This window comes from Indicator indicator, chromosome 2, assembly GCF_027791375.1.
Source record: "Indicator indicator isolate 239-I01 chromosome 2, UM_Iind_1.1, whole genome shotgun sequence".
In the NCBI taxonomy this organism is placed as follows: domain Eukaryota; kingdom Metazoa; phylum Chordata; class Aves; order Piciformes; family Indicatoridae; genus Indicator; species Indicator indicator.
Window position 1 is genome coordinate 6,107,460 of NC_072011.1, and position 144,179 is coordinate 6,251,638.

Genomic DNA, 144,179 nt, shown 5'->3' on the forward strand with positions numbered 1-144,179 from the left:
AAGGGACGTGGTTTAGCAGCAGACACGACAGAGTTAGATAATGGTTGGACTCCATGATCCTAGAGTTTTTTTCCCCGTGACACGATCCTGTGATTCTATGAGGTGTGTGCTCCTGCAAGACAAAGCATAGACGGGGGGTACTTCCAGCTGCCTGTGTCACAAGCTGTGCAGCTCTCAGCTCCGTTCCCTTCCCTCGACGCCACGCGAAGGCTCACGCTGGCCTGAGGCGGGCTGCGGGCCGTGTCCCGCGGGCCGTGCCGCCAGACGGTACCCTGCACACCCGGCTCCGATGGCCGCAGGTGCGGCCGCGCTGCTGATTGGCCTGGACGCGTCACGTGGCCGTGCCATGCCATGCCGCCCGGGCGGGCCGGAGCGCCGAGGCTGCTGCGGATCTCTTGGCTGTGCCTGGGTGCAGCTCGGCTCGTGGTCAGGAGCTGCTGTGTGTCAGGTAGGAGCGTGTGAGCGGCGGCCGCTACCCGTCGGCTTTATCCCTCCGGGCTGCCCTTTAGCGCAGCTTCGTCTCCAGGGCGGCAGGGCCAGGGCGTTCCTGAGGGGCTGCAGCTTTCCCCCGTGTGGAAGCAGGTTCGGAGGTTGGCAGCGCGCTTGGGGACGCGGACAAACATGCCCGGTGCGGGTAAGTGCCGTGAGGGGACGATGCTGCTGCGGGGCTGAGCGAGCGGAAGGCGGGAGGAAGGGGGTGGTCCTGCCGCGCGTTGTGCGCTGCCCCTGCCCCGAGTGCCGGTGGTTCAGGCTGCGTTAACGGTGGCAGCGTGGTTTCGAAACCGACACCTGTCGGCTTCCGCAAGCCTCTAGGTCTGAAGTACTTGTCAATTTTTTATTCTTTTCAAAAGAATTTTAAGGAAGCTGGAGGTGGCAGCAGTCATTTGGGAGATGTGGAAAGCGGCACCTGCAGAAAGCTTGGGTCACGTTTCAGAATTTGCATGGGAGTGGCTCTTGTGACACTGTGAAGCTGGGCATGCAAAGGCTGGAAAGCACAGAGCTCGTTTGGAATATATGGGAGTGATTTTCAGTCCTCCCCAAATTGTTTGTTGTGTTCTCCACAAACTCTTGAATATTCGAATTAACTTAAACATTTTAAATTTTTGGGGGAAAGTAAAAAAAACAGGCAAGATTAACTGTGGTGTCTTTGTTGTGGTGTCTGGGTTTCGGGTTTGTTTTGGTTTGTGGTGTTTTTCCGTCTTTCAAAGGAAATTGCTGAGCACGTCTTTTCCATGCAGCTTTGGATTCCTTATACTCTCAGTCTTGCCCTCTTCCCTTTACCCCATATGCTCTTCCTTAATCTTCTGCTAATTCTCATGCCCTTTGTGTTCCTCTCCCTCCCTTCTGCCCTGAGAGTCGTTCTTCGTGGTCTGTTTCTCTGGTCAGCAGCCTCTTGTCAGTGAGTGGTGTGGTAGGCAGTTCAGATCCCTTCTCCTGAGCTGTCTGCACTTCTTTCTGATGTAGCAAATCACCTCAACAATAAGGTAGAAAACTTATCTCTGAACACTATTCCCTGACATTTGTCCTGCTCATTCCTGGTGTATCAACCTCATCCAGCAGTTAGTGCTGAATGGTGACTGGAAATGTAGGCACCCCGTTAGTGTGCTGTTTCTGCTGTGACAGGTGTAGCTGGTAGGGGGAGACAGCAGAGGCAATGATATCTTAACCTGGCTTAGCAAGGCTGGTTTGTTTTGGAGAACAGAAAAGGCACTTTTTAATGGAGGAAAAAACCCAATCCAGAGTATTAAGGATTGAGCAAAGTTACTTACTTTGTATTATTCTCCTGGTTGTCCACATATGCTTTGTGGCAGAAGAGGTTTCAAGGTGAAGCACAGATGATGTTCTTGCAGCATGCTGAAAGATCAGCAGTGGTAATAGTAGTGTGATGAAGGCTGCACTAGGGAAGGCAGCTTTCTCCTCACATCACCAGCCTGGGCTCCTGGGAGAAGCAGCAGCTTTCCCAAATACATGGGTCTGGCCTGCATACTGGGCCTCCATGGAACAGATCTTTCTAGAAGGACTCATAAGGCATGTGGAGGAGAGGGAGGTGATTTGAGACCTTGCCTGGAGTACTCTGTTTAGCTGCAGGCCCTGAACACAGGAAGGACATAGGCCTAATTGAAAGGGTGCAGGGGAGAGAGACATAAATGATCTGAGGGCTGGAGCACCTCTCCTATGAAGACACAGGCTAAGAGAGTTGGGGCTGTTCAGTGTGGAGAAAATAATTCTCCAGGGAGACCTTGTAGTGACCTTCCAGTACCTGAAAGGGGACTGTTTACAAGTGCATGTAGCACTAGGTCAAGGGGTAATGGTTTGAAAGAAGAGAAGGGTAGATTTAGATTGCATTTTGAGATTCTCTGATCTGATTCAGGTGTGCCAGCATCAGCAGCTGAGCAGCTCTCATGGCCCACAGGATGGAGCAGAGACAAGAAGTGAGGAAAATTGTAACCTTTGTTAACATCAAACAGTGACGCTGGCAGTACCATGCTGTGGAATTCCTGGGGCACAATCCACACCCTCATCCTTCCTTTGGGTGTAGGTGCCCCCCATGCTGTGTGGTGGCCCTTGTCCCTTCCCCCCACAGTGGGGTCCCCTGGCACCTGCCCACCTCTTCTTATACTTTCTCTCTTTCTTTCTCTGTCTCTCCCTCTCTGGCTCATACAAAGTCATCGCCTCTCTTGCATTAATAATGTCACAGTGTGATCAAAGTGATCCGCACAAACGTGTAGTTAAGAAATCTGTAATTATTCAGCCATTTCAGTATCAGTTTTCCTCACCTCGCTCTTTAGATATTCCTAAAGAACCTCCTGCGAACCCTTTCTCTGAGGTTGGGTCATGGCAGCCTATAAGATTATTTCTTTCAAAACGTGACAAAGAGAAAAATTCAATGGAGTTTGAGAGAAAAAAAAACAAAATCAGGTTTAGACAGCTTTGAACTCTGAATTCGTGGGTATGTTTATCGTGGCATTGGGAAGCTAACTAAAGCAGCCTCATTGTAGATCTGCAATCTTAAGAAGATGTTTTGAGAGTGCAGTACAGAAAAATGGTAAATACGCTGAAGGTTTTTCCTTATGCCACTTATATTGACATACAAATGCAACCAGACATCTTTATTCTTGCAACATAGCCCTCCTTGTCATAAGTGGTGCAGTCAAGTCCCACTGTTGCCTTCCATTAAAACCACCACAGATCTGGAACACCTGCAAAGCTCTTAACTCTGCAGTAATGTTCCTTTTCAAGAGTGCTTTTTTTTTGGGTTAATTGTAATTAAGCTATAGTGAAGAGGTTTCTGGGTTGTTTTTTATTTGTTTGTTTTTCCCCTCTTTGCTGTTGTTCTCTACTGGCTGCTAAACCCCAGACAGATACTAAGTGTACGTGAATCTAAAGATTTGGCCAGTGAGAAGGACAGGTAGAATGCATTTCTGCAGGTGTTTTTTAAGAGAAATTTATTTTGGCTGGGATAGAGTTAATTTTCTGCATAGAGGCTAGTGTGGGGCTCTGTTTTGGACCTGTGTTGATAACAGTGCTGATAATCCAGGGAATTAGTGAGTGAATTCTTTGTTTAGCTTTGCTTGCGTGCATGGCTTTTGCTTTACCTATTATTGAATGGTCTTGCTCTCAGCACACCATTTCTCTCACTTTTACCCTTCCAGTTCTCTCCTCCATCCCACTGAAGGGGAGGAGTGAGCAAGTGGTTGTGTGGGGGCGTAGTTGCTGGATGTGGTTATACCACCACAAATTTTAAGTGCGGTCTCAGGCTGTGTGTCACTAAAACTCTGGGCTGATGCCACAGCTGCTAAGCTGTAAGAGGGGAGCTGCTGCAGCTAAAGCTCCATCATAATTCTGGTCAGCCACAATGTGAATGTTTGTGCTGCCTCTCCTCTTCCCTCAGCTGACTTCCTTTGCCTTTTAAAGATCCCCACTGCTGTCTCTTCTTAGGAGGAAGAGACATTAGTGATGTGCATGAAGCAACAGAAAACAAAATAACAGGAGGAATGGCAAGATTGTGCAGCATCCTTATCTATACTTGGGAGTTTATGCACCTGCAGTCTACACCTCCTCAGGAAAGAACATTGCCACAATTTCAGGCATGTTGCTATTATTGAATAGTCATTATTGATGCATTTTCACTAATAGGAAATGTTAGAAATAAAATTAAGCCTCTTGAGGGAGAAAAGCTACGGTTCTGTTTCATTGGTCTAGTTTCTCTTTGGCCTCTTCTGCATCTGGTATAAAAGCTCTACAACCTTTTTTTAAAGGACAAGGCACAAGAGATATGGTGGATGTGGGGCATCGGCTACATGAGGCTTCCTTCATTTTGAGGGACTTTGAATGTTAATTTTTTTAAAAGTTTTATTTTTTTAAGGCTAAGGAAAAATGAACCAAAGCCTGAGTCATTCTGTCCTCTCAATAGAGGCAGAATTAGCAGGAGATGTGAGGTTCCCAACTTGCCATCGTGATTATTCACTTTCCTGATTATAATCATGGCAATGCATAAGCTTCAGTTTGGTTTTTGAGATGAAGAAGACAGCCTTTATAAAAGGCTGTTGCTGGAGTGATGCAGCACAGTCTAAGACCGCAGTCCTGCCAGGAAAGAAATAGACGAGAACCAGGGGTTTCACTCGCACAGCCAGTATTTGAGTGCAAGAAGATAAATGGTTATGAGCCACTCAGGGTGATACTAAAGAGTAAGTGCCAGAGTACTTGCCAGGATCCACAGTAACATTTGAGGATGACTTCTGCAGCAGGCCAGTGGCTTTGTTAGGTAGGTGTGTGAGACTTGTTTCCCAGTACTAGCTGAAAAATTAAGCCATGTCATTCACTGCAGCACTTGATTGCCATGAAGAGACTGCAGACTTTCAAAACCCACCTGGATGCATTCTTGTGCAGACTACCCTAAATGATCCTGCTTTGGCAGGGGGCTTGGACTCGATGATCTTTTGAGGTCCCTTCCAATGTCTAATGTACTGTGATACTGTGAAGAAGATTAAAAACCATGAGGAGGGTGGAGATATGAAAAAGAGACTAAGTAGGCTGTGATTGCTTAGCCTAGAGAAGGCTCAGGGTGTGCTTAACAATGTCTATAAATAAGTGTTGATGGAAGTAAAGAAGGTGGAGTGAGATTCTTCTCAGTGGTGTCCAGTGCTAGAACAAGAGGCAATGGGCACAAAGCTGAAGTAACAGGAACCTCCATTAAACGTGAGAAAAATATTTTGTTGGGTTTTTTTTTTTTTTGCATTGGTGGTGATCAAACACCACCAGGATAAGTTTGCCGTTGAGGATGTGGAGGCTCCATTCTTGGAAACACTGAAGACGCAGTTCATGTCCTGAGCAACACACACTACTGCTCCTGCTTCAGCAGTTCTAGATGATCCACCAGACGATGCCCCGCACGCCCTGCTCCGCTGCCCGCATCTGCGGCCGCCCGCGGCACCGCTCCCGCCCGCGCTGCCCATTGGCCCGGGCGCGTCACGTGGCCGTGTCATGCCGCCCGGGCGGGCCGGGACGCCGAGGCTGCTGCGGATCCCTTTGCTGAGCCCGGCTGGCGTTCGGCTCGTGCGCGGCGTCGGGGTGCGCGGCTGGTGCCGCTGTGCGGTCAGGTAGGAGAGCGTGAGCAGCAGCCGTTGCCTGCCGTCGGCGGCCGGTACCCATGGGCTTTATCCCTCCCGGCTATCCCTTAGCACTGCCTTGTTTCCAGGGTGGTGGGGTCAGGGCGTTCCTGAGGGGTTGCGGCTTTTCCCCGTGTTGAAGCGGCGCTCCGCAGGCTGGCAGCGCGACCGGGGGCGCGGGTAAGCGCTGTGAGGGGACGACGCTGCTGCGGGGGTGAGCGAGCGGAACGCGAGAGGGACGGGACCGCCATGCCCTGCGCGCTCCGAGCCGCCCCGCTCCGCGCTGCCCTGCTCCGCCTTGGGGCCTCTGTCGCGGCTGCTCCCACCTGGCCCCGGTCGCGTTGTGCGCTGCCGCTGCCCCGAGTGCCGGTGGTTCAGGCTGCGTTAAGGGGTGGCGACGTGGTTTCGAAACCGACACCTGTCAACTTGCACAAGCCTCCAGGTCTGAAGTACTTGTCTAATTCTTTTTTTTCAAAAGAATTTTTAAAAAGCTCGAGGTGGCAGCAGTCGTTTGGGTGAGGTGAGAAACTGCCAGCCGCAGAAAACTTGTGTCACGTTTCAGAATCTGTAAGGGAATCTTGTGACGCTATGAAGGCTGGGCATGCAAAGGCAAAAGGGGATGGAAAGCACTGAACTTGTTTACCATACATGGGAGTTATTTTCATCTTCCCCCACATTGTTGTGTTCTCCACAAACTACCAAGGATTCGAATTAACTTAAAAATTTTACTTAAAATGTGTGGGGTTTTTTTTTCCCCCCCCCCCCAGGAAAAACCCCCAACAACAAAAACCCAAACCCACCCAACCAACCAACCAAAGCAAACACAAAACCTCCAAAAGGCCAGATAACTTTGTGGTGTTTTTATTGTGGTGTTTTTTTTTCATCTTTCAACAGGAGGTGCTCAACATCTCTCTTCCATGCAGCTTTAGATTCCTTCTGTTCTCAGACTTGTGCTCTTCCCTAATCTTCTGCCAATTCTCATGCCCTTTTCCCCCATCCCTCCTTCCTTTCTCACTTGACAGTCGTTCTCAGCAGTCTTCCTCTGGTCAGCAGCCTGCTTTGACAGTGAGTGGTGTAGTAGACAGTTCAGGTCCGTTCTGAGCTGTCTGCACTTCTTTTTGCTGTAGCCAGTCACCTCAATGACAAGCTGGCAAATCTTCCCTTTGAACAGTGTCCCTGACGTTTTTCTGCTCATGCTGGTGTATCAGCTTCACCCAGCTCTTAGTGCTGAATGGTGACTGGAAATGCGGGCACCCCATTAGTGTGCTACTTCTTCTGTGACAGGTGTAGGCTGGTAGAGGGATGAGACAGCAGAGGCAATGCTGTCTTAAACTGGTTCAGCACGGCTGGTTGGTTTGTGAGGCACTTCTATTTCCACAGGTGTTTCCCAGCCTACTGTGCTCATTGGAGTTGCTCCCTCTGGTCCTGTTACTCTCATTTGAGCTCTCTATAGGCTGTGTACAGAGGGGTTCAGACTTGCTGATTAGCTGTGCAAGTGAATAAATGTTTTGGTTTCAACTCGGAGGTAATCAGGTAATAGAAATACTGCTTGTTTTTTCTTGTCCATTGCGGTTTCCTTTTTGTGTTCCTAATTGGAGAGCAAAGATATTTTTTTTTTTACCAGGAGTAAATCTGTGGAAAGATGCCAAGGGAAATGCAATTGTCCACTGATGCAGAAATGCATAAAATAATCAAGCCATTGCAAAATAGCAAAATATTTTTTTTTAAAGGAAAACCCCAGTCCAGAATATTAAGAATTGGGCAAAATAATTTACTTCCTCTTCTTTTCCTGGCTGTCCACATATGCTTTGTGGTGGAAGAGATTGTAAGGTGAAACACAGATGATGCTCTTGCAGCTTGTTCAACAGTTTAAATCAGATTTCCAGTCTGTGGACTGACAATATGAGCCATTGCTGGCAAAATTTTAGTACAAATAAATGAAGACTTTTTTTTCTGCATAGTCACTGCAGCATGCCTTTATGGTACTGTTTTAACAATGTTTTCTTGGTCTGTAGTTACTTGTTTATAGCCTAGTGTAGCTCAGAGACATAAGAATAAGAAGATGTGCATTGTTGTCTGATTTACCTGAAACTTGTAATTGAGGCACTATAATAAATTGTTTGCTTCTTCAGCACCACTGGAGGGAAGAATTAGACCAGAAAGACAGGAAAAAACAAACAAACATGTTCTGGTTTGGAAGTATCCCAAACCTCTTTGACTTTTAGTAAAACAGCTCAATTTCGGTGACTGAAATTCTCACTGAACTGATTAAGACAAAATTTCAGCATGCTATTGTAGGCTAACTACAAAAGTACAAAAATCACTTGTCATTCAAGTATGGAAGCTTTCAAGAAAAGATTTTTTTTTTTTTAATTTTGTTAGTTCTTGAAGAAATGTAATACCAAACTAACTTTTCAGGTCGTAAATCTCAAGCATTGCTTTGCATCTGAGAGGTGATGGCTTTACACACCCTGTGTGGGTGAAAGCGTAAGATGAAAAGTTTTCCTCTGTAGCACAATCCAACCACAGCTGAGACACTCAAGTGTGGGAGTAGCTCTGACCAAATGGTCTATCATATCTATTTTTTTGATCTCTACTGACTTCAGTGTAGACTAGAAACAAAGCTCTTTCTGTGGAGAGAACCACTGGAAAGTGAAGAGGTGTTATTAGAGGTGTTCTGCAGCCTGCACTTCAGACCAGATGGACATTACGTGAAAATTAGAGTCATATTTTGTGATGGGAGAGAGGAAATGTTACTCAGGTTGTCAGTCTCAGTGCTTTGGTGGTTTTTCCACTGCTGCAAAGCCAAAACAGAGCTATGAAATGAGGTCTTAACACATCATGTATTTTCTGGGCTGTGCAGCTGCTTTTCATTTGAACCCAGGGACCAGCATGTTGAAGTGGTGCCCTGCAGGTTGGGTAAAGGTGGCCTGTACAGCGGCAGCAGCTCTGAGTACAGGCACAGATAACTGACACAAAGGGAGCCCAGGTAATTTCATCTATTAATCCCTGTCAAGTTTCCCAGAAGCAATCATACAAGAGTAGTTCCTTTTCTTGGCCTTGTCCCTGTTACAAGTGGTCAGTTTAGGTATGTGGTGGTTTGAAGTACTCCTGGGTGCCTCTGATTTGTATTCAGTTGTTCTTCTGTCTCCACTGAGCCCTATGCTTCCAGTGTTCCCTCATGACTTCTCGATGGGCCAATTTGAATAAATCTAGTCTGGTAACCCTATGCACAGGGTCACATGCATTGACATAAATTCTCTTCACAGTGAGATTCTTTTGCTTTCAAATTTAATATAATCTTTTAGTTGTGTGTGTATCTATATATAAGATGATTATAATGTTTGTTCTCTGTTCTATAGAGACTGCCTTATTTTATTATTTTTTCTTAATGGGTTCTTATGTGGTAACACAAATAGAAGATACTTTGAAAACAACTCTTACAGCTAACTCATTTTCTGATGGAGCCATTCCAGTTGACCTGCTGTGGGCTGTTCAGTAGGAGTGCAGAGGGAAGGAAACTTTTCCTTTCTCTCTGTTCCAAATAAGGCATCAGACTGACAGACTTCAGTGTTAGCAAGGAATCCAGAAACATCTCTGTCTCAGCACTGAGCTTTCTGTGTTAATAAATCTAACCAAAAGAGACATTTAATCAAATAAGAATAAAAAAGACTACTTTGTCAAGCCAAAAAAATTCAGGAAAATGGTGCAGCCCAAAGCAGAGGTGTTCAGGGCAGGCCAGTTGCAGACTTGTTTACCTCATTATCAGATACACCTCCTAAGGGTTTTCTGTAACAAATCGTTCTGTCTGTGATATTTATTGAAAGGTGAAAAGTTAAAAGTTTGTAGTGTGAAAGGTTGCAATTGGTGTTACTGTAAGCAGTTGAGGGAAAGGCAGCATTCTTTTGGCAAGTGTGGAATGTACTTACATATACCATTGAAAAGGTCTCAGTGCTTTAGTTCTTACTGATAGGGCTTCTTGGTTGGGCTTGAGGTTTTTTGAACTTGGTTTGGCTTCAAAACTTGGGTTTTTGAAGCCGCTCTACCTGTGCTTCTAAAAGGAGATGGACTTTTGGTGAGGAGAGGAAAATGGGCTCAACAACACTCGAAGCTCTCTTCTGACCACAGTCTTGATGCATCTACAGCTGTGTTCATGACCCATGTCCAGTAGACTGAGCAGAGATTCAGGTTGAGTATGTCTGGGAAAAGGCTGTTGAAAGGATTCTTTCTTCTGCTCAGACATGTAAACCTGTCGTTTTCTCTTGAGAAAAACAGATTTTTCTTCGCATGAAAGAAAGGTTTGGTCTTGTTTTCTACTGTGCATGGAACAGCAGATGAGTTGTTTGCTTTTTTATTGTGTAGAGATGCATTATTTGGATGGAAAGGTGAATTCTTGTAATATATGGGGTTTTGCTGTCCTGAATGCCAAAATGAAATGTTTTCTGAACTCAGTTGAAGCTCAGCTTGGTATGTTGAAGCCAGCTGATGGATTGATTGTGTAATTCTACCCTAGCTGCAGGAACTAAATGGAATTATGGCTATGATATCTTTGTTTGTAGGTTATACAGTCTTAAGAGGTGGTATTTTCTGGCTTTTGGTAGTGAAGTTAAGCTTCAGTGTATTTTGGGAGCAAGTCTGAGTAGCTCTATAATAACTGTTCCATGTCCCTTACTGTCAGTACAGGACTGAAACTTCTTAAGAGCAGCAGTGCATAGCTTCTCTTGACACCATGTTGGGGTGCAATTCATCTGTCTTCTCAGATATGGCTTATATGTGAGCTTATATAATAATTATTCCATCTATTTTTAGATCCACATAGTTGTCTGGGGACTCACAGTATAGTAGGATTTAATATTTGTTTCCTCCTAATTTCCAGGCAGTCCCTACTGGGTATACATCGTTATTATCTTGAGAAAATATTTGGCAAACTATTTTTGTCTTTTACTTATTAAATTTTACATTGAAATCAAAACAACATTGCTTTTAAACCAAGTGCATACAGTAGCAATACAAGTAGCATACAAATAGTATATAAAGTTGTGGAGAGCTCCTTTAGTAGTAGTTTATTGTTGGAATCCAGTTTACATTGCACAGCTATAAGGGTAATATGTATGTTATAAGGTGTGAGGGGTGTTTGGCACAGATGTCTAACTGTTATTTCTCATCCTTACTTCCCAGGATAAGCAGTGACTAACCCAGCATTTTTTCCTTACCATTATAAAGTCCTATTGTGATGAGTCCAACGTAATTCTCATTATTGTAGTGCAGCAGCTCATGCAGATGATGCTGTTTGTGAGCATCAAACACAGCCAACTGCTGTTAACATTGGTGCTTTATTTTCTTTCCAAGAAAAGTCCCAAGTATTAGGCACTCAAAGTTGAAATCTATGATTGTGGTTGGGTATTTTGTTTTTTTCTAATTGTACAGTCAGTTTTTTGATATATTTCTATTTTTTTTTTTTGCTAAATTTCACTTGTTTTCTATAGCTTGCTTTCCTCTCTTTTAATGCAGGTGGGAGAATTGGATATTCCCCTGAAAAGACCACAAATTTGATTCTAAATCCTGCCTATACAGAATCTTGAGAATTGGCAAGAAGCAAGGAGCATCTGGGTAAGTATTTCCTCCAGACCTCTTTCTGATCAGTGCTTGGGAGTGTCACAGCTTGTTCAGAGCAATAGCTGTGGTAGGGTTGCAGAAAGATGGAGGGGGGTCTGTTCTACCTTTCAGATGATGCAGTGCAGAGTAAATAAAGCTTGTGCATGTTTGGGTTTTTTTCATTGACTTTTTCCTCTGAGTTCAGCTCCTAGTCCTTGGGATGCAGTAAAAGGGCATGTGGGGGTGGCTGGTTCCCTTTCTCCCGTGTTCAGAATATTGTCGTTGGTGCTGGGACTTGGAGGATGTGGGAGCAGCCTGAGGCAGTAACAACTGCTCTTAGCAGTACTGCTTAGCTGATGGAGGGTGTAGTGCTAGGGCTCATGCTAGGGCTTCTCACAGTTTGAAGTGCTGCTATTTAATTTTTTTTTTCCTGCCTGGATTTTGGGATCATCTGCAGTTTGTAAGGGACTAGCAGTTTTTCAGTCTATAAAGCCTGTAGACTCTATGGCAGTAAGCAGAATGGAAGTATGTGAAAAATAAGTGTAGCTTTTGATTAAAAATTTACCAAGCTGCTTGTGTCTACCATGTTGGTAGTTTCTTTTGCTTCAGAAGTGAACAGTGCATTGACTGGTCCAAATGGATTTGTTCTTGTGCATGCAGGTTGGGTTCAGAGGTAGCTGTTGCTAGTTGCACACAAGGCCAGCTTCAGATGTACACAAAGCCAGATTTGCCTTTGTGGCCCCAGTTGTGTTGTAAGCCATGAAGTTGTGCTTCAGATATGATATATGTCCAGTTTTGCCTTTACAGTGACTCATTTTGAGAGGTAAGTGGCTGTGAGCTTTATGCAATGTGTTGATGATGTCCAGATTGAAGCAAGTAGTCCAGCTGCAGCAGTGTTTGATTCCCTGCTGCTGCTGCAGTTCAGAAGTGTAGATTTTGTGCAAATACAGCCCAGCAGTCAAAGTGGTTTGCTCAGGCATCACCAGTAGGCAAGCTGTGACCTCACAGACTTTCACCCAGGTTACTTTAAAGTTCTCATGAAGGCATAAATCAGTTCAAGGAGTTGCAGTTGTGCCTTTATGGGGAGTGTTTGTGTACATGTTGACATCCTTCATCTGCAGAGAGCAACCCAGTGCTCCAGACCAAGATCATTGAGACTGACCTGCCTGAATTACCTTTCTGGCAGCACAGACCTGCTTCAGGATTTGTGTGATCAAAGCAAAGCTTTCTGGTGCCTCACTTACTTGCTCCTGAAAGACACAAGCTGGAGTGAGGAAAGGCTGTCCATATCCATACACATCAAAGTCAAAAGAGGGGCTTTCATGTTTGTCTTAACTTCTGTGTTGCCCCAAAACCCACTCTGCAGGGTCAGCTAAAAGGAGCTCCTTGTCATTCCTCAGAGCTATGGGATGAATCACTCATGTCCATTTCTGGCAGAAAAAGCACTCGAGTGCATCTCCTGAAGCCCTTATCTGGCACCCTCAGTCCCTCCATGACCTGCTGCAGCCTGGCAAATGGCACCTGACAGGCAGCTGGCATGTCAGTTCACCCTGCTGTGCTCTTCCTCAGGAGATGCAAGGGCTTAAATGTTTACAGCTTTCATTGTGCTGGTCCTTGTTCCACCATGCTAAGCTGACTTTTTAAGGTAGAATGAAAAGTTTGTTTTAACATGTTTCAGGCTGAGGTTTTGGAGACGTTTGTACAGACAAAACTTCAAAAGTGGAGCTGGTTTGGGACAATGCTTAACTGTACTGGATGATTGAGAGAGAGATGTTTTCCAAAACATGTCCCACGAAGCTTGAGGCACAGGTTAGGCGTGGGAGTTGGTGACCCAGATTTCAGTTGGCACCTCTTCCCCTGATAGTGGCATTTCTACAGTGAAGGTAAGTCTAAAAATGCTTGGTGAAACATTGGAGCTTCTGGTCCTAGCCTAAGACTAAACCAGGACAGTTTCTTTGTTTCCTAGAAGTTAACTGTTCTCCCCATAAATCATAAATGGACTCTAGTGACTAAACTGGGAGAGAGATACAGAACCATAGAATGGTCTGGGTTGGAAGGGACCTCCAAAGGCCATCTAGTCCAACCCCCCCCCAGTCAGCAGGGACATCCTCCACTAGATGAGGCTGCTCAGAGCCTTGTCCAGCCTAACCCTGAACATCCCCAGGGCTGAGGATGGGGCCTCAACCACCTCCCTGTGCAATCTGCTGCAGTGTTCCAGCACCCTCATGGTGCAGAACCTTGTTCCTAACATCCCGTCCAAATCCACTCCTCTCTAGCTCCAAACCATTGCCCACGGTCCCATCACCACAGGCTTTTACAAACAGTCCCTCTCCAGCCCTCCTGCAGGCTCCCCTCAGGCACTGGAAGGCTGCTACCAGACCATTGTGGAAATTATCTCTGTAACAGGAGTGGTTTGGAAGCAAGCACTCAAACTGATGGAAGAAAATGAGTCTTCATGGTTAGCATGAGTGTTCCTGCCTCAGTTCTCATAGAATCACAGAATGGTTTGGACAGAATGGGTTGCCCAGTTAATCCTGTCTGCCTGCACTCAAGGTGGAGGAATAAACATAGTTCAGACTGTTCCCATACTCTCTTCTGACACTTTCTGCCTGCAGATTCCTGTTCAGGTCGTTTTGTAACTCTAAAAGCAAGGAGGTGACAGTAAACATTGGGGATGACATGTGAGAAGGCTATAAAAGAGAAAAACAACCTTTAAATGGGAGAGTGCTAATATTTACCAAGAGACATGTCATCAGTGAAACACCGAGGATGACAAAAACAGGTGGTGGAACTTTGTGCAGCACCATGTACAACCAGGGCACTGTCACAAAATGAAACACAAACACTTTTAAGAGATGTCTGACAGAGCTTAGATGGGAGCAAACTAGGACAGGAATCCTGGGTTTTTCTCTCTGCCATTTGCTTCTCCTAGAGGCAGCAGTTACTTCAGTTGATTCAAATCAAGGAAAATGCTATCTACAGCTTAATTAAATATTCTCTCTGATTCCAGGAAATAAGGTTTCCTAGTCACTGTGAAAGCAAAGGAGAAACTTCAGTGTCAATACAGGTTAGATTGACCTCTGTCATGTCCTTAAATGGGTGGCAATAGAGAGTGGGAAGCATTCTCATCCATGAACTTGGTTGTCCATTGCAACCATCTTTTTTTTGTTCCTCTTCCTCTGTGCTTCAGGCTATTTATTCTTGCTGGGAGCTTTGAGTGGCTGAAGGAGAGTAAGGGTAAGGTGAAGGTCTTTATCTTGGACTTGATGATCTAAAAGGTCTTTTCCAAACTCAACATGATTATATGAAAAGGGTAGACATGTCGCTTCAGGGCGTGATTTGGTGGGCACGCTGGTGTGGGATCAACAGTGGGACTTGAGGATCTTAAAGGTCTTTCCTAACCTAAACAAGTCTATGATCTTGGCTGAAAAATGGAGTTGTTTACTTCTCTCCCTGTCCCCCTTCTCCCACTTGCTGTTGGCAAGTTGCTTATTGTGAAAACTAGACTGGTTTTAAGATGAAAAACAGATCCATTTCCTGGTTGAAAGGATTTAGCACTTGCCAGTCAAGTTTTGGTATGTGTTCAAGGTTCTGAATATTGTAACTGAGTATGAAGTTCACTTTTTCAGGCATACTTCACTGCTTATTTAAAATTGTTCTAGGACATTTCTACCAGCATTTGCTCATGGTAAAACAGTTGCAGGAAGAGCTTTTTAATGAATTTGAAATGCTGTTCATTTTTCCTGGGTGAACTTGTACTCTGATTTTTGTGTCTGATTCTTGCTCTTTATGTGTGGCCCTCCTAGCACTTGAACAATGTGTTTTCCTTGCACAGTCTTAGTCATCTAATTACCCTTAGGAAGGACTGAAACTTTAGTTATTTTGAGTGATTTGGCTATTTGGGGCCCTTCTTGTCAAGAAATTTTATCTGGATTTGACTTTGTGTTCTGAGAAGTTTCATTTTCTACAGAGCAACTGATTGCAGTAGATTTATGAGCTGCATGAAGTTCCTACCCTGCTGTTTTTTAATTGAATGCAAAATTACCCAAAGCTCAGTCTGCTTTTACAGAAAGTATTCTGTAACACGTTTCAAGCTGGATGTCCTGACTCCAGCTGCTGCAGCAGATGTTTTGTGCAGATATGCTCTCTTTTGATGTGCATAAAGCTGTCTAATGTTCTGAAAAAAAAAAAGTACTCTGCAAAATGCAGATCCCTAGTGCAGTGTGGTGGTAGTGATAGAAATATCTGTCGAGGCAATTTAATGATGCATTGCAGTTTTTGTTAATCTGGGGGGAAAATAAATCCTGTTTTATTTTCCTTCTGTAGTGGCATGTTGAAGCTGTTTGTGAGCACAGAGAGATTTGGGTTGGAAGGGACCTCTGGTGGTCATCTGGTCCAACCTCCTGCTCAAAGTGTGTTCTACTAGATCAGGTAAATTTTTCCTTTTATCTAGCTTATCTCCTGTTTCCCCATTTGTGTCCATTGCCTCTTGTCTTCTTGCTCTGCACCTCTGAGAGGACTCAGGTTCCATCATCTTTGCACCCTCTGACTAACTATAACTGTAGATAGTGCTAAGGTCTCCCTGAACCTTCTCTTCTCCAGGCTGGACAAACCCAGTTCTCTCAGGCTCTCATGCATCCTCTGCTTCAGTTCCATGGCCTTCCACTGGACTGGACCCAGTGTATCTGTGCATTTCTTCTATTTGGAATATGAAAATGGGGTACAGTACCCCAGATACTCTACCCAGAGTTGAGTAGAGAAGAGTAAACACTTCTCTTGACCTGCTGGCTGCACTCTTGTTAATTCAGCCCAATACACACCTGGATTTCTCTGCCACAAGTTGTATTGCTGACTGGTGTTCAGCTTGTAGTCCACTGCAGGTCATTTACTGCAGGGCTGTTCCCCAGCAGGCAACCCACAGCCTGCATGGGGTTATTCCCTCTCAGATGCAAGACTTTGCATTTGCACTGGTGATCCTCACACAGTTCCTGTCATTCCTTTTGTCCATCTGATCTCAGTCCCTCAGATTAGCAGTCTTCCTTCCTACATAATGTATGAATTTGCTACAAGTATCTTCCACTTCATTGTAGCAGTCCTTGAGGGGTACCACTGATAAGCAGCTGGGCTTTGTGGGGGTAATGCAGCCCTTTGAGTCTGGTAGTCTGGCCAGCTCTCCACGCAGATTTTCATGGCAGCATTGCTCCTAAACTGCTGAGGCTGGTGGTCTTTGGTATTTACAGGTTTTGAGCTATAAAAGCTATACTCAGACTGAAGAACCTGGCTTTGATATTTTGTGTATGCTTAGAGGCATCTCTGTGGAGATGAACATGGATTTTCTTCTTTCCATTGAAGAGGAAAGCCTTGTACTGACAAAGACAAGCCCTTGGACAGCCAGGGCTGGAGAAGGAGTAGGAGGGGGTGTGATAGCCCTCTCTGAGGCAGTGATGCTATATTTTAAAGGAACAGATGAGAGCCATCACATAAGCATGAGTGGCTGCTCTTGGGAGCAGTGCTGAGGAAGAGCTCCCATAAAATCCAAGATGCACTAGAAGTATGTGGTCTATTAACACATTTCCTATCCACAGGTATATATTCACTGAGGTGCAAGATGTCTGCCCCGAGGCTGCTCTCTAACAGAACCTCCCAGCAGGCCTTGTCTAACTCTGATTACACCTGGGAGTATGAGTACTACGAGTATGGACCAGTGTCATTTGAAGGCCTGAAAGCTCATAAATGTAAGTTCAGTAGAGACACACTTTTATTGTAGCTGATCTTCCCCTCCTACTACTGTTCCTACTCCTAATTTGTAAATGATTATTGTCCAAGAATCTCTCTTCTGTCTCCTGTTTTTTTTTTTTTCATTCTCAGCAATTGGAGATAATACTCTATCAGATTATAATAATGGCTTATTATTCTGTGTCTTTGCTTTTCTTCTACATGAGAGAGCCATGGATTTCTTGGCTGTAGTAGAAATATGTCAGTAGTGACACATTTCACACTATCAGGACCAGTTTAAACAGCAAATGCAGCCACTGCTGTTTCTGGTGGCTATCTGGTGTGATTCATGGTGGGAAAACAGAACTTGGATTGCCGTGGGAAGTAGTCGCTGTGCTAAGCGTGGCAGCTCAGCTTTGCTGTCTGGTTGTGCTGTTTGAGGAGCAGGCGGGTTCTGGAGTAGAACATGGGACAGAAGTTGTGCTGGGTTGAAGGTTGGACTGGATGATCTTGAAGATCTCTTCCACCAAGTTGATTCTGTGATGAAACTTTACATTCTGGTTATCAATACAGTTGCATATCATTGAAGTGTGTCTGACTAATTGGTAGGTAGTAGTGGCCGTAAATGGTTAAGTGGGAAATCTGTTAATGAGAGTGGGGTTTTTTAGATGAAATTTTCACATACTACAAAGTCAGGTAGGGTGGTAACTAATCATAGAATCATAGAACAGTCTGGGTTGGAAGGGACCTCCAAAGGTCATCCAGTCCAACCCCTTTTCAGTAAGGGGGTTGGACTGCAGGAGCATCCTCAACCTAGGGGCAACCATGTTGCCCACAGCCCTCTCAAGTTTCACTTTGAATATCTCCAGGGATGAGGCCCCAACCACCTCCCCAGGCAACCTGTTCCTGTGTTCCACTACTCTCATGGTAAAGAACCTGTTTCTAACATCCTATGTAAATCTACTCTGTTCTAGTTTGAAGCCATTGCCCCTCATCCTATCACCACAGGCCTGTGTAAACTTTGTCTCTCTCCATCCTTCTTGTAGGCCCCCTTCAGGTACTGGAAGGTTGCTATTAGGTCTCCCTGGAGCCTTCTTAATGAGCTAATGTGTATTAGTAAACCAAGCACAGAATGCATCTTGAGCCACTGAACACAGCCTATGCTTAGAGAATGGTTCTGAAAATAATGTAAGCCTTACAATGCATGGAATTATAGCAGTATTATTTAAGCAAAAAGGAGTATTGCAAACTCCCCCATCATGGACACCTGTACTCAAACCACCCTCTAGTTACTTTACAAAGGGTTTTAAGAGGGGCGAGGAGATGTGGTAGAGGAGAGATGGAAGAAACATTGCAGTGGGAGGCTTGAAACTCAACCTCCTTAGCTTACCAGGAAAAGACACTGAGTGACTTGATTGTGATAAATTATTTTCACAGGGAGAAAATCTCAAGGTACTTTGACATTGCAGAGAAAGAGCAAATGGTTTGAATTGATTTCCAGTTTCCAGATCTGCCTTTTAGCGTGGAAGATACTTCACAGTGGGATTGTGATATGAACTGTTAGGGTCAAGCATCAGGCAGGATAGCTGATGCCTTCTTTTTCTGGTGCCTTTAGTCCTGTAGGAGATTCAACAGGTTGGCCAAAGTTCTGTGCTGCACTGGGTCAGGCAAATCTTCACATAAATTTACATCCAGTGAGGATCTTTGAGGTTCAGTTGTGTAATGAGAGATTAAGGGTAGATAAGTTCTGACTAAGCCTTCCAGTTTCATGTTTTTATGTTATTTTTCTTTTTACATTAAAGGTTTTGAATATTTGCATAAATAAAATAAAGAAATAACAGCTGAAAAAGTAGCTGCATACTGAGAATCCTGGGCCACGTCCTAGAGTTCGTGCTCTGTAACTTTGGGCCATGCTTATCAAAGGATTGTTGCCTGCAAGTATATTTTTCCTCCTTGGACCTCTTTTAAGTTTTTGGAAACTTTGAACTTCCTTTAGGAACAATTGTGGATCAGCTTTCTAGTGGTCATGGAGTTCTTTTAAGTAAGAATAGTGATTTAACTGTGGGTCTATGTGTTATAAATGAGAGTGGTAGACACATTTAATGCACAGGCAAAAAGCCACTCTCTTCCCAGTTGCTTCTATATTTGGCTATTGTCTTGCTGTTTTCCTTTTAATTAATTGGTGGCTTGATTTTTACTTTTTTTTCCCCTCCAAATCCATTTGGCTCCTCTGACATGAGGAGATAGACTGAAAGAGTTGGGGCTGTTCAGTCTGGAGAAGAGAAGGCTCTGAGGTGACCTTCTTGTGGCCTTCCAGGATCTGAAGGGGGCTACAAGAAAGCTGGGGAGGGACTTTTTAGGATCTCAGGTAGTGATAGGACTAGGGAGAATGGAAGAAGGCTGGAAGTGGGGAGATTCAGACTAGAGGTGAGGAAGAAGTTCTTCCCCATGAGCGTGGTGAGAGCCTGGAATGGGTTGTGCAGGGAGGTGGTTGAGGCCCCAGCCCTGGAGGTGTTTGCGGCCAGGCTGGATGAGGCTCTGGGCAGCCTGATGTAGTGTGAGGTGTCCCTGCCCATGGCAGGGGGGTTGGAACTGGCTGATCCTTGTGGTCCCTTCCAACCCTGACTGATTCTATGATTCTATGACATTGTATTGTAGTTTTCTGTATATAAGTTGGAAACCCAAATTAAAAATGATTTTAAAATCTTTTGCATGTGTTGGTTGTTTATATTTGTTTGAGGTAGCAAATATTTTTTTATCTCTGGTTCTATTTATTTCAGAGCCCTCTATCCTATCACTGAAAGCAAGCTGTATCTTGCTAAACTTCTTGTGTCAAACCAGAGCCCAGAAACCTAATGGTCTGTGGCAGAAATAATTTCAAATAGCAGGAGAGCAGCTCTACACAAACAGCAATTTTTGCTGAAAATCAAATAATCCTCTCTTCCAAGTTCTAGCACTGGAGTTGTTTCCAAAGCAATGCTTGGAAATGAGCCAGGCATCACAGAGGTAGCTGCTCTTATTTTACTAACCCAGAGAATTCAGTGTTCTCCCTCTTTCAGGTTGTTCCTGGTTTGTCCAGACATCAGCTAAAATTTGGGCTGGAAATGAGAGCTTCGATGGCAGCTTTCTGTTTAAAAATAGAACAACAAATCTCATCCTCCTTCCTCTTTACCAGCCAGGAATAAGTTGCATTGTCTTTTGGGATTTGCAGCCACGCTGCATGTGGAAGGTGCAATACTGATCATCCTGTTTTCTCCTTCACCAGATTCCATTGTGATTGGATTTTGGGTCGGTCTTGCGGTTTTTGTCATCTTCATGTTTTTTGTCCTGACCCTGCTGACGAAGACAGGAGCACCACATCAAGAGTGAGTCTGAAAACTGGAATAACAAATCCAGCCTGCTAGGTAGCACATCTGTTCTTTTGCAGCCCTCAAACACAAGCAGTGACAGTGCTGATGTTGCACTGGCTGAGCACCATCTTGTTCTAGCCTGTTCTTATGAAAGGGTGCACTCTATCCTTCTTTCAAATAACCTTTGTTCCAAGCTCTTCTAGGAGACCAATTCTGTAGCACTGTTATTAAAGTGTTCCCTATTTAGCAAATAGTCAGTAGACATGCAGTAAGAGAAGGGAATATCTGCATGTGTGCATTTTCATGCTGAAAGGAAGTTGGTGGGCAGGCTGCCAAATAAGGGGGTTTAGATTACTGTCGTGAAAATAAACAGGATTGTTCTGGGTAGGCTTGTGATACTGTGGAGTGAAACAGAAACACAGTATCACAGTGCATTAGAGGTTGGGACCTCAGAGATCATTGGGTCCAACCCCCCTGCCAAAGCAGGATCACCTAGGGTAGTCTGCACAGGAATGCATCCAGGTGGGTTGTGAAAGCCTCTAAAGGAGATTCCACAACCTCTCTGGACAGCCTGTTCCGGTGCTCTGTCACCCTGACTGTAACGAAATTTCTTCTCATGTTGATGTGAAATCTTCTGTGTTCAAGCTTGAACCTGTTCCTTGTCTTATTACTGAAAAGAGCTTGGCCCCCTCCACTTGACACCCACCCCTCAGGTATTTATACACATTGATCAAATCCCCTCTCAGTCTTCTCCAGACTAAACAGCCCCAGGGCTCTCAGTCTCTCTTCACAGGGGAGATGCTCAAGTCCCCTAAGCATCCTCGTGGCTCTCTGTTGGATTCTCTCCAGCAGGTCTCTCTCTCTCTCTTGAACTGGGGAGCCCAAAACTGGACACAGTATTCCAGGTGTGGTCTCAGCAGGGCAGAGTAGAATGGGAAAAGAACCTCCCTAGACCTGTTGGACACACTTTTCTTGCTGCACCCCAGGATCCCATTGGCTTTCTTGGCCACAAGAGCACATTGCTGTCCCATGGAGAACTTGTCCACCAGGACTCCAAGGTCTTTCTCCCTGCTTTCCAGCAGGGCAGCCCCTAACCTGTACTGTAAACATGGTTATTGACAGAGTATATCCATATAAAATGAATGCAGTACAGATGTTAAATGAAGTTGAAGGCCAGTGGGCTTCCACATGTTTGTGTGTTCAAATCCAAAAGGTAGGTGTCAGTAATAATTTTGGTATCTTCCCTTAACACTGTACTTCCCCTAGTCTTGGAGTGTGATAGATTCTGCTGAGAAATTCCAAGAGATGCTGAAATACAGATCAGTGCTGCATTTAACACCAGGGTGCCCTGAAAGTCACAAACTTTTTGTTTCCTTTTTTTCCTTCTTGTTTTTTTCTGCCTGTTAAGTATGTGCAGACCATGCCTTTCCTCAACCACTTATCTCCATTTGCACAGCATGCAGACTGTCAGTGTCTCTCCCTCTGATACAGTTTGAATCCCACATCTGCTCTCAGGCTTGTGTGCCATAAAGCAGAAATAAAAAGCCTATCTGGAGAGGGAGATCACTTGCAGACAGATAGCAGTGATGAGAAGCTGACTGTGAAAGGCAATTGTTAGTGCTTATTACTTCTTAGAGCAGCCTATCTCTGCCTGTTGAGGGCCCTTTGCTAGTCATATATATGTAGACTGGCTCTGAAACTTCTTGTCATAGCACATGTCTAGAGACAGGGTCATGCTAAAGAGGACATAGCATAAACCTCTTCTGTGCTTCCAATTTTATTTTTTTTTTCTTTGAGAAGTAAGTAGAGGCAGAAGAATTCACCTCCAGAACTCTCTGATATTTTTGCCTCCCTTAGAGACTGTCACCAGGTAGCCAGACCTTGCTCCCAAATGTATTTTAAAGTAATTTTAAATGTTGGTGTGCTGACTTTTTTTTTTTTTTTCTTGGAGATCTTGTTTCTTAGCTGAGCATCTGGGTCTGTATCCCACAGGAATCATTTGAGAGGGCAAGAAGTGATAAATATACAACAAAGAAAAATTAATATGGATATTTGTCAAAAGTTTGTACACATGTAAAAATGTATTTTGAGATGGCAGAGGCCTGCTTCGTCTCTTACTGTTTGCTTTCTTCATCAGTTTGCTTGGAACAGGTTGCCTAAAGTGTTTATGAAAACTCCATTATCAGTCAGCTTCTACATCCAGATAACTCTTGTGGCCAAGAAGGCCAATGCCATTCTGGGGTGGATTAGAAGGGCTGTGGTTAGTAGGTTGAGAGAGGTTCTCCTCCCCTTCTACTCTGCCCTGGTGAGGACACATCTGGAATATTGTGTCAGGTCTGGGCCCCTCAGTTCAAGTAGGACCTCAGGGAACTGCTTGAAAGTGTCCAGCACAGAGCCACAAAAACGATTAGGGGAGTGGAACATCTGCCTTATGAGGAGAGACTGAGGGAGCTGAGGCTCTGTAGCTTGGAGAGGAGGAGACTGAGAGGTGACCTCATTCATGTTGATAAAGATGTAAAGGGTGAGTGCCAAGAGGCTCTGCTTGGTGATGCCCAGTGACAGGACAAGGGGCAATGGGTGGAAGATGAGGCATAGGAAATTCTGTGGAAACATGAGGAAAATTTTTTTTTCCTTGTGAGGGTGACACAACACTGGAACAAGCTGCCCAGGGATGTTGTGGAGTTTCCCTCTATGGAGATACTCAAAACCCACCTGGATGCATTCCTGTGTGATCTGGTCTAGGTGATCCTGCTCTGGCAGGGGGGTTGGAGTGGATGAGCTTTCGAGGTTCCTTCCAGCCCCTAACGTTCTGTGATAACTTCATCTGATTTTGGAGTTGGCCTTGCTTTCAGCAGAACTCTGGAGTCCCTTCTGATGTAAACCTTGTCATTTTCTTCAGTTGCTGAAGAGAACCCAGTAATTTCTTTGTTTTAAACTTCCTTTGCAGCTTTGTCAGCTGTGTGCTTGAATGCATTTACTGTGTATGCTGAATTGGCATCTTTGACAAATTTGAGCATGATCTTTTTGAACTTTGATAACCAAATGTGTACTGTACTGGAAATACCACCCAGGAATATGCTGAGGGTGGTAAATACTGTTTCCTCTGATTTTTAATAGATGTGTATAAAGACTGGAGAACATACATACCTACCTGTAAAACCAGTGCAGACTGTGGTTTTAGTTTGCCTGCATCTTCTGTCTTTATACCTGACTGAATTCTCCATGATTCATCGTGTCATTAGGGCTGTCTTGCAGCCCTGCTTTAGAACTAGATGTGAAAGGGATTCCTGGGTCTTGGGAGAAAGCCAGCCTGATTGATGGATGAGTCTCTGACTCCAGTAAGTCAATTTGGCTGTTCTTTAAAATACCATTAATGTGAGAGATGAATGTAACTGTGTTCAGATAGGTGAATCCAAAGTAGAATACTCTGATTTTTTGAGTAGGCTGCTTTTCTTGGCTCAATATAAAGGGATGTATGATAGCATATACTTTTCAAAATGGGACAAGATATTTGGAATTGGGTGCATTCTCACACCAGAAAAAGAAAAAAACACCACTCAGGGTATGAATGAGGAGAGGTAGAAATTTAATTAGTTATGGAAATAACGTATGATGCACTTCTGCTTGCATGTTAGTATGTGTAGACCATTAGCTTGTGTGACAAGAAGATTTGTTGACAATCTTTCTAAATTTTTGCCTGAAAGGTACTCTGGGGTCATTACTCAGGAGAAGATAGCAGGCTGTGTTTGTTTCTGTGTTTAAAAATGGCCTTAAAACCACACTTGTGTGAGATTGGTGAAGGCACCGAAGGGAAAGTTTCATGAGGAGAGGCTGAGGGAGCTGGGGCTGTTTAGCCTGGAGAAGAGGAGATGCAGGGGGGACCTTATCACACTCTACAACTACCTGAAGGGAAGTTGTAGTCAGGTGGGGATCAGGCTCTTCTCCCAGACAGCTTGTGACAAGATGAGAGGGCATGGCCTGAAGCCGTGCCCTGGGGAGGTTTAGGTTGGATGTTAGGAAGAACTTCCTCACAGAAAGGGGAATTAGACACTGGAATGGGCTGCCTGGGGAGGTGGTGGAGTCACCGTCCCTGGAGGTGTTTAAGGAAAGAGTGGATGTGGCATTTGGTGACATGGTCTGGTCAGTGTGGTGGCGTTAGGCCATAGGTTGAACTTGATCATATCAGAGGTCTGCTCCAGCCTCAGTAACTCTGTGATTCTGTTCATGTACCCCATTTGTACAAAATGTTGGCTGATGTAGTTGCAAAGCTTTGTGCTGCTGTTTGGGCAGGTTGTGCAACTAGATGCAGTGAAGGTGAAATGACTAATTTTATTAGATCACAGAATCGTTCAGGTTGGAAAAGACCCAAAAATTGGGATCATCAAGTCCAACCAATAACCCTACTCTACAAGGTTCACCCCTAAACCATAGCCCCAAGCACCACATCCAAATGACCCTTGAACACATCCTGGGATGGTGCCTCAACCACCTCCCTGGGCAGCACATTCTAATGTCTGACCACTCTTTCTGTGGAAAAAGGTCTAACCCTACTGCAGTTTGAGGCCATTCCCTCTTGTTCTATTGCAGATTATCTGTGAGAAGAGACCAACCCCAGCATCTCCAAAATGTCCTTTCAGGTAGTTGTAGACAGCAATGAGGTCTCCCCTCAGCCTCTTCTTTTTCAAACTAAACAGCCCCAGCTCCTTCAGTCCCTCCTCATAAGATTTATTCTCCAGGCCTTTCATCAGCTTCATTGCTCTCCTCTGCACTGGCTCCAGCACCATAAAATTTCTTTCCATCTTCTGTTCATCCATGTAGATTAGATTGCTATTGCCAGTCTCTACAGTCAGTCTTTGCTCCTTCATAGCTCACTGGATGATAAAGCACTTTCCACACCAATGGACTAGTACTTCTCTAAGTACATTTTAAGCTTTGATCTGAAGTCACTACTTCCTAGGCTTACAGCACTTGTCCTTCTTTCTGTGCTGATTTGCCATCTCCACTCTCTGTGCCACAGTATTATATAGAAACTCTTGGTGACAGGTTTGAAAAACTCTGTATGCAACTTAAAATTCAGGGTGGTGCATTCTGTTGCATTATCAATACATAAATGTCAGTTCTGAAGGCTACCACAGTATTATTCCAGTAGGTTATTATTTAGTTACTGGTCTGTCTTGCATGAATTTGAATGTTATGCTTTGTGGGGATTGAATTCTACATGCTTCACTTGGCAAATGCAGAATGAACTGATACAGTTGTGACAAACTAGAGCACTGCTTTGATTTGAAGGGCAGAGTAACTGGTTTTATTAGGATAGAATTCTTGCATCATGTAGTGGAAGTAAATTAGCATTTGAGAAGCAGGGGTCTTAAAGATTAACTCTGACTGAAAGGCTAATGGTAGATCTCCTGTGCAGTTGAAGCTTTTAGGAGCAGATCTCTGGAACAAAGGCTTTCAGAAGGTGAAGGCACCTAGTTTCTACTGCAGACTTGAGTGAATTAAATGACAGTTTCTTTCAAAACCTGTCAGTGCTGGGTGCACCTTCAGGTGATCAATGATCTGGCTCCAGTGTCATCTGCTACCTGTTCACATGTAAACAGTATGACTTGTTAATTCTTAGTTGACTAATGCCCTGTTCAGAGAATATGTTTAGATTTTTTCACTGCTTGCCCTCTGGGTACCTTTCCTGCCTTTCAGATGCAAATGACTTGCATTTTGTGATGGCAGGCTATAAATTCAGCCTGACAAGGATTGTATTACTGTAAATTTTGGGTTTTTTCATGTAATGATAGAGTCATAGAATGGTCTGGGTTGGAAGGGACCTCCCAAGGTTATCTAGTCCAGCTCCCTCTGCAGTAGGCAGGGGCGTCCTCAACTACATCAGGTTACCCAGAGCCCTGTCAAGCCTCACCTTTGAATATCACCAGGGATGGAGCCTCAACTACCTTCCTGGGCAACCTGTTCCAGTGTTCCACTACCCTCATGGTAAAACAGAATGTATTTACCTGTAAAACTTCCATTTAGCTTGAGCTTTTCTCACCCCCTGCTGTTCATGGTTCCTCCACAAGTTCATGCAGATTCAGGCTGGTTTGAGCTAAGGCTTCTAGAAAACTCTTAAGATGTCAAGATGTCCTTCCTGGGCTCTGTGCCTGAATTGTTAGGGCTGGCAGTCTTTATATCAGGTCTGTAGTTCCAGCTCTCCTAATTTGGAAGTCTGAATGTCATTGACTGGAGTCAGTGGCACAGGTGGCTGGATGTCTGGACAACGAAGCGCTCAAGTGATGCCTTTGTTGGCAGCAGTGCTGCCTGTGTCTCAGATTTTTCTTGGCCAAAGATTTTGCTCAAAGTGTTCTGTAAGCCATTTTACGTGATATGAAGAGGGAAATGCTGAAGAGTATTTCTGAGCTCATTCAGTGAGCTGATTATGACAGCATATTGATTACTAGAAGTGCCATTTAAGAGTGCTTATTTCATGGAGAATGATCACGACAAATCGAGACTTAAAATAAATTCAGCAGAAAATAAGCTGTAGTGCTGGCTTTTCAAGTATGTTACACATTCATTTCTTCTTGCTCATGCTTGCTGAATCCAAATTTGCTGTTAAGAACTTGAATAATTCTTCAATAATTCTTCTTTTGTGCTCACTGTGTCTTTGTTTCTTTCTTTTTTTCTTTTTCCCTCCCCTCCCTAGCAATGCAGAACCTTCTGAAAAAAGACTTCGTCTGAACAGTTTTGTGGCAGATTTTGGAAGACCTCTGGAGTCAGAGAGGGTCTTTTCTCATCAGATAGCTGAAGAATCCCAGTCACTTTTCCATTTCTGTATTAATGAAGTGGAACATTTGGGCAAAGCAAAACAAAGTCAGAAAGGTCCAGATCTGGAGAGTAATATCCACTTCCAGGAAGTTCCCAGGACCAGTGGAACGTTTGAGGAGGACTTAAACTGTCTTACAAAATTTAACATTCCAAACTTTGTGAACACTGAGCAGAACTCTTCACTAGGAGATGACCTTCTCATCTCAGAGCCACCAATCATTTTAGAAAGCAAATCAGTTGTGCAGTCTTCCCATCGGATCATTGACTGAGAAGCCTTTTACTTTAAGGTAAACATTCCTGTGGTTGTCCAGCTTGAAGCCTTTCTGGGCCTACTGGTATTTTGATAGAAGGTATTTCAGACCTGTGCTTTTTATTGTGTGTAAGGAAGGGCTGTGCTGACAGACCTTGGCTCAGACGAGAAGTAAACTGAATGCTTTATTCTATGCTCTTTTGCCCTGCATAAGTTTTGCTTTCTGTTTTGTTTTTGTTTTCTTTCTTTCTTGTTTTGTTCTGTTTTTAAATGACTGCCTCTGTCCACCTTCTGAAGGCTACTGTAATGTGTAGGGACTGTGGAGGCTGGAGCCTAGCATTGGGAGGTGTATGAAAACTCCTCAGCCGAGAAAAGTGTAAACCTCAAGTTAAGACTGAAGCAAGGAATGAACAGGCAGCCCTCCAGGGAGGTTCTGCAACTTCTGCCACTCCCAAAGGGAAACCTAGAACTGAGCAGCACGATGGATAGCTGCTGGGCATTCCCTTCAATTTCTAACTCCTAACTGCTTTTCCATGCACATTAAATCCAACTTAAAAATCTTCCTGAGGGAATACCTTGCATATTAAATTGGTTAAAGTGTTTACAGAATGCTACCACTACCTGCTGCTGCTGACTGCCCTGGAGACCAGCTTTGGGGCAGGTAAGGCTGCACTGGGGAAGGGATCTGAAGCAAAAATGGCTGAAGAAAATCTCCTTTGGGGGCTTTTTTTCAAGCCAGTAAAAGCACTATCCCTGTGCTGGGCTTTCCAGCTTGCGGGTGGGCTGCTGAGATAATGTATGCAGAACCATCACCACCCACCATTGATGAGGCCTTCAGACTATGAGAAGCCTCATGGAGGGCAGTGTCTAGCTCAGGGTGAGCAAACAGCTTGCATGTGCCCAGGTGGTGCCGCAGCTGCCTGCAGCTTGTAGGTTTCCCGGAACCAGTGAAGCTTGAAGAAAGAACTCCCAGAAGAGGACCAAACATGGTGATAACACAGTCAAAAGCCATTGGCAGGAGGAATGTGGCAACTTAGACTGAGCTCCTGAGCAAAACCACAGCAGTGCAGGTGTCTGGCTGCAGGGAGTGCCTTCCCTTGGTGTTTGTTCCGATGGGAGGCAGTGACACCACCTGTCTGCCGTGTGAGCAGATCAAGGAGTTACTGAACCAGGTGGTGGAGATGAAGGAGGAGGTGGAAAGGTTGAGAAGAATGGGAGTGTAATAGGTGGAATCATACCATGCAAGGGCAGCAGGTGGAGGCTCTTTGAGAAGCATGTCACCAGGCAGAAGGAATTGGCCTAAGAAAAGGGGAGGAATGGATACAGGCAGGCCCCTGCTTGGGGAGGCAGGTGAGTCTCTTCCTGGCCTCCTTCACTTTCCCAGTTACACTTACACAACAGATACAGAGCACTGGAAGCTGAGAGCCAGGATTGAGAGGCCCCTGTGTCCTACCCCTATCAGATAGAAGACAGAAGCTCAAGTGAAGCAGGTGAGTGGGGGTGGGTTCATGGCCATGGGAGGGGGCAAGTGCATATAGCAACCTCCTCCTCAGGGAAGAAAAGTTTTGGTTGTTGGAGACTCACTCCTGGCAGGAACAGAGGGCCCAATGTGCAGCGTTGACCCACATCATAGGGAAGTCTGCAGTTTTCCTGAGCCCAAATGAGGGATACCACTAGAGAACTCCCCAACATGGCATGGTCACCAGACTGTTATCCATTACTGATCTTCCAGACAGGTGGGGAGGAAGCTGCATCCTGTAGTCTGAGGGGAATGAAGAGAGACTTCAAGGTCTTGGGACAGTTGGTGAAAAAGTCTGGGACACAAGGGATTTTCTCTTCCCTACTTCCAGTACCTGGCCACGATATGGAGGGGAGTAGAAGAATCCAGTTCATAAATGCCTGGCTCCAAGACTGGTGCTGCAGGCAGGGCTTTGGGTTCTTTGATACCAGCTGGGTTTATAGGACACCAGGACTGATGGTAGTACATGGGAAGAGGCTGATCTCCAGGGAGAAAAGGATTCTAGGACAAGAACTAGCAGGGCTCATTCACAGAGCTTTAAACTAGAATCAAAGGGGGATGTGGTTGTTGCTGGGCTTGCACCAGTGGGGCAGTGTTCCAGTATTAATGAAGACCAGAAGGCCTCCCACACCCCCAGGGTAGAATCTGTGTGCTCAGCTCCCTCCCTGAAGTGCCTGCACAGTAATGTATGCAGCATGGGGAATAAACAGGAAGAGTTAGAAATCCATCTGTGGTCAAGGGGTTATGACCTGGTGGGACAGCTCACATGACTGGCATGTGGTCATGCATGGCTTAGGAAAGACAGGTGGTGGAGTTGCTCTTTACATGAGGGAGCAACTAGAATGTATTGAGTTCAGTCCAGGGGTGGATGAAGGGTGAGTTGAGAGCTTGTGGGTATGAATTAAGCAGCAGGTAGCATGACTGATACTGTTGTGGGTGTTTATTACAGGCCACCTGATGAGGATGAGGAAGTGGATGAGGCCTTCTACAGGCAGCTGACGGCAGCCTCGCAGTCACAGGCCCTGGTTCTCATGGGGCATTTTAACTACCCAGGTATTTAATAGCTGGAAGGCCGACCCAGCCAGTCAGCCAGCCACAGCCCAGGAGGTTCCTCCAGTGCACTGATGATAACTTCTTGATGCAAATGGTAGATGAGCCAACTAGGAGAGGAGTGCTGCTGGACCTGATACTCACTAAGAAGGAGGGTCTGGTGGAAGCGGTGAAGGTTGTGGGCAGCCTTGGCTGTAGCGATCATGAGATGGTGGAGGTCAGGGTTTTGTGTGGTAGGAACAGAATACCAAGTAGGATCACAGCCTTGGACTTCAGCAGGGCCAACTTTGGCCTTTTCAAATCATTGCTAGGGGAAATCTCATGGGACAGGGTACTAGAAGGCAAAGGGGCCCATGATAGTTGGTTAATATTGAAGGACCTCTTCTTCCAAGCTCAAAATCAGCACATCCCAAAGAGTAGGAAATTGAGAAAGGGAGCCAGGAGACCTGCATGGTTAAGTAGGGAACTGCTGAGCAAACTCAAGTGGAAGAAGAGAATCTACAGATCATGGAAGAAGGGGAGGGGCTGGCCACTTGGGAGGAATATAAGACAGTTGTCAGAGGATGTAGGGAGGCTACTAGGAAGGCTAAGGCCTCCTTGGAATTCTGCCTTGCGAGGGAGGTCAAGGACAACAGAAGGGGATTCTTCAAATACATTGCAGGAAAAACTAACACTAGAGGCAATGTAGGCCCACTGCTGAATGAGGTGGGTGCCTTGGTGACAGAAGACTGGGTTAGGGAACCGTTAAGTAATGTGGACATCCATAAATCTATGGGTCCTGACGGGATGCACCGAAGGGTGCTGAGGGCACTGGCAGAGGTCATTGCCAGACCACTCTCTGCCATCTTTGCTAAGTCATGGCAGACAGGAGAGGTGCCTGGGGACTAGAGGAAGGCAAATGTCAATCCAGCCTCCAAAAAGGGTAAGATGGAGGACCCAGGTAACTATAGACTGGTCAGCCTCACCTCCATTCCTGGAAAGGTGATGAAGCAACTTCTCCTTGGTGCTGTTGTTAGGCATATCGAGGAGAAGAGGGTCATTAGGAGCAGTAAACATGGTTTTACCAAGGGTAAGTCATGTCTTGATAGCCTTTTATGAGGACATAACCAGTTGGATAGATGATGGTAGAGCAGTGGTTTATGTTGGTTTTGTGTTTTATCTTGATTTCAGTAAAGCATTTGACACTGTTACCCACAGCATCCTCTCAGCTAAACTGAGGCAGTGTGGTTTGGATGGTTTGGTAGTGAGGTGAATGTGAACTGGTTGAAGAAAATAAGTCAGAGATCTGTGGTCAGTGGGATGGAGTCTAGTTGGAGGCCTCTATCTGGTGGAGACCCTCAGGGGTCAGTACTGGGACCAGTGCTGTTCAGTATATTCCTCAACAACATGGTTGAGGGCACATAGTGTACTGTCAGCAAGTTTGCTGACAGTGAGAGAGGTTTTCCTCCCCCTGTACTCTGCTCTGGTGAGGCCACATATGGAATACTAGGTCCAGTTCTGGGCCCCTCAGTTCAGGAAGGACCTCAGGGAACTGCTTGAAAGAGTCCAGTGCAGAGCCACAAAAAGGGAGTGGAACATCTTCCTTATGAGGAGAGACTGAGGATGCTCAGGCTTTTTAGCTTGGAGAGGACGAAACTGAGAAGTGACCTCATTCATGTTTATAAAGATGTAAATGGTGAGTGCCAAGAGGCTGGAGCCAGGCTCTGCTGGGTGATGCCCAATGACAGGACAAGGGGCAGTGGGTGGAAGTTGAGGCACAGGAAGTTCCATGGAAACATGAGGAAAAATTTTTGCCCTGTGAGGGTGACAGAACACTGGAACAGGCTGCCCAGGAGGGTTGTGGAGTCTATCTCTCTGGAGATATTCAAGACCTGCCTGGATGCATTCCTGTGTGATCTGCTCCAGGTGATCCTGCTCTGGCAGGGGGGTTGGACTGGATGATCGTTCGAGGCCCCTTCCGGCCTCTAACGTTCTGTGATTCTGTGAAAAGCAAATTGGTGCCTGTAATTGGAGCACTTCAGAGGGACATTCTGGCAGCTGCCCAGTGAATTAGTGTTCTGCACACAAACAGTAATTTTAACCTTTTTCCTTTTTTTTTTGTGTTTGTTTTTATTGTTGATGCCGACTTCCGGTCGGGTTAAGTGCAGGATTCAGTAGCTAAATCACAGTTGGTCAGCCAAGCTATTCTTCTTCTGCCATTAGTTACTACATGCAAATGGTGATGGGATGTTAGGCTGGTGTTACGCTTTGCTTGTAGGCTGAAGCTTCTTATCCTTTTTAGCTCCATAAATGTCCCTTTCTTGACTAGCAGGCCAGTGAAGGGCTAGCAGGCTCTGGAGCTGTTGGGAGGACTAGCTGTAAGAGCTGCACTTGCTCCATCTGCTTTTTGTATTCAGCTGGGATTGTGTTGGAATCACAGCTGTTTCCCCAGGGAGAGATTTGTTAAAGAATTGAATGTGTGTAATACCAGCCTTTATTTTCTGGGGAAGGATTAAGGTTCTGAGCTTCAGCCAGTGACTAAATTACAGTTGAGCTTTCTCCAGAAGATGGTAACTAATGGTGAAATGGTTTTAGAGCAAGGGCAGAGGATGAGAGGAACTAGGTTCAAAGCCTCTTCTGGATTTGGAGTAAAAGTGCTCTGCAGAAGTTCTGAACTGAAACTAAAATTGTGGGTTGAAGGTGCTGTGCGTGACTGGGTTTCCTTGACACTAACCTGGTTTGTATAGAACACATTTGTGTCAGAGTGAAAATATGTCAGTGGTCTGCTGCTGCTGCATTCTTCAGCCACTTAATGCTGCTTAATTCATCCTTCCTTCACTTGACAAGTAGAAAAATAGTGAGTGGGCTGTGAAGGTAAAGAATACAAAGAGTAAGGGAAACCTCTTTTGTCTTTAATTTCCTGTGCCCATATTATAAACAAATTGTACCTAAATTTCCTGTTCTCAAATGTAATTCTTGCACTGTTTTATAGTGTTTCAAAGTAATGAGATTATACTTGAAGCAGAGCAGAAGCTGTTTAAAACTAGTGGATTATTGTTGAAAATAGTTCCCAAGAGAATGCTGCTATGAACCCCATTACAAGTGAGCACAGCTGCATGGGGCTGCACTGAGGGGCTCCAGCCTGCTACTCCAGGTGCAGAGAAGGCCTGGGTTTACAGCAAGGGCTACACAAGGAAGGATGCTGTAGCTGGAGACTTGCCTTTTCTCTTCCCAAATTAAGAAATTCAGGAAACCTGCCTTCTGAATGTGGTAACTGCTTCCTCCTGAGGCACCTCAAACAATTGGTTGCTATCTGATGGTTAAGCTTTGTCTGAACTCAAGTTCAATATTCTTGCTAACAAGCTCTGGGATTTCTACTAAATGTGGCTTTTAGAGCCAGTTTCTGGATGAGTGAGCTGCCTTCAGTCAGGCTTGATTTTATTTTGTTGTTGTTGGTTTTTTTTTTTTCCTTTTTCTATGCTTGAAAACAGAAATGCCATTTAAATGAGATAAAAATCTGTGTAGTATTCATCTCCTCTGCAATTGAGAAATGAAACTTAAAGCATTTAAAATTATTTCAAAGTAATGTAGATCTAGTTTTAGAAAAGCTTTCTATTCTCAGTGGGCTGACCTGAGCTTTTCTTCTACTTTCTTAAATCATTGTGACTTTTTGGGTGCATAACTGCTGCTTTGGGGAGTAAGGATAAGTATTCCTGTGTGGGACTGCTGCTGACAATGCCTAGAGGAAAGGCATTTTATAAACTGAACAAGAGGTAATACCGATTTAACTTACACTGAACTTGAATTGTACTCTTGATGTCCTTCTGAAGCATGTATTGATTCTGTAAAGACATTTGAAGTGTTTGGTTCCTGCTTCTGTTCTTCCCTGATGGTCCTTCAACTTTTTCTATCTTATCTCTCTTCTATCTTTAAAGTCCTTCAGGCTGCTTTTTACAGAAGAACATCCAGGTAGAACCACTGCACAGCTCCTGTGTGACTTCAGAAGTGCAGTGGCAGCAGTAGAGCCTGATTCAGATTTCTGCTCTGCCTTTGCATTAACACAAAGGCAAGCACAGAAACTTTCTGCAGTTTTCAAAAGCTGGTATTTTAAAACTATTCTTTTTCCATTTTAAAAACTAAATTGCTGTGACGTTTTGCCTCAGGGGAAGGGTATTGGTGTAATCACCAACTCTGTATGAGATGCTTCAAAGTACTCAGCTTTCCCAGAAAAAAAAGAAAAGAGTTGTTTCAATATGAAGGGAATAGGAACTGTTTTGACCAGGGTAAATCCTTCAAAAGAAGTACCTGGAATTTAACAGTGCTTGAAAATGGAATTATTGTGCAAGTTTTCTTACTGCTTCGCTGTAAAAAATGAATTCCAGCTAAACAAAGGCAATAATTCAAAGAAATTATGTTTAAAGTTCTTTTAATCCATCCTTTATATTGGTTCCTGGAAATGGATTATGAAACATTATGGCATAAGAAGAGAAAAAAACATAAAGGGGGAGGATAATTCTCTTAAGTCTCAGAAAGATTTCCACTAAAACCCTTAGTGAAATACAGTCAAAGCTAAGGACCTGTTTCATCAGCTTTTGTTCCATTTCAGGGTATTTTCCCCAGTCTGCACTGTTGAGACTGATGGAGAATCACAAAGTCAGAGCTTGAACAGGGAAGTAAAAACCTTGGACCTTGGCTCTCTGAAAACAGCAGCCTTACTACAGCCATTCAAGACCAGAAATAGTCTGTCACGGGGAAGATTGCCCACTTCCCAGTAAAAAGAGCCTACAAACTAGAGACCATGCTGCAGTGAGTGTACAGCTACATAAATACATGTGAGAATATTCCAGTATGAACCATATTGAAGCTTAGTGTCATGGTAAAACAGTCTGAAATCAAGAATGTAGAGCATATTTACACAGAGCTGGTGTTGTATATACAGAGCACTAGTGTATTTACACATTTTATCAACACAGACTAATAATTTCTTAGTGGCAGACAAAATACCCACACTAAAAACACTGAAAAGACCTGAATGTGAAACCAAGATTACTACATTGATTAACTGCCAACTTACCATCTTTTTTTCTTGTCTACATGTATATACACAAAGTGTATGTGCACACTCAAAAAATAATCCTTGCACTTAACCAGTCTGTGCCTGTCTGATATAATTAGCTATACTGTTCTGTTCTTCACACATGCTCAGCCATATGCCTGTAGACAAAATGCAGCATTATACAGCAATAGACACAAATCTGAAATAGTTCACATCTGACTTAAATGCTACCTTCAGCCAATACTACAGGGACCTGAAGAGTACATTGTAGCTTTTAGCTTCTTTTCCCTATGTAAATACAGTTGATTGAGGTCCAACCTCACTACCTGCTATGGAATTCTAAAGGACTGTACTCACGTAGAGTACTGTGTCCAGTTCTGGGCTCCTCAATTCAAGAAAGATGTTGAGTTGCTCCAGAGAAGGTCAACCAAGCTGGTGAGGGGTCTGGAGCACAGCCCTGTGAGGAGAGGCTGAGGGAGCTGGGGGTGTTTAGCCTGGAGAAGAGGAGGCTCAGGGGAGACCTTGTTGCTGTCTACAACTACCTGATGGGAGGTTGTAGCCAGGTGGGGGTTGGTCTCTTCTCCCAGGCAACCAGTGACAGAATGAGAGGACACAGTCTCCAGCTGCACCAGGGGAAGTTTAGGCTTGAGGTGAGGAGAAAGTTCCTCACAGGGTAATTGGCCACTGGAATGGACTGGCAAGGTCGACGTCCCTGGAGGTGTTTAAGAAGAGACTGGATGAAGCACACAGTGTCCTGGTCTAGTTGATTAGATAGGGTTGGGTGACTGGTTGGACTTGATGATCGTGGAGGTCTCTTCCAGTGTGGTTGATTTTGTGGTTCTGTGACTTGCAGTGCTGAGAATTAAAACTAGTAATTTACTGATTTGATTGAAAAAGCTGTCCCTGCAGTCACCAAGTAGCTACCTTGAATTTTCTGTACCTTGACTTGCTGCTGCTCCTTTTTCTATCCTTTTAGCAGCAGGTTTTTCATATATGAGAAGTGTAATAGCCATCCACACCTTCCCTCCCCATCTTCTCTCTGGAGCAAGGCAGGCCCTGTGTGTTCTGTGCTTCCTGAGGCTGTTCTTTTCCCTCCTGTTGGTCCTTCTCTTTCTTGAAAGGAGGGATCAAAAGCCTGGCACACTGAGTTACATATTAGTGATGCAGCAGGAATTGTTCCTATGCTAGCTAGTATCTTGCAGGCTTTGTACTTTGGTGCCTAACTCCAGCAGAGCCTCCAAGGGGAGGCAGAAGACAATGGTCCCTGACATTCAGTGTGTTATCTGCTACACGAATGGCTTCTGAACTGCTACACAAATATCTTTTGTCACTCCTCAGACCAGAGTTATGTAAATTATGTCTAATGTAGCCCCTTTTCCAGCTTGCCCAGTATTTTAAATTTGCCTCTTCGTTCTATAAAGGTACTGTGTCTGAGCTAGAGCAGCCCATTGTGACTCTTACTCAACACAGCCTTCACTTCTAAGAGGGACATCAGTAATTACTCTCACACTGTATTTTATAAGCTATACCTCAGCTAGACCATTCTGCCATCATCATAACCAGCTGTCAATACCTGCAAAGTAAACAGAACAAGCTTGAACTTGAACATCACCAGAGCTGCTCTGCTCCAGCCCTCCAATCATCCAAAGCTGAAAAAGGCCTTAAGGGGAGAGAACACTTCATGAATTGCAGGGAGGGAAGCAAAATACGGGAAAAGATTTTTATGCCTTATTGAATGAAGATTAGTAGCTCTGAAATCTAAAACTACAAGCCATAGAGCAGGTTACTGACGTGGTTCACAAAGGAAGCCCTGCAAGCCAAGTTATAAACAAAAGTTAAAAAGATCCAAGCATGTTCTACAGAACCTGAAAAAAGTATCACATGGAATTTTTCAATGATAACTGAATTTATGGAGTAACTTCACTATTCCTGTTTAAAATTGCTTGTAACTTTATTACTAACGAAAACATAAGACATACAATCTGACTAGGGTGCTGCTCAATGCATCCCTACCTTTAGACAATGAAGATTCCAGGGAGGATCAAGGTGTAGTTCAGGGTTAGATTAATGATTTGTAATAACCTTTTCTATACATAACTCGGAGTATCAAAAGTCTGCATCCCCCAATCAACTCCTCTCTAATTATGTCTTCCAACAGCTGTCTGCCAAGCTGAATCCCCTGGAATTAGGGGCAGGAATAACAACCCCTTGTTTCTGCAGTTCACGTAATACATCCAGTATTGAATCCAATTCCACTCGGAATTTCTCCAGCTCTTGGTTCTTCTGCTGTGCCAGCCTTCGCCACCTCTCAACCTCATGGCTCTGCCTTGCTTCAGTAAGATGTTGTGTGAGTTGGGCTGCCTGTAAATTAGAAGCAAGTCAGGATTGTTGACTCCATAATCAAAAACTCAGCCAGGGCTGCCCCTCAGCCAAAATGTGCCACTTGATCGTGTTTGATGCGTGGTCTCAAAGCCCAGGGCTCACGCTTAATATTACAACCTCATTGCTAGCAAAGCTGCACGAATGACAGAAGGGCAGAATCCAGCATTGACTAATCAGCCTCGGGAGAATTTAACTTACCCTCTCCAAAGCAGCAATTTGAAGTCTGAATATTTAAGAGGAAATTGAGCATATCACATAAACCCCTCTATAAGCAAAACAAATGCTTTCTAATCGCTATTGAAATGTGTTAATTAAAAGAACAGTCTGCAAGAGAAATAACCCAAATCTGAAGGATGTGGGGTTTAACACCTACAAGTCGTAGAAATTATCAGGAAATATCCTGTAGTCACAAAAGTCTGAAGCTGTGGCAGATAAAAGTTGGAATCAATTTTGATGTGAGTCCATGGCAAGAAGGACAGGGAACTGCTTGACAGAGTCCAGTGCAGAGCCACAAAAATGATGGAGTGGAACATCTTCCTTATGAGGAGAGACTGAGGATGCTCAGGCTCTTTAGCTTGGAGAGGAGGAGACTGAGAGGTGACCTCATTCATGTTTATAAAGATGTGCAGGGTGAGTGCCAAGAGGATGGAGCCAGGCTCTGCTGGGTGATGCCCAATGACAGGACAAGGGGCAATGGGTGGAAGTTGAGGCATAGGAAGTTCCATGGAAACATGAGGAAAAATTTTTGCCCTGTGAGGATGACAGAACACTGGAAGAGGCTGCCCAGGAGGGTTGTGGAGTCTCCCTCTCTGGAGATACACAAAACCTGCCTGGATGTGTTCCTGTGCGTTCTGCTCTAGGTGATTCTGCTCTGGCAATGGGGTTGGACTGGATGATCATTTGAGGTCCCTTCCAACCCCTAACATTCTGTGATTCTATTACAGCTGCCTTCAGCAGAACAGAATGTGAACAAAAATAATAAAACCTGAAGCAGCAGGGTTTGTTCTTAATCCTGTGTCTTGTTTTTTTGGAAAGAAAATTAAGTCTCTAATGTAGAAATATATGGAGAATAAAATCTTCCATGAACAATTGTGTACATCAGTCTATTTCTTGAGATCTGGTTTCAAAACTGCAAAGCAAACTCCATAAACTAAGAAATACAGTGGGGGCTGGATGATCTTCCAGTCCAACTTCCCTTCTTTGACTTCATATATTTAATTCAAAGCTACTTTAAAATACTAAATGAAAGACAGCATACATTAAAGTGATGAAAATACTGAGAAAAAAAGTCTATATGAACTAGAAAACCACTTCCAGATGATAGACGCTCCCTTAACAGATGAAAAAAAAAAATCAGGATAAAAGCCATGGTATAAAATAAGCTGAAAACTTATTTTATAAAATAGGAAAGTCTGAAATTTGAAAGTTAAAAAAAAAAAACAGTGCAAAATTTGGTACCCATTCGAGGGATACAAATGTGAGATAGAAGAAGCTGCATCACATGGATCCAACCTTCAGCATCCAGAATTTTTAAGTTTGTGGAAGATAAAGGCTTTTTCCCCTGGTTTCTGGTATTAAAACCAGTATGCTAAATATTATTATAGTATATTAAAACCAGACTGCTAAACATGTCCCTGCAGTAAGCAGGGATGTCTTTAATCTAATCTAGTTAGAGATGTTCCTGCTTACGACAGGGTGGTTGGACTAGATGACCTTTGAAAAGTCCTTTCCAACCCAATGCAGTCTATGATTAATGATTCTGAGGTGTTTCTGTGCTTTAATGAAGCTCTTCTGAATGTCTAGGACCAGGAAATCAAATCACAGTTCAGTTGAGGAACATTGCCACAGTTTAACAATCCGCCTTAAAAACTGATCACTTTTTAAGTAGCTAGCTTTCACTGTGTAGCTGAAATAGGAAATAACCAAAAGATATATGGGACTTGCAGAGGTCCTGTGGTCTGCAAAAGCAAGGCCTCCCCTGATCAGGTTGTGAGGAAGTTACACACCACAAGTAATCTTAATTACCACACCACAGACATGCTGCCTGGGACTGCATCTACATTGACTTGCAGCAGCAGGCACCAAAGACAAAACCATGGCTGTACCAAAAGGTACCTGAGCTCTGCAGTGTCAACTAAAGGAGCCTGTGCAAAAAGCATCAAATCACAGCTGCTTGAACAGTAAATGCAGATAGACTCTCTGTACCTTCTGAATTTCTTGCTCTCTTTCTGCATGTCTGGTCTCTATATGCTTGATTTTCCTTTCCAGGCACAAGAAGTGTTTCATTTCAGGACTCTGGCTCTCCTTAGCTTCTCTCAGTTCTTCCAACAATTTTGTCACCTATGGTTTGAGACAGTTGATGAAATTATCATTGTGTTAAGCAGTGTAGAAAACAGGTTCCTTTCAAAGTGTGTTTAATCATTTGAGTCAAAAGCTGGAGAAAGGAAGGCATAAAAGAGAACTCTCTGTTATTCAGAAGCTTAAACAGGGGTTTAGATTAGGACCTTTCATTGGAATGAGGTGGCCTGAGGATATGAAAATCTAGTCCCTTTGGATAAAATCCTGTTCCTAAGGTGTTCTCAAGTGACTCTTCAACAGTCAATTTTGCTACTAGATGTCCTAAAAATTTAATAGAGAGTATTATGATTAGATTTTCTCACATAATCCTTTGTCACACTGTGGGCAGCAATCAAATATAAAATGTACCAGTGCATTTCTAAGGAAGTGTCAAGTGCCAATCTCTTCTTAGTGGTGCACAGTAACAAGACAAGGAATAATGGATGTGAACTTGAACATGGAAGGTTTCACCTCAACATGAGGAGAAACTTCTTTGTAGTGAGGATGACAGAGCACTGGAACAGGCTGCCCAGAGAGGTTGTGGAGTCTCCTTCTCCTTCTCTGGACACGTTCAAAACCTGCCTGGATGGGTTCTTGTGTGGCCTGCCCTCAGTGATCTTGCTTTGGCAGGGGGGCTGGACTTGATCTCTAGAGGTCCCTTCCAATCCCTAACATATGATTCTATGTTGGAGGGCAAAAGCAAGGCTTTGCTTTGACATTTCCCTCTGTATAGTCTTGCAGTGATTTTATAACGTTTTCTTGTATGTCAGCACCTTGAACTCAGCCACGTAGGTCAATGGAATGATCATTGTCTTACCCAATCCTGCCAATAAATCAATTTGTAAAGCATTTATAGAAGACACCAATTAGTAACATTTTTCTCATTGTACTCTTGCTCTGTTTTCCTAGTAGGAAACATGAGTGAAGTGAAACAAGATTTGTATGGAAAGGCAAACCTCTCATCATTAGATTCATAATATGAACTCAAAGTCTCAGCCTTTATTCAGCAAAGACAGAGCTTGTTTAATAGGACATCACAGTACCACAGTACATCAGAGGTTGGAAGGGACCTCCAGAGATCATCGAGTCCAACCCCCCTGCCAAAGCAGGATCACCCAGGGGAGTCCACACAGGAATGCATCCAGGTGGGTTTTGAAAGTCTCCAGCACAGGAGACTCCACAACCTCTCTGGGCAGCCTGTTCCAGTGCTCTGTCACCCTCACTCTAAAGAAGTTTTTCCTCATGTTGAAGTCAAATCTATGTTCAAGCTTGAACCCATTGTTCCTTGTCTTATGAGTATGCACTACCAAAAAGAGCCTGGCCCCCTCCACTTGACACCCACCCCTCAGGTATTTATACACATTGATCAGATCCCCTCTCAGTCTTCTCTAGACTAAATAGCCCCAGGGCTCTCAGTCAAGTGTTTTGTCTCTCCTGTGAAAGCACTTTTCCATAAACACTTCACAATAAAGGTGCAATTGTGAATGGATAAGGTAAATAATCAGTTTAGTAGGATGAAAATTAAGTATGTAGTAAGCACATACTGATACTTCTCTGATATACTCTGATATACTGGAAATACTCTAAATCTGCCTGGATGCATTCCTGAGTGATCTGGTCTAGATGATGCTGCTCTGGCAGGAGGGTTGGACTGGATGATCTTTCAAGGTCCTTTCCAGCCCCTAACATTCTGCATGATCTCTCCAACCCCTAAAATTCTGCGATTCTGTGATTCTCTCATTTCCTCTAAAAAAGGACAGCAAACAAGATGAAATGTCTGGCATTCTCAGTCCCTTACAGAATAGAAGAATTCTTTTTAATAACTCTTGCATTCTCAAAAATGAAGATAAAATTAGCAAAATTCATACATCAAGGAGATAGAGACCAAAGCATAGGCACACTGTTATGACATGCCACATCCTTCTCCTGACAGGTGATAAAAACACTTGGCAGCATTTCAAGAACTGCCAAAGCACAGCCAATAGCTTAAAAAGCTTGAGCTAGGAGACAGAAACCTATTTCACACAATATTAACCCCCAAATGAAAACATGAACTAGTGTAACTTTGCAGATTACCTGCTAGTGATAGAAATAAAAAATAAGGAAAAGCCTAGGTACCTCTCTCTCAAAACCCACTGAATTTCAGAACTAGAATCATAGAATCAGTCAGGGTTGGAAGGGACCACAAGGATCATCTAGTTCCAACCCCCCTGCCATGGGCAGGGACACCTCACAGTAGAACTACTACAGCTAACCTCTTTTTGTAAGAAGGCCAATGCCATTCTGGGGTGTATCAGAAGGGCTGTGGTTAATAGGTCAAGAGAGGTTCTCCTGCCCCTCTACTCTGCCCTGGTGAGGCCACATCTGGAATATTGTGTCCAGTTCTGGGCTCCTCAGTTCAAGAAGGACCTCAGGGAACTGCTTGAAAGAGTCCAGTGAAGAGCCACAAAAATGATGAAGGGAGTGGAACATCTTCTTATGAGGAGAGACTGAGGGAGCTGGAGCTCTTTAGCTAGGAGAAGAGGAGACAGAGTTGACCTCATTTATGTGCATAAATATGTAAAGGGTGAGTGCCAAGAGGATGGAGCCAGGCTCTGCTGGGTGATGCCCAGTGACATGACAATGGGCAATGGGTGGAAGTTGAGGCATAGGAAGTTCCACGAAAACATGAGGGAAAATCTTTTCATTGTGAGGGTGACAGAACACTGGAACAGGCTGCCCAGGGGGGTTGTGGAGTCTCCCTCTCTGGAGATATTCAAAACCTGCCTCGGTGTGTTCCTGTGTGATCTGGTCTAGGTGATCCTGCTCCGGCAGGGGGGTTGGACTGGATGATCTTTTGAGGTCCCTTCCAGCCCCTAACATTCTCTGATAGTTAAGGAGAAAATTAAGAATAGAATTGTCTACATCGGTTTTATGACAATGAAAGATGAGAAAAGGAAGGCTTTATTGGAACAAACAATTTGAAAAGTAAGACGTCCTTTTAAAAAAGCAAAACTCCTGTGGTCTGTTTATTACCCATCACAACTCTCAAAGACAGGCTAGGAATGCTTGGATTAACCTGCTGATCAATTTTCATACATATGCCAGCCATTTCTAACATCATTAATCAAAGGTCAAAGTTCCTGCATTCTCAGGTATAACCGATGTAGAAGCAACTGTTTCTGAGACTTATTTTACTACAGATTATCTGAGGCTGTACAAGGATGAAAGTGAAAACTCCTTTATTAGAATAAAGTACCCCCCACTCTATAAACATAAATCTACCTCTTTTTGTAGCAGTTCCTCTCTCATCTGTGACACTAAGAGGGCTTCCTGACGTCTCTGTTGTTCACCGATTTGTTCTTGGAGATGTTTTATTAATACCTACAAAGAAATGTTAAAAACAGTTTGTCATTAATATAAATACCCAGGACATGAGCTGAAAACCTATGCAGGAGAAATACACCAACCCCCTTTGTAAGGAGTGGTCTGAAGAGCCTCATTTGTCTCACCATTGTCATCAGGAATCAGGACCCCCTTGCCCCAAGGAGAAGGAAATTCAGGCTAACATCTTAGCATGAGTTCTGCAGCGGCGTACTCCATAATAAGTTACTGGTTACATGACTGAGCCTGTGCACTGGAATGCAGTCTCCATGGTTTTCCAGGTGCAGGTTCTGTGGGAGAGACCTGGCTGGTACCAGCGGTCCGTACCTGCCAAGTCTGATGGACGACCTCACCGTGTGCGATTATCCCTTCGGAACGGAGGAATGGAGCTGGAGGCAAGAGAGCCTGATGTCCTGGTGTTGCCAGGGGAGCCAGGAACCTTAGTGACCTCTGCTCCTTGTAATGTCATTTTAACACGAAAGCACAGCTCCTATAGGGCCTGAGGCTACCTGCCTCCAAGGCAGACCATGCTTTGGACACGCCTCCTTGGGCCCAGACCGAACCTTGGTCACTCCTCTTTGGGCATGTGTGGAATCCTTGTTCATGGGGGGCACGAGGGGCTGAGAGAGGAGGAGTTCAGACATCGACAGGTGTGAAGTTGATTATAAAAGATGTCTCCCTAGCAATGGGAAGAGTTGTGTGTGTGTTCTGTGAGAGTTTTTGTGTGTGTGTGTGAGTGTGTTTCCTGAAGAGTTCTGAAGAAGTAACAAGAAGACTTTGAAGGAAAGCTTTCCCCACTAAGATCAAGAAGGACCAGCAGGACTGGACCTGGGACCAGAGAGACATCTTTGGACCCTTGCTAAAAGACCTCTTTCCCCTCTTCACTCGACTTTTTCCCTTTCTCTTCTCACTCTTCTCTACCTCCTATGGGTAAACAATAAAGTTTTACTGTTGATTGAAGTGAGCCCCTGGCGTGAGTTGCCTGAGTTTTTGCACTTTGAGATCACACTAAGGAACCATCACGAGTCCTTGTCTTGGTTTAAGGAGCGAGACTGATGCTCATTAACCCTTCTCAAAAGAGTTAAAGAAAACTGCTCCACACTGGAGGTGAAAGAAGTTTAAATGGAAGTGCTATTCATAACCACATGCAGCAATACAAAAGGATATAAAATACTCAGTAATAAAATCCATACTCCACCTTGGCTATGGTTATCCAAAAAACCTCCTTAGGCCAAAGCTTCCCACCATGTTCCTCCAAACCAGGCCAAAACCCCAGGCCACAAATGCCCCCACCTCCACCATGCCTTTCTGCCTGCCTCCTCACCCCCCACCATACCTGAGTGACATGGCTTGCCAGCTCCAGGGTCAGCCAGGCCACTCCAGGCCCCAGTTGGCAGCACTGCCAAGACTGAACCAGGCCTCACTCCCTTGCACCATACCCAATATAAAGCTCAGCATGTCCTCCCAGGAGCAAAGAGGGAGGAAAAAATGGGAGGAACAAACAGAAATGTCCATTTTTATGGAGATGCAGAGCTTTTGGGAATGAAATCACAAAAGATTACACTTTCTGGTCCACCTCCTGGACCTGTCTAGCCTCTGGAGGCCTGTACTCCATGGTTTAAGACATCCCAGTGCTTTAAACCCACGACACCCATGAAGAATATTGTAGTATTGGAGCTAGAAATGATGCCTGAAGCAACAAAAGGAGCTCCAAGAGTGTCTCCTTGTTAGTCCTGTACATGGATTGGTGAGCAGTAGACATGTGCAGTATATGGAAACAAGGCTTAGTCTTTGAGTTACTTTCCAGAGTTAACAAAAGCGTTGAATTCATCTGAATGCATCAGCTCTTTCTACCTTCTTATCTGTGTAAAGCTGCTCCCAAAAATTTAATACACAAATACAATCACAGGACCAAGTCCTCATGGAGGACTTCAACCACCCTGAGGCTAGCTGGAGGAACAATGCAGCATGGCATTAAGGGGTCCAGGAGGTTCCTGGAAGGTACTGATGGTAATTTCCTGACTCAAGTAAAAGAGGGGCCAGTGAGGAGAGGTGCTCTGCTGGGCCTTAAGTGCACAAACAAGGAAGGGTTTGTTGGGGATGTGAATGTTAACTACAGCTGTGGCAGTAGTGACCATGAGGCTGGGGTTCAAGATCCTGAGGGGAGGGAGCAGGCTGAAACTATCATCACAACCTGGGACTTTGGGAGAGGCTTCCACCTTTACTTGCAAGAAAGAGTCTCATGGGATGGGGCACTAGCAGGGAAGAGAGGCCCAAGAAAGCTGGTGGACATTCAAGGATCACCTCCTCCAAGCTCAAGAACATTCCAATGAGCAGAAAGTCAGGCAAAAATGCCAGGAGGCCTGCAAGGATGAATAAGAAACTCCTGGCAGAACTCAAACATGAAGTGTACAGACGATGGGGACATGGACAGGTAACCTGGAAGAGTTTCCAGTGGTATCCAGCAACAGGAGAAGCAGCAAAGGCCAGAAACTCAAACACAGGAGGTTGTTCTGTCTGACCATGAGGAAAACTTTGCCTATGAGGGTGACCAAACCCATGTGTGGGTCTCTAAGTCCAGAAAGGTTGTGGAATCTCCCTCCTTAGAGACCTTAAAAAGCTGTGGCTGTGGTTCTGCACAACTAGCTCTAAGTACCCTACTTGAACAAAGGGTTTGGACAAGATGACCTCCAGAGGTCCATTCCAATCTCAGTCCTTCTGTGAATGCAGTGGCACAAGCCCACTCTTAAAACATGAGAACCTGCTTCAAAGAAAGACAAAGTTTACAGTAATGAAGAAGTAACTTTAACAGCTACTTGTAGGCAAGGAAAGTATCTGCTGTATCTTACCTCTTGTGTTGAAATTCTGCTGTTGAGTTCAGCTACTTTAGAAGCAGAATGCTCCTTTGCATGCTGGCAAAGAATCTTTTCCAATTCCCTCTGATGGGAAGCTTTCAGAGATGCAATGTATTCTGCTGTGTCTTCCTGTATCCTGAACAGAGTGAAAGGAAAAGGAGTAGCAAAGCAGCTACAGAGAGTTTTTCAATAAATGAGGCAAAGTTTGTCACTTGAACATCCAAAACATCAACAATGAGAAAGGTGGCAAGTCTTTGAAATTCCATAACCTCACAGGACAGCACCACCATTACTTCTGCTCTGGAGGGACAACAGGGTAGGAAGCCTACAATGTTCTATATGTACCTCATTTAGTTAGGAGACAGCTAGACTACAGAAAACTCAGCTAATCATCTCTTTTGGCTCCATTTATAAAAGAAGGAGAGAAAATGAGTGCTTTTAAATCTTAACATTTGTTAAGATGTCCCACTTCAGGTACCTGTTTTAAAACAGACTGTGGTGCTAATTTCCTCTACTGACTGAAGGGAGCTAAGGGAGAACAGGTGAAGTATAAAGTTTCTACAGCTGATAAGGTAAATCTTACTGATAAGGTAAATCCTATTGAAGGAAAGTGTGTGCACCAAATATTCATGCTGTACAGCACAAATTCCAATCATCCAACAATTTACACCAAGGTCTTTCCACTCAAAACCATGATGGATTGCAGCACTAATAAGGATGTAGAAAGAATCCTGACAGTGCACTGCTCTAGAAAGCCCCAAACAAAGATCAGCCCCAAACCAAACAGTAAAAATGAAATTTACAGAGAACATCCACTAAATACAAGCTGGCTTCACACATAGACTCAAAGAATGGTCTGGATTGGAAGGAACCTCCAAAGGCCATCTCGTCCAGTCGTCTCCTCTGCAGTCAGCAGGGACATCCTCAACTAGATCAGAGTGCCCAGAGCCCTGTTGAGCCTCACCTTGAATATCTCCAGGGATGGGGCCTCAACCACCTCCTTGGGCAACCTGTTCCAGTGTTCCACCACCCTCACGGTAAAGAATTTGTTCCTAATATCCAATCTAAATCTGCTCTTCTCTACTTTGAAGCCACTGCCCCTCGTCCTATCACTGCAGGCCTTTGTAAAGCCTCTCTCCACCCTTCTTGTAGGCCCCCAACATGGCTGATGCTGATGGGTCACTTCAAGCCTGCATCAGCCAAGACTTTAACGAGGTTTTTAAAAAGGAAGGTGTTGAGCATTTACCTCCGAATGTTATTTTCGGAATAAGCCAGCGTTGCCTGAGACTTCACCCTCTGCTGGTTCATCTCTAGAGACAATCTTTCTAGCTCCTCTTTCAGTTGGGCATTTTCTTGCAGAACTCCCAAGAGATTAGAATCAGAGGAGGTTTGTGGTTGGTCTATTTTGTCACCTTTGGAAACGCTTCGAAAGGGTTCGCTGTTGCCGCGATGCCTTTTATCTGTTGCTGACGAATTCCTTTTCAAGATCTCTGCAGAGTTTTCCTTATTGTTGGTTTTATTTCTCAAATTATTACTGGACAACATCACCATCCTTTCTTTCTGAAGTTTCTCTACGGTTTTGGTGAGCTCTTGTATTTCTTTGTTTTTGATGAGCAACTCTTCATTTAGCTTTACCAGTTTGTCTTTTGTGTTACCTTGTTTCACGTGAGATTCTGTGGACTCCAAGTCTTTATTATCCTTTTTATTTCTGAGTTTTAATTGGGAATTTTGACTTTTAAGGTTTTCAATTTCTGTCTGGAGGTTCTTAACGGTGATCTGATGACTCTTCTTTAGATTCTGAAGCTCTTGTTCAAGTTCTGTAGAGCTGGCTTTATCACCATTCAGTTTTGGTGATTCACTCATAAATTTGTAGGCGAGTAGTTGCTCAAGCTCTACAAGTCTTTGCTCGTACTGTATCTAAGGGAGGGGAGCAGAAGAAAAATAAGTCAATTTCTTCAAGTGTACTTTTAGTATAGACTCTTCCTTTCCTTCTTTAAAGTTACTCCACATCTGAAGCAAGATTGTAGGAGACAGGATACGCATCAGTACTACTATGGGGACAGACAGAGAGAGAGTTGGGGTTATTCAGTCTGGAGAAGAGAAGGCTCTGAGGAGACCTTATTGTGGCCTTCTGGTATTGGAAAGGGGCCTAGAGGAAATCTGGGGAGGGACTTTTCAGAGTGTCAGGTAGTGATAGGACTAGGGGGAATGGAAGTTCTTCACCATGAGGATGGTGAGAGACTGGAGCAGGTTGCCCAGGGAAGTGGTAGAAGCCCCATCCCTGGAGGTTTTTAAGGCCAGGCTGGATGTGGCTCTGAACAACCTGATCCATGCCCATGGCAGGGGGGTTGGAACTAGGTAATCCTTGGGGTTCCTTCCAACCCTGACAATTCTGTGATTCTGTGTGATTCTGTTCTATATTGTAAAAAACAGGCTGACTTTTCATGGAAGGACTTGGAAGGTACTGTGTGACCAATAAGGAACCACAAATGGTTTGTACCAAATGTAATAGAAAACTCCCAAAGCAGGATCACCAAGGGTAGTCTGCACAGGAATGCATCCAGGTGGGTTTTGAAGGTCTCCAGAGAAGGAGACTCCACAAACTCTCTGGGCAGCCTGTTCCAGTGCTCTGTCACCCTCACTGCAAAGAAGTTCCTCCTGATGTTCAGGTGAAACCTTCTATGTTCAAGTTTGGATCCACTGTTCTTTGTCTTATTACTGTGCACCACTGAAAAGAGCCTGGCCCCCTCCACTTGGCACCCACCCCTCACATATTTTTAGACATTGATCAGATTCCCTCTCAGTCTTCTCAAGACTGAAGAGCTCCAGGTCTGTCAGTCTCTCTTCATAGGGGAGATGCTAAAGTCCCCTAAGCATCCTCCTGGCTCTCCATTGGACTCTCTCCAGCAGATCCCTGTCTCTCTTGAACTGCAGAGTCCAAAACTGGACACAATACTCCAGGTGTGGTCTCAGCTGGACAGAGTATAGGGGGGAGAAGAACCTCCCTAGAGGTTTCCTGCTGGAAACAATGGTAATTGGCCCTCTCGGCCACAAGGGCACGTTGCTGTCCCATGGAGAATTGCTGTCCACTAGGACTCCAAGGACTTTCTCCATGGAGCTGCTTTCCAGCAGAATAGTCAAATCATTTACTACAAACTAATCCTCACAATGAATGCAGTATCTATGGGAAAGAAAATTAAATTGACAAAAAACTACTTCATTTTTATATAACTGAGTCCTCTTCATATGTTACCAATTCAGGCAAGGCTTAATATAGCAACAAGTCTTTAATTTTTCCTGCCGTCTGTCATGATGTGTTTGCCATGTCAGTTTGCATATATTATTGTCACATGCCTCAAAACTGTACTTCACATTTTAAAAAACATCTTACATTTTAACAGGAGAGATTTTTATGTCTGGATTCAGAAGCCTGAATTCAGAAAGAATCCTTCTTCCTAGTGAGCTAAGGAAAACTTAACCGTTCTTAACAGGCTGGAGAGCATGATCAGCTGACACTATGGAGAAAAGTAGGAACAAGTGACCAATGTTTTCCTTTCCTGCTCATTAAAGAACCTATCCAGTGCACCTTTTCCTTGAAGTAAAATGCCTGATTTCCATGCTTCCTAACACAAGCTTTAAGGGTTGGTGTCAAGAAGGAAGGGACAGCCTCTTCTATTGCGCCAATGGATGTAAACTACAGCACAGGAAGTTCCAACTCAACATGGGGAAGAACTTCTTTACTGTAAGGGTGACAGAGCACTGGAACAGGCTGCCCAGAGAGGTTGTGGAGTCTCCTTCTCTGGAGACTTTCAAGACCTATCTGGATGTGTTCCTGTGTGACCTGTGCTGGATTCTATGGTCCTGCTCTGGCAGAGGCGTTGGACTCGAAGATCTCCAGAGGTCCTTTCCAACCCCTAACATCCTGTGAGCCTCTGACTTGCTACCATGTAACTTTTGGATAGAATGTTCAATGTTCCCAGATGTTCCATGTAAAAAACCTCATTCAGCAGACCTTCCAAACCACAGCCTTTGGTGCAGCAAGGAATCAGGTGAGCAGCTAGACTGACCCACAGGATCAAAACCACTTATCTTAACTGGGAGAATTAAATCATTATACCTCGAGAACTTGGCCTCTCAGTTCCAACACTACTCTAACAAACTCTTTTTATCTTAGGTGCTGAAGCTACTGAAATTCCTTGAACTTTTTTCCCTTGAGCGTGGTCTTTGCCTTCAATTTTCCCCACTACTCCTCTGTTAGAACCCAGCAACCTTGTGACTTGCAGAGCAGACTACTCAACAAGCTTCCAATTTTTACCTTTATCTTTTGAAATTGTTGTTCCATGGTACGGAGACTTTTTTTAGCTTCATCATCTTTACCTTCAAGTTCTGTTTCTAACTTTTTTATTCTTCTCTCCAAAAAATCAACTGTGTTTGCTTTAGCTGAAGGATCATCAGTTTTCTCAGCAGCAGCAGCAGCATACATCAGAGCAGGCAAAGAATTTGGATACCTTCTTTTTAGAATTCCTTCCATTTCTCTGATCTAATCAAAAGGAAAACAGAAGTCAAAGAGAAAATAGTTCTGGTGAAAAATGAACTGATATAAATGACAGGATGTTAACAAAAGTCATCCACTTCCAGCTGGGTGCAGAAGGAAAACTAGAGATGCATATGCAGAGAGTTTTTTACATTGTTTCCATTTATGTTATAGTTACAGTGCAAGGCTCAATCTCTTGAGACCCTCTCGTGTCCAGAGGAGGGCCATGAAAATGATCAAGGGGTTGGAACACTTCTGCTACAATGACAGGCTGAGGGAGCTGGGGCTGTTCAGCCTGGAGAAGAAAAGGCTCCACGGAGACCAAATAACGACCTTCCAGTAGCTGAAGGGGGCCTACAATAAGGCTGGAGAGGAACTGTTTCCAAAGGCCTGCAGTGACAGGACAAGGGGCAATGGTTTGAAATTAGAGAAGAGTAGATTTAGATTGGATGTTAGGAACAAGTTCTTCACCATGAAGATGGTAGAGTGCTGGGACAGGTTGCCCAGAGAGGTGAAGATATTCAGGGCGAGGCTCAACAGGGCTCTGGGCAACCTGATCTAGTTGAGGATGTCCCTGCTGACTGCAGGGGACTTGGACTAGTTGACCTTTGGAGGTCCTTTCCAACCTAAGCCATCCTATGAGGCTTTGATTCTTTGATTAGAATACTGCAGAAGTTCTTTCCCATTTATCTCATGTCCCTATCAAATGAGCTGCCTTCTCCTAAAACTCAGAAAGGCCTACTTCCACCTGACTTTTCCTCAGTAGAAACAGATTTTAAGGTCTCTACTGCCCCAGTTTTCATGAATCTTGTAGGGATCCAGTAACATTTAAACCCCTACTCTTGAATCAACTTGGTTGAAATTGGTCATAATGGTAAGGGGTTACTGAACATAGACAGAAGGAGTCTGAGAAGATAAAGAGCAAGCTTGAGTGTGCTTTTGCCCTCTTTCCAAGAAGCTCTAAACAGTATTTTAACGTTAAAGGATTTAAAAAGGGTTACAGGCAAATAGCTTTTTAGAACACAGCAGCAGAAGAGCTACTGTAGCTTTTTGGAGTGTTCCATAGCCCAAGTTACTTTAGCATAATTTCATAAGCCAGGTTACTTTAACAGAAGGCTAATTTCAGTCCTTTATCCATATGAAAGAACTGGTTACTGTTGTAAGAGAACTCATCTGCAACTAAGGTTAAATGAAACAGTTCTATTGTTGCATACTTGTCGCTCCAGATCCTGAATTCTTTTGGCATCTGCTGCTCTGTCTCGCAAACGTTTCTTCTGCTGCACACACTGATCTCCAGCTTCAGCTCTGAGCTTCTCAACCTAGCCAATTTATGAGAAAACAAGACTGAGATACATACTGAGAGACACTGACCTGTAGTACAAAAGCACTGCAAACACACACAACATAAAAGTAGCATGGGGATGTGTGGTTGGAAGGCTGCAACTTGGAGAGGGACCTGGGGGTGCTGGTTGACAGTTGACTGAACGTGAGTCAGCAGTGTGCTGAGGTGGCCAAGAAAGCCACTGGCATCATGTCTTGGATTAGAAACTCTGTGACCAGCAGGGACTGGGAGGTGGTCATCCCCCTGTACTCAGCACTGGTGAGGCCACGCCTCGAGTACTGTGTTCAGTTCTGGGCCCCTCACTACAGGAAGGACATTGAGGTGCTGGAGTGTGTCCAGAGAAGGGCCACAAGGCTGGTGAAGGGCCTGGAGCACAGAGCCTATGAGGGATGTCTGAGACAGCTGGAGGTGTTCAGTCTGGAGAAGAGGAGGCTGAGGGGAGACCTCATCAATTCCTACAACTACCTGAAGGGAGGTTGGAGTGAGGAGGGGGCAGCCTCTTCTCCCTGGTATCAAGCAACAGGACCAGAGGAAACAGTTACAAGCTTCACCGGGGCAGGTTCAGGCTGGATATTAGGAAATATTTATTTGCAGAAAGAGTTTTCAAACATTGGAATGGTCTGCCCGGGGCAGTGCTGGAATCACCATCCCTGGAGATGTTTAAGCTGCATGTGGACCTGGCACTTTGGGATATGGTTTAGTGTTGACCCTTCAGTGCTGGGTCGAGGGTTGGACTGGATGATCTTTGAGGTCTCTTCCAAATGGATGTATTTTGTGATTCTGTGAGTTAAGAACTGGTAATAAGCAATGCTCTTTGCATTCCCATAAAGTCTTCAAAGCTTTTAACCTAAACCTGAATTTCCTGCCTTTATCTGCAACTATGAGATACTACACTTAGAGTAGTTGGAAGTATTCCTGTTTTGCTTTATCTCTCACACTGGCAAAGTTAGCACAAGCAGTGCTTTTATGCCAGCATAATTTGGTTAATTTGACTGTTTCTATGAAGTCAAAGCTTTTAACTGTTGGGGGTTTTTTGTGGTTTTTGTTTTCTTTTTTTTAACACCAGTTCACCCTGGAGAAACTGCAAATAAAAATATTTTTTCCTCAACATTATCATTCCTGTGAAATAAGTTTGATATGGTGGTGTTTAATGGGTCTCCTTCCCTGGCTGCTCCTTCAAAGCACCTCCTTCCACCTGTGGTATCTTTAACAAAACACTATGAAAAATTCCAAGATCATTTTATCACTGGTACACTGTTTTTAATTTCCATGTATCTTAAGTCAATTCTCCTGACAAGCAGGCAAGGCAAATCTCTGAGTTGCTCAAAATTCATGTATTAGTTTTGCTTGCTTTGGAATTTGAGTGTTTTGGCTTTTTTCTCCCTACCTCAGCAACTAGAGGATTTTTTTTTTTCTAAGAAAAAAAGAATTTTGGATCAGTACTTAAGAGAAAGAAATTAGTATTCTTTATGCTACAATAGTGTAAAAGAGAGAAACTGACAAGAGGGATGTTCCAAATTGTTAACATAACAAAGTATTTCCTTTTGTTAATCAATACAACTGCAGGTTTTAGGGAAACATACTACTTTTGTTTCCAGAAGCATCATTGATGTGTCCAATGCAAGTAAAACCAAGTTTTAAGCATTTGGCACTTGAAATTCTCACTGCATGTGCAGCAATAGCTATTTTGATAGGTAATATCTCTTCCCTATTTGATTTAAACCTTAAGGAATTCACATCTTAAAAACAAAAAAAACCCAAATCCACCCACCCCCCAAAAAAACCAACCAACCAACCAAACCAAACTATAAAAGGGGAGGGAGGAATGAGATTGTTATGGACATAATTACATTACACTCCTCATCATCACTGGAAAAGAAATAATTTAATCTTCTTAAATGAAGTTAGGTATGATCACCTCGAGTTTTAGTTTTTCAATTTCTTCTTTTGCATCTTTAAGGCGAGCTGCATCTCTGTCCAGAAGATCCTGATTTTCTGCATACCACTGAAGTCTCTTTTTCAAATGAGTAATTTCCTGTTTGTATGATTCTTCCATAACTTTAAACTCATAAGACTTCTCACCTAGAAGAATAAAACATCCTTAGTCTTCTTGCTTTTAGCAATTCTGTGCTGAAGAAGTAATTAGTCAACACCATCCTTCTCAGCACATTTCATATCTTTACTAATCCTGTTACTGCAGTGAAGTATTAAAACTATACCCTGATTAGGATCTCAAATGCAACAGTATTTGAAAATCAGAAAACTTTCCCTCATACCTGAAGGGGGTCTGCAGAAAAGCCAGGAAGGGACTTTTTACAAGGGCTTGTAGGGGTAGGACAAGAGGGAATTGGCTTGAAACTCGAGGAGGGTAGATTTAGACAAGATATTAGGAAGAAATTATTTACAATGAGGGCAGTGAGACTCTGGAACAGGTTGCCCATGTGAATTCCCTCTCCCTGGAGGTGTTCAGGGCCAGGCTGGATGAGGCCTTGAGCAACCTGGTCTAGTGGAGGGTGACCCTGCCCATGGCAGGGGGGTTGGAACTGGATGATCTTTAAGGTCTCTTCCATTATTCTATAATTCTATACATAGTAGTACTCAATGGTTCACAGTTTGCCATGGGAAGTATTGAAAACAGAATCCCAGGGGGATCTATTCTTGATGACATTCCAAAACACGTTTTCAGTAACCACATGCATGACAATATACTTAGATATGTATTGACCATACTCATTTAGGGATCAAACTTTTTGAGAAGAGACATGGAGGCAAACAGTACAAATCTGAGCTCCTGTGATGCCAGATACTGGAAGTGTAAGAGTCCAGTCTCTGGCCCTCTCTCACTAACAAAGCTAAAGTCAAACTGGAAAGAGTTCCAGTGAGAAAGCCAAAAGAAGTCACAAGGCTTAAGCTGTAGGCAACCAATGGACAAGATCTAAATAGGAGATACAACACAGTAAATCTTTTCTTATGAACAGAGTTGTCATGTAAATAGAATTGTCTGGGTTCTGTGCCCAGTGGGAGATTATCACGAAATCAAATTTAACAGGCAAGAACAAAGGGTTTGGCTGGCTAAAAGAAAAGGTTTTCTAACAGAGTGCCCTGTAGCTACTACCAGAAGTTGAGACAGTATTTGGAAATTGCCTGAATGCATCTGACTAAGTGATATTTTAATAAGAAACATGTTTTAGTCACGTATTTCTTTAGTGAATGTTGTGGGCTTAAGACTGGATGTCTTAACCACGGAGAAAAGTGCTCCAGGAGTACCAGAGAAGTACAAGGAGGTGGGCACAGGCAAGGGCAATCTTGGTTATTTCATCCCATCCTTCCTGCATCTCCCCTGTATAAGCAGACATTACAGCCTAGTCTGCCCTTTTCTCCCTCTCTCCTGCTCCCAGTGTGGGCCTTTATCTCTTGCTTGGTATTCTGGGGGATGTTTTAGGCCTTTCTGTGGCCTTGGCCATGTAGCAAATTTCATGCTATGCAATTCAGGCCTAGGTTTGAGGGGGGTCAGCAGGGAGGCATAGAGGGGGCACTGAGGCCTGCTTTTTGGCCTGGCTGGGGGGAAGGTTTTTGATGGCTGTGGTAAGCCCAGGTTGGAGAACTGAGCTGAGTCTGAATATGAATTTGTGTATTTTGTACTTTTGTATATATTTGTGAATAGTATTTATGGCAGGGGGGTTGGAACTAGATGATCCTTGTGGTCCCTTCCAACCCTGACTGATTCTATGATTTCCAGTTACATTTCTAATTCTGTGGAGTGTTTTTATTTTAATCTTTTGGGGAAGGTAAAATAGAATCATAGAATGGTCCAGGCTGGAAGGGATCTCCAAGAGTCATCCAAGTCCAACGTCCCTGCAGTCAGCAGGGACATCCCCAACTAGATCAGGTTGCCCAGGCCCTCATCAAGCCTCATCTTGAATGTCTCCAGGGAAGGAGCCTCAACCACCTCCCTGGGCAACCTGTTCCAGTGTTCCACCATCCTCATGGTGAAGAACTTCTTCCTGATATCCAGTCTAAATCTGCCCTTCTCTAGTTTGATGCCATTGCCCCTCGTCCTGTCTCTGCAGGCCTTTGTAAACAGTCTCTCTCCATCCTTCCTGTAGGCTCCCTTCAGGTACTGGGAGGCTGCTATCAGGTCTCCCTGGAGCCTCCTCCTCTCCAGGCTGAACACCCCCAGCTCCCTCAGCCTGCCCTCATAGCAGAGCTGCTCCAACCCCCTGATCATTTTCCTGGCACTCCTCTGGACCCTCTCCATCAGGTCCATGTCCTTCCTATATTGAGGGCTCCAGACCTGCACACAGTACTGCAGGTGAGGTCTCACCAGAGCAAAGTGGCAGAATCACCTCTCCGGATTTGCTGGCCACACATCTTTTGATGCAGCCCAGGACGTGATTGGCTTTCTGTCCACTCAAACCAAGACAGTGAACCACAGAGCAGAGAGAATTATTTAACAAAATGAAGTTGCTTTACCTGACGTGGAGGCAATCTGAACTTTTGCTATATCTCTCTCCTTCTTTGCTTGTCCCAAGTCTACCTCAAGAGCTTGCTTCTCTTGTTTGAGCCGCCTTATCTCTTCTTGTAATTTAGCTTCTTCCCTCTGAGTTTTAGATCAAAAGGTAAGACAAGAAAAAAAAAAATAACCACAAACTGCCATACAGAAAACCTGAATATGCTTTTTCACCAGGTTTTCTAGTTTTGTTTTTGCTAAGGCACAGCATGGTAAACCTTAAGGTTAAAAACACCCAAACAATAAAACTCCACACATATATTTTAATAAGCCTTACATGATTGTCTTAGAAGTAGAAAATATCTGCCTTTTGGGAGGGTCAGCAAGGAAAATGACTTATGTCTAAGAATTAAGACTGTATCTTAAATGGACAGATTTATTCTCCAACAGTTTAATTTACTACATTCTCTTTCTCACCACTTGCTGCGTGCACTCTGTGTTCTGTCTGTGTGATCACTAGCTAACTACAAGACTAAGTAGGATGACAAGTTTCAGCGTCAGCTTCTGATCATACTGATCAGTCATACTGATCCATAGGTACAAGGAGCAGCAACAGCAGGGGCTGAGGTTTTGGGGCTAGCCAGTAAATAGATGAAGTGCCTAGGGCCAGCAGTGGCCACACGTGCATGTGTTCGTGTCACTGCTGGAGAGCTATTGCTCTGATCTGCTGAACAGGATCAGTCTACATGCACTTCTCGAGTTTGCAAGGGTACTGTTTGCATTGCTGTGGTGTGAACAGAGGCACTGCTCTCTGTGCTGTGTGCTTGACTCTTACTGTTATCTTTCAGTGTCTTTCCATATTTGGTTCTTGTGTTAAGTCTCATTACAGGCTGCACCCTGCACGTTAGGACAGGGAAGCGTAGCAACGGCACCTATGAGGTTGGAACTAGGGAACTCCTAGAGAGCAAAAAAGTCAGACCAGGAATGGCTCTCCTGGTCTTCGATTCATTCAGATCCTTTTATCACCTACCTAACCATTTGGTTTGCTGTGGTTGGTTGTTTCCTGGTTTGTTTGTTTTGTTGTTTATTTGTTTTTTCCCCTAATAATAATAGCAATGAAAAAAAAGAAGCTTCAAAAATAAAAAGCAGCAGCTTTTAATTTCTACAACTGTCAGAGGAAGTATGTACCAGAACAGTCTCCACTTGCAGTGAGCAGAACAACAGAAGTTCCTGAAACCTTTAACATGAAGCTTGCTAAACATCCTCCATGAAAACTATAAGCAGCTATAAGACTACAAAAAGAGTTCTGTGAGTGAATAACAACCAATTCTTTTCACTCTGATTTTCTTTCCTGGAACTTACTTGGTACCAAGCTGGGATCAACTTCTGGGTATAGATGCACCATTATTTCTGCAAGCTCTCACAAGTTAGTTCAGAATTTGCAGTAAACATGGCAACACTGCACTTCTTTCAGTGAATCTCTGCTTTGGGGGACTTCTAGAGTTCATCAAATGAGGTACTTGTGATACACAAGTGTGGCAAATAATAGTGGATGGTCCACTACTTAATTTATATTACTAGTCTACAGTATGAAAAGTCATGCATTTCTTGGTGAGAACACATGAAAATGAGGCTTGGCATAAACCTACCTGTGCTGCTCGAAGCTCTGAAATCAATTCTGTGAAACTCCGATTTCTGGCTGGCTCAGAGTCCTGCATGATCCATGACTGGATGTTGTTAGTCTTCTCCATCTTTTCTCTATGTGGTGACAGCAAAAACATTCATGCAAAGCACTGCCTTGGTGTACTAACAGTGGCATACTACAACAGAAACACAACTACTCCTCCCTAATGGTGCTAGAAAGTCTGGAGAAAAGGTGGCTCTGAGGAGACATTTCAGGAGCCTTCCAGGGCCTGAAAGGAGGTCTGCAAGAAACCCAGGAAGGGACTTTTTAAAAGGGCTTGTAAACAAGAGGGAATGGATTGAAGCTTGAGGAGGGTATATTTAGACTGGATATTAGGAAGAAATTCTTCACAGTGAGGGTGGTGAGACACTGGAATAGGTTGCCCAGAGAGGTTATGGATACCCCCTTCCTGGAGGTGTTCAAGGCCAGGTTGGATGAGGCCGTGAGCAACTTGGTCCAGTGGAAGATATCCCTGTGCCTATGGAAGGGGGGTTGGAACTAGGTGATATTTAAGGTCCCTTCCAACACAAACCATTCTATGGATCTATAAAAGTCTATCTGTGCAGGCTTAAAGAAAGAAGCAACTCTGCAGTACATCTTTACACCAAAAAAAAAAATTCATCTGTGAGGTGAAGTCTGTTCACCTTGCACAAACCTGTTTGTTGGGTCTACACAAGGGAGGGAAACAAATCCTACTCTGCCTCAGTGGAACTCATCAACTACAAAAAAGATTTGTAAATCAGGAACACACACAATTGCTAGTTGTTTTTTTTTTCCTCATTACTAGCACAGTATACAAATCTTACAGGACCTACAGCGCAGTGAACTCAATGATTTCTCCACTACCAGGATCTCTTGGGACCCCGATTTACTATGTATCCTACAGCAGTATCAAAACATTTTGACATGTGAGCAGAGGCCTAATACCAAACCAAGTGTAGCATATGTATTACACTTCGATAAGAATAAGAATGTTTGAATTTTAGCACTGAAATAGTCCAAGTGAAAGATTTATAGCATTCCCACAGGTCTGCAAGATCAGCGAGATGACTAAGAACGAAGTGCTCATAATCAATGTAAATCTCAAAAGGAAAAAAACCAACCCAGACTCCCAGGGAACAGTGGAAAACATGCATCTGGCAGGCTCCACAGAGATTCATAAATAAAACTAATAAGCTCAGCTGAAAACTCCAGAGATTTTTAGGTTGCCTACCTTATGGCTATTAATTCAGACATTAAGCACTGATTTTCCTTAAACATTCGTTCCTCATTTTTTTTGTTTTGGCTCTGCAGCTCTTTCATTTGTTTGTATAACCTCTCATTTTCCTAAAGATGAAACAGACAAAGTTAAAGAATGTTCATAAATTACTGTTTTATCCACTTCAAAGCCAATTGTCTATGACTTGCATAGCTTGCCTGCTGAAACAGTGGAAGTAAATACTAAATGCTTTATTGCTAAGTTTCTAAAATGGATTTCTACTTTAATTATCTTTACGCTAAAGCAATACACAGTGACCTTTACAATCTTGCCCAAGTCTCTGCTCACTCTGGAGAACCTAGACCAGTTCCAGTAAGGGTGGTGAGACACTGGAACAGGTTGCCCAGGGAGGTTATGGATGCCACCTCCCTGGAAGTGTTCAAGGCTAGGTTGGATGAGGCCTTGAGCAACCGAATCACAGAATCAACCAGGTTGGAAAAGACCTCAGAGATCATCAAATCCAACCTATCACCCAACACCACCTGACAACTAAACCATGGCTCTAAGTGCCACATCCAACCTTTTTTTGAACATCTCCAGGAACAGTGACTGCACCACCTCCCTGGACAGCACATTCCAATGGCCAATAACTCTTTTTGTGATGAACTTTCTCCTCACCTCAAGCCTAAACTTCCCCTGGCGCAGCTTGAGACTGTGTCCTCTCATTCTGCCACTGGTTGCCTGGGAGAAGAGACCAACCCTCACCTGGCTACAACCTCCTTTCAGGTAGTTGTAGAGACCAATAAGGTCTTCCCTGAGCCTCCTCTTCTCCAGGCTAAACAACCCCAGTTCCCTCAACCTCTCCTCACAGGCCTAGTGGTCTAAGTCTAGTGGAAGGTGTCCCTGCCCATGGTAGGGGTGTTGGAACTAGATGATCTCTAAGATCCCTTCAAACCCAAACCATTCCATGAATCTATGAACTGTAGTCTAAAAGCATGTACCTAGATGGGTGCTGACAGATCAGAGCTCTTCCTGCCCAAATTCTGTGGACACAAACCATCACAGATACGAGATGTTCACAGCTATACTGACAGGACATTGTGCCTATACCAAGACATGGTATGGACACTGCTTAAACTAAATTAACTATTTGATTTTATAGCTGCAAGTATTCGAAATGATTATTAAGCTGGCATTACCTCTTTCTACACTTGACTAAGTGATACAAATCAGGCACACTGATAAGGCTTCTTTGAAATCAGCTGCTCAGATCCTGTGAAAAAATATTTTAAAAAGACAACCCTCCAGACTTCTGATAGGGCTTAAAAAGACTAGTTTTCTGTTACATTTGGTACAAACCATTTGTGGTTCCTTATTGGTCACACAGTACCTTCCAAGTCCTTCCATGAAAAGTCAGCATATTTTTTTACAATATAGAACAGAATTACACAGAATCACAGAATTGTCAAGGTTGGAAGGAACCCCAAGGATCATCTAGTTCCAACCCCCCTGCCATGGGCAGGGATCAGGTTGTTCAGAGCCACATCCAGCCTGGCCTTCAAAACCTCCAGGGATGGGGCTTCTACCACCTCCCTGGGCAACCCACTCCAGTCTCTCACCATCCTCATGGTGAAGAACTTATTCCTAACGTCTAATCAAAATCTCCCCTCTAGCTTGGATCCATTCCCCCTAGTCCTATCACTACCTAACACTCCGAAAAGTCCCTCCCCAGCTTTCTTGTAGGTCGCCTTCAGATACTGGAAGGCCACAAGAAGGTCTCCTTGGAGCCTTCTCTCCTCCAAAGTGAACAGCCCCAACTCTCTCAGTCTGTCCTCACAGGAGAGGTGCTCCAGCCCTCTGATCATCCTCATGGCCCTTCTCTGGACACATTCCAGCACAGATATATTGAGTCACAGAAACTAGATATACCTGCCCAAAACCCCTAGAAACTAGAAATAACTGCCCAAGCTAGACACCTGTGAAACACTTTTGAAATATACAGTGCATGTTTGCCATTCACACCTGAACTTCATCCCCTTTTTTAGATAGCAAGATAACTGTTTATAACAGAAAATAGTAGCCATGAAATAATTTTGGGTTTGCAACTGGCTAGAACAGCTTGATATACTGCATGGTATTACCTGTTGATAACCTTGAATAATGAACTCTTGGTCTTCAACTTCTTTTTGTATTTGTGCCAGTTTTTCTTCAGTGATAGGAGCTGCTTCTGTATGATGGGCCCATCTCTTCTCTTTAGTCAGCTCTTCCATACTCCTTAACTTTCAAAAAGAAAAAAGACACACAGTTAAATAAGAAAGTTTTGTTAGCAATGTGGAATTCTCCACAAGATTACACTTTCAGAATATAAACAGGTCAATCTTTTCATTAAGATGTGAAAGCAGCTCAATGAGCCAATCTTTATTCAAGTACTACAGGAGCACTACAAAACATGAACAACCTATAAAAAGTTGGGGAGAGATCAGTTTTATTCTTCCTCCTCTTTTCTCATCTATTGAGACAGGAGGGTATTGTGGAATAACACAGAGACAAAACATAACATTGAATAAAGCACCAAAGAGATAAACAATGTATCTCAACATACAGTGCCCATCTGTGGGTATCTGTTAACCTCTTGTTTTCTTTGTTTTAACACAAATGAGTTAAATTTTTGCAAAAAAAACCCAAACCAAACCATCTGCTGAATAACTCTCAAAATGTTACAGCCACTGTTCTGAGGGCTGCTGCTAGACACGTGCAGAGTGCATGATTCCTTAGCTGACCAAAACAATAACATTCCATGTGTGCCAAGAACTGGCACCCTTTGGTTGGAACATGCTGCAGAAGCCACCTCCTTGACATGCTGGCACCTCTTATTGGGAAAAGATTTTAGCTTAGGTATGTGGTTGGGTTTTATTGGTTAATTGATTGATTGATAGTAAAGAGTGTAAAAAACAGCCACTGCAAGCTATAAAGGGGACTGGGGGGCGGGTTAGGGCTTGTCTAGGGATGTCGGATATGGCTTCAGTTTAGGGATGCTGCTAGGGATATACTCAGGACTTCTATTTCTGTTAGCTGCTTTGTTTGTTAAGGGCTTCCAGGACTTCCTCTGTCAAGGACACTCTGAGACTCTGTAATGCTAGGGATTCTACCTTGCAGTAATAAAGGACTTTGGGAGGACTTCTGAGATCCTCTGCTCTCTGCATTTCTGGAATCTCGTTGCTATACAGCAACAGGGTTCGTGCACCGTTCGTCACCCAATGGCCCCCGAATCGCAGGAACAACAAAAATAGCAAACCAAAGGAACTCAGGAATTTGGGAAAAAAAAAAAAAAAAAAAGATCATGTGTTCTGAGCAGTAAATGTAGCAGCAGGCATGCATTCACACACTAGAAGTCTGTGTGTAAATCTGGATTTTCTGCTCATTTAACAACTCCTGTAAAATACCATTAAATTTTCAGCAGCAGTGTTTCTCCTGTTGTACAGTAATGGGATACAAGGCGATAAAATACCTTACTCTGAAGAACATAGTTTTCCTGACCCAGCCGAGAAAGTTCTTTTCCATGCTCTGTTTTCAACTCTACTATCTTGGTCTCCAGCTCTTTCTCCTTCTGTGAAACCCTGCTGGTTAGCTGTTGAATCAAATCATTAGCTGTGTTCAGGTCCTCCTCTGCGACTTGCAATCGTTTGAGCAAATACAATTCTCTGTCGCAGCTTTTGGTAGGAGAAAAAGATAAATCCTAATGAAGAGGTAAAAAAAAAATAAATCAGAGAAACATTGAAATGACTTGTTTATCCAAAATTCCACTCAGCAGTTTTATTTAACTGGGTGGTCTAGTTCTTAAAAACCACAGAAGGCACTTGAAAATAAAAAACAAACCAACAAACAAAACTCCCCAACATTCTACAGCAAAACAACCTGCATTTACTTTACTGAGCTACTTTCTTACTTCCAAAATACATGAGGAAAACAAGACCAAAAAAAACCAGTGAAAACCACACAACTCTCATATGAGAGCCACTACTAGAATTATTCTGCCTCTTACTTTTTGAAAAGCAATAACGTATTCAATGATTAATTCTTTATACAGTTTCTAAAGGAAAAAAATCCATCATGGCACTGCAGATTCAGTTATCTTGAAGAAGTCAGAAGATACTATTAAGTATTCAAAGTATTCTCCATCTTGAAGAAGCCAGAAGATTATTAAATATTCAGTGCAATGCAAAGAGAAAAAAGAACCCAAACAGTAGTGCTATTTAACATTCATAACAGAATACTTTTTAAAGTTTAATTTAAAATTTTCCCCTTTCCTAGCACAAATGAGTATTTTTTAGAAATTAATAAGCATTCCAACTTTAACTACATAGAACCAACTAAGTAATAGAATTATGCAAGCAACTGAAAAGCAGTATGATTATACTTGCATCTTTTAAAAGCAAAACATAATAGTTGATTAAAGGGAAGTCTTTATTCAAGATTTCAGCCTCTAACAATCTTGTGACAGTTATTACAAGGAAGAAGCTCCATGGAGAAAGACCTTGGAGACCTAGTGGACAGTAAGTTATCCAAGGGACAGCAATGTGCCCTTGTGGCCAAGAGAGCCAATGGTATCCAGGGGTGCATTAAGAAAAGTGTGTCCAGCAGGTCCAGGGTGGTTCTTCTCCTGCTCTACTCTACCCCAGAGAGACGACACCTGGGATATTGTGTTCAATTTTGGGCTCCCCAGTTCAAGAGAGACAGGGACCTGCTGGAGAGAATCCAACAGAGAGCCACGAGGATGACTGCGACTTGAATATCGCTCCTACAAAGAAAGGCTGAGAGCCCTGGGGCTGTTTAGTCTTGAGAAGAGAAGGTTGAGAGTGGATCTGACCAATGTCTATCAATATCTGAGACATGGGTGTCAAGATGAATGTGCCAGTCTCTTTCTGGTGGTGTCCAGTAACAGGACAAGAACAATAGATACAAGCTACAACACAGGACGTTCCACCTCAGTATGAGGAGAAAGTTCTTTATGGTGAGGGTGACAGAGCACTGGAACAGGATGCCCAGAAAGGCTGTGGAGTATCCTTCTCTGGAGGCTCCCAAAACCCACCTGGATTCATTCCTGTGTGGCCTGCCCTAGGTGACCCTGCTTTGGCAGGGGGCTTGAACTAGATGATTTCTGGAGGTCTCTTACAACCCCTACCATTCTATGATTCTACAGTTCTATGATTAAAACAGGCTTGGCAAACAAAGCTGTACAAACTACAATTAGGAGCATCACTCTTCATTACTTACATGCTGATATTGCTTGCAATAATCCACAGTCTGGTGTCCAAGATTATTAACAACTGATTGGGCAGACAAAGCTCTGTTAATACTTCCCTTCGAGGCTGGTTCATTTGTTGCAGATTTTATTATCCTAGTAGCAAACAAGGCTTCTTCATTTAGGCAGAAAGTAAAAATAGAACAAAATTAAATTGTTTAATGCCCTTTCAAAAATTCTATTAATGTCATCCATCTCTTAGGCATAAAACTTATTTTACAGCCTGAATTTTCAACTAATTATAGAAACTTGAGAGCAATGAGAAAATGTTTTCTTTTTTTTCATTATTATTTTTTAAGTAAGGAACTGATAAAACCCAAGGGAACAACTGAAAAAATGTAGCTGGATAAACAAATCCTTCATGAAACAAGGATAACCTCAGCTCTCTGCTTAATTGGCCAGTTACCAAAGTATACAGTATATTTCAAGCTACAGTGGAAAAAAAGACATAGCAATTTTAAAAAATGGACTTTGGAGTGCAGTCAGCAAACAAAGACATGCAACATCTATGTGGAACAACTTGACTGGAGATTAAAAATCACAGAATCACAGAAAAGTTTTCCCTAGAGAGCAATTATCATACATGGAACTATTCACACCTCAGTCTTCTGCAGTACAGAAAGTAACTACGTCTCTGCTTATAGCAATTTAGGCTAAGGGCACCTGCTGGAGAGAATCCAACAGAGAGCCACAAGGATGATTAGTGGACTTGAGCACCTCCTCTACAAAGAGAGACTGAGAGACCTGGGGCTGCTTGGTCTTGAGAAAGCTGAGAGGGGATCACAGAAATATCTACAAATATCTGAGGGGTGGGTGTCAAGTGGAGGGGGCCAGGCTCTTTTTGGTGGTGCACACTAATAAGACAAGGAACAATGGATACACACTTGAATATAGAAGGTTTCACCTCAACATTAGGAGAAACTTCTTTCCAGTGAGGGTGACAGAGCACTGGAACAGGCTGCCCAGAGAGGTTGTGGAGTCTCCTTCTCTGGAGGCTTTCCAAACCCACCTGGATGCATTCCTGTGCAGACTACCCCACGTGATCCTGCTTTGGCAGTGGGTTGTACTCAATGATCTCTGGAGGTCCCTTTCAACTTCTAATGTTTTGTGATTCTTTGACTTCCCAAATCCAAAACTTCCCCTCACAAAAGTGCTCCCTTAGCACTGATGAGGGGGATTGCTTCATTCAATGCTATTCTCTTAGAGGACCCTGCAGAAGACATTCCAGTGAGATTAACTTCTGCAGTTACTTGAAGCTGCTATGGGGAATGGTTATACCTAGAGATGGGAGAACATGTTGGAACGAGGCTAATGGCCTCATTTTTTTGGGACTCACCATCTACGTCACCACCACCATCTGGCTGTACACTTCCAAGCACTGCAATGAGGAACTAAGGCCCCTGAATTCGACAGCTGCCACTGAAACATCTCCCTAAAACAGCCAATATAACCCTAAACCACTTTCCCCAACATTACTTGCAGGGTTTTTAAAAGCATTACATGCTAAAAGTGTGCTAAAACCTGGGCAGCTGTAGAGTTAATTTCCTGTGCCTCAGATGGCAAACATTGCCTGCAAAGGCTCTAGACTGAATTATTGACAAGTAACTGAATAGGAGCAAGCAGTGTGCCCAGGTGGCCAAGAAAGCCAAAGGCAGCCTGGCTGGGATTAGAAATGCTGTGTCCAGCAGCAGTAGGGAAGTGGTTGTTCCCTTGGACTCAGCTCTGGTGAGGCCACACCTTGAGTACTGTGTTCAGTTTTGGGCACTTCAATACAAGAGAGATGTGGAGGTGCAGTGCTGGATGCAGGAGCCAGTGCAGAGGAGGGCAAGGAAGCTGGGGAAGGGCCTGGAGAATAAATCTGATGAAGAGTGACTGAAGGAGCTGGGGATGGTTAGTTTGAAAAAAAGAAAGCTGAGGAGAGACCTCATTCTCTACAACTAACTGAAAGGATGTTGTGGAGAGGCTGGTGCTGGTCTCTTATCACATGGAATTAGTGATAGAACAAGAGGGAATGGCCTCAAGCTGTGACTGGGTAGGTTTAGACTGGACAGTAGGAAAAAAAATTTCATGGAAAGAGTGGTGAGGCATTGGAATGTGCTGCTCAGGGAGGTCTTTAAGTCCCCTACCCTGCATGTGTTTAAAGGTGGTTTGGATGTGGTACTCAGAGATATGGTTTAGGGGTGAACCTTGTAGAGTAGGGTTCTCGGATGGACTTGATGGTCTTGAGGGTCTTTTCCAACCTGAATGTTTCTGTGATTCTGTGATCTCAGGAAATTCTTCAGGTTTCACCCCAAAATAAAGCAGTCCAGTCCTTTACTTCCAACTCTGGCTTGGAAGTCCAACAGGACTAAACTGATGTTCTCTGTATTGTTACAAGAGACATGAATAGAAAACAGGACTTTCTTTTTAGTGCTTTCTTTGTACTCTAGGAAAGCAAAGATAAAAAGAAGCACCCAAGAACAGAAAATTGGCACCACATGCAGTAGTTAATGTGTCAGCAAATCTTTGCAATGAAAGATGCCATTTTTAGATACTTATTTTTGAACACCAGCTTTTTCTGTTGCTTTGGTCCTACTGGTGAACAACAGTTAGGTCTCAAACATAGTGATGGTATGAATGGAAGTGAAACAAGACTACAGTTCAAAGCTTTACTTAAAAGTCTCTCTTCCAGCAACTCCATGCTGATACAGAAAAAAAACAAATCAGCAATTAATAGCATTCGGCTTTAAGATTTCTTCTACATTTTGAAATTTATGTTCAACACAAAGCATGAAGAGGAAAGCTCTTTGGCTTTTAAACTCAGATTTCTTATGATGCAATTACCTTTAGATTTTGATCTATCTGCAGGACTTTTGGCTTTCACGATGGTCTTTTTGAAAGTTTCCCTTGGTGTTTTCTTTTCATTTGCTGGAAAAGACTGTTTTGAGGGTGAAGAGGGTTTCCCATACCCAGAACTTCTAATCACCCCATGAGGACCATACAAAGGTTTCTTTTTATGTAAAGCTGCTGGACTTCTGATATTCCTGTTTAACATGGGTTTAGTTGGCATTGATCCTGATCTTTCATTCTTCAAGGAATGAGATTGAAGACCCTGTAATAGAACATGTTTGTTTAAAACAAGTTCAAGTTTTAGGCCCCAGTGTGATCTGAAGGTAGCTTTTTACTACTAAAAGGACATAGAACCAGTTACCAGGGCTGCAGGAATCATCATTTTTACCCAAATTAATAGTATGTTATTTTGCAGAGTTTTACTACTTCAGAAGCTTACATAGTGCAAGTATCTTGTCCTGGCCCTGTTTAAATTTTCTGTTAAGTGGTGTGACATTACAGAACCTTTACCTTACCAGAGTAGGTAGCTCATGACTGATGGCTAATCACCTGAACAGAAAGACTCAGTGAAAAAGAAAGGAACAGTGCAGGCAGAAGACCCCTGCTAAACTTCATCATCAAAAACAGAGCACACAACCTAAAACCAGCAAATGGGAAAGCCTAGACTGTTTGCCATGGTGGAAAATCCACCAGGATGAATCAGCCAAAGAAACCCACCTCTCTCCCTGCAACTCCTTGCAGACAGAATAAGGGATTGCCTTAAGGAGTGTGGTGCTAATTTAGGGGATGCAAGGAGAAGAGAATTTGGGGATGTAAGGAGAAGATTTGGAATTATGTAAATCTTGTTCTGGTATGTTTGAGAAGGTGCAAAACTTACAGGATGTCTAGGGGAAGGACAAAATCTAGGTAAAGCGAGATTTTAAGGTGGATCAGATAGGTACAAATGTAGGAAGTAGAAAATAAGATTAAACAAGTTGGCAATACCACCAGATTACTGGTCAGCACACCTGTCCAACACCTACACTGATCATTGCAGTCTCTCCTATATTCCTATTAAACTGTATTTCTAACTGGTTTCTTTGTATGTATGGTCTCTATTCTGAGTCTGTGTGTGTTCATACACATCCCCTCAATGGTAACACATCCTCAGACTTGCTACTAGCTTGAGGTGGAGAGACAGAACTGCAGCAGCCTTGCACATACTGGGCTGGGACAGAAAGAAATCTGCTGGTCCCACAGTCCACTGGATTGGGCTACCTCTAACAACAGCAATGGTAACAGGAGTTTCAAGAAAAACAGCATCAGTCTCTCGATTTCTAAACATCAGAGCATAATGAATCAAATGACAGGCAGTCTAAAACTATACACATTTAAAATGTATTTCTATATGGTAAAAATCTGATTGATATCACTTACTTGTTTAGCTTTGCTGCCTTGTGAAAGCAGAGAGGCTTGTACTATTTTTTCTCTTAGTACATCAGGCTGCACTTCACTGGTCTGAATTTCTTTCTCAGTTGCCCTCTGAATGTTATCATCACTCACAGCTCTCTGTAGAAGGTTGCTCTCTTCTCTATTAAATTTTTCAATTGAGTTTGTCTCCCAAACTGCATTATTCTGGTGCTCCTCAAGGGGCGAGTGGCTGATGAGGTCATTTACTGTGCTGTCTACCAGTTTCACAAGACTACAAGAAAAAAATACAGAATAAAACTTTTGCCCTTTGCTTTCCTAGCACTCTGGAGAAAGTGGGGCATCTCTCCTTTAGGTATCAGCTGTGAAGACTGCTGTGTTTCAAAGAGCCACTAGGCTTCTTTTAAGAACAACCCTGCAGACGTATTTATACAGATTCACTTCCAAAGCCATTTCCCAGTAGTGACTGTTTTTATGGAGGCACCAAACTCAGCTACAAGATGAACACCTGCAAGCATGCAATTAATGCTAATAAAACAATGAATGGTAATTTCTGCTGAGTGCTGCTACATGATAAGCTCCCAAAATTCATTTGCTAAGCATAAGCTATTCTGACAGTTCCAGGACCTAGGCTTTCAGCTTCAGACAACAGTTGGAGCAAACCCGAAGGAAATATGGAACACAGGTTAGTAAGAATCAAGAGAACAAGCAGAAAAAGAGGATTTGATCTTAGATTATGGAGGTTAGAGAGTTAGGATAGGATGTGGGCTGAAATCCATATATATGGGGGTAGGGAAAGAGCAGAAGACTGGGAAAGCAAAGTTGTGGCAAACATTGATGCTTATCAATTAAAAAAAGGGAATCCTTGGTCTGAACCAATTAGCCTACATATTCATTTTACAATGCACTGCAAATGTTTTAATGCCAGTGCAAGTCACAATGAAATTTCATTATTTAATTAGGCAAAAACATAGCTGAGTCATTTACTAAGCTGTTTTTCACAATTAGTTAATGGACTTAAGTTACTACAACAATTCTTAAAAAGCACTCTGGAATAAATACCTTTCAGGCTCCACATGAAAACTTCTGACATTAAATGAATGTCCTTTAATTGGTTTCATCAACTCTTCCACAGTAGGCAAATCTAATTTGTACAAAATAAAGAAAAAATAAACCAACCAAACTCTGCTCTGGTGAGACCTCGCTTGAAGTACTGTGTATAGGAAGGACAAGGATCTGATGAAGTGGGTCCAGAGGAGGGCCATGAAAATGATCATGGGGTTGGAGCACCTCTGCTATGAGGACAGGCTGAGGGACCTGGGGATGTTCAGCCTGGAGAAGAAGAGGCTCTGGGGAGACCTAATAGCAGCCTCCCAGTACCTGAAGGGGGCCTACAGGAAGGCTGGAGAGAGACTGTTTACAAAGGCCTGCAGTGACAGGACAAGGGGCAATGGCTTCAAACTAGAGAAGAGCAGACTTAGATTGGATGTTAGGAGCAAGTTCTTTACTATGAGGGTGGTGGAACACTGGAATGGGTTGCCCAGGGAGGTGGTTGGGACCTCTTCCCTAGAGATATTCAAGGTGAGGCTCAGTGGGGCCCTGGGCAACCTGGTCTGGTTGGGGGCATCCCTGCTGACTGTGGAGAGGTCAGACTGGATGACCTTTGGAGGTCCCTTCTGGCCCAGACTATTCTATGATACCTTAGGAAAATAAAAATTGTTTAAATGAAATATTTTTAAATGCCCTAAGTGGAGTATTAAAGACATAAGCAGTTAACTCATCATTACATGATTGCACAAAACATGCATTTGAGGTATTTACCTGATTCAGCAGTTGACATGTTTTTTAAGCAGATGTCATTGGTTTGTGAAACACCTTGCACTAAGCATTCTGAGGCTGCCACTGCAGAATCCTGCAGTTTCTGCTCATCAGTGTCTCCCAAAGACTGATCAATATGACGGTAGGCTTGGTGCAACGCCTCCATGTCACTGGTGGTTTGTCCATAGGAAGTGCCTGAAAAAAAAAAAAAGCAGGCTCATGAGAGAATCATAGAATTGTCAAGGTGGGAAGGGACCCTCATCTAGTTCAAATTCCCCTGACATGGGCAGGGATACCTCACACTAGATCGGGTTGCTCAGAGCCACATCCAGCCTGGCCTTAAAATCTTCCAGGAATGGGGCTTCCACCACCTCCCTGGGCAACCTGTTCCAGTGTATCACCATCCTCATGGTGAAGAACTTATTCCTAACACCTCATCTAAATCTCCCCTCCTCTAGCTTGGATCCATTCCTCCTAGTCCTGTTACCACCCAACATCCTAAAAAGTCCCTAACCACCTTTCTTGTAGCCCTCTTCAGATACTGGAAGGCCACAATAAGGTCTCCTTGGAGCCTTCTCCTCTCCAGACTGAACAGCCCCAACTCTCTCAGTCTGTCTCCATAGGAGAGGAGCTCCAGCCCTCTGATCATCCTGGTGGCCCTTCTCTGGACATGTTTCAGCACGCCCAGATCTTTCTTGTAATAGGGGCTGCAGAACTGGACACAGTACTCCAGGTGGGGTCTCACCAGAGTGGAGTAGAGGGGGAGAATCACCTCCCTTGACCTGCTGCCCACACTTTTCTTGATGTAGCCCAGGATATAATTGGCTTTCTGGGCTACAAGTCCACACTGGTGGCTCATATTGAGCTTCTCATCTACCAGCACCCCCAAGTCCTTTTCTTCAGAGCTGCTCTCAAGCCACTCACTGCCCAGCCTATATCAGTGCTTGTTATTGCCCCAACCCAGATGCAGGACCTTGCACTTGGTCTTGTTGAACTTCATGAGGCTGGCATGGGCCCACCTCTCCAGTCTGTCAAGGTCCCTCTGGATGGATCCCTTCTCTCCAGCATGCCTGCTGCACCACACAGCTTGGCTCCAACAGGGAACTTGCTGAGGGTGCACTCAATGCCACTGTCCATGTCGGCGACACTACAGGATTTTCTGTTCTGGGAAACACCCCACTGGACCCTGTGCTTCAGTTACTAGTGTGGTCTGTTAGGTGATGACAGACATTCCAGTTATGAAAAAAAAATATTGGACAATCTCTCTTTTTACTACAAAAATAAACAGTTGCCATGTTAATTAGTAGCACATACTAAATAGTCTCATCTACAGTTTGCATGCCTCTCCACCCCTCTCCCCACCTCAGTATTTTATCAGCACTAAAACTTCAACAGCATGGGATGTAACTATTTTACCAGATACCATCAGAGCCATGCTCTGCATATAAATGGCATACACCTTTGTACAAAGTTTTAGGAGAGAATGTGTTTTATAACTGTTACACTTTTAATTGTAAGTATTTCCAGAGGATTGGAGCCTAGGGAATGGACAGCCCATAGGGGCTGGACAGAATAACGCTGGATAAATTTATCTCATCCCATTGGACTGCAGGATTTCTTATATTCTGCAGCACAAGGGTGTTTCTTTCTCTCTCTGGGCTGCCTCTAGCTTGCTTCTTGCTTCTCTGTTCTGCCTGTGACCTTGCATGCTGCCTGGCTGATTTCTGTTTGGGTAAGGTACAGCACAGTAGAGAGGTAACTTGGGCTGGCTGTAATACAGCCCTCTGGACTCTTTTGTGTCCAGGGTGGGCAGAGAGAAAGAGAGATGAATTTTTTGTACAAGGGGGTGTTGTGCTGTTGTTGAACTGTAAATATATGTAAATATATTTTGTAGATGTTTATTGTCTTTTATACTTAGTCTACTTTTGTAAATGTACATTTCATTTTGCTTCCAAATTCTGACTAGTGTGATAAATTTCCTCGTTGGGGTCAAGTTCCAGATTGTTGGGTGGTGCAAACCTACACCCACAACAGTAATTCACAGAATCATAGAATGGCCTGGGAAGGAAGGGACCTCCAAAGGTCATTTAAGTCCAACCCCCTCCACAGTAAGCAGGGACATCCTCAACTAGATCCGGTTGCCCAGAACCTAAAATTGTCGTCCAATGCTGCCAAAGAATTTTAGCTATGATGACTAACCAAGGGAGATGGTATTAAAGTAAAAATTAAACTGCCATGTCAAAAGCACCTTTACAATAGCCTAGTGTAAAAAAGTGTCTTTTTAGCAGAAATATTACTTTTTCGTGAAAGGAGGAAGAAAGATCTCAAGACCTGTTACTAAAAGCCAAGGGCTTCTTGTTCACTGTTAACCTGTGAACAAAGACATCAAGCCACCTAAAGTAAGATTCCATGGTTTGAGTATTGTTGGGTTTGTGTGGGGTTGGTTTGTTGAAGGGTTTTTGTCTGCTTGAGTGGTGTTTTGTTTGTTTCACTTGGAGGTTTTTTTTGGTGTGTGTGGTTTTGTGTTATTATTTTTTGGTTGGTTTTGTTTTTCTTTGGTTTGGTTTTCTGGTTTTTTTTGGGTTTGGTTTGTTTGGTTTGTTTTGGTGTTTTTCTTCTTTAGTGTTGTGTTTGTTTTGCTGTGGTTGTTGTCTGTTTGGTTTGGTTTTCAGCAACCTTTACCTGCTTCATTTATTTCAGCTTCACTCACTTCTTCAGGCAGATGACGTTCACCCAGAACTACATTTGATGTCTCAATGGCCTTTTGAAGTTCTGTAGCTGATTCTTGTGAATCAAGTAATAGAACTAAAACCAAGAAGACAAATGTTAAAAGAAAACACCACTCTTATTTCCACTCTGTCTGTGCTGGGATTAGAGGTATACCAAAGCTTGTCTTGATGTACTAAACATGCAAAAAATGCTATCCAGAACATTCTAAAGCTACTAACGGTAAAGGGATTAACTGTTTGCAAGCATCAAAATCTGAGTAGTAACTAGATACAGTAAAATTAAATTACATTGATGAACACAGAGATTAATTTTTAACCATTTTGAGTTCAACAGACTTTCAGTAGAACACAGTAAAATCAGGTGATAAAACATCAAAACAGTAAAAATAAGGTAAGAAACTTTTACAAATATTCCATATAGTATTATCCCACTGATCAAAGTTTATTTTACCTTTAGCCAGCATGCCAGTATTTGCTTCTTCCTAACAAAAATAAAGATAAAAAAATATTTTTTGAATGTCAGGAAAAAAAAATAAATAAAATCTGGACAAACATTAAAAATTTGTCCAAAATCTAAGAAGAATTCTTCAAACATAGAACTAAGCAGTTCTTCATGTTCCAAGAATATGCACTTCTCTAAAACTCTCCTTGGGATGTCAAAATGTCCTCAAGATCCTGTAGCCTATAAACCCTCTCAAGTGACTAGGGTACCTAAATGCCACTCCACACAGAAATGAAATAATATTTTTGTACCTTCCTGTTTCTTTTATGTTGTACTTGGAGAAAAGAAAATGATGCAGCAGTAAGTAGATTACACTCCAATCCCATTTGTTCTTTTCAAACATTTATTGGAAATACTATTCTAATAAAATTACTTTAAAATAATTAAAAGAAACTGATTTCTCTTTTATAGATGAACACATGGTGCCCTATAGGCTCCTTTTGTAAAAAAAAAAAAAGAAAAAAAAAATCAAAACGTGCTCCAGCCACACATGCTCTACATCAAAAGACCTGAGCCAGTCAAAAGTAATACTCCCAAAGCTCACACAGCATAGAGTTTGAGTCCTCTGTCCAAACTGCTTCTCTATACAGAACTACTTCCCCTCAGCCTGTACCCCTTGCTGGTGTAGGCCCCTCCTTAACAGCCATTCACTGCACCTTCCTGAGGCTGAGGCTCCAAGCAGAGCTCATCATTTGTGCACTCCCATCCACAGTTTTTTATTCAAAGCAGGTGTGAGAAGGAATCCAGGTAAAGAGCTTAATCCTTTCAATGATTTATTACAGGAGAGTGTGTATCCTTAATGGAACTATATAATCCCAGGACCACTATATTATGAGGAGAGACTGAGGGAGCTGGGGCTCTTTAGCTTGGAGAGGAAGTGACCTCATTAATGTTTATAAATACGTAAAGGGTGAGTGCCAAGAGGATGGAGTGAGACTCTTCTCAGTTATGCCCACTGACAGGACAAGGTGCAATGGGTAGAAGTTTAGGCATGGGAATTTTTTCACTGAGGGTGACAGAACACTGGAACAGGCTGCCCAGGGGGGTTGTGGAGTCTCCCTCTCTGGAGATATTCAAAACTCACCCAGATGTGTTCCTGTGTGACCTGGTCTAGGTGATCCTGCTGTGGCAGGGGGGTTGGACTGGATGATCTTTAGAGGTCCCTTCCAGCCCCTAACATTGTGATATTCTTCTTCTTTTTTAGACAGTACATATCATACAAAAGTTTACTATATTTAAAGTATACGCTGCAGAGCTTTTGCAATTCATGCAAGTGATACAAACATTTGATAAGTTATACCTGTTCTTGAGGACTTAAATCAACAGTTTGATTCATCTGACTTCCCTCAGTTTTGGAGGCAGGATTAGAATCTGTTTCTTCTTCAAAATCTTCACTGTAGCTGCCTGAAGAGTAAAATAAACATCAGAGCAAATATTCCAGGGAGATGAAACAATAAGGGAAAGTAATTCCTTTTCTCCCATCTAAGAATCATTCCTTTTACAAAGGCAACAGAGACCAAGTGTGGTACTAAAACTACTAAACCACACATAGCATCTCTAAATTCAGATGAAGTTTGTCTCATGATCAGATATACTTTATCTCTGCATCCCCAAGGTGTACTTAAAATGACCCCTTTTATTGCATCGCTTGCTCTCCCTTAAGGGTGAAATGATGCAATTCTCCCCCACTAGACAAAGAACTCTCCATCCACCTTGACAACCCCAACAGATTTTAGGCTCAGAATCTTCAGTTCTGCTTCCTCAGACCTGATTTGGTGGCCCAAAACCCACTCTCAAAAAAGTGAGCATTACTTAAAACCGTAAGTGTGTCAGAAAAATCAATTTTACAATCAAGCCAAATGCTTTTCCTTCAGTTCCCTCGGTAGTTCCATAAGTTCTGGCACTCTGTTGCCTTACCTCTCTTGCTCAGCTTCCCTGGTTACAAGGCTTCAGTATCTGCATTACCTCTAACAATTAAATCTAGAAGCACTTCAAAACACTGGTTTATTATGTGCTCTTTCTGTATTTTGTCACCAACACAACTGCCACAGTCTTAACTCAAATGTAAAAACTACCCTCTGAAGGGTCACTACTTCAGCATTCTCTTTGGTTTTGGACCATGAGAAGTCTGATCAGCTGAGAGCAGCTTTCTCACACTGATTTAAGACATACAAAGTGCTTTTACTATTCCTGCCAACATATCTTCCACTATTTGGGAAGGAATAATAAATTGCACCAGTACAGGTTAGGAGGTGATCTGCTGGAGAGCAGCCCCCTGGAGAAGGACCTGGGAGTCCTGGTGGATAACAAGTTATTCATGGGAAAGCAAAGTGCCCTTGTGGCCAAGAAGGCCAAGGGGATCCTGGTGTGTCCAGCAGATCGAGAGAGGTTCTCCTCCCCTTCTACCTTGCCCTGGTGAGACCTCACCTGGAATACTGCATCCAGTTTTGGGCTCCCCAGTTCAAGAGGGACAGGGATCTACAAGCACAATTAAGGGACTGGAGCACTGCATTATGAAGAAAGGCTGAAAGACCTGGGGCTGTTTAGTCTGGAGAGGAAAAGACTGAGAATAAATAAACAAATAAATGTCTATAAATACATGAGGGCCAGGTGTCAAGAAGGAGGGGACAGGCTCTTCCCACCTGTGCCCTATGATAGGACAAGGGGCAATGGAAGTAAACTACAGCACAGGAAGTTCCACCTCAGCATGAGGAAGAACTTATTTACTGTAAGGGTCACAGAGCACTGGAACAGGCTGCCCAGAGAGGTTGTGGAATCTCCTGGTCTGGAGGCTTTCAAGACCCATCTGGATGTATTCCTGTGTGACCTGAGCTAGATTGTATGGTCCTGCTCTGGCTGGGAGGTTGGACTTGAAGATCTCCAGAGGTCCATTCCAACCCCTAACATCCTGTGATCCTGTGATTTCATTTGCCATTTCATTAAATTGCAGTTTGACAAAGACTAAATCAAACCATTCACAAGACAATTGAGTCATTCCAGGTATTCCATGAAAATGGTTTTCTAAAAGTCAAAAGTGTCAATTTTATCAAACTGACAGTAACTATTGGGTAATTTCAACCCTTTTGCTAGGAAAAAGGCTACAAATTTGTTTTAGCATTTCCCCTATAACTATCATGATCTGTTGTAGTCTACAGGGTAACCAAGCTTTCAAGGAGAAAAGATTTCCTGTGATTAAGGTTTACAGATACAGCCTCTTTAGGTTTAGGAAATTCAAGGCTGCCAACAGGACTTCAGACTCAGGAGTTCAGTTACATATACATATATATATAAAACTGAAAATACAATCTGTCAATTAAATTGGAGGAACACACTATCCTATGCTATTAATAAAAAGTGAAATAGAGACATAAGTGAAAGGTAAGATGAAAGGAATGTGACATGGAAATTTTTTTGGGGAAAAAAAAATAAATCAGGTAAGAGGAATACTGTAGATCAGAGAGACTAAACTCAGGCATGAAAAGATAGTACAGAAATACAGGTGACAGTGTTTGAGTTACTCCAGTGCCTTAAGATATACTTCAACCCCAGGGTCATTTTTCCTACATTTTTTGATTGATAGTTGGGTTTGGTTGGGTGGTTGTTGGTTTGGGGCTGTGTTTGCTTGCTTTTTCTTTTCTGTTTGTCTTTTAGGTCACAGTAGATTTAAAATCCACTTTAAAAAGATAGACACAAAAGTAAACCACTGAAGAAAATCACAGAATGTTAGGGGCTGGAAGGGACCTTGAAAGATCATCCAGTCCAACCCCCCTGCCAGAGCAGGATCACCTAGAGCAGATCACACAGGAACACATCCAGGTGGGTTTTGAGTATCTCCAGAGAGGGAGACTCCATGACCACCCTGGGCAGCACTGTTCCAGTGTCCTCTGTCTGAATAACCACTGCAGAGTCATAATGCAAAGGCAGCCTAAAGGAAGCCTGATGTAAGCTTTACTCACAACAGTCAAGGTGATAAGACAACAAGAAGTCCATTGGTGTATATATTACTCAGAACAACAAAGTTCAGTGAGGATGTTGGACTGCCTTGTGAATCTGAAACTCAGAGTCAAGTTTTTTGACCAAGGCAATACAGAGTATAGAAACAGCTACAAGACAGTACAGTTTTCTCCTTCCAGACCTTTAAAGGACATCCTACTGCAAACATCAAGGCCTTATGCTAACCTCTGACACCCTGCTATGACATTTTCTGAAGACCCTGCATTTGAACCGGAACACTAATCCACAGCTTTCATTTCTGTCCTCTTTAATGAGGTTCACACAATTTTTATTGCACACAGGAAAAAGAAAATCAGAAAGATTTAGAAAGATGATACTACCAGATTTTTCTTCATGTGCAGGTTCTCCTCCTCCTTTTTCAGTTTCTTCATTTCTGAGGAACAAAAATGAAATTTTTACTCTTTTCTTGGACAGCAAATAGGTATTATTTTTTCTTACTCCAAACTTTGATACCTCTTACAATTAAAATTACAAATCAGAATTTGTCAGTTGTATCAAATCATAGCTAAGAGAGGCAGACAAGTGTCAGCAATTATTAAAATATATATTTAAGGTTTTCAAACTGCCCATACTTAAAATTTGCAATCTAACCCTTAAAAACCACTCCCTCTCTGCATTCCCTCTAACATCTACCTTATCTTCTGGAAGAAATGTTTACTGTCAGGTGTGCTTCCTGTGCTGCCCTTCTCATTCTGCATTAACAAAAATGTATGATTGAGAGAGTCCAGTGCAGAGCCACAAGATTAATGGAATGGAACATCTTCCTTATGAGGAGAGACTGAGGGAGCTGGGGCTCTTTAGCTTGGAGAAGAGGAGACTGAAGGGTGACCTCATGTAAAGGGTGAGTGCTAAGAGGATGGAGCCAGGCTCTGCTCAGTGATGCCCAATGACAGGACAAGGGGCAATGGGTGGAAGTCGAGGCATAGGAGGTTCCACGGAAAGATGAGGAAAATATTTTTCACTGTGAGGGTGATGGAACACTGGAACAGGCTGCCCAGGGGAGTTGTGGAGTCTTCCTCTCTGGAGATATTCAAAACCCACCTGGATGTGTTCCTGTGTGATCTGGTCTAGGTGATCCTGCTCTGGCAGGGGGGTTGGATGGGATGATCTTTAGAGGTCCCTTCTAACCCCTAACATTCTGTGATACAAATCTCACCTTTCTTTGCACTTTTCCTGTAATATTAAAGTTTCCTCCTTAACCAAAACTCTCCAGAACTCTGCTCCTCACATTCTTTTCATACAGTAAGTTTCTTTTGCAGTCTGTATTGCCCCATCCTCTATTTCTCTATCTTGGAACCTATTTGTACGTAACTGATGGGTTGCCCCAGTCTATGAAAGCTTTGTATCTTTCCTCTAGACTCATTTGTAACATCACATCTAAGGGGACACAAAATATTTCCTTACTTACTTTCTTCCTATTAGTAGTCATTAACTCTTTATTTAGTTACTAAGGATTTTAAATTGACTTGTTACTATGGAGTTATGCACAAGACTGTGCAGCTATAGCCACTTATCACCAACTCATTTTCTTGTCTTACACCTTTATTAAGCTACTTTCTGTCCTTGTCTTAAAAAAAAAAAACCAAAACCAACAAAAACACCCAACAACCCAAACCACAACAAACAAAAATCTGACTGAAATCACACAGAGTCCTGGGGCTGTTTAGTCTTGAGAAGACTGAGAGGGGAGCTGATCAATGTCTATAATCATCTGAGGGGTGGGTGTCAAGTGGAGGGGGCCAGGCTCTTTTCAGTGGTGCACAGTAACAAGACAAGGAACAATGGATACAAACTTGAACATAGAAGGTTTCACCTCAACATGAGGAGAAACTTCTTTGCAGTGAGGGTGACAGAGCCCTGGAACAGGCTGCCCAGGGGGGTTGTGGAGTCTCTTTCTCTGGACACATTCAAAACCTGCCTGGATGTATTCTTGTGCTGACTACCCTGGGTGATCCTGCTTTGACAGGGGGTTGGGCTTGATCTCTGGAGGTCCCTTCCAACCCCTAATGTTCTATGATTCTATGATAGGATCTGGCCCACAAAAGTCTCAGTGGCCATACCCAAGTTACATGTGCCCACCAATATAACCCACAGCTTTTACTTCCTCTAAGTTACCGTATGAGTTGTGCTAGTACGGCAGAATCGTTGGCATCCAGCTCCTCATTTAATCTTGCATAATCAATAGTAGAGGAAGCTTCTTGTTCCAGCTTGGCAAAGAAGATCTCCTTTTCTTCTTCTTCTTCCAAGGTATCCAATCCAGCTCCCACAACACTTTGATTAGGCCCAGAAGCTAACACTGAATCTAAATTTCAAAACAAAGAATAAACTGTGTCTGTGCTGCATGTCCACATAGAACAGTCGTAACACTTATCACCTACTGACAGACTCATAAAATATTTATGGCACCAAATCACTGCAAACTTAGCACCACAACCCTTCAGTCCACCAGAGCATGCTGACAGAAGAATCCCAGCTTGCAATGAAACAAACTGCTTTAGATCTAGCTAACTTCATGCAACAGTTGTGCTCTTGGCTCTCACCATTTGTCTCCAGACTGTCTCTACTTAAGGAGACATCACCCTCATTACTTTTCTGAAGCAGCATCTTCTCCACATGCATATTGTCATCATTTTCTCCCAGTGCCTGTGAGGTGTTCTGTACCTTGACAAAACTTCTACTGGCTCCAAGCATTCCTAGGAAAAAAGTTGCAATGTTCATGACTATCATCTAAAAGCTATTTTAAAAGACACTTCAGTCTTTTAGTTACCTAACAGAACCACTAATTTTAGTCTTGTGTTACAACTGCAAAGATACACAGTCTCACAAATTACATTCATCTAACTTCTACTATGAGATATATAAATCTTCTTTAATTAGAGTTAATTAGGCTATCATATACACTATCTTCTTATCCTTCACATTTGCAAACAGACCCAAAGTTCAGCAAACACAACCACTGTAAAACCTGACTTACTCTAACATTACTCATGGAAAACAGTCACATACACAAACCCCATTCAGAAATTCATAGAATCATAGAATCAACCAGATTGGAAGAGACCTCCAAGATCATCCAGTCCAACCAATCACCCAGCCCTATCCAATCAGCTAGACCACAGCACCAAGTGCCTCATTCAGTCTTCTCTTGAACATCTCCAGGGTTGGTGACTCTACCACCTCCCTGGGCAGCACATTCCAATGGCCAATCTCTCTTTCTGGGAAGAACTTCCTCCTAATATCCAGCCTATAACTTCCCCTGGCACAACTTGAGACTGTGTCCTCTTGTTCTGGTGCTGGTTGCCTGGGAGAAGAGACCAACCCCCACCTGGCTACAACCTCCCTTCAGGTAGTTGTAGACAGCAATGAGGTCTCCCCCTGAGCCTCCTCTTCTCCAGGCTAAACACCCCCAGCTCCCTCAGTCATTCCTCATAGGGTTTGTGTTCCAGACCCCTCACCAGCTTTGTTGCCCTTCTCTGGACAGGTTCCAGTACCTCAACATCTCTCTTGAATTGAGGAGCCCAGAACTGGACACAGTACTCAAGGTGTGGCCTGACCAGTGCTGAGCACAGGGCAGAATAACCTCCCTTGTCCTGCTGGCCACACTATTCCTGATCCAGGCCAGGATGCCATTGGCTCTCCTGGCCACCCGGGCACACTGCTGGCTCATGTTCAGCTGCTGTCAACCAGCACCCCCAGGTCCCTCTCTGCCTGGCTTCTCTTCAGCCACTCTGTCCCCAGCCTGTAGTGCTGCATGGGGTTGTTGTGGCCAAAGTGTAGAACCCTGCACTTAGCCTTGTTAAACCTCATCCCATTGGCCTCTGCCTACCCATCCAGCCTGTCCAGGTCCCTCTGCAGTGCCCTCCTACCCCTCTAACAGATCAACACCTGCTCCCAGCTTGGTGTCATCTGTAAATTTACTGATGATGGACTCGATTCCCTTGTCCAGATCATCAATAAAGATATTGAACAGGATGGGGCCCAGCACTGATCCCTGGGGGACACCACTAGTGACTGGCCGCCAACTGGACGTGGCACCATTCACCACCACTCTCTTAACTTTTTTGTTGTTGCTCTCTCCATTTTGTTTGCTCTACTAACCCAGAGAAAGCACCACAGAGTTTTGAAAATAATACCCATTGGCCTAGAAGCTGTATTTCATTTGTTGCAAATTAAATGCTTTAAGGAAACAAACAAAAAAATAAATTGAATCTATGATTCACTTGTTGGAAACTAAATGCTTTAAGGAAAAAAAAAACCAGTAACCAAATTTTTTTAAAGGTCACTGATGAACACCTCATCCTTCAATTCTGTTTTTTCAAATATAACACATTGTTGCTTTTCTTGCTATAATTTCATTGTTGTGATGGTTCAACATCACCTTATCAACCTTGTCTGAATTCTGCTCTGAGACAGAGCAATGCCATATCTCCTTTCTTACAGAAAACTATGCCTCAAATATTGCATTACTAATTTAAAAAAGCAACACCAAGTCCCTTCAGCCCACCCCTAAAACACAGACATCTAATCCTAGATTCTTCAGGTCTCTTAGAAGAAGGGCTCAGAGAAAACCTGCTTAAGCATTTTACCTAATGGAATATGAAATGATTTAACAGTTCTCAAAGAAGGAAACAGAAACCACTTCCATTTTTTCAAACGTGAAAGTCCAGCTGGTAAAATAAACTCAGATTTCTTTGTTCTGTCTGGTCAAATAATGTTTAGACTGCAGCTGTACTCCTGTACTGAACTGATGAGGAGTGGTGAAGACAATGACAATTCATTTCCTGCAGGCAGGAGACTGCAGGAGACGAACACATCAATAACCTTTCAGATCAAGAACACTAAACCAGTCTTCCAAATGCTGATCAAGTGCTCCAGCTCTGGGCTGTTACTGTCATCTACACAGGTCCAGACAAGTCCCTTTTGAGAAAGGCCACACTTGCCTATATCATGACAACGGAGAATCCTCTCCCTTCAGTACTGAAAACGTACCCAGGGTGAGGAAAACAACTAAGAGTCTGAACACCTTTTCCTTTCCTATTGGGCAGCCCTTAGTGCATTCTGATTATAAACTTCTCTCTGTTAAGCAGCAGAGTAGGGTTGGTTTTTAATTTCAATCACAAAGTCCCCTTGCACATTTTATTGGGAGGCTAAGCGCATAAGATTCTATGTCCTGGAAATTACTTTCACATTCCTGTATCCAACTTCCACTCTATCCTTGAAATACAGCTCTGACAGAATTGCCTTGCATGCAAAAATATACATGCCAGACTACAAGTCAAGATCCAGATGTGCACAAAGTTAATGCCTAAATACAAACATTTTGCTTCTACTTTGAAGAATATAAAATGGAAAGCTCAAAGTGACAAAGAGAAATCAAGAAGGACAAATAGTCCCTTTCTGTGGTAGCTAAATGCACTAGTTTACCCAGATGGAACTCTGTTCTAGTTATCAAGACAGAAAACAGAAATTTATTATGCTGCAGAGTCACAAACTTTTTGCAGAGTTTTAGATTAGCCAAAATCTCATCAGATCTCCAACACTATTTTTTCACTGATTGTATGTTAGCAGAATCAAAGATAAACTGTCACTGCCCTCCTGGTAAGATCTGCATGAAAGGAGATGGGAATATCCTTCAGAAAACAGATAATTAGAACAAAATTCTATTAAAATTCTATTAAATTTTATTGAATTTTTTTATTGAAAAATCATCTGAAATTCAATAAATTTTGACAAACTTAGAATCACAGAATTGTTCTGGTTGGAAAAGACCTTTAAGATTGAGTCCAACCATCGGCCTAAGACCACCACAGACATTAAACCATGTCCCGACGTGCCATGTCCACATGTTTCCAGGAACAGTGACTCCACCACCTCCCTGGATGAGCTATTCCAGTGCCTGAAATTTTTCCTAATATCCAATCTAAACATCCCCTAGCACAATTTCAGGCCATTTCCTCTTGTTCTATCACCTTTGGGTTTTGTGACCCTTCCTTATCTGTCTGAATCTTGAGGGTTTCATAGGATTTATGCAAGCTATCTAATATTTTCTGGATTATTTTGCCAGTTCAAACCACACCAGAGGTTTAAAAAACCACTTCCCATTATAATGTGAAAAGCAAACACTGGTTCTGCAACTCAGCTACTCCCAATTCCTACGGCCCCAGATTACAGGGGATACTACCAATGCTAACGAATGTCTTTTTTTACCTGATCTACACAATCTGAATTCTGAGAAACCTACCAAATTTGCTAAAAATAATAACATGGAGTTCAAAGCCTTTTTTCACTGTGTTTTTTTGGTTGGTTGGGGTGGTTTGGGGGGGGGGGATACTTTGTTTTGTTGGGGGGGGTTGTTTGTTTTTGTTGTTGGGGGATTTTCTTGTTGGTTTTTTGTGTGGTTTTTTGATGTTTGAACAGTCCTGATTTCTGCTGGACTTTTTTCTTTTTTTTTTTATTTTTTTTTTTTTGGGTGGGGGTGGTGTAGGGGTGTATTTGTTACTTCTCATAATAACTTCTTGAAGCAGCAACTTTCTTGAACTCCCAAAGATTTTCCTACCCATACCTTCATGTGCAGTATTTTGTAAGGCTAACAACATACAGTATTTAAGGCCTGCCTTTTGAAATTAATTAAAATAAGAAGTTGAGCTGCACTTCTGCCAAGGGTTAGTGCTGGGCTGGCCACTAGACAAACGAGAGATGCTTTCTATTAACCATCACACTTGCAGAGAAAAGTTTAAAAACAAAAATAGAAAGGATCCAAACCTTCAGAGGAAGACAAACATCTATTTAAAAAGGTAACTTCTTTTCTCCTTAAATCTGACCAGAACTGTCAGAATGGAACCATTTAACCTTTTTAATATCATATAAAATACAGTAAGTTTATTACCCTCAGAATTGTCTTGACTGTCAGAAGTGAGGCTTCCTTCTTCTTTGTTTAAGTATGAATCTTTCTTGTCCTTATGAAATTTTTCAAGCATTTTGAATTTAGACAAAGCCTTGCTGTGAGATGCACTGGAAGATGGTTTAGGGGGAACTACTTTTAAGTGTACATAAACATTTATAAATGTTTATACATAAAGGACAGGGAATAAAGAGAAAATTAGAAAGTGAGAATTCAGGTTGACTCTTGTGAAAAAGTAATGCAGTTCATTTTCTTGCAGATTTGATTATCTATAGTTTTCTGGCTATAACTAAAAATTACATTCAAATACACTGTTCTAGAAGCTCAGTATACTACCTGAAAACAAAGAAAACTAGCAAAACTACTGCAACAATAGAAGTAGTTTTGTACTACAAGCATTGAAAGAAAGCATCTAGATCTGTCAAAGAAAAGCTGAGAAATACAGGTACATAAATATCACAGAATAGTAGGGGTTGGAAGGGACCTTCAGAGGTCAAGTCTAACTTCCCTGCCAAAGCAGGGCAGGTGGGCAGGTAGGGTTTGAAAATCTCCAGAGAAGGAGACTTCATAACCTTACTGGGCAGCCTGTTCCAGTGCTCTGTCACCCTTACCATGAAGAAGTGTCTCCTCGTGTTGAGGTGGAACCTCCTGTGTTCTAGCTTACACCCATTGTTCCTTCACTGGGCACCACCAAGAAAAGACTGGCACCTTCATCTTTAACACACCTCAGATATTTATAGACTATATAGATTAATAAAATCTCTTCTCAGCCTTCTCTCCTCAGGACTAAACAGCCCTAGAACTCTGAGAGAGATGTTCAAGTCCTGCAATCATCCTCGTAGCTCTCCATTGGACTCTCTTGAGCAGATCCCTGTCTCTCTTGAATTTTGAAACCCAAAACTGGATGCAGTATTCCAGGTGTGGCCTCACCAGGACAGAATAGAGGGGTAGGAGAACTTCCCTAGCCGTGCTGGACACAGTTTTCTTAATGCACCTCAGGATGCTGTTGGCTCTTTTGGCCACAAGGGCACGTTGCTGTCCCATGCAGAACTTGCTGTCCACTAGGACTCCAAGGTCTTTCTCCATAGGGCTGCTTTCCAGCAGGATGACTCCTAATCTGTACTGGTGCCTGGTGTTATTCCTTTCCAGATGCATGACTATGCACTTGTCCTTATTAAACTTCATGTTTACTTTCACAAACAGAATTACTGTTGTCTTTATCACTGTCTGCTCTAACACTTGTGGGAGCCTACCTAGCAGCAAATAAACCCAAATGTCTTTATTCACATTAGCAGAAGTTTTAAATAACAATACCTAAGTGAAACCTGTGCTCTCTCTCACCATACTTAAATGATGGCACTGGAACAGGACTAGGGGGAATGGAGCAAAACTAGAAGTGGGGAGATTCAGATTGGATGTTAGGAAGAAGTTCTTCCCCATGAGGGTGGTGAGACACTGGAATAGGTTGCCCTGCAAGGTGGTGGAAGCCTCATCCCTGGAAGTTTTTAAGGCCAGGCTGGATGTGGTTCTGGGCAACCTGATCTAGTTGGAAAGTGTCCCTGGCCATGGCAGGGGGGTTGAAACTAGATGATCCTTGAGGTCCCTTCCAACCCTGACAACTCTGTGTGATAGTCACATGACACACTATATACCTCAGGCTAGCCAGATGAATTGCATTAGACTTTTCTAATTCAGAAAAAGAACCCCTCTTATCTAGAGGTCTTTTGAATTTACTCTGACATATGAGAGAGCAAGAATAGCCTAGAGGATCAGGCCCAGGGGATTTGCTGTCTAGAAACAAGGTATATGTGACAAGAATCTAACACAACCTGGAAACATCCAAGATGACTAAAGGAAACTGCTGACTATGTGGCAGGTGCAGTGCCAAAAAAAGGAAATCCATTCTGGTCTGAAATTCGTTCTGATAAAATGCAAAGGTTCTTTATTCCCTCAACTGATGTCCGAGTCTGCTAGTGAGGCATCACTTCTCTAGATTTACATTCTCCCACATTTACTGGGAAACTAGAAGTCCTGCAGCATAACTCCCCTTGTAAATAATGCAAACACTTTTAAAACAGTAATTTGAAGTAACTAAGTAATTTGAAGGTCCCTCCTATTGCTAATATTTCAAATATGAAGCCTAATTTGAGAAACAGATTTGGGGTTAGTGTTTATTTCCCAGATCAAGATGCTTTGTAGCTATTCTATGCAAATGAAGTGTATGGAAAGAGGACATGATATACTCTCTAGAAAGTTAAAAGAGGGAAATATTCTATAAGCTACATAGCAGATCACCAACATGATCTAAAGCCCAGCTGCCAAGTATTTCTTTGTCGTAGCTCTCTAAAATATTATTTATCTGCCTGAATTTAACACCAAAGCCACATTTAAAACAGCTCATACAAGCTAATTGCTATTGCCATTGATAAAAGTATTTCACAGATCTTAATTATCATCTGGAGTACCTCTTAAGACAGCATAAAAAGTCTTTTCACATGAAAGGTTGAGTCTGAAGTTACATTGACTAAGGTAATTCTGCAGATTAAACAATTTAGTTTGTCATTACACCACCTGCACTGTTTCCAGTCCTGAGGCAGCACACAGAGCAGCCCACAGGAAGAGGGAAAAGAATCACTTCAGTGGAACACAGTTAGAACACTCATCTGACTGTAGCCTTTGACATTAAAAAGGTAGAATAAGGAATATTCCTATTTCTTGAGCATGAAATACAGGAGGTGTTCAGAGATTTTCTGTTCACTAAACATACTCATTTTTGTTCAGATTTTCAGAGTTATTTCCTCCCCTTCACTGGTTTACATTCAATCCTGCGTGTCTGCCATCACTGTAGGTAGTGATGTATGATCTACCAGCAACAGAGCAAAGTTCACACAGTTACTAGATTCCTCTGGAAATGACAAATGAAGTAAGTGGCAGCTTGCTCTCTGTGAAAACACTATGGTCTAATGGGCAATCTGTAAAGGACTTTCTATAGGAAATACACTAGCAATACAAGGCTAACATTGAATGTATAGAACAAAACATATTTCATCAAATACCAGACTGGGAATCTGAATGGGGACTCTTTTGGTTACTATTTTCCACTATTTCAGCATGGTTTTCCATCACTTTCTTCTCTTTTATTTTAACAAATCTGGTTTGAAAATCTTGAAAAGACATACAGCAAGAACAGAGAGGCAAGCAAGACAGGAGAGGAATACTTATTATCCAATTTCTTTTCATCATTTAAACCACAAAAGCAAGTAGAAAGGACATTAGCTAGAGGTAAGTCTTTAACCTGTCAGATCAGGAAGACAGCATCTTGAATCATAATTTCCACATTTTGCTTTAGAGCTGAACAACTAAGAGTTCAAACATGCCTAGAATAACAAGTTGGGTTATTTTAAAATGCACTTCGTACTTCTTAGTCAAATTAACAGACACAGTCTACACTGCTTCCATTAATCTACAAAACCAAGTGAGAACAAGCTATTATCTTTACCTATTTCTTGGCACTTCTATAACAAGATCCATTAGAAAAGGCAATTAGATAAATAAATGTAAAGCATATGGTCTTCCAGACATCTCTGCGTGCCATCAATAAAGCAGGTTCTAGAAACCAAAGTAACTCAAAATGAAAACCTCAAAGGGAAACAGTTTATCAGCTTGATGCATTATTAAAGCCAATTAGGCAGACTGTATTTTATTAGTGCCACAATATTTCTATACAGTGTCACCTAAACACATCACCTCATATGCCTGGAGCACCTATTTGTAATGCAGTGCCAAACTGTGGCTGAAGGCTTCATTTATACCTTTACATAAGTTTGATTCATGATGACAATACACTTCAAGAATAACAATTCTAGAGGCTGACAGCCTGTTAATAAAGTCCTGTCTGCAACCAGCTGGAAGGTTCAAGCCTAGAAGAATAAAAAAGATCTCTGCAAGATTTCCAAGCATGCCAACATCACAGTTTTCACAAATTAAAGTCAGGTTATTTCCATACCTGTTATTATCACAGCAACATTTTTTTCCCCCACAGGACAATTAATTAATAATCCTACAAAAATCTTCAAATCTAAATGATCTTCTCAGTCATCCCCTGCAGTACCTTATGTTGCAATGCTGTGCCTTCATCCATTATTAACAGATCTGAGCAGCACACTACACATTGTACACCTGCTGAAATATGTTAGATCTGGCAAAATTGTACTCGACAAAGTACTTGGAAGCATTCAAGACAGAGACACACACTTGGAAAAGGGAGCAGTTCTACAAGCCTGTCCACACTGAATTCCTTATAGTCACCTGACCTGTCACTTTAAAACACTTCAAGTACATCTACATGAACTAAAATCACAGTATGGTTTGCACTGTGCACAGCTGTGCAAATTCCCCTTCATGTGTGGGGTTCATCAGTCTCAGTTGTAGCCACACAGAAGTTATTTCCTTTTCCAGCTGCAGAGGAAAAGTCAGTTCATGCTGAAGGTGGCCAAGCTGGCCTCTGTGAATGGGTCTCTTTAAGTTAATTTCAACTAGGGCAGTTGCCCTACATGTGGATCAAGGCAATCCCAAGCACAAATATAGGCTGGGCGAGGAATGGCCATGAGCAGTCTTCAGGAGAAGGACTTGGGGGTGTCAGTGGATGAAAAACCCAACATGAGCTGCCAATGGTTGCTTGCAGCCCAGAAGGCTAACTGTATTCTGGGCTGTGTCAAGAGAAGTGTGACCAGCAGGAGAAGGGAAGTGATCCTCTCCCTCTACTCTGCTCTTGTGGGACCTCACCTGGAGCACTGTGAGTTCTGGTGCCTCCAGGACAAGAAGGACATCAAATTGCTGGAGCAGGTCCTGAGGAGGGTCACAAAGATGATTACAGGTCTGGAGCACCTCTCCTCTGGGGACACACTATGAGAGTTGGGTCTGCTCACACTGGAGACGAAGAAGGTTCCAGTTGGGTGTCTCAGAGTGAAGATGAAGAAGGTTTCATGAAGACCTTATAAAGGCCTTCCAATACGTGAAGGCGGCCAACAAGAAAGCTGGGAAGGGACTTTTGACAAGGGCTTGTAGTGATAGGACAAGAGGGAATGAATTGAAACTTGAAAAAGGTAGATTTAGACTGGATATTAGGAAGAAATTCTTCACAGTAAGAGTGGTGAGACACTGGAACAGGTTGCCCAGAGGATGCCCCCTCCCTGGAGGTGTTCAAGGCCAAGTTGGATGAGGCCTTGAGCAACCTGCTGTATTGGAAGGTGTCCCTGCCCATGGCAGGGGTGTTTGAACTAGATGATCTTTAAGGTCCCTTCCAACCCAAACCATTCTGAGAATCTACAAACTAGACTTTAGTTGGCAGAATGGCATTCACCACAGTACAGACTGCTTCTGTGTTACAGTTCCTCATCTATCATGGTCTATGTTAATACAACTGCTACCATTTGCAAGTGTCCAGTGTGACAAATATTTCTGTTTCCTTATGGGATGATACAAACAGGAGCTCTGCTTCATGCCACAGAGCTATATTCTTGACAAGATAGAACATGGAAAGCCTTCTAGCAAAAATCAAAGGTATCTCTGCTTGGCAATGTTTAAGCACAAGGTGGAATGTGGCTTACTGCATATGCCCCACAAGAGCAGAATTCAATGCAGAGAGAGGCAAACAGAGGTGTAGATGTAATAAAACTAATAATTTGGCTGGCAAAAACGTGCTCAGGCAACAATTCAGTGCACAGATCTAGAATGTTTTCCCCACATTCTTGTATTCTCATTTTTATTATGTCCAACTGCCAAGACACGTTGAAACTTTGATTCAAAAAGCACTGTATACTTTCAACTCCCTCCAAAAACATCCAGCCCCTCATCAAGTGTATGATGCTAGGTTCTTTTGCAAGTAAATGGATTCCATGCTGTCAAGACACATTCCAAAGGTCTTCTTGTTAATGGAAAACTCTTTCTTGAAAGGAAAAACCTTAAAAAGTGTAGCAGAACTCTTTTTAATTTTTTTTATTTTATATGTCAGTGAACTGCAGATCAAGCAAGTTTCAGTTCTAATAGATTAGAACAATAGATCTTCTAGTTAAAGTTCACAGCTGGTAAGATATTCTTAACATAACAAATAAATAGTGGAATTGGTTTGGATGGGAACAAATTCATAGAATCACAGCATGGTTTGGTTTGGAAGGGACCTCTAAAGTTCATCCAGTCCAACCCCCTCTGCATTAAACAGGGACATCCTCAACTGGAACAGGTTGCCCAGACCCCTGTCAAGCTCACCTTGAATATCTCCAGGGATGGGCCCTCAACCACCTCCCTAGACAACCCATTCCAGTGTTCCACCACCCTCATGGTAAAGAACTTGTTCCTAACATTCATACTAAATCTACTCCTCTCTAGTTTGAAACCATTGCCCCTTGTCCTATAACTACAGCCTTTTGTAAACAGGCTCTCTCCATCCTCCTTGTAGGCCCCCTTCAGGTACTGGAAGGTCACTATTAGGTCTCCTCAGAGCCTCCTCTTCTCCAGGATGAAGAACTGCTGCTGCCTCAGCCCGTCCTCATAGCAGAGGTGCTCCAAACCCCTGATCATTTTTGTGGCCCTCCTCTGGACCCACTCCATCAGGTCCATGTCCTTCCTATATTGAGGGCTCCAGACCTGGATGCAGTACTCCAGGTGAGGTCTCACCAGAGCAGAGTAAAGTAGCAGAATCACCTCTCTGGATCTGCTGGCAATGCATCTTTTGATGCAGCCCAGGATGTGATTGGCCTTGACATAATCTCATTATTTTTTTCTGATTCTGCTTTGCAATGAACTTAAACCACAAGCACTGTTCTCTAAAGCTTGTAATCACCCTGCCTTTTAAATACTTATTCCGCTGTTTTGTTTTTGGTTTGTTGGTTTGTTTGTTTGTTTTGGTTTAAGCAGCATGAGAAGCATGAAAGTTCTTTATGTTTTGCCTCAAGCATCTCAGAAAAACCATGGAAGCACACTGAACTTCTAAAGTCATCTGAAATTTTTCTTTGATAGTATGTAGAAACACGAGGTCATGATTCTCACTTTGCCCAGCAAGAAACACTCTCATCCTTCTATTTTTTGAAAAGCTGTAAGAAATCATAACCTCTCATAACTACCTGATAGGAATGCTCTCATACCTACCTATCTGTGTTTTACAGCCACATCTTCAAAGGCCAGAAACAAGCAGTCCAGACAAAACTTACTGGGTGTTGGCACAAAGGCTAAGATTTGACTCCTAACTATGACAACACTGACAGGACAGAGCTGTGCTTAAAATTGGAGACTACCAGCACTATCTTAACTCTGTTGTATGGGAAAAAAAAATATTTCTAGAACTTTCTGTTAGGCTCCAGCTTTAAAAATCATGAAAATAAGAAGCCACTGATCACTACATCGATTTCCATCCTGTGGAAACTACCTAACTCACAGGGTTTACTACCTAATAAGAAAACAACAAAGAAATGGAAAACTAGAGGTGGAAAGCTGGCAAACAATAATATATTTTCTTCCAGAACTATGTGATCAAGTTAATATTGAGCTAGCACTTTGACTCCATTTCAAAGCCCTTTTCCCTTTAAGCCATGGTTCTTAGCAAGGAATTAGCTGCTGTTGAAAGATGTTTCTCTGTGCTTCCCCAACCAATATTAGAATTGTAATTAGCAGAATACATACAAATTGGGCTTTTTTTCTCACCATTTTTGAAAACAGAAATCTGTAAGAAGCCAGTACAGGATACAGGTTGGAGTTCATCTTACATTTCAGAATTATCTTGTAATTTATAATGTGTTTACTGTTTACAAATTTTAATAATCAGAAAGCTACAGAAAAAAAGAAAGAAAGAAAACAGTCACAGCAGCAAGCTTGCTTACAGCTTGAATATGATCCCTTTAAAAAAAAAAAAAACAATTAAGATTTTATACTTGCATGTTAATGTTCCACGGCACTCAAGTGAAACCAACTTAACCTGCAATGAAGCCTCTAAGAAGAACTATCCTGACCCCCTGTGGCCAAGGAATTGCAAAACCACATTATTTACCACCGTCATTTGAATCCTCCTCAGATATCCACCATGGCACTGAATCCTTTTTCTTTGCTTCCTTTTTCCTGGGCTGTCCCAGTGTCTCAAGAATGCTGGATTTTTTCTTTGAATTTCCAAGTGAATCATCTGAAAGAGACTGAGTCAAATGCATATAACATTAGAGACAGCTTTTATATTTTCCCATTGTTAAACTGTCTTTCAGCCGTTCAGTTCCGGACTTCTGAGTTCAGATGCCTCTCTTTACCCCACACCGGCTGCCTTTTTTGCATATGAATTACAAAACTGAGTAAGAAACAATAATTATATTCATAAACTATATGATAATAAACCCAGCATTTGGGTATGTTTGAAAGTTAAATTGCTTCATAGAGTATATGTTTGAATGAACAGCGTCATCAGCTTTCTCTATTAGTTATAACACAGAAGAACAAAAATCCTGATGATATCCCTGAAGATAATGAAGTAGAGAAGAAACAGTTTTGCCTTGGCTTTGCTTTCTGCACAAATATTATTGATATTCTAAAAATAGACCTTCACAAGAAACATTCTAGCTCCCAGAAAATCAGATTTCAGAAAATAATTTTATGCTTTGTGTTCATAGAAGTTAGGAGAAATGCAGAACCATTCCTACTCAACTCTGTGATTTAAGCTTTCATACATCTTATTAATTCTTGCTGCTTCTAACTGATGGCTTAAATCAATGGAGAAAAGAAGTCTGTCAGTATGAACACCCCATGAACTAAAAACTAATCTCTGCTTGTTTCCTTATATAAAGCTCTTTGTGGCTTACAGAAGGCTAAAAGCCACAATTAGCTATCCAGACATTGAAAAAAGCAAACACTCATTAAGCTAGTGCACTGCAACCTTTTGTGCTACCTATTCTTTCTGCTTAAACTCAGTAAATGTAGGGTTAAAAAGGAGTGGCATACATTTTATTCTCATCTGATTTTTTAGCCATACTTGTTGAAACCAAATTGTCCTAAAGCATCTCAAAGAACAGAGTGAATGGAGTTAGCATAAACCATAAAGCATGAGAAACAAAGAATTCACAGATTAAATGCGACATGTGGGAAAATTTCAAAAGCTTCCTTTTTGTAGCACACAAAACCAAGAAAATGCAATAGTAAAAACAGGATACTAGAGGCAACAAGACTGTAGGGACTTAATATGTAAAACATAAGAGGATGCTTTAATAAAACAAGCCTGTGCAGCCTGCTGTCCAATTCCGACTGCATAAAAAGCACGACCATAAATCCTACCTTTGCTACATATCTAACACTTGAATTTGCATGGGCCTAACATGAACATACATAAATCAAACACTAATTACCCCATTTAAGAAATAAACATCAAGAAAATAATATTCTTATTAATATATCTGACCAATATAGTCTTTAAAGCTCACAGTTTCACTTGAGAAAACTGAATGTCTATCATACTGTCTCAGAAAGAAAATTTAAGTGCTCTGAGGCTTGCACTGTAATAAAATGCACTTTAATAAATTATAAAACTGTTAGACAACAGAAGGTATTGCAATTTCTTTGAGCTAGCTCTATGACACAGAACAAATGTCCTATAAATAACAACTTCCTTACACTAGTCACAAGTACCAGTGCCATTGTCCCCAAAGGTTGGACTGCCTCCTGCTAGCTAGAAGTACTGACAGGTGCTTGATGCAAGCTCTGCTATCACTTGATAGTTGTTTTATGACTCATAGTATCCTCTACTCTGCAAGCAGAACTTCAAATGATGCTTGTACTCCTTAGAGTACTGTAACTAAAGAAACTGAAACTCCCACAGGTTGTTCTCAAGTTCTGGAAACTTTCTATGTCGAGCCATCTTGTCAACTGCAGACAGTAAAGTTGCAGCAGCTGGGAAAGAGATGTAGACACAAAAAATATTTGTGTATTTTTCCTCAAGCTGTTTGTTGCCTCAATGATGAAACTTACAGATTTTTGTTATTTTTAAGTTCTCTTGAAAATGAATAAACAAATTCACTAACCCGTTGGATCAGTAATGGGTTTTCAGTAACAGTTAAGGGGCACAGATTTTTTTCCTTCTCTATAAAACAGTCTGTCAGCACTTCAAGAACACTGACACACAAAAAACCCCAGTGTTGGTTGTTTTATCTCAACTTAAAAGGTAAAAGAGTTGGTTTTAAGGACAGGGACAACTACATGGCACAGAATCAGCTCACCATTTCCTACACACCTGAAGGAACTTCAGCAAGTACACAGGTTATACAGGCTTGGACCTAAACCACTGACTTTCATGACCAGTTGTCCTAATTATTTCATGAAACGAGGCTTTTTCAATAAAACAAGTAGCCTATGTTTAGCCTCTACCTGGGGCTAAACTATAGCAAAGAATCACAGAATCATAGAATGTTAGGGATTAGAAGGGACCTCTAGAGGGACTGTCTAGTGCAACTCCCCTGACAAAGCAGGATCACTTAGGGCAGGTCACACAGGAACACATCCAGATGGGTTTTGAAAAGCTCCAGAGAAGGAGACTCCACAACCTCTCTGGGCAGCCTGTTCCAGTACTCCATCACCTTCACCATAAAGAAGTTGCTCCTCATGTTGAGGTGGAACTTCTTGTGTTCTAGCTTATACCCACTTCTCCCGGTGCTATCACTGGGCACCACTGAAAAGAGACTGTCACCTTCATCCTGACATTCACCCTTCAGCTATGTATAGATATTAATAAGATCCCCTTCCCAGCCTTCTCTTCTCAAGACTAAACAGCCTCAGTTCTCTCAATCTTTTTTCACAGGAGAAGGGGAATCAGGAAAAGGAGAGAAAACCCATGGGTTAAAATGAAACAGCAAACTGAATACCAATATAAAGTACACAGTTATACACAGGCAGGCAGTCCTGAGGAGCAGGAAGAAGAGTAGAGTCAAGAGGATACAGAGCAAGAACAGTTGCCCTAAGCAAACCTTCCCCTTTAGACTGAGCTTGATGTTTATAAGATAGGATACACCAAGGAGCCAACTCAAGTCAGCTGCCCTGGCACACTCAAAATGACTGGCCTGTGATTCTGTCTCAGCAAAACCAGGACATAAGTCTACTCCAAGCTGTATTTCAGTGCAAAATAATATTTTAATACATTCGATTTTAATAACAATTAAAAACATTCTTCAGACATGGTTTAATGTGTAGTGTTACTCTTCCAGCTTCTATTCTACAGATTTTCTAACAAAGATGGTATAGCCTTCCCTTCTGAAGGTCTTTCTTCTCAGCTGTCCATGAATATCAAGTAGAACAAAAGTCAGCCTAGAAGACTAGAAGCAGACAATGGCTTTTTCCTAACTCTGCTTTGCTTGAAGCCTCATAAAAAAAGCCATTAATTGAAGCACTGTGAATTAGAAAGAGCTCCTCAGGTTGCATGTCCCAAGGCAACTTCACAGCCAACGCTGAAAACCTAGAGCTATACCAATATGACAGATGATGCTTAAGGGAAATTAAAGTGACAATAGAGGAAGCATGCTGAAGCAAGATACTGGTGGTGAGGAGTGGAAGGATCAGAGGCACATAGACAATAGAGGAGGAAGGGAAGAACCATGGATGATGACAGGCCAGTCTGGCAAGGGGTTGGGAATAAGCTGAACCAGGCAGACCTACCCTACATGCAGTAATTGTTATCACACGTTTGTGTTTCCTCCTGTATAATGACAAAAGTCTTGAAAATCCTTTTCACTGACAGATTTTAAATACCAGCGCGTATGCCAAAAGGCTTTAGTTTAATCCTCATCATCCTGCATCATCCAATTGTGTACACAGACTTTCTTTTCACTTTATATGTTTTAATTGCAAACATGCCATGGGAAACAGTATGTGTAAATGAAAAAGGAAAAAAACAACAACAACAACAAAAAAAAATCATTCTGCTCCATTTCTTCTCTGAAAGATTTGCTTAAACAATATTAAATCTTCTTCAAACTGAGAAACAGTTTTTGCTCTTTACTCCACATCATTAAAATCTCAACACAAACATCACCAGCACAACAGTTTCAAACAATAGAGCATACCAGTTTCTCATCCTTTTAACATTAAAAGGCTGCACACTTTTTACAACAAAACAAAAGCAAAGGGACATAACAGAAAATTCATGCATATACAGTAGCAGAGAGTAGGTAATGTTGTTATTTGGGTCTGTATCAAAGAGCCACAGAATGTTAGGGGTTGGAAAGTGCCTTGAAAGATCATCCAGTCCAACCCCCTGCCAGAGCAGGATCACCTAGAAAAGATGACATAGGAATGCATCCAGGCAGGTTTTGAGTATCTCCAAAGAAGCAGACTCCACAACCTCTCTGGGCAGCATGTTCCTGTGTTTTCTCACCCTCACAGTGGAAAAGTTTTTCCTAATGTTCATGTGGAACCTTCTACGCTCCAGCTTGCACCCACTGCCCCTTGTCCTGTCATTGGACATCACTGAGCAGAGCCTGGCTCCATCCTCTTGGCACTCACCATTTACATCTTTATAAACATGAATGAGGTCACCTCTCAGTCTCCTCCTCTCCAAGCTAAAGAGACTCAGCTCCTCAACCTTTCCTCGTAAGGGAGATGTTCCACCCTCCTCAGCATCTTTGTGGCTCTGCACTGGACTCTTTCAAGCAGTTCCCTGAGGTCCTTCATGAACTGAGGGGCTCAGAACTGGACACAATATTCCAGATGCAGTCTCACCAGGGCAGAGTAGGTGGGGAGGAGAACCTCTCTCAACCTACTAACCACACCCCCCTTCTAATACACTTCTAATACCTAGCTGGCAAAACATCAAAAAAAAAAAAAAAGGCATATTTTTAATGCCTGGATTTGCAGTATATTTAAGAAAGCTTAAACACTTTACACTTTTAATTGTTTTTTATCCTTTCAAACTAAGACATGAGTTGCTAAAAGCTGCATTTCCTGGCACATGCTAAATACCACTTAGAATAATTCAATACAGCTATTCGGATTTTTTTCTAACTTGAGCAATTTCAGTGTGGGCAATAGCTGAGGAGTAAGAAGAGCATGTCAAATGAGGAACAAAATAGTAGAAGAAATCATATGCAGAGTTTTGACAGATGTGCAAAATAAATCAAAGAATACACCCCTTTTGTTTTCCCAAGAGCAACTTCCTTTGTAACAATAGTAAGTAAAGAAGTTCTGACAGAAATGCAGAGCCTAATTTTCTATTTTTACTAAAAACAATTTAAATGAATTCAAGAAAGTTAACTTAATTGCACAATGAAATTAAAGGCCAGAATCTACCTTTAAGTTATTTCTTCTACCTTTAAGTTATTTATTTGTGAATCTTAATTGTCAGATGGCATTTTACTTTTCTATTCTTTCAATTTATTATTGCTCAGTGAAGTTTTATTTATATCTGTAAAAACACTCACAAGTTTCATGGTCAAGGCAGATTTACAAACCTACCTGGGAAAACAAAAATCTTGAAAAAGAAGCCTCTGGTTACTACAGATCTTTATTATCCAGCAGAAAATGCCATTTTTATAGAATCTGGCATCTACATTTTTCACAATTAAATTCTAGCACCATCAAAACAATTCCAAGAATATTCTCTGCCATCATTAGCTACACTTAAAGCCTTATATATGTGATATTTATATCCTAGTGTTACCATACTGAGTGTTTGATAGACCAGAGGGGAAATTCTGAAATTAGAGGCCTATATGCAATTAAAAAAAAAAAAAAAAAAAAAAGAGGTAAGGGGATTTTGACCACATCCAATAATTGTTAAGTCATAACCCACAGACTTGCATGACTTTGCCAGTACTCAAAATCATCAAGCATCCCGGGGAATAAAAGGAATCAAATTAAAATCTTCTGATCACTACAACATACTTCTTTTTATTAGGATTAACATAAGAATTTTGAAACAGAATTCAGTGAAATCAGGTATTGCACACAAAAAAAAAGTAAGAAAATTCTTAATATGTAGCTTGAGCCTACATAGAAAAGTTTTTTATCTTGCTTTCAATTATGTATCAGTTTTGAACTTCTGCTACTACACAAGGTACCCAGCTAAACAAAAATCAAGCAAGGGCTCTTTGTGAAGATACAACCTAGCAGTGCCAAAGTATTTAACCACAAAACTGTTCTCTCAACTTCAACACAGCTAAAATAGTATGAATTAAGTTTAGCAATCAACTTAAGACCTTGCAAAGACCGATACACAGGACAGCCATGTGAATGATGTCATAAAAGCACAGCTGCATGTTGCATTTCATACTCCATTTTCCCCTTGTACTTTAATAGAGAAAAGGGACGTGACCTTGCTCTGAGACATACCTCTTTCAGAAACTCTTCAAACTGCTCATCTAATTCTTCTTTTGAAATTCCATGAGCCATAATCTTCGAGTGAATGTTACCTTCCAAACAACTGAGCTGAAAAACTAAGATAAAAAAAAAAAAGAAGTTAAATAAAAGCTTCTGAAATTACAGGTCGCCTAGTGATTCGCTGCTTTCATAGTCAGCTAGAAGCAAAAGTATTTACTGAACACAACAATCAATGCAAACATCCCTGAATTACCCAAATTCCTTATAATCAAAACACTTATTTCCAGAACAGTAATTTCAGTATTTAAACTTTGAGGGATAAATACAATTATTTTCATCATCTTTACATATTTCTTCACAAGGCAGCTCTCTTAGCTACCCACAATTAAGCATTTTGTCAATGATCAAACAAGAATCCACTGCAGTAATACTGACCATCTATTTTAAGGGCTTTCAATTAATTTCTATATTTTTCTTCCAAAACTGGAGATCTCTGACATTTTAAGATTCATTTCATCATTTTTGCTGTGCTTGGGACTCAGTGAACAATAAATACATGGAAATCTTTGAAGATTAGAGGAAGACATTTGATTTTAACTGCCCTGACACACAAAGCAAATGGCACTTGCCCTCCTCCCATTCCCAAAAGTCTGTGTTGACCTGTCAGGTATAAAATATGCCCCACACTCAAGATGAAGCAAAGCTTTTATATATCATCCATCTCAACACATATGGCTACCTTCAAAACTGCATATGGAAAGCACCACTACACTAACCAAGCCTCTTCCAGGTTGAAAAGTGCTATGTAAACATAAAAATGGCTAAACATTTGCAGAAATGCTTTTACCATTAAAAAAACTCCTTCCCCACTATGGAACCCTCCCCCTATACAGGACTGTTACCTACCTAGTAAATCGATTTTGACAGGTGAGTTGTGACAACTGCTTCCTGCTTTCACTCCTTATTCATCCATAGACCACCCGACACTTTGGCTCTGGCAGTTAAAAAAAAAACCAACCCAAAACAAAAAACCAAAAAGATATTATAGCAGACTGCCCAGCCTTTGAATTCAGTAAGATATCCTTATGTAAGCTCTTGGACAATATCTCTGAAAACATGGTAAGAAGATTAAGAATGTAACCTCTCATGACACACATAATCCTGTCTCCTTTTATACTTTTTCATCAGAGAACACTAGATGCTAAGTATCAGATGCTTTAACAGTTTACCAGCTGTGCCAAATACTTCAGCAAGAGGGGAAGGCTTGTTTCCAGCCTTGCCCGAAACCCAAACTGATTCTCCCGAAGTTATCTGCACTTCTGTCTACCTTATAATTACAGTTTTATAAAATCTAACAATATAAAACTTCCTTTTTTCAAAAAGACAACCACATCTGGCAGTTTCCATAACAGAAGCTTACAGGCAAACATTACCCTTAGCAAACGTACTTTACAGCCCTACCTTTAGAATCGGAGTCTCATGACTTTGTACATGAACCAAACAAGGCTCTTGCAGAAGTTTTGGGAAAGTAAGGCTAAACCGCAGCGATGAAGCAAAGCTTAGAAAGCCTAACACATTTCATGTAATCTTTTAATCATCCCAGCGCTAGAACCAGACGTGACCTGATCCTCCTCCGGCTTCCACTAAAGCACACGCTGAGCGGGCACACAGTGCACTGAAGCCGGCGGGCGACGGCTCCGCGGCTCTCCTCCAGCCCCGTTCTCTCCCGCCCCGGGCTTAACGAGTGCTGGCGAGAGGGTGCAACGAATCTGGGGAGTGCGGGGTGTCGGAGACGGGCGGCCAGGTGGGAGAAGGCAGGAGAGCAGCCCCCGACGAGGCACCGCCAGGCCGAGCTGGTGGGCAGAGATCAGCTCCGCAGCCCGAATGGATAGTCCCGAGAGCGGCGGGGGGCCAGAAAGGAAGCGGCTCAGATACCCGCTGCTGTGTCTCGCCTCGGGACACCGGGAGCGTACCTGGGCTGAGATGGGCCCTCTCGGCCACGGCCGCCTACCGCGCTAGCGGCACGGTTACCTAGGAAACCCTCCCGGCCACCGTATCGCCCGCCAAAATGACCGCGCGGGGGGGTATCGCGTGATCTCGCCAAATCCACCGGCTGGCCTCAGCCCCCGCGCCCCTCCGCCGCGCGTGGGAGACATGTGATGGGGGATGGAGAAAGGGCGGGGTGGGGGTGGGGGGGGTGGGTGGAAATGGGAGGTATCCCCAGCGGCCATTACTACCGTGGCAAAGAGCAGATCACCTGAACTGGGCCCGCCCTGGCCCGGCTCGAGCGGCTTGAGACGGAAGTCGCAGCACGGTGACGTACGGCGGCAGTGCGCGCCGGGCCTGCGGAGTGGCGCCGCCTGTTGGGCGGCGGGCGTGCAGCGCTGGCGAATAGCGGCGCGGGCGGAAGGCAGGCAGGGTCGTGCTGCGCCGCCGCTCACCGCTTCCACCATGAGAGGTCATGCCAGGATAAAGCAGCAGTCGCCGGCCGCCGCTCCCGCCGAGCTAGTGAGGCCCGCCCGCGCACCTGCCTCCGGCGAGTTGCGAGGGACAGGGAGTTTGGGGGCGGAGGCCGGTGCTGGCTCCGGGGGCTGCACCGTGCGCCCTGCAGGGACGGGCTCGGGGCCCTCCGGCCACCTGCCCGCGGGCTGCTGGCACCGAGAGCCTCTAGCTGGGCGGCGGCTTTACTCCCTCCCCGCCGCTGTCGTTCTTCTCAGCTGGCTGCCCGCGTACGTTCTGTCTTTAGCCTCCTGGGCGCTGCGCTGCCTGTGGTGAAAGCGGGGGAGGTGGAACTGAATTCCGTTTGTTTTTCCGTTTGGAGGCGATGCCAGGCCCATGCAGAGGAGGACCACCCGTGTTCCTGTCACGAAGCCTACAGGGCTAACGCTGTTGCCACCTGCAGCCAAGATCTGTTCTTCCAATTTTTGGAGAGATCAAGAAGTCCAGAAGTCGTTCATCTGATCTTTTGGAAAAATGCGATGGAAAGAGTTAAAAGTGTGTTTTCCCTCTGCAAGGGTCAAACCCAAACCATCCTTCCTCGCTTTTACACACAAATCTCCATCTAAAGCTTCCCTAATGTTTCAGCCTCCGATGTCAGCTGCCGTGCTTTTAATGCAATTTAGCACATCTCTGGAGATGTTTTAAATACACAGAGAAATTAATGACCCCTGTTTCCCTGACCACTGTCTCTCAAATAACCACAAGAACAATTGCAGTCTGTCCTTGCATGTGCTCTCCAGCCAGGGTCTGCCAGTTGTGTTTGTTGTGAGAGTCACGTTGCTTTTGGAATTTTTACACCAGCATTTAGTAAAATGGCGAAAGAAAAGAGGCTCACTTAAAGGATACAAATGAAGATTGTTCACACACACACACACACAGACGTGCACATTTCGATTCTCTGTTGGGCAGTCTTGGAATGAAAAGATTTTGAAAGTTTCCTCAGCAAGCTTTGGGTACTCATCACAAGTGAGAAAGTAGTTGAAATCCTGTTGCTGTCTCTCATTTCCTGTTAGCTTGAGAGATAAAGACTGCACTTCCAATATGGCCTTTATGTATCCCAGACTTTTTTTTTTTTATGCAAGTATGAACTATAGTTTAAATTCAAAGAAGTAAGAAAATATGAGCTCTGTATTTTCCACCCAAGTTTATAGGAATTACTTTGCTAAAGGTGCTGCAGCACTTCTTTCAATCAGGCCTTTTGTCTGCAGATGTGGTGTTACATTTCCATTTGCAAAGTGTGGGTCATTTATTTGGGCTTTGTGCACAACTTCTGCCGCTGTCTATGGGAAATGTGGGAGCTGATCAAGGACAGAATACCCACATAAACTAATATGCTAGAACAATTTGTTAAGCATGACAACCTACTGCTGGTGAAAACATCAGTTTCAGGCGTTTACTCTTTTCTCTCATCTCATGAAAAGGCATGGGGTGAGGCATGAGCATTTAAAGAGAAATATGGAAAGTAATTAAGGGATGTCAGTCCGATACTGCATGCCTTGATCCTGCTCAGATTTAAGCCAATGCAAATTTTGCTGTTAACTTCAAAGTGATAGCCACGACATCACTCATTGATCGTAAGAGTTACTTCATATATAATCAAAGAATCACATCAAGGGTTCAGACCTGCAAGCTGCTAAAAGGTTCTTGCACATTGGAGCCTTTCTGTTCGCAGAAATACGTTCAAAGAGCCTCTCACAAAGTCTAGAAAAATGTGTAGAGGGATCAATGCTGTTGGAAACTTCAGTGCCCATATGGGAAGGAAAAAAAGAAAAAAACAACCACCCAAACCACTCTGGAAGACTGTGGTGAAGGAGGCATTGCCTGGTGTTGAAATGTCATCCAGTGCATTCAAATAACATGCACAATAGCCACTTGAAAGATTTTCATTTCCTTCTAATGCCAACCAGTTGGGGAAGTTTTCTCAAGAGCTCTTAACAGTGGAGCTTAAAAATCAAGAGAGCAGGGCTTGCCATGAATTTCAGCCAGGAACGTGGCAATTTAGGCAGCAATACTAATAAAAGCAGAAGGGTGGTCACAAATTCTGAAATGGATCCTGCTGGACAGAACTCCAAATTAGGAGGTAAAATTCTGGCTCTGCTGACATGGGTAGGAAACCTTTGTTGACTTCTATGAAACCAGATTTTGCTGCCTGTAGTCAATGACTTCTCATCTAAGTGTGGTATGTGTACACTTAACATTTTTTTTCCCCTCAAAAAGGGCTAAAATCTAAGACTTCACATATTAGTATAATAATTTCAAACAATTAATGGCAAAATTAAAAGGGATAGAATATCCATGCTTCTGTTTTTGCATGTCTAGCTTCAGATTCTTATCATCCATAAACGTCAGTGGGGAAAAAGGCATCAAATAAAAAAAAGAAACAAAACGTCTGCCACATCCACTTTGGCTGAGGCATCCCATTAGATAGTGTTTCAGTACTGAACTTGCAAATATGTGAAATGTGAGATTATGATAATAAATATTTAGCCATATTCTTGGTGATTTTTTTTTTAAAGGTTTTAACAGTTTCATACTGAATGAAAAGCAAACAAACAGTGGCGAATTAAGACGATAAAGCTGCCTCCTCTGTGCATGCCCACTGTGATAATACTTCCTTACATGACTGTGCAATAAAAAGCCCTTTCCACTATGCACATCAGGAAAAGGAAATCCTTCCATAAACATACACGTTGCACAGAAAAGAGGAAAAATTACGTGGAGCTGTATTTAGGTGCAGGTAGCCTGCCATTGTTAAATTAGGGTTAGATATAAAATAGTTCACCTAACTATAATTTTGAGTTAAAAGATTGTTTTTAATACTTTTACTGCAGGTCTTGTATTCTTCCATCACTGATCCTCAGATCCCAAGGGCCAGATTTATGGTTGACTGTGTTATGGTAGCAAGCCTGAACTCAACATCTCACCCACCAGGTCTTTTCCATCATGCAGTTTTTCCACTGGCTCAGAACTAAATTCTGTGTTGTGTTTCAAATTACTCCAGAGGCTTACATTGCTAATCTTATTTCAGACTAGCATCCCTTGAACAGACCTGCAGGTTTGGAAGCTGGGCTGTCATGTTGCTGGCCATTTCCCAGCTTCTGGAAGTTAGCAGACCTGCACCATTTCCAGACTTTTTAAAGAGGATTCTCACTTTGGCTCATTTCTGTAAATGCTTAATTGCCCTAATGTTGTCCCTTGTGCTGCCAACTTTTCAGTTTCTCTGGAACAGAGGAAGAGCAAAACTGCTGTAAACCCTTTCATATCACAGAGAAAACTCTTCTGTTGCCAGCGAATATAAGTAGTTAAATGTTCCTTCAAGAGCAGTAATTATAGCTGCTTCTCATTCTCCATTTAAAAGAAGTGAGCTTGCCCACATGTAACACTGCATTTTCTCCCATTTCCTGATCCCCTGTGAACTTGCTGAGAAATGTTACTCTGCTGCATAATCACAGAATTGTCAGGGTTGGAAGGGACCTCAAGGATCGAGTTCCAACCCCCCTGCCATAGACAGGGACACTTTCCACTAGATCAGGTTGCCCAGAGCCACTTCCAGCCTGGCCTTAAAACCTTCCAGGGATGGGGCTTCCACTATCCAGCCAGAGGAGCAAGACCTCTTCTCTGAGCATTCACTTTTGACAAATCCTGGGAAAACTATTGTGCAAAGATAGATACAAATGTGAGTGGTTTGACCAACTGTAGCACATTTGAACGAGCCTATGCCTGCTCTATGCCTGCTGCAGGTCATTCTTTACTGGTGAAAATTCTTAGTACTTGGCATTGGGCTTCACAACTGCAACTTCTGCTCTACATGGGGACTGAAGAAACAACTTAGAATCATAGAATCATAGAATGGTCTGGTTTGGAAGGGACCTCCAAAGGTCATCCAGTCCAACTCCCTCTGCAGTCAGCAAGGACATCCTCAACTAGATCAGGTTGCCCAGAGCCCTGTTGAGCCTCACATTGAATATCTCCAGGGAAGGAGCCTCAACCACCTCCCTGGGCAACCTGTTCCAGTGTTCCACTACCCTCATGGTAAAGAACTTGTTCCTAACATCCAATCTAAATCTGTCCTTCTCTGCTTTGAAGCCATTGCCCCCTGTCCTGTCACTGCAGGCATTTGTAAACAGTCTCTCCATCCTTCTTGTAGCCCCCCTTCAGGTGCTATTAGGTCTCCCCAGAGCTTTCTCCTCTCCAGGCTGAACACCAGCTCCCTCAGCCTGTCATTGTAGCAGAGGTGCTCCAACCCCTTGATCATTTCTGTGACCTTCCTCTGAACCTGTCCATCAGGTCCATGTCCCTCCTATATTGAGGGCTCCAGACCTGGACGCAGTACTTGTTTTCTTGCTAGATTTCAGTCCTTTTGGGTTTTATTGTTGCTCTTTTGGTGGGTTTTGCCTTGTACATGATTTTGCATCATCCCTGTCAAGACTTTGCTTGTATTTTTCTTTCCTCTTGGCTCACTTTCACCCCAAAGTCATCAAAGTCATCATTTGAACTTCAAACCGTCATCTGTCATGAATATTCTCTTTTGCACATAGAAAGTTTTGTAATGAATTTTTCTCTTTGTTTGGAGAAGCACCATGTATCTTCAGGAAAAAAAAAGGGTAAATATTTTAATTGAAAATTCTTTGTGGCTTAGTCAAGATTAAACTCAGAAAACTCAGCAAAGAAAAATGAAGTGTTTGGATCTATTCAGATTTTTCAGATCTGTAAAAATCTCTCGTTAATCCTGACAACATATCTGCTTAACACTGGCATGAATATTAGCTTTGCATTTCAGATTTTTCACTTGGTTATTTTTAGTTCTTCTGAAGCCTGGGAAATAAGAAATATAACCGCTTTGAACAGTCTGAAAGAGCCAACTCTAGCAGGGCCTCTGAATCTGATTAGATAAAACAACAAAGAGGTTCTGTTAGGGCAGAGGCAGGAAGAACTAAGGTGGGTGGCAATATCTGTCATAACTCGGGGGAAAAGTAGCCTCAAAGCACTCAAAAGTGGGTGAAAAAAATAACATAAGCAATAGACAAACTTTCCCACATCTTGGGTCACTCTCCAAATGTAGTTTGAAGAACTTTCTCTGTGCTCAAAAAACCCAAACCAAAACAAACCCCAAAAAACCCTCCCCAACACTTTCAAAAGCACAATAAACAGCACATGTGTGTGTGTTTATCTGGAAAAGCTAATTTAGGGGAACATCATCACAGATAAGTATCCAAAAAAGCACAGTATGGCAAATGCCATCACATTTGTCATAAGTCTAAGAACTTAAGTGATAGGTTTGTAATTTTCAGTGTTTCCCTCTGAAGACAAGGTAGGTTTAGGTTTGCCATGGGAGATCTCCCCTTCAAATGCAGTTAGTTGTAAGATCACATTTTATCCTACTGGCTGAAAAAGGATCAAACCCTTGTGTTTAGTACAACTGGGAGGTTTTTCAGGGGTTTTGATTTAAAAGTGATCCTTTTTATTGGAGTGCTGGGATCCTGGAACACCCACTCAGCCAAAGATCATGCTTCCTGATTTCAGTGCAGGATGCTTAGTTTGGGTGGGAGTATTTGCTGAAGTGAGGAGTGTGGTGGGTAGAAGGAAAGCTTTGTGCATCTTCTCATGAAAATCACTCCAAATGTTTCCAGCATTGCTATGCATCCACAATGTTGAGATTTGTCTCAGAGGCCGGGAGCACTCAGAGCCCCACACCAGTGATGAACAGCTGAGGAATCATTGAATGACTTAGGTTGGAAGGGACCTTAAAGATCATCTACTCCAATCTCCCTACCATGGGCAGGGACAGCTGTCAACTAGACGTGGCTGCTTAAAGCCTCATCCAACCTGGCCTTAACCACCCCAGGGAGAAGGCATCCACAACCTCCCTGGGCAGCCTATTCCACAGTCTTGCCACCCTGGTACTGAAGAACTTCTTCCTAAGATCCAGTCTAAGCCTAGTCTCCCTCAGCTTCAAACCATTCCCTCTTGTCCTGTCGATAGACACCCTTATGAACACTCCCTCTCTGGCCTTCCTGTATGTGGTAGTTTTAGGCTATGCCTAGGAAAATTTTCCACAGATCTTGAACAGAAAGTGATAGAATGTAAATAATTTGCTATTGGATGTAAAAAGGGAAATAATTATAAGGTCTAAATAATCCCTGGTCTGATAGCTAACATAAAGTTAGTTTTGTACACTAACTTTTGCTCTTTTTGGCTTCCTTTGCTCTGGCACATGCTAGCTCTGGCTTCTGCTGGTTTTGCTGACCTTGGCTGCGTTCTTGTTGTGGTTAAGTCCTAACAGCAACTCTGTGCTCTTCTTTCTCCTGTCCCATGTATGGGGGGGAAGGGGCTAGGGAGAGGAGGAAGCTGTTGGTCACCCCCTGGTTTTGTCCAGAGGTGTTCTTATGTTGTTTATAAATTGTAAATACATGTAAATATTGTATATTTTGTACATATTCATTGCATTTCATATTTTAGATTCAAGTTTTGCTTGTAAATACAGCTTCATTTGCTTTCAACTGAGCTGGTCTGGCGATTTTATGTTGGGGGGAATTTTCAACCCATCATAGGGTAGGATCCTTTCAGGTATTGGAAGGAAACTCTAAGGTCCTGCTGGAGACTTCTCATCTCTAGACCAAACACCCCCAATTCCCTCAGCCTATCCTCATAAAAGAGGTGTTCCAGCCTGGCTATGAGGGTAGGCTGAGTGAGCCTAGGAATGTGGTGATAGATACAGAACAGAACAGTTTGGAGGGACTGTGTGTAACTGCTGGTGTTTCTCTGGTAACTCCAGGTCTGCCTTCCCTGGGACAGATGTGAGGCATAGAAGCAGGTGCATACATGTCTGATAACCAATGCTAATCCAATACCTGTTTGCATTGCTCCAGTGGTTCAGCCTCACCTTGATGGGCTGATGGTGTTCAGCATGTTTTCATGGCTGTTTGCACTGGAAGGGAGTGGTGGAGGTGCATGCATGTGGTAGTTTTAGGCTCTGCCTTTTTCATGGATCTTCAACAAGAAAGGTGGTAAAATGTAAATAAATCACTATTGGATGTAAAAAGGAAAATAACAATAATTCTAAACAATCCCATTGGAGAGATATCTGCCATAAGATTTGGTTCCCCAAACAATCTCTCTCTCCTGGCTTCTTCGTTCTGGGAGATACTAACTTTGTGCTTCTGCTGGCTTCTGCTTGACCTTGACTGCATTATTTTAACTGGTGTTAACTTCTCTGCTTCTGTCTCTTGCCCCTTGTGTACAGGGGAGTAGGGGAGGAGGCAGGGAAGGAAAAAGCTGTTGCAGCTTCCCCTGGTCTTTGGCCAGGGGGCTCCTTGTACTGTTTATTAATTGTAAATATCTGTAAATACTGTAAATGTTGTATATTTGTACATATCCATTGCATTTCATTGTAGATTGTAGTTCTGGTTGTAAATACAGCTTTCATTTGCTTCCAACTGAGCTGGTTCTGGCAAATTTAATATTGGGGGGAATTTTTCAAGCCACCACAATGCACCAGAGTTCAAGCTTTTGGGGCAGTCTACCTGACTCTTTACAACTCCTGGAAAAAGGCTTGTGGCAGTTATGCTGGTGAGGTAGTAATTTCATTAAGCAGTTAGTTACTGGCCAAGATTGTCTTCTGGCTTGGCACGTCATTACTTTGTTAATGGATCTCTTGCTTTGCCACATACTAGCCTGTGTTTTTAGAAGGAAAATTTGGAATGACCCTTAATTTGTTTGCCAGGGGTTTGATTTAACTTTTTAACCAGTAATGTATTCCACAGTTTTCCTGACTCCATGTCTGTTATAGAGAAGTATTCCTGTGAACCCAGCAGCTTGTTGGTGGTATTTCTATGTCAGTTTCAGCAGGCTAACGGCAGTGTGCATTTGGACAGAAGAGGTGGAGTGAAAATTTTATCCCAATTTCCTTTTTCTCATTATGGTTTCATCCTAAACTAATATGGTCCACATTTTTTTAATTTATTTTGAAATCATACTGTGAGGTTCAGTCTTACATTCCTGCACAGGGAATTGAGCATCAGGTCTTAAAAGCTGACAGCACAAAATCAGATCCTTGCCAAGAATGGCACTTGGAGCCATGATTTAGTTGTCAGGAGATGTTAGGTATTAAGTAACAGGTTGGACTTGCTGATCTCTGAGGTCTTTTCCAACCTGGTTGATTCTGTGATTCTGTGATTCTGTAATTGTTGCCTATGCAAGTTCTGCTTCACTGACTGCCCAGATGGATGTGTAAGAAGCCCTTGACCCCCAATGTATGAGACGAAAAGGTAGATGAGTGCACACAGATACCTTTTTTTTTGTATGAGGCCAGAACTGATGTTCAGATGTAATAGCAAAACCCCTGGCATGTGTTAACTGGCATCAGTGGAGGGGACAGGGTGACTATGACAATCCTCTTCTCTGTGTGAACCAAGTTCATGTGTTTGTTGATGTGGTGTAGCTACCTGACTCATCCTCCTCCTGCATGTGGAGACACAGGACCTGGTCCCTGCTGTTTGTACAGATGCTGTTAGTACAGGGCTGGAGGATGAGGAGGTCAGTGAAATCTGAGGTGTCCTCTACTGCTTGAGGCCATTTCAGCGAGGTGCAGATCCCTCACCTACAATGTATTTATAGAATGCCACCTGGTGATACTTGACAAAGAGATCTCATTCTCCACCAGGCAAAGCAACCTTTTGGGGGTCAACATGTGTCCTCCTTTTTCAGTTTATTTTTCTGCACTTGGAAAGAAGGATAACCTAAACCAGTGTTCCGTGTACAGAAAACAAAAGCTAGTCAGATAGGTACTAAGGAAAGGAAAACCTCACCACTCTGAAACTCAAATACAGACAGGGAGAAGATTTTATTTATTTTTAGGTAAACAATGCCTTAGGCAGGGATATGACCTGTCATTACTTGGAGATTTGCAGCAGCTGAACATTTGGTGTCTGTCTGCCACCCACCTAGTATCAAAAATGCCACCAAGAGATCGGCTTGTCAGAGGACTAAAATAGTCCTTAAAGCTTAGTCTCGAAGGACTATGACACCTGCTTTTCCACATCTTCTCTTTCTCTCCCTATCTACCCCACTAATCACCTATTAGCTCCTAAGGTACCAGAAATAAACACCAGCAGCCCCGAGGTTCAAGCCAGTGGATATTAAGACCTGTGAAAACTGCAAGCATTTGCCTGGGAAATAATACCTAGCTTAAGGATTTAAAACCTAGTCAGGTTCTTTGTTGTTTCAGGCTTCTGGGAAGTGGTCATTTTCTTAATGTGATAAGAAACTGAAATGTTTTCAAAGAAGAGACACTTAGATGTGTGGCCTGCATGGATTAGTAAGACTGGAAGCTGCTGTTCCATGAATCCCTTAATTACGATGAACCATCCCCGGTGAGCTGCTGTGTTTCCTCATGTGGCAGTTTTAAGCTGATGCCTAGGAAGTTTTCCACAGGTTGAGTAGAAAGTGGTAGAATGGAAATAAATTACCATTGCATGTAAAAGTCTAAATAATTCCTTTGGTCTGATAACTAACATAAAGTTAGTTGTATAAACTAATTTTCTCTCTCAGCTCTTCGCTCTAGCAGATACTACCTGGTGCTCGTGCTGGCTTGCTGTCCTGGGCTGCATTTTGTTGTGGCTAAGTACTGAAAAGCTCCCCTCTGCTCTTCTCTTTCTCTTTTCCCTTGTATAGGCTGGGGGAAGGGAGTAGAGAGGGGGAAGCTGTTGGTAACCCCCTGGTTTTCTCCAGAGGGGTTCTTGTGTTGTTTATAAATTGTAAATACCTGAAAATATTGTGTATTTTGTACATATTCATTGCATTTCATATTTCTAGATTGTAGTTTTGCTTGTAAATATAGCTTCATTTGCTTCCACTGAGCTAGTCTGGCAATTTTGTTTCGGGGGCTAATTCTCTCAGATTAGCTGGAGGGAGGGGAGATAATTTCAACCCACCACACCTCAATAGAATATTAAGCTATGATTTTTCCACATATACTAAAGATAGTTAGGTGTCACTGTTTTCGTGCAGTGTAATAATATTTGATTTGATTTTCAATTAGGTTTGGATAAGCTTGGGGTTTTTATCAATTTCCTCTGCTCTGGGGGATAAAATCACCCAGTGCGAAAGCCTTTTAAGATTCAACAATATCGTTCAAGCATGGCATCTGCAACTAATAATAAAGACTGTGGAAGTCTGAATGAAAAAAAAAAAAAAAGAAAAAAGAACGAAAGAAAAAAAAAGTCTAATTATCAAGGCAAAGGGAAGATGGTTGACTCATCTTCGGCAGTTTGGATTACATGTGTGGGATTGTGTTTTGGACGGAGCGCTCCAGAATAGCAACACTCCATCAAAAACACAGTCGTGCACCTGTACTCCAAATGGCTGAGTAAGGCAAAACACATGGCATCTGAACACTGTGAATCAAATTAAAAAGGGAAAAAAAAAAGGAAAAGAAAAGAAAGGAAAGCTGGAAGAGAAATAAAGACAAGTACCATAACATTGCTGTGTGTGAAGACTTGTTTCTGTAAAGCTCCCTGAGTGATTTATTTATCACTAAACCTCTGTTCACAAGCCATGTTTGATTTTACTTGATGCTGATATAGACACTGCAACTGGATCTTATGGAAAGGCCTGCCAGGAGCTGTTTGATCCTGATAAATTACAATAACAGGCACAATTTACAATAAGAAGCTGTTGCTGCTTCTGGCCCTTAATGTGTGATGAGGTTTAAAACGTGGTGGGCCAAAATTCTCCTTACCTGGTGGCCCCCTCACACCACTTACAGAAGAGCATAAGAGAGCTGTTGAGCAGAAGAAAATTACATTCCCAGCAAGACCCAAGCCCTATTTTATATCAAAGGTAAGCATGTGTGTAGCTGTATCTGCCTGCATTTGGAGTGAGAGATGTCAGGGGAAGAAGAGGTACAAGAAGAGTTTATAATCCATGTTTGGAAACTTGGGTGTTGACTGAGCATCCCATTCCCTTCACTCTTTCTACATGCACATGCATACACCAATGCACCCACACACACACACCCCTCACCTCCCTTCCCTCCCCCAAATCCCTCCCCCAAAAAAAAATTATGCCTGCAAGGCATATGTGTTGTGAATATTGAAGTATTTGCTTTGGACAGTTAATTGATGACTGGCTGCTTATTTGATCTTCACAGCATTGACTTCAAAATGTAATAAGCAATAAAAATCCACCCAATAGTTGGAGGTGCAAATTCAGAAGGGGATGTGGAGTGATATGTATGAGGACTCCCTTGTGCATTTTCTTTGCAGTAGCATTCCCAGACACCTGCCTCTGATTTCAGATGTGTATACAAGCCACAGTCCACACCCAGGAGAGCAATGCAGGATATTTCATTGCCTAGAAGCTTTTGATAATCCTCTCAGATGCCTTTTTTTTTCCGCTTTTTTGAGGATTTTGTGTCTAATCAGATTCACATACACTTTCTTACTGATGTGCCAAGAGTTAGTGGTCCTGGAGGCCAGTATTAATAATAAAAAAATAATAAAAGACTGAATGAAACGGAGTGAAATGGATGCTGCAGGAAAAAGAGGCATGAAAAAAACAGGCATCAGCCACAAATTTAAAAACCTGTGCATTCTCTGAGCAGCTCATATTGCTGTTACCTCCTGTAGGGAAGCACAGAAGAGATTATTTCACACACTTTTGTCAGTGAAATGTTGAGAGATGCTTCAGAAGGTCTGCCCTTGTCATCATGTCTAATTCAAGTTTCTAATACATGCCTCCTTGGTAGGCATATAATCTTGGAACCTGGCCTGGAATTATTTGACCTAGATTTTGGCACCAAAGTTTCCTGCACATGCACATGCTCTTGTGTATATCTACACCTGTTTCAAGGAGTGAATGGTTGCCTGGGTCATGAAGAACAAACTGGGAGAGGCGAGCATGATCTTGTAACCTTTATAGCACAGAGCAGAGGCTGAGTGCAAAGCCTTAGAAGATGACTTGGTATGAAATACAGATCTTGAATGTAAAGGGAACAGGGTTGGAGGACCAAAGAAATACGTGTTTCTGTAATTCTAAATACAGGCAGATGTTTAATATCAGTATCTCTTTGTGAAGGGGCAAACTACCTGAGAAAACAAAGCTAAGAATCACTGCTTAAGAAGTGCCCATTTGTATTAACTATTCTGCAGGACACTTGGGTACCAAAAATTGGGTTGGATAACTCCAGGCCACATTCCAAGATTATACACCTACCAAGGAGACACAAGTGTAAGAAGTGTGAGAGCTGAAATCCCCCTCCCCCCTGACAGTAGCCAGGCTAGCTCAGTCTGGAAGCAAATGAAAAGCTGTTTAAGAAATTTAAATTAGACATGACAAGTTGATCATGGGAGAGAAACGAGTTGAAGCAGAAATATTCTGAAAAAGGAACTGACCTGAATTTAGATTAATGGTTGTAAAAAGTAGCCTGAATATTCCAGAGGAAGGCACTCTATAGGAGATGCTTTAAATGACTTTTCTGAACTTGGCTGCTCAGGTTGCCCAAACCTAGCAGAATTTAAGCATTTTCTTCACAGAATCACAGAACATTAGAGGTTGAAAGGGACCTCCAGAGATCGAGTTCAACCCCCATGCCAGAGCAGTCTCACCTAGGGTAGTCTGCACAGGGATGTGTCCATGTGGGTTTGGAATGTGTCCAGAGAAGGAGACTCCACGACCTCTCTGAGAAAACTGTTCAGGGAAAAACCCTCATTGTGACGAAGTTTCTCCTCACGTTGAAGTGAAACCTTTTATGTTCAAGTTTGTATCCATTGTTTCTTGTCTTATTACTGTGCAGCACTGTAAAGAGCCTGGCCCCCTCCACTTGACACCCACCCCTCAGCTATTGATAGACATTGATCAGATCCCCTCTCAGCCTTCTCTTCTCCACACTAAACAGCCCCAGGGCTCTCAGTCTCTCTTCACAGGGGAGATGCTCAAATCCCATAATCATCCTCATGGCTCTCTGCTGGATTCTCTCCAGCAGGTCCCTGTCTCTCTTGAGCTGGGAAGCCCAAAACTGAATACAGTATTCAAGGTATACACTTAGACTCCACAGCTCAGTGAGTTCCTGGAGTAGAGAGGCTGAAAGTGACCACTCATCATGTAGTCTGATCTCCTGTCCATTGGAAGTGTCGTGGTAATGAGACTTGTAACTTGTTTGACCAGGACCTGCCTTTTAGGAAAGCAGCCACAAAGACATCACATTCCCTGGTAAGTGGTTCTGGTGTGATTACTCCTTTTGTTAAAAACTCATCTAATTCATCACTTAAATGCATTTGGCTTGAGATTTCCCCTTGTGAGACTAGATGAAAGAGCCCTGGAGTGCACTCTGTTTCATCTCTGTGAGAGTACTAATACATTGATGCCAAACCACTTCTTAACCTTCTTCTTGACCTTCTTCTGGACCAGCTGTGACTTGAGGCAAGAAGACTTGCTTCATACAACCATGGCAAGCTACATGTTTCATTCAAAACAACATCTATGGTAATATAACAGCAGGATGTGCAAGTCACTGGAGCTTACCTTTCTACCTACTTGTGAGGACTCCAACCAGGAAACACAAATGATGAGAAAGCTGTGGACCAAAGGCGATAGAGATGGCCATATGCAGTGATCCCATATGTCAGCTTTCACAGAATCACAGAAACATTCAGGGTGGAAAAGACCCTCAGGATCACCAAGTCCAACCCAGAACCCTCCTCTACAAGTGTCACCCCTAAACCCTATCCCCAAGCACCACATCCAAATGAACTTTAAACATGTCCAGGGTTAGTGACTTAACCACCTCCCTGGGCAGCACATTCCAATACCTGAGCATGCTTTCTGTGATTTTTTTTTTTCCTAATGTCCAGTCTAAAATATCTTCAGCTGAGCAGATATTGCCACAGGGGCTGTTGTAGCTTTTAAGAGGGTGGGTTCCACATTTCCCTTCTCCCTTCTCTGGGCAGCAAACTACCTTGCATAGTTCAAATTTCATCAGGATTCGTGTTTACTGAGTTGTCAGAGATAAGCCTGGATCTGGAGGTAAATGTTAACATGAGGAACAGAAATGCCAGCAGTGAGCACATGTGGCACTGTTTGTACTCTTAAGTTCGACAGAACTAAACAAGTTAACAAATACAGATGTTTAAAATCAGTAAGAGTGTTTAATGAAAACAAACAACATACTGTTGTCCATAAAGCAAAACCTGTTTTTCTTTTGCTCCTTTTGGACAGCTGGGGTTAGTGTTTTTCTGAGCCTCTACCCTCCTTTGACATATGGGATGTTTTTGAGGGACATTAGTCCCAGCAGATGCTGGGTGGCGCTCGGGTGGATGCCTCTGATTTTTAGTTAGTTAATAAATCAGCTTTTACAACCATGTGTATCCTATGATTTAACACATGCATAACAATAATACTGGATTAGGAAGAACAAACTGTTTCACTGCAAAGGATGTTTTATTTCTTAGTAATATTGCATACAATATGAGCTTTTCTGTAACATAAACAAAGGATTCATGCTCTCTTTTTTATTTTTTTTTCATTTAGCCAGTGCCCTTCATCCCCATGGGTCAAATTGTACTCGGAATTGCATTAGTACAACTGCAGAGTACCTCCGCTGAGCTCAGTAAAGCTCTTTCCATTCACTTCAAAGGCTGCTGCCTCAAACCTTATGCAGCCTGCTTTCCACAGGCATCAGCAGCCACTTCCTGCCTACTAAACTGCTGAAGTGACGTTCCCTCAATTAAAAGGACTCATGTAATGCTTTACTTAATCAAAAGGTTAAATAGTGTCACGCTGCTTTCCTACAAAAATCTTTGTGTTTTTTTTTTTTTTCCTATGTGTCCTGCTCTTGTTTTTTGCAAGGAAAACTTTCTTTGTAATCTTCAAGCTCCCACTGCAGATACGTGCTAAGCTACTAGCACACATGACATCATCTTTGGCTTCTGCCTTTGAAAGTGAAATGGTGTTTAAAAAAATGAAATTCTGGTAGCAATGTCACACCCGAAGTTGAAGTTTAAAACAAAACTGACAATAAAATCAACTGCCAGGAAACTGAGTATTTTTTAAATTAGACATCTATCATGTCAGCTTTGGGTTAATCTCTGGAGCCAGCTCAAGGATGGATGAGGTAATATTTGCACATGTTGTGGATAAGATAGAATGAAAATGGATTTTTCTCCCCCCTTTTTTTTTTTTTTGGGTCAATGTGCTACAAAGATTATGAGCCTGATGGTTGGAATCAATATGAGCTGTGATTGAGGGGTTATGTGTGAAGCAGCAGATTAGAATGGTTTTAATATGTTGCATAATGGTCTCTGAACGTCCCAGGGGTACATACAAAGTGTTGTGAATGGGGGCACTTGAAGGAGGTAGGAAGATAAGTGGAGGACTGACATAACTCTGGGAAAAGCTCTCAGAGCCAACACATTCAGTGGATAAGTTTAAGGACTTGGTCTTGTTGCTTTAGTTATGAGTGCCAGAGATTGAGGTTTAACAGGGAGTCAGGACTTGGTGACAGAGCCAGCTAAAAGATGGCTGGACCTAAGTTACAATGCATGAAAGAGAATGAAACTTTGAATCATAACCTGTTAGAATAGCAGCCGGGTTTGCTGTTGCCAAAACTATCTGACAATTTGTTTTTGTCAGCGTTAACAGTATTAAAAACACAAGCAAATTACAGCTGTGGAAGGGATTCCAGTAATTCCTGCTTTCTGTGAAAGCTTTCCTTAGCCTTTGTCCACGCTGTTCTCTAAAGTAGATTCCTAACAAAGGCCAACATTTGCTCAGCGTTTGCACCAAACTGCCTGTGAAAGGTTGACACGTGCAGAAACTCTCAGAGCCATGGCTTAGAAAGCGTTTGTCTCAGGTGGCTTCAATCTATCTTGCTCTCCTTTTTTTTTTCAGTGGCCTTAGTGGTATTCTGCATAATCTTGGCAGTTCTGGAGAACCAGTTAAGTTAAATCAGTCCTGTCCAAGAACCTGCCCAGAGGTAGCCCTGTCTGTAGTGAACAGCTATGAATTGCTGGTCCTTTGATCTGTTTCTCCACACTGCTGGAGCTACTTTGCACCTCCTAGAAGTGTGTGGGAGCAGAAGCAGGAGAGGATTACAGGGTAAGGCTCCGCTCACCCACAGGCAGTGAAGTGAGTTTTGTCGCACCTTTTGTGCCTGTTTGTCTCATGTTCTCCACTGGAAGACAACTGAAAGACATCCAAGGGACAGGGAGAAAAAATAAAATATGCATTTCCTCAGAAACACAAAGGCTAGGAAAATCAGTGAGATGTTGCCTTGGTCTTTGAATCAGAGAAGAGAAGAGAAGGGCTGTGCTACAACCATCTCCATTGCTTTTGAGAGACATGCAGTCAAGAGGCAGATTTCAGTCTGTAATATCAGGTTTACAAATGTAAGAGCTAAACTTTCTCCCAGGTATTTTTGCCATGGGCAGCTCTGGGTTTGTTAAAAATCTTCTGGAAACTCCACAGTCAGGGAAGCTGAAGTCTTTATGCAGAAGTGGCGCTCAAACATCCAGATATAGTATTTGTATGGATAGTTTGTGCTTGTCTGTGACAGATGTACCTGATGCTGCAATGCAAAGCTAAAACCACTTCAGAACAAAGGAAATACTGACCTTCTTGTACATCCCACCCTGCTACCTTTATTTCCACCTGATAATTATGAAGAAATTAGAAAAGTTTGGGTTTAGAGCTGTACCTGTAAGGTTATTATCATCATCATTGCCAAGAATCCCCAAGAAAACTCTGAGGGAAAAGCAAGAATTAGCCCAGACAACAGCATGACTAAAGCCCACATTTTAATGTCAAGAATATTCATTCTAAAGTTTATGTATCTGCTCTATAGTTGAGCAATGGCTCTGAAAACTGATTAGCTGTGTTTAGGGCAAGGACATTGTACTGCCTAAAAGTGCCAGAGGATGCTCAGGTGAGAACCAGCAAACGGTGAGGGGACTTAATGCCAGCCTTGCCTGTGGATGTAAGTCGACTGAGAAGCTCACCTTTTCCCAAAAAAGAGCACACTGAAACTTCTCTTACAGGACCACTCATAACAGGACACCACACAGACCATTTTCACAACCAGCTGCTACCCTGCAATTGGGTAGTGAAATAAAATTATGAATGAAAAGAATCATTGATTGCAAAGGTTCTGGATTTTTCAGTAGAATATAAAATGATTACACAATATTCATAAAATCATAGAGTGTTTTGGGTTGGAAGGGACCTTAAACATCATCTAGTTCCAACCCCTCTGCTGTGGGCAGGGACATCTCCCACTAGACCAGGTTGTTCAAGGTCCTGTCCAGCCTAGTCTTAAACACTTTCAGGGATGAGATGTCCACAGCTTCCCTGGGCAACCTGTTCCAGTGTCTCACCACCCTCATTGTAAAGAATTTCTTCCTAATCATAGAATTATTAGGGTTGGAAGGGATCTCAAGGATCATCCATGCCATAGGCAGGGACACCTCCCACTAGATCAGGTTGCTCAGAGCTACATCCAGCCTGGACTTAAAAACCTCCAGGGATGAAGATTCTACCACCTCCCAGGGCAACCTGTTCCAGTGTCTCACCACCCTCATGGTGAAAAACTTCTTCCTAACATGCAATCTGAATCTACCTATTTCTATTTTTTCCCATTCCCCCCAGTCCTATCACTACCTGACACCCTTTTAAAAGTCCCTCCCCAGCTTTCTTGTAGCCCCCTTCAGATTCTGGAAGGCCACAAGAAGGTCTCCTGGGAGCCTTCTCTTCTCCAGACTGCACAACCCCAACTCTCTCAGTCTGTCTCCATAGCAGAGCAGCTCCAGCCCTCTGATCCTCCTCATGGCCCTTCTCTGGACACCTTCCAGCACCTCCAGATCTTTCTTGTAACAAGGGCTCCAGAACTAGGTGCAGTACTGCAGGTGGGGTCTCACCAGAGCAGAGTAGAGGGGGAGAATCACCTCAACCAGCTGGCTATGATTTCTTGATGCAGCCCAGGATGTGATTGGCTCTCACAGCCTGTCCCCACAGGGGAGGTGCTCCAGTAGACTGGGTGAGGCACTTAGTGCCATGGTCTGGTTGATTAGTTAGGATTAGGTGATCGGTTAGACTTGATGACCTTGGAGGTCTCTTCCAACCTGCTTGATTCTTTGATCATCTTTGGCCCTTCTCGGGATCCACTCCAGCAGTTCAATGTCCTTCTTGTGTTGCAGGCACCAGAACTGGATGCAGTACTCCAGATGGGATCTCATGAGAGCAGAGTAGAGGGGGAGAATCATTTCACTCGTCCTTCTGGCCACTACTTATGAAAGAGAGTCACTGGAGAAAATCTGAAGCAACCGTGACTGCCATTGGGAAGGAATGGAAATGAGGAGGCTTAAAAACAGTTGCACTACTCTGTTTTGTTTTTGGTTTTGGTTGTTTTTTTTTTTTTTTTTTTTTATTTCTCAAGGAGTCTGGAGGGTTTTCTACATTCATTTTGAATTGTAGGAAGTTGTTTACATGATATTTACACTGTATACCTCTGTGAAGGAAGATACACAACATATACATTAGTCTATGTAGGTGTTTATAGCTGTAAATATTACTTTTGTAGTTTGCCAAATGGAAAATACACCCAATGGCATCTTCTTGAACCTGTAAATAAACTGTTTTCCAGAGCGGCCATCCAGCACATCATGAAAGGAAATGGCAGAGCAATTCCACTGACAATAGCATGAGAATTGTTACAAACCAGATGTGAAACAATACAAATATAGTGGAAAGAATAGTTTGTGTCTACTGGAGCATGACAAAGCTTCAGAAAACACTTTGAGACTGATCGGATGTGCAATGAAAATAAATGTGTGCTTCTCTGACTGAAGTGCAGGATGAGATGCTGGAACAGGCTGCCCAGAGAAGTTGTGGAGTCTCCTTCTCTGGAGACATTCAAAACCCACCTGGATGCATTCCTGTGACTACCCTAAGTGATGCTGCTTTGGCAGGGGGGTTGAACTTGGTGATCTCTTGAGATCCCTTCCAACCTGTAATGCACTGTGACACTGTGATGAGCTCACAAGTGATGTGTCATCAGTACGAACACCAACAACAATGCTGCTCATCCCTTTGATGGGGGACAAGCTTTTCTTACAACTCTAGCAGCTCCCTGTAGGGAGGACCCATAGCATCCCACCTGGGCATTCACAGAATCACAGAACATTAGAGGTTGGAAGGGACCTCCACAGATCATGGGGTGCAACTTCCCTGCCAAAGCAACCTCCCTGTAGTCTGCACAGGAATGCATCCAGGTGGGTTTTGATGTGTCCACCCACAGCTCTTCTCTGCTCCCCAGCCACAGCTCTGTTACAAGTCCCTGTAGAGCCTGATCTCAAGGTGGTTTAGCAGGGTTACAACACAGACACAGAGGATTTAATTCAGTGCTTTAACCTTTGGTGTCTGGTGCTGTTTGAGATGCTGCAGTGTCTCACTGAGGCAGCTGGCTGCCACTCAGGAAGGGGATTGTAGGGACTTGGGGTGTGGCAGGTTGTGCACTACATCTACCAGCCCTTCAGGGATGTCTGAGACACGTGGAGGGCACCAAGACCTACTCTTGGGCAGCTGAATCATGCCATAGATGTTTCATACAGCAGGAAGATGCAGCCACAAATATGATTAAGGGAGTGGAACATCTTTACAAGGAGAGACTGAGGGAGCTGGGGCTTTTTAGCTTGGAGAGGAAGGAGTCTGAGAGGTAACCTCATTAATGTTTATAAAGATGTAAATGGTGAGTCCCAAGAGGATGGAGCCAGGTTCTGCTGGGTGATGCCCAATGACAGGACAAGGGGTTGAGGCATAGGAAGTTCCATGGAAACATGAGGAATTTTTTTTTTACTGTGAGGGTGACAGAACATTGGAAGGGGCTGCCCAGAGGGGCTGTGGAGTCTGCCTCACTGGAGATGAAATTCAAGACCTTCCTGGATGCATTCCTGTGTGATCTGCTATAGGTGATCCTGCTCTGGCAGGGGGGCTGGACTGGATGATCCTTTGAGGTCCTTTCCAGCCTCTGACATTCTGTGATCCTGTGATTGTGTGAACAGGAATGCTGCACTATGGGTTATGGCTGAAGGTTGAAAATAATGTAAGCCTGGCATTTCAGAAACAGAAGATAAGGTTTCACTCTGGAATTTACCAGGATACTGGTGCTAACATATAAATTATGCAGAATAATCACACTTTATCTACTTAAATAAGGTTAAAGCTCTTCTTCATCAACAAATGAAGTATTTATAACTGACCATGTTCTGTTGAGACTAGGCAAGGGCAAACTGATATGATTATAATCTGACACTTTTTTTTTTTCCACCATTGATGCTTCATGTGAGAACTTCAATAGCCCATCTGGCCTTGGCTGGTGGTTTTCTAACTTACCAGCTTTATTTCAGTGTGTTGTGATAATATTATTTCAAAAGAACCACATCACTGAGTATCTCTCAAAATAAAATATATATATATCTCCCTGATTCAGTTTATACAATCCCTGCCATCCTTTACCTGGCAAACTTGTGTCATGCAAGCTTTTATTCCATTATTAAAAGGGAGATGTATAGTCAGTCTTGTGGCCATCCTATCACAAGCTTCTGCCAGCTGTAAACCTCATCACAGTTCCTGTAAAGTGCATTTCCACAGATCAAGTTACTGCCAGGGAAGACTTTAACAATCTTCTACCCTACTTTCAACCAGCAACAATTAGTATTAGCAAATGGTCCAGGCCACTGCCTGGAGTCACATATGATTCCTATTCAAGAAAGACAAACTTTTATTCGAAACAGACCCCTAAGCTAAACACGTGAGTTTCCCTGCTTAAAGTAATGAATCTGAAGTAGTTTCTATCATTCATTTTAAAAATCACTCTCACATTTGAAATCAAGTTGGCTATTTTCCCTTGTCTGTATTAACCATCTGGTAAGGGTGACTTTTCTAACATTGGTGTCTAGGGCTAGGATTTATTCTTTCTTTTTTTTTTTTTAATTACCTTCCACCTCATTTTTTTTTTAAATTTTTGGAGCTTGCCCTTCTACAGTGGGCAAAACTCATCCTATCTTTGAAAACAGAGGGGAAAAAAAGACCCTTCACACATGGCATAACTTCCTCTATGAGATTCTTAATATATTTTGTAGTCAAAGTGTAGTTTTGTGTGTGATGATTTAAGAAGGCACACACATGCTTTCAGGTCATTAAAGTGCATTGTAAAAATAATAGAGACACAAAGGGCTTATTCTCAAGAAACGATGCACACCCTCTTCTCCATGGAATATTGAAGATCTGTTTCATTTTTCAGTATAAGGCAAGTTCAAGATGCTATTTCCTTACCACATACCTCAGGGGTGCATGACCTCTGAAACAAAAAGTGAGGGGATTTATATGCAAAAGAAAAATCTTGGCACTTCTTAGCATTTTACTCCTCTTCCTAAATAAAAGACCTTCAGAACAAATCCTCTTACTGCTGTTGCAAGGGGGTTGTTCTCTTGGACAGCATGAGCCTTATTCTCTGCAAGTGCTGGGCTGAGTGAGCCAGGGAGTTTCACAGAATCACAGAAATGTTCAGGTCAGAAAAGCCCCTCAGGATCACCAAGTCCAACCCAGAACCCTCCTCTACAAGGGTCACCCCTAAACCCTATCCCTGAGCACCACATCCAAACCACCTTGAAACACATCCAGGGTTGGTGACTCAACCACCTCCCTGGGCAGCACATTCCAATGCCTCACCACTCTTGCCATGAAACTTTTTTCCTATTGTCCAGTCTAAATCTATGTAGTCACAGCTTGGGGCCATTCCCTCCTGATCTAATTAACTAACTCTAATTAACTCTGAGAAGAGACCAGCACCAGCCTCTCCACAACCTCCAGTCAGGTAGCTGTAGAGAGCAATGAGGTCTCCCCTCAGCCTCCTCTTTTCCAAACTAACCATCCCCAGCTCCCTCAGTCACTCCTCATCAGATTTATTCTCCAGGCCCTTCCCCAGCTTCCTTGCCCTCCTCTGCACTGGCTCCAGCACCTCCACATCTCTCTAGGATTAGGTGCCCAAAACTAGATGCAATACTGCAGGTGTGGCCTCACCAGAGCTGAGTCCAAGGGGACACTCACCTCCCTACTGCTGCTGGACACATCACTTCATCAGTTTGACACACACTGCTTTGTCCCGAGCACTAGTAAAACAATGTGTAGTTAAAGCTGCCCTTTAGCTGTACCTGGTGTCTGACTGTCCACAACGACAATGAATATCAAGCACACATGTAACAGCAAACTCTTCCTTATCCCAAACCTGGTAAAAATACAGAGGATGAGCCTCTCAGGTAGGAGTCACCTAGAAGAGAAAACAGAACCCTGTAAGTGGCATGGCATCTTCCAGGAGGGAGCACCTAGTTGCCAGTGAAGAGAGCTTCCATTGATTTTACTCAAGGATTGCCTTGGCCCAAGGCTGTGTTAAAAGCAGCCCAGCAGAAGACCAAGCTGGAAGGCACTGTATGCAGGCATCTGCAACTAGGTGATGTTCAAGGTGCTACTGACAATCTTTTCTCTCTTGCTGCCACGTTGAAGTGAAGGTCTGACAAAAAGCCCAAAGTTTCAGTCTTTGTGGATGGTTCACCCTGTGACATTACAGCCACCAGCTTAAGGGTAGTCCTTTTCAGAGCCAAGCTTTGGTCTGCATCATGAATGATTATCTGAAGGAAACTCCTCCTCCCTACTGAGCAGAAGTCAGAAAAACAGATATGATAACAGACAAAAGGGGTCACTGAGAGGAAGCTGAGATGCTTACATAGCTGTGGCAGAGAGATGGCATGTGGTTTTGATGCTCTAACAGAACTGGAAGTAAAACGCAAAAGCTGGCTCAATCAGAACATTTTTCCAATATACAGAACTGGAAGTAAAACCCAAAAGCTGGCTCAGTCATAACATTTTCCCAATTAAATATAGCCCAAGATCTCTTACCGGGTACATTCTGGCAGAAGGAGACTGTCTGTATTTTATTTTTTTTTTCACCTCCTTGAAAAAGAGAAAATGTCTGGATACTCAGAAACAAGGCTCAATACTTTTCTTCTCCACAACAGTATAACATGCACAATGTTTCTGGTAGTGGTTGGACTTGGTTTGCTGTCTATCCTTGCTAAAGTTCACATCTGCCCTCTCTGAAGGTGTTGCTTCCCCTTGGGTGAGTGAATGGGAAAGAATTCAGCTTTTGCCCCCAAATCACCTCTGCCTTTATCCCTGCCCTGTTAGCAGCAGACCACCAAGATAAATTCTATGTCATATGATAATCCGAGAAAGCAGAGAGTAATGAAATTTGGTAACAGCAATCCTTGCAGGAGTTCCTGGAAGTGCAGGAGCCTGTGAAAGCAGGTAGTCCTTTGCTCAGTTGAGGACCTGTGCTGTGCATGTGAAGGAGTCTAGGATAGTCCTCAGCAAGAGTATCAACACAACAGCTTCCACATGTCCCACTGCCTGTCCAGGCTGCCTTGTGACACCTTGTGCTATGCATCAACCAGCAGTATCCCAAGCATAAGAACAATGGGAAAAGGCAGTTTGTGGCTCACAGGCACCACTGTGGAGGCAGGAATAACAAAGCCAGGATCTTTGGTGCACAGAGAGGACTATGAAGCCATAGCATCCATCCTGCCATGAAGGGTGTCCAGTGTGCAGCCTCCAACAACTGTTCATGTTTCCTGATGATGAAAAAAATGGGCTCCAGAGATAAATATCCCAAAGTTCCAGGCAGGAGGATGTCAGTTTGAGTTGAGCCAGACTGTGAAGTGCCTTTTTGTTCCCTGGATTAGCTGGAAGGATGGGTATTGTCTGGAATTAAGAGAAAAGGACATTTTAAGCCTTTGTAAACATGTAGTGTCTTTAAGTAGGTTCAGTTTTTACCCTGTGTTCATAATGGATCCAAGCAGACACTTGCACACATGGGCTCCTCTGCCATGTACCAGAGAGAAATATCCCACAGTTTCAGGCAGGAGGATGTCAGTTTGATTTCTGGCTAAATGAGGCCATGACTCTACCATAGGTTTTTAAACCTGTCTTTCTAATCTGAATAATGAAGAACTGCTGGAAATAACATCTGCAACATTTTGATCAGTCCACAAGGTGAGGTTTGTCAGGTGAAGCAATCTCTTTTATTACACTACTCTGAAAAAGCAGAGGAGCTCAAGCAGTCAAACTCTTCCTCAGGTCAGCAAATGCATGCCTAGAGAGCCATGAACATTTTGGTTCTGTAATCACTTTTCTGGGAAGAACATGGCCTCAGATGTAAGTCAAAATTGAAAGCAAGCTGAAACTGCATAGCGCCCTGGAAAGTTTTTCTGTAAAATTTATACCACTTACCGCATTTTGGGTATCCAAAATTAATTGCAGCTTTAAAATCTCTCAGGCTTTCCTGGTGATCTGAAGAGTGATTAGCTCACCTGTTAGCAAATGCTTTAAAAGAGTTTATAAACATTAAAAAAATATATTTTTTTAGAAGGGAAATAGTAAATAGACTTACTGTTCATAGAAACAGATGTGGTAAGAGTAGGAAGGACGAGCGCTTGCAACCAGTGCTCTTGGGCTACACAACGGATCTTTATCGAGTATCTATTGCTAACTATGCCCTATCATTTATTTATAGAATCACAGAATTGTCTTGGTTGGAAAAAGACCTCTAAGACTTCTAAGATCATCGAGTCCAACCATCAACCTAACACCACCATGGCCATTAAACCAAATTGCCACGTCTACATGTTTCTTGAACACCTCCAGGGATGGTGACTCCACCACCTCCCTGGGCAACCTATTTCTGACCACTCTTTCCATAATGAAATTTTTCCTAATATCCAATCTGAATCTTCCCTGGCACAACTTCAAGCCATTTTCTCTCATTCTGATAGTAGGGGGAAGACATAGTTGTCATTTACAATGATCTAGTCTACACATCTCTGTGGGAATCATAGAATAGTTTAGGTTGGAAAGGACCCTTAAGATGATAGAGTTCAACCATTAACCTAGCACTGCTAAGTCCACCATTGAACCACTCTACTAAGCATTACATATCCACATCTTTTAGATACCTGCAGGGGTGGTGATTCTACCACTTCCCTGGGCAGCCTATTCCGTTGCCTCACAACCCTTTCAGTGAAGAAATTGTCCCTGATATCCAATCTTAACCTCTCCTGACACACCCTGAGGCAATTTCCTCTTGTCCTATTGCCTGTTTCTTGGGTGAAGTGACCAACACCCACCTTGCTTCAACCTCCTTTCAGGTAGTTGCAGGGTAATAAGGTCTCCCCTGAGCCTCCTTTTCTCCAGACTGAATGACTCCAGTTCCTTCAGCTGCTCCTTATAAAACTTCTTCACTAGACCCTTCATCAGCTTTGTTGCTCTTCTTTGGATACACTCCAACACCTCCATGTTTTTCTTGTAGTGAGAGGAAGATGCTGTTCCACTCTTCTCACCATGGTTATTGACATTTCCAGCTCCAGAGCTGGGAAGGGTTTTGAAGAAGATCCACTCAATGTGTGCTCCTAGGGAGGACCCTTCTTCTCAGGCTGTGGCTGCTGGTCCCGAGCATCTATCCCATCTGCAAACAGTTATCTCTGACATGGCAAATATATCTGCCCACATCCTTTCCTGTGCTCCACTCAGACCTGGGGTGTAGTAGGAATACAGGGCAAATGCCATCACATACAATGGCTTACTTTCAGAGGTAGCTGTCTAGACCATTTCCTTGTGGGTTTGGCTCAAGAGGAGCCTTTTCACTGTGACTGCTGGAGCATACAGGCAGAAAAAATGCTGGGCTTTCTGCAGGTGATGCTTTAGGAGCTGGGGGTGCATTGCAAGGGGGTTCCTGAGGATTATGCAGCAGCATATTTCCTCCAGAGCCCTCTTCATTTGTGCTTTGCTGGGACATTAAGCCTTGCTGTTTGCTGCGGAGAGGTTTAACGGTCACCAAAACCATGGCTCCTAGAAGGTCCCATAGTGGCTGTCACCCCTCCTCAGGGCTGCCTGCCCACAGAGGAGTCAGCAGAGGGTGTTCCTGCAGCAAGGCAGCCTGCTCCCTCTGCCCTGCACCCCTGCCTCAAGCAAAGTGCCCAGTAGGAAGCATGGGTTTATAAATTATTAACCACAGTCCTCCACGCTGGCAGACTCACATCTGTGGACATTTTATGTAAAAGACAAGTAATGGGAGAAGGTGAGATCTTCAAAGTGTCTTGTAACTCAAGAAGGTCTATACTGTATAAGCACAGGAGGCAGTGAGGGATTACAATAAGTTGTGTTTGGGCTACAGCGAGAGCCCCCTGCTCCTCGGGCCAGGGTTTGATTCCTGAGGCCGGCACGGTGCCTTTGTCAGCAGCCAGCTTCCTGATGGTGATGCATGAGGGAAATCCTGGAGGGAATATTTCAGCTGCTCCTTGTCCTTTTGAGTGGGCAGGCCACAGTCAGCTGCTGAGTGTTTGCCTGCTGGCATTGCTGGTCACCACAGGACAGATCAGGATGTACGAGGGACAGGAGGATGGCAGAGGGGGAGCACAGCTAAGGGTTGAGTGCAGAAAGGACAGCTGCTGGGAGGGGAGGGAAGATAAAAGCAGAAGGAAAAAGCAAAAGAATAAAGGAAGGAAATACTCCAAACACCTGCCATGGACAAACCTGCCAGCTTTTTAACATTTTTGGTTTCATGCTGTGATTGCTTTTCCGGGTGTTTTGAAAACTGCATGTGTGCCTTCTGTGTATGTGTGAAGAGGAGGTTGTAGGGATGCTTTGTGATGGGAATGCATCCAGTTCTGGAGCTGCTGCATACAGTTCTGGAGCCCCTTTTACAAGAGGGATATGGACATGCTGGAACGTGTCCAGAGAAAGGCCACAAGCATGCTCAGAAGGTTGGAGCACCTCTGCAAGAGTTGGGGCTGTTCAGTCTGGAGAAGAGAAGGCTCTGAGGTGACCTTCTTGTGACCTTTCAGTATCTGAAGGGGGCTACAAGAAAGCTGGGGAGGGACTTTTTAGGGTGTCAGGTAGTGACAGGACTAGGGGGAATGGAATAAAGCTGGAAGTGGGGAGATTCAGGCTGGATGTGAGGAAGAAGTTCTTCCCCATGAGAGTGGTGAGAGCCTGGAATGGGTTGTCCAGGGAGGGGGTTGAGGCCCCATCCCTGGAGGTGTTTGCAGCCAGGCTGGATGAGGCTCTGGCCAGCCTGATGTAGTGTGAGGTGTCCCTGCCCATGGCAGGGGGGTTGGAACTGGCTGATCCTTGTGGTCCCTTCCAACCCTGACTGATTCTATGATTCTATGATTCTCAGAGCCTGCCATACAGATACTAGACTAGTTTGATGACTTGGAAGTGTGCTCAACTTGATGACCTGGATGATTTGCCATAGGCAGCTGGATTACAGGTACTGTATCACCTCATTAAAGCAAATTAATCACAGGATCATAGAATGGCTTGAGTTGGAAGGGACCTTAAAGATCATCTAGTTCCAACCTCCCTGCCATGGGCAGGGACATCTCCCACTAGATCAGTCTGCTCAAAGCCTGATCCATCCTGGTCTCTACAACTTCTCTGGGCAACCTGTTCCAGTGTCTCACTACCCCCATTGTAAAGAACTTCCTAATGTCAAATTGAAATTCAACCTGCTCTAGTTTAAAACCATTGCCCCTTGTCTTATTGCCACATAAGAATGTCCCTCTCCAGATTTCTCGTAGGCCCCCTCAGGTACTGGAAAACTGCTATAAAGTCTCCTTCTCCCGACTGATCAGGCTCAACTCCCTCAGCCTGTCCTCATAGGAGAGGTGCTCAAGTGTTCTAAACACACCCAAATGCTTTGTAACTGTCCTGGGTTTTCTCAACGTGACAAGAGGAAGACATGCTGAAGGAGAATTTTAATAGTAAAGATTATTTAAGGAACAAAAAGTCACCAAGAGGTTGGGAGTTGAGGGGAATGAGACTTTTTGTCCCTTAAATAATTTTTTACTATTAAAATTCTCCCTCAGCATGTCCTCCTCTTGTCACGTAGAGAAAACCTAGGACAATTACAAAGCCTTTGGGTGTAGGCAATAAAATAAAATGAAAGCATTTTTGTACTATCTCACACTGTCAGCTCCTAAGGGATATTCTCATACCAGTGAGAATGGAAACAGACATAAATTAAGCTGTAACTACAGCTGACTAAATAATAGCCACAGTTTTTTTGTCGTGTTCTTCAATTAATACTTTTGCCATCTTCAGCAGGAGGAAATTACTTGACCAACATAGTTTTGGGTGGGTTTCTTCTTACTGCTATTAAAACAACTTTGACAAACACAGCGTTTGCCTGGAGTGACTGGCTGGCTCTGTCTTCATATTCTGGTCTTTTAACCACTTCCTTAAAACCCCCTTTTCCTAAATGCTTGATATGTCTTCTTTTCAGTGGGACGTGTACAGGGCAGAGGAAAAAAACACAACACCCAAAGTGGCTTCCATTACTCTTGTATTGAGTAAGGCTTATTCCCATGCACTTTTCACAGAATCACAGAACCCTCAGGTTGGAAAAGACCCTCAGCATCACCAAGTCCAACCCAGAACCCTCCTCTACAAAGTTCACCCTTAAACCATATCCCAAGCACCACATCCAAACCACCTTGAAGCACATCCAGGCTTGGGGACTCAACCACCTCCCTGGGCAGCACATTCCAATCCCTGAACACTATGGCCATGAAAAAATGTCTCCTAATGTCCAGTCTAAACCTACCCAGTTATAGCTTGAGGCCATTTTCTCTTGTTCTGTCACTAATTACCTGTGAGAAGAGACCAGCACCAGCCTCTCCACAATGTCCTTTCAGGTAGCTGTAGAGAGCAATGAGGTCTCCTCTCAGCCTCCTCTTTTCCAAACTAACCATCCCCAGCTCCTTCAGTCACTCTTCATCAGATTTATTCTCCAGGCCCTTCCCCAGCTTCCTTGCCCTCCTCTGCACTGGCTCCAGCACCTCCACATCTCTCTTGGATTGAAATGCCCCAAAATGGACACAGTGCTGGAGATGTGGCCTCAGCAGAGTTCACCCATCTGTCCTATCAAGGGTGTCATGCATCTGTGCTTTTTTTTTTTTTTTTCTTGTTTCTCTGTACTTGTTGACCTGTCTGCTCCTCCTAGAGCCCTCTGACTGCAAGGGGATGTGAGGTGTGTGTGAGGAGATACATCTGCCCCTGCAGACAGGGCTTGTAGTTGGAAAGCTATTTCAGAAGCGACCTTTTCTTCTGCTCTGCAGGAGAGCCTCCAGCCAGCTACCAGTGCTCTGGGAACAGCAATAGCCACATGCATCAAAATTGAGGTAGGTCAGTGCTGATGTGTAGCACACATTGAAAAGTAGCTGGAAGTTAAAGAATAGATTATAGCTGTGTAAGAACAGGGTTGTCTGGTGGATATGAGGCAGTTCAAATCCACTCTATCCAGTGCTGTTGACAGTCTTTATAAGCTCAGACTTCAAAAAAACCCAGCAAGGTATACATCAGCTGTCCATGAAATCAGGGGGATTTTGGCTCCTGCTTATCTCTCAGTTTCCATGGATTATCTTCACCAATGGCACTATTAACTTGTCCTACCTTCAAAAAACTGCCAACCAGAGCATTTCCCCAGACCTAATTGCTCTGGATATTTATTATCCAGATGAGCCAGACTGTGTGAACAGACTTTTTGTTCCCTGGATTAGCTGGAAGGATGTGTATTGTCTGGAATTAAGAGAAAAGGACGTTTTAAGCCTTTACAAACATGTAGTATCTTCAGTTTGAGTAGGTTCAGTTTTAACCCCATGTGCATAATGGATCCAAGCAGACACTTGCAAAGTCTGTAATTGCAGCATTACAAAGTGAAAATGCAGGTTTTGCATGCAGAAAACTTTTCTGTGGCAGCCTGTATCAGGAGTAGTGTGGCCAGCAGGAGCAGGGAAGTCATTCTGCCCTGTACTCAGCACTGGTTAGACCACACCTGGAGTACTGTGTCCAGTTCTGGGCTCCTCAATTCAAGAAAGATGTTGAGATTCTCAAACGTGTCCAGAGAAGGGCAACAAGGCTGGTGAGGGGTCTGGAGCACAGCCCTGTGAGGAAAGGTTGAGGGAGCTGGGGGTGTTTAGCCTGGAGAAGAGGAGGCTCAGGGCAGACCTTATTGTCTTCTACAACTATCTGGAGGGAGATTATAGCCAGGTGGGGGTTGGTCTCTTCTCCCAGGCAACCAGCAACAGAACAAGAGGACACAGTCTCAAGCTGCACCAGGGGAAGTTTAGGCTTCAGCTTAGAGAGAAGTTCTTCCCAGAAAGAGAGATTGGCCATTGGAATGGGCTGCCCAGGGAGGTGGTGGGGTCAGTGTCCCTGGAGGTGTTTAAGAAAAGCCTGGATGAGGCACTTAGTGCCAAGGTCTAGTTGATTAGATAGGGTTGGGTGATTGGTTGGACTTGACGATCTTGGAGGTCTCTTCCAACCTGGTTGATTCTGTGATTCTGTAATGCTGAGTTACACCATACATGATGCCTGAAAGAGCTTTTTTCTCCCTGTTTTCAATGACCTGATCCCAGAGTAATACAGACACACAATTCAATGGCGAAATTCCCATGTACTGGCCAGGATGGGACCCTAGAAACCAAAATACCTGAGTTGTTACAGTATTTCCACTGAATCTGAGGAGTGCTCACATGCATCAAGGTTTCTTTAATGGACTACATTGAAGGACTACTATGTGTGCCCAACAAATTGCAGGATCAGCCTGCCTGCCAAAGGACTAATGTAGAACTGAAGCTGCTTGACTTGGTCCAACATAGAGTGTACTGGAAAAAAGCTGCCATGACATGGCAATGGGGAGTCTTTTGGTCTGGCTCACATGCAGCAAGAGATTAATATTGGGTGGCTGAAAGGTTCTTGCCATGGGCCATGTTCACCAGCCAGTTGAGGGAGCTGCCTCTCCACAGGAGGGTTCCTATCTACAGGCAGTTCCCTCCTTGCTTATGGCATTGAGGGGTACTGAAATTCAGGCTGATTTCAGAGTGATGTTTGTGACTATTGCGTCCTTCTGTGGAGCTCTCCCAGGATGGCTGATTTGTGTGCACTTTGGTGGGGAGGGAATCATTCCCTGGAGAGAATCCAACGGAGAGCCACGAGGATGCTTAGGGGACTTGAGCATCTCCCCTATGAAGAGAGACTGAGAGCCCTGGGACTGTTTAGTCTGGAGAAGAGAAGGCTGAGAGGGATCTGATCAATGTCTCTCAATAGCTGAGGGGTGGGTGTCAGCAGGAGGGGGCCAGGCTCTTTTTGGTGGTTCACAGTGATAAGACAAGGAACAATGGGTTCAAACTTGAACATAGAAGATTTCAGCTCAACATGAGGAGAAACTTCTTTCCAATGAGGGTGACAGAGCCCTGGAACAGGCTGCCCAGGGGGGTTGTGGAGTCCCCTTCTCTGGAGACTTTCCAAACCCCTCTGGATGCATTCCTGTGCAGACTATCCTAGGTGATCCTGCTCTGTCAAGGGGGTTGGACCTGATGATCTCTTGAGGTTCCTTCCAACCTCTGATACACTGTGAGACTGTGATCCAGTACCTGAAAGGGGCCCTACAAGAAGGATGGAGAGGCTGTTTACAAAGTCCTGCAGTGACAGGATGAGAGACAATGGCTTCAAATTATAGGAGGGCAGATTTAGATTGGATATTAGGAATGAGTTCTTTACCATGAGGGTGATGGAACACTGGAACAGCTTGCTCAGGGAGGTGGTTGGGGCCCCATCCCTGGAGATATTCAAGGCGAAGCTCAACAAGGCTCTGGGCAGCCTGATCTAGTGGAGCATGCCCCTGCTGACTGCAGGGGAGGGTGGACTGGATGACCTTCAGAGGTCCCTTCCCACCCAGACCATTTTATTGCTGTATGATTCTGTGTCAACCCCAAACTAAAACATTCAGAGATTTTTGATGGACAGCACAGTTAAAATCCTAAAATGTTAGGAACATCTGCAGGTTTGAGAACTTCTTAAACTGTTTTTTTTAATAAAAACCAGAATGAAAGGATGTTTAGGAATGAAATCTCTTTTAATTAGGAAGCAAAAATATTCGTTCTAAAGTGCTACTGTGAACGGTTAGAATTTGAAATTAAAAAATCCCCAACCCCCAACATTTCCCAAAGTATAAGCCATTTGTTAAAAGCAAGATGTGTTCATAAACTATGCCCTCATAAACCTGATGCCTTCATAAATCTAATGTTGTCAGGCCTACCCCTATGCAAAGAAAACAAAAATTCACAACTACATCAAATCAACCCCCCTTTTAATCTTATTCTAAAGTAAAAACAATGACAAAGAATATTTTGATGCTCCTCCTGTGACCAGTTGCTCAATCCAGCTGCAAGCTTAACTGCTGCCATTAGAAGCATGTTTCAACAAAATGGCATCACGCAGTTAAATTTCAGCATGGAAACACAAAATTAGTCATTGCCTATTGCTTTATCAGTGATGACTTGAAATCTTAGCTCACATCTTAGAGCTGTCTTGATACTTGCAGTAAATACTGTGTCTGGCCTGTAACCTGAAAAGGAAATTACTTTACAGTGAAGAAATAAGCAGCCAAATTACAAACTGTTTGTAGAATGTTTGGAAATAGAAAGAAAAAGAAAAAAAAAAGCAAGAAATCAAACCACAATTAAGATCAGTAACGAGGCTGTTAGCTATGGATATATCAAGGACTTTTAGTTTGAATGTTTCTCTGCAGGGCTGGGAGTGGCAAGATAACTGCCTTGACAGCACCCCTGAAGAAAAGGACTTGGGGTGCTGGTGGAGGAGAAGCTCAACATGAGCTGTCCATATGAACTTGCAGCCCAGAAAGCCAACCAGAGCCTGGGCTGCATCAAGAGAAGTGTGGCCAGCAGGTCAAGGGAGGTGATTCTCCCCCTCTACTCAGCTCTGGTGAGACCACACCTGGAGTACTGTGTCCAGTTCTGCAGCCCCTATTACAGGAAAGATCTGGACATGCTGGAATGTGTCCAGAGAAGGGCCATGAGGATGATCAGAGGGCTGGAGCTCCTCTCCTATGGAGACAGACTGAGAGAGTTGGGGATTGTTCAGTCTGGAGAAGAGAAAGCTCTGAGGAGACCTTCTTGTGGCCTTCCAGTATCTGAAGGGGGCTACAAGAAAGCTGGGGAGGGACTTTTTAGGATCTCAGGTAGTGACAGGACTAGGGGAATGGAGCAAAACTAGAAGTGGGTAGATTCAGATTGGATGTTGGGAAGAAGTTGTTTCCCATGAGGGTGGTGAAGACACTGAAACAGGTTGCCCTGGGAGGTGGTAGAATCTTCATCCCTGGAGGTTTTTAAGGCCAGGCTGGATGTAGTTCTGAGAAACCTGATCTAGTGTGAGGTGTCCCTGCCCATGGCAGGGAGGTTGGAACTGAATGATCCCTTCCAACCTTGACAGTTCTATGATTCTGTGAATTTGAAAAGTGTAGAAGCCTTCATCAGAGATTCATGAAAAATGTAGAGCCTTGAGTTTCATGGATTTGGGGTTGAATTTACATCTATAGTTCAGTGTCAGTTGGTGTCACAACCATTTTTGGTAAAATGTTCTTTCTTGTGTATCTGTTACAGGAGACAGTAATCGAAACATTGTTGAGTTTAATTCCATTTGTCTGTTGGTGAATTTTTTCTCCTGACAGTTGCAATTCTGAGTTGCATGTTCTACAAGCAATTGGCCATTTTGCAAAAGATTTACACAAATCCTGGGATTTCAGCTTTGCAAATGGCTTGGAATGAATCATGACCTTTATCCATTACAGCATATTATCCTAATTGTTGTGCATAAAATTAACTAAAACCCTGAGTACAGGGAAATACTTTCCCTTTTCTGCTACTTGACTCTTTCTTGACTTGTTGAATTAACTGTTTCAATCCCTTGGACTTCCAAGAAATATCGTGGCTGGCAAAGATCAGCACAGTCTCTGATTAATACAAGAGCCATGGCTGTATGAACCTGAGATCCTTTTGTTTCAAGAAAACAATAGGAAGGCTTCCACTTCGATTTTTGGGGGCAGGGGGAGGTGTGTTTGGTCATTTTTTTTTTCCTTTTTAATGGACAGATTCTCTTGGGCTAAGCAACATGATGCCTGTACAGTTACATCACAGTCAACAGAGCCCAAAGAAGTGAAAGGAGTTGGGTCTATTCCAAGTCTATTTGTTCCTGGGGTGATTATATGGAGTCTCCATATGTATGAGAACTGAGGGGTTGCCATAGAGCCTATGTGACACAACTGAGAATGTAGTTTCTTGAGTCAAATCACAGCAGAAAATCTCCTATTTGAGGGGTGGATCAGAGCTAAACAGGATGTTTAATAATTTGAACAGCATTAGATGCACTGAGTAGATGAAATCTTATTTTGGGGAATAGTTCTTACCACAACAAGAGATTCTGTTTTTATTCCTTTGAGACTGAGGAGAAGAACTGGGGATTATGTATCACTTAAATGTGCCACACACATTGTCTCTGAACACTGTGGTAAAGAGAAAAGCACTTTCTAAGGTCATGGCTTCCTCTTGCTTAGTTGGATAACTTTCAAGTAAAAAAAAAAAAAAAGAAAGGATGAAAAATTAATAAAGGAGGGGTATTTTTACATGTTTCACATTACCTTGTTTGTTAAGATGGAGTATGATGTGTGGAAAAAATTTAAAATCTTTAAGGCATCTTTTAATATTTTAGTTACCTGAAATATTAACTGATTTATTAGGTTCTATGATATTGGATCCAGGTCAGTACAGGAAATACTCAGCTGCAGTGAGTTGCTACAAAAAAATAGGTCAGACTATCCATATATCTTCTTATATTATTGGGAAATTGCTTCCCAGATAGCACTGTAAGTAGAAATGTGAGGGGTTTTTTTGCATCTCACTGTTTCCCCAGTGGTTGCATTGTGACTTCCTGCACATGCTGTTTGAATGCTTCTCTGTCCCAGTCCATAAAAGATTTCACTTTGTATTCCCCAGAATATCATGAAATACAGAAACAGTGATGTTTTCCAGTTTAGCAACAGAGCATATTGGGACATTCTAGGGAGAAAAAAACCTCTTGGTTACATACTTGTGGAACCTTATCATCTGAAAAGCAAAAAGACCTTCAAAAGCTAGAGATGGACTGTGAGGCTTATAGCCTTGAATGTCCTCTTGGACTTAGGTGCTCTGTCACCCTTTTTATACATCTCCAGTACCTCTGTGGATTGGCCAAAGTAGTTTCTGATAACTTTGGGAACATTGATATTTATATGCCCCATTATGGTTAATGCCTTCTCTGTCAGAAGGTGATTCTGTGGTGTAGTTGATTGGTGAGGCTTGGAGAATGCAGGGATGGCTGCATGGGTAAGGTGCTCTTTTTATCCCATAATTTACTGGAATAACTTGAAATGTGAAACCACCTTCTAAAACTGCTCAGTCCTTTGTCTTTCCATCGTTCCTGTTTAGGGATATGCTCTTTCAGTGGGAAAAGGTCCACAGTGTCCTTTGTCTTCATGCATAGCCAGCAGGTCAAGGGAGGTGATTCTCCCCCTCCGCTCTGGTGAGATCTGTGGAGTACTGTGTCCAGTTCTGGAGCCCCTATCACAGGAAAGATCTGGATGTGCTGGAACGTGTCCAGAGAAGGGTCAGAGGAATGATAAGAGGGCTGGAGCACCTCTCCTATGGAGACAGACTGAGGGAGTTGGAGTTGGTCAGTCTGGAGAAGGCTCTGAGGAGACCTCCTTGTGGCCTTCCAGTATCTGAAGGGGGCTTACAAGAAAGCTGGGGAGGGACTTTAGGATGTTAGGTAGTGATGGGACTAGGGGGAATGGAGCAAACCTAGAAATGGTTAGATTCAGATTGGATGTTAGGAAGAAGTTGTTCCCCATGAAGGTGGTGAGACACTGGAAGAGGTTGCCCAGGGATGTGGTAGAAGGTAGAAGAGAGGTAGAGGTAGAAGCCTCATCCCTGGAGGTTTTTAAGGTCAAGCTGGATGTGTCTCTGAGCAACCTGATCTAGTGTGAGGTGTCTGAAGTGGAACTGGATGATCCCTGGGGTCCCTTCCAACTCTGACAATTCTATTGCTCTATGCTGTATTAGATACTTTTTTTCTCCTAAAGCTCAAATGAGAAGACTAGTACCTATCCCTGAAGACCTTGCCTAGCTCATTTCAGCTAAACTTGTATTATTATACCTCCAACTGACAGAACAGTGGTTACCTCCATTTGGACAGGACAAAGTGGTGCTGCTATGTGTTGTGGCTGAGAAGAAACACAAGTGAAAAGAGTTTGCCCATTTTTATTTAGGGCAACGGACAGTTTGCCCATTTGGCAAATGCAGTTAACCATTAATTGAGTTGCTATTACTTGGTGGTGCTCTGCTTGGCTTGACTGGAACCTCTCCAGTGACTGGACAGTTCTCACACCTGCAAAGCAGCAACAACCTTGCTCACCTCTCATCTGGAGGAGAACTGGATTCCAGCCTGGCTCCACTCTTGCTGGTGAGCCTGTCAGAGGCCATACAGGGCTGTGGGATGTGAAAGGTAGCTGTGAAAGGCTACCTCTCTGTCAGTGCTGGCACATTTGCAGCACTTCCAAGCTAAGTGAGAACCTGTGGCTGTTAATAAGAAGCCTGTCCCTACAGATTAGTTCTCTGACATCAAACAGCTTTCTTTTCCAATCCATGTATCTCCTTTTAAAAAGTTGCCTCTGAATCAGTCACTGAGAACATTAAAAGTTTATTTCTATCTCTGGATGGACACATAATGAATTTTTATAGAGGAAAAAACTCTGCTTTCTCTCTTTCACATTGCCAGTTTTCCTGCTGCTTTATTCCTCATGGAGCAGAGCAGCTGTCAGGAACGTGCATGTGCCTCACTGCAGTTGTGTCCACAGTGACAAGCAACAATAATACAGGAGGGAGATAATTAGCATCCTGCTACTTTTCTCTTTGTACTGTGCTCCTTACACATGTATTTACTAACATGCTGCTCTCTCATGGCTCCCATTAGAGTTATAAAGTTTTCCTACATATGGACCTTTAAGCTTTTCTAAGCACAAATTTGACTTTTATTAGAGAAACTTGATGTAAGACAGTAATTTCAAAACTGACTTATTGCACACTTATTGGCTCAATTTGTGAAGTTTTATAAGATGCCATTATTTAATTCCCAGAGTCTGCTCACAGCCTGCTGCTGCTCTTCTTGGAACACCTTTTCACTTTGGCAAAACTGCAGTTGGTAAACACACAAACAGACCATTCAGCACTCAAACAAAGTATTCTGTATGCTTCTGCAGGTGATCTTAATGCCTGCTTGAAGGACTGAGTCAATGCTTTTGAACAGTGTGGCAGTTTTAGGCTGATGCCTAGGAAATTTTCCACAGATCTTGAGTAGAAAGTGGTAGAATGTAAACAAATTATCATTGGATGCAAAAGAAAAATAATGATAAGGTCTAAATAATCCCATGGGTCTGATGGCTAACATAAAGTTAGTTGCATAAACTAACTTTGCTCTCTTTCTTGGCTCTTTGCTCTGGCAGATACTAGCTGGTAGCTTCTGCTTGGCTGTTGCTGACCTTGTCTGTGTTCTTCTTGTGGCTAAGTACTAACAATCTCCTCTCTGCTCTTTTTCTCTTTTCCCTTGTAGAGGGGGAGGGAAGGGGGCAGAAAGGGAGAAGCTATTGGTAACCCCCTGGTTTTTGTCCAGGGGGGTTCTTGTGTTGTTTATAAATTGTAAATAGATGTAAATATTGTGTATTTTGTACATACTCATTGCATTTCGTATATCTAGATTGTAGTTTTGCTTGTAAGTATAGCTTCATTTGCTTCTATCCCACAGAGCTAGTCTGGCAATTTTGTTTTGGGGGGTAATTCTCTCAGAGTAGCTGGGGGTTAATTTCAACCCACCACACAGAGTTTGCCATGCATGGCCACACAGGCAGTGGGTTATCTCCGAGGCCAAGATTCCCTGTAGTGTGGTTGGGACAGTGAGTGTGGCTGGAAGTGTGGTGTGGTACGCTCATGCTGAAGATAGTTTTAAACAAGGTGGCTGAAGTACTGGGAGCAGGCCAGTGGCCAGGTTTGGGAAACCCAGCTGAGAGGCTTGGCTAAGTTTGTGGACAGTCACCTTGCTCTCTGCACTGCCGTGGCCATTTGTACACCTCCAAGCTTCTCAGCAGTACAATTCCATGCTTCTGCTGCGCAGAGGAAGAAGAGGAGCAGCAGGACCAGGGGTGTGCTCCAGGAAAGGTCTGACCAGCTCTCTCAGCAACAGGCATTGCCCCACATGTCTTCACCTCAGGTACAGCAGCAGCTGAGCAGGACAGGTGCCAGAGCTGTGGGTGTTTTCTGCAGCCATTACTGTGCCTATGCTGGTCTCTAGTCACAGGTCTGCAGGATGGTGAGATTCAAACTAGTGCCAGCATGTCCACATTGTCTCCATTGAGGCTCCCAGTAGATGGAGGTGAGGAACTAATGACATTTGGTAAGGCTGGGTTGGAGGGCACAGAATCGTAGAATCACAGAATGTTAGGGGCTAGAAGGGACCTTGAAATATCATCCAATCCAACCACCCTGCCAGAGCACCATCACCTAGAGCAGATCACACAGGAACACATCCAGGTGGGGTTTGAATATCTCCAGAGAGGGAGATTCCACACCCCCCCTGGGCAGCCTGTGCCCCTGAGCACTGTGCTAAATTGTAAACCAGGAGTAAGCAGATCCTTGCTAGCCTTTCTATCCTGCACCCAAGTGTTCCCTCAGTATGGAGAGACTGTAAAACTTTGTTATGTGATGTTTGTCCTGAGACTGCACTGCTCATGAGAGGTCAATTTAACCTTCCTAAGTGTTTGGTGAAGAGACCCAAACAGTACTGTGAGAGGCCTACGCTTATTTTAATTGCTATCATCTTGCACCATTCACAAGATCTACAGTTCCTGACTGTCATCACAGGGCTTTTTCTGGAATTGCTTCCTTTGAAGAACTAAGCAAGCACTGACCCAGCATTACACTGTTTTGGGCTGAGGGAGTTGAGAAGGAAGGAGGAAACACTAGTGGCTCTCTAAGTCACTCTAGCAGTTGGTTGATGTTGTCTTCAGTCTTATTCACCTATCTCCAAGGAACCTGCCACAATGACTGGGAGCTCTTTCTTGCTGTAGCTGATTTTCTTTTCCATACGTCTCAGCTTTCCTACCTCTGGTGCAAGAAACCATAAGAAAGCAAGCAAAACCATTACACTGCAAAACCCAAACGTGAAATGTTCTCATGTGCACTGTGTATGTGTGTACTTTAAAATGTGGCTATTTAGAGAGGTGTAGACAGGCACAAACCAGCCAGGTTCTTTTCAGCAGACATGTGCAAGGCTGCCTTGATTAGGGGGCTGGTCCAAGATGCTCCTTTCCTCTGTAACCACTGAGAGCTCCAGGTGTCTCTGGAGGGAGGTGCAGAGCAGTAGACTGGAGCCCTAAGTCAGGAGGTCTAAGTGTAGCTGCACCTTCTGACTCTGCCTCTCTAGCACCATCCTCAGCATAGATTTATTTTATTTTTTACTTGAAACTTCTGTCCAAAACACACTATTGAAACTAACCCTCTAAGATGCAATTTCAGATCAAAGGTGCTGATATAACTTTGATTACTCTTGTATTAATGCTAGTGATTCAGCCTTGTTGAAATATTTCAAGTTACTTCATTAAATATACCCATTTATAGAGTGTATAATCAAGGTAACCTGATTCTGTGGCTGTCCTAAGGGGAGCATACCTTAGTTTCTGAAACTCAGGGTAATTTCCTCTGTAGACTTGTCACCCTTCTACCAGCTAATAAGTAAAGTATGCTGGAGATTAAAAACACTATTCAAGATACCAGGTGATAATTTGGCAATCCTGTGATGGGAGCATGGGTTTTCACTGCTTGTTCATTTGCTTTGTAGCATTTTGGTCTGTAACTGTAATGTTCAAATTCAATGCTTGGCAAGATGTCCTATGAGTTACTAAGCTCTCTGCAGAACATAAACATGTTCCTGTCACTGTGGAAAGTTGAAGATCACTCACACCCCAGTAGCTTGTTTCTAACTGTGGCTGGCAGCAGGCATGAAGTGACAGAATGCTAATGCAAGGGACACAGAGCTTCATCCACTGTCCCAGACTCCAGAAACCAGTGGCTTACCTGCACTGACATCCACTATGGTTAATAACCTGAGATAGACCTAGCTCCTAAAAATCTGCATGATCCTTTTTGGCCTCTATAATTTAACTGCATGTTGTGTTAAAAACTAGTTCTGCATGGGTGTTGTAAGCATCTGGAAGTTTCCCAGGTTGCACAAGGCTAAGGCTAGGTCCAAGGCAAAGAGTAAGTTACGATACTGTTGGTGGCTCTCTAACATCATTTTTCTGCCCTCTCCAGGTCTTGTACTGCAGTGGTACAAAGCTGGTGAAGGGCCTGGGAAATTAATCTGATGAAGAGAGACTGAAGGAGCTGGGGCTGTTTAGTTTGGAAAAGAGGAGGCTGAGTGGAGACCTCATTGCTCTCTACAACTACCTGAAAGGACTTTGTGGAAAGGCTGGTGCTGGTCTCTTCTCAAAGGTGATTAGTGATAGAACAAGCGGGGAATGGCCTCAAGCTACGACTGGGTAGGTTTGGACTGAACATTAGGAACATTGGGTCGAGGCAATCCCAAGCACAAATCCAGGCTGGGCAGTGACTGGCTTGAGAGCAGCCCTGAGGAGAGGGACTTGGGGGTGCTGGTGGACGAGAAGCTCAACAGGAGCTGTCAGTGTGCACTTGCAGCCCAGAAAGCCAACCAGAGCCTGGGCTGCATCAAGAGAAGTGTGGCCAGCAGGTCGAGGGAGGTGATTCTCCCCCTCTGCTCCACTCTGCTGAGACCCCACCTGGAGTACTGCATCCAGTTCTGGAGCCCCTATTACAAGAGGGATATGGACATGCTGGAAGGTGTCCAGAGAAGGGCCATGAGGATGATCAGAGGGCTGGAGCACCTCTCCTATGGAGACAGACTGAGAGAGTTGGGGCTATTCAGTCTGGAGAGGAGAAGGCTCCGAGGTGACCTTCTTGTGGCCTTTCAATATCTGAAGAGGGCTACAAGAAAGCTGGGGAGGGACATTTTAGGATATCAGGTAGTGATAGGACTGGGGGGAATGGAATAAAGCTGGAAGTGGGGAGATTCAGGCTGGAAGTGAGGAAGAAGTTCTTCCCCATGAGAGTGGTGAGAGCCTGGAATGGGTTGTCCAGGGAGGTGGTTGAGGCCCCATCCCTGGATGTGTTTGCAGCCAGGCTGGATGAGGCTCTGGCCAGCCTGATGTAGTGTGAGGTGTCCCTGCCCATGGCAGGGGGGTTGGAACTGGCTGATCCTTGTGGTCCCTTCCAACCCTGACTGATTCTATGATTCTATGAAATTTTTTTTTACAGCAAGACTGGTCAGGCATTGGAATGTGCTGCCCAGGGAGGTGGTTGAGTCCCCAAGCCTGGATGTGTTTCAAGGTGGTTTGGATGTAGTGCCTGGGGATATGGTGAAATTTGTAGAGTAGGGTTGTTGGTTGGACTTGGTGATCCTGAGGGGCTTTTCCCACCCGAATGTTTCTGTGATTCTTTGATTCTGTAGTTACCCTAATAGACCACTCTCAGGAGCTGCGCTTATTTTTCCTTCCTAACAATAGTATATTTTGACACTCAAATGCCTACACTATAACCCACTATCCTCACATCAACCCCCAGCACACTGCTTGTGCAGTGATTGTTTTCTGTGCCAGTTGCATTTCTAACTCAAAACTATTGGAAAACTCAGGAAAGGATAAACCTGGTCCGAGGACCACATGGACAACAGTTTTGTCTGTAAAAGCCCAGATCCCCCTAGAGCTTTTTGAGACCTGCACCACTGCCCTTCTCTGTGCCTAATGAGGCCTGTGGGCATCGAGCTGATTTAGTGGAAACTAGCAGTCAGGGTTTAAGTATGCTCTGCTGACAGCTGACTTTACTTGCTAGAGCTGTTGCACAAGGCTTGGGCTAATGATTAAAGCAGATGGACAGGAGGAAGAAAGCAGAAAGCTCGAATGTGTGAGAGGTGAAAGGGCAGGAGAATTAGCCCAGAGATTTCCTGTGGTCTGTGGGTGTTTTGTGTTGTGTGCTAAGTCAGAGAATTGGCTCTAATGAATGAGAGCGCTGTGCTGCCCCAGCTTAATTACAGCGCGCCTTTTTCTCCTGCCACAGCGGGAGCGGGCATTATTTTAGATGTGCTTGTGGCAGGGCATAAAATGGCTTCATTTTGCCTTTCTGGAGTCTTAGTCTGCAAATTGTTTAATCTGGGTCAACCCTGTGAAGGGCCAGGCTGTGAAATGTCTCCCAGGCTGAGAGCAGCTTGGTATCGCGCGGGGCGGGTGAGGAGGCTTTGTCTGGGCGGCTCTGTTAGCCAGCGGCTGCCCACAGTTGTTGCCTCTGCTGTACTAAACTTTGCAGAATTCTTCTTTACATTGGCCTTTGTGTGGCCATACTGGTGTCTTTAGTTATGGCAAAAGGCAGGGAAAGCTGGGTCTGTTGAGCCTGGAGAAGGGGAGATTGAGAGGGTGGATCTCATTAATGTTTATCACTATCTAAAGGGTGAGTTTCAGGAGGATGGAGCCAGACTCCTAGTGGTGTCCTGTGACAAGATAAGGGACAATGGACACAAACTGGAACAGAGGAGGTTCCATGTAAACATACGGAAAAAATTCTTCACTTTGAGGGTGACAGAGCACTGGAGAGGTTGTGGAGGCATTCAGAGCCCACCTGGATGTGACCCTGTGTGATTTACTCTAGGTGATCCTATTCTA

The 144,179-nt window shown here is 43.2% G+C and overlaps 2 protein-coding genes across 2 annotated transcripts; one reads left to right on the plus strand and one right to left on the minus strand.

The window, feature by feature from the left end:
• Positions 1–16,812: 16,812 nt before the first annotated feature.
• On the plus strand, positions 16,813–27,351 carry MRAP2 (melanocortin 2 receptor accessory protein 2). Its single transcript, XM_054399138.1, has 3 exons — positions 16,813–16,939; positions 20,185–20,284; positions 26,961–27,351. The coding sequence occupies exons 1-3, from the start codon at positions 16,813–16,815 to the stop codon at positions 27,349–27,351; spliced, it is 618 nt and encodes a 205-aa protein (XP_054255113.1).
• A 9,727-nt stretch (positions 27,352–37,078) lies between these two features.
• On the minus strand, positions 37,079–98,983 carry CEP162 (centrosomal protein 162). Its single transcript, XM_054398300.1, has 28 exons — positions 98,924–98,983; positions 92,625–92,763; positions 87,640–87,747; positions 84,569–84,718; positions 80,223–80,375; positions 79,798–79,984; positions 78,003–78,055; positions 74,969–75,072; positions 73,618–73,648; positions 73,120–73,242; positions 70,441–70,632; positions 69,682–69,763; positions 68,629–68,893; positions 67,207–67,474; positions 64,356–64,498; positions 62,590–62,817; positions 61,223–61,360; positions 59,097–59,209; positions 57,849–57,957; positions 56,223–56,349; positions 53,668–53,831; positions 51,622–51,726; positions 50,189–50,413; positions 47,120–47,790; positions 45,868–46,009; positions 42,920–43,018; positions 39,524–39,658; positions 37,079–37,297 (listed from the first exon to the last, which is right to left on the minus strand). The coding sequence occupies exons 1-28, from the start codon at positions 98,981–98,983 to the stop codon at positions 37,079–37,081; spliced, it is 4,533 nt and encodes a 1,510-aa protein (XP_054254275.1).
• Between the last annotated feature and the right edge of the window lie 45,196 nt (positions 98,984–144,179).

What these genes read in the sequence shown, in the direction of transcription:
- MRAP2 (XM_054399138.1), top strand. Translation starts at nt 16,813, where the DNA reads ATGTCTGCCCCGAGGCTGCTCTCTAACAGAACCTCCCAGCAGGCCTTG. An exon ending in AGGCCTGAAAGCTCATAAAT is followed by an intron (nt 16,940 to 20,184) that starts GTAAGTTCAGTA and finishes CTCCTTCACCAG; the next exon opens with ATTCCATTGTGATTGGATTT. An exon ending in ACAGGAGCACCACATCAAGA is followed by an intron (nt 20,285 to 26,960) that starts GTGAGTCTGAAA and finishes TCCCCTCCCTAG; the next exon opens with CAATGCAGAACCTTCTGAAA.
- CEP162 (XM_054398300.1), bottom strand. Translation starts at nt 98,983, where the DNA reads ATGGCTCATGGAATTTCAAAAGAAGAATTAGATGAGCAGTTTGAAGAG. An exon ending in TTGAAGAGTTTCTGAAAGAG is followed by an intron (nt 92,764 to 98,923) that starts GTATGTCTCAGA and finishes CATTTGACTCAG; the next exon opens with TCTCTTTCAGATGATTCACT. An exon ending in GTACTAGCACAACTCATACG is followed by an intron (nt 78,056 to 79,797) that starts GTAACTTAGAGG and finishes TTTGTTCCTCAG; the next exon opens with AAATGAAGAAACTGAAAAAG.